At 42.0% G+C, this 144,179-nt stretch overlaps 2 protein-coding genes and 2 long non-coding RNA genes across 7 annotated transcripts; 1 reads left to right on the forward strand and 3 right to left on the reverse strand.

The window, feature by feature from the left end:
- The first annotated feature begins 6,058 nt into the window (after positions 1–6,058).
- On the forward strand, positions 6,059–80,302 carry Siah3 (siah E3 ubiquitin protein ligase family member 3). Of its 3 annotated transcripts, XR_004515725.1 has the most exons (3): positions 6,059–6,305; positions 74,114–75,144; positions 80,247–80,302. XR_004515725.1 is itself a non-coding variant. In XM_010637036.2 (2 exons), exons 1-2 carry the CDS (start codon positions 6,171–6,173, stop codon positions 74,780–74,782), a joined length of 804 nt encoding a protein of 267 aa, XP_010635338.1. In that variant the 5' UTR covers positions 6,059–6,170; the 3' UTR covers positions 74,783–78,104. The 3 variants fall into 3 exon arrangements, 1 of the variants encoding a protein (XP_010635338.1); XM_010637036.2 differs by lacking the exon at positions 80,247–80,302 and having other exon boundaries at positions 74,114–78,104; XR_782781.1 differs by lacking the exons at positions 6,059–6,305; positions 80,247–80,302 and adding an exon at positions 73,381–73,471 and having other exon boundaries at positions 74,114–74,186.
- On the reverse strand, positions 34,233–51,714 carry LOC104871196. Its single transcript, XR_782782.1, has 3 exons — positions 51,625–51,714; positions 46,731–46,896; positions 34,233–34,325 (listed from the first exon to the last, which is right to left on the reverse strand). It is a non-coding gene; the product is annotated as an uncharacterized LOC104871196 (long non-coding RNA).
- A 39,512-nt stretch (positions 80,303–119,814) lies between the features above and the next one.
- Positions 119,815–140,582, reverse strand: LOC104871198. 2 transcript variants are annotated; one of them, XR_782784.1, is made up of 4 exons: positions 140,524–140,582; positions 140,145–140,225; positions 121,359–121,441; positions 119,815–119,872 (listed from the first exon to the last, which is right to left on the reverse strand). It is a non-coding gene; the product is annotated as an uncharacterized LOC104871198 (long non-coding RNA). The 2 variants fall into 2 exon arrangements; XR_782783.2 differs by lacking the exon at positions 119,815–119,872 and having other exon boundaries at positions 121,298–121,441.
- Cby2 (chibby family member 2) lies at positions 129,739–139,543 on the reverse strand. Its single transcript, XM_010637038.1, is given in 4 exon segments — positions 129,739–130,861; positions 130,863–131,042; positions 131,045–131,089; positions 139,457–139,543. Coding segments are annotated over 4 exon segments (1,362 nt in total). The 5' UTR covers positions 139,511–139,543; the 3' UTR covers positions 129,739–129,778.
- Positions 140,583–144,179: the final 3,597 nt, after the last annotated feature.

The raw sequence follows: 144,179 nt of genomic DNA on the forward strand, positions 1-144,179 counted from the left end.
TTATGAAGTGCTTCACTATAAATTCAATTATATGCCTATCCATCTGTTATGCTAGTATTCATTAAGGCATATATCTTTCATACTGAAATGTACACTGATCACAAGTTCACAAGCTGGTGAGTTCTATGAAACGGAAATCTTAATTGCCACCCTATTTTTAGACATTATACTTTCACTTTTTTCATTTGGGTCAGCTCCAAACATTAACCAATGGACAATGATTTTGAGCACAGACAGAACAGATGAGTGTGTTTTATATTCTAAAATAGAGTGAAATAAACAAATTTTTGTGAAAAGTTAAAGCAAGGAGCCAAATCTAGAGCCAGCTAGGGAAAAGCATCTATGGCTTTAGATCTGTGTCACTGTCGTTACAACTGATATGGATGTGCACTGTTTAGCCCCTCTGCCCTCACCCCCAACATGAGCTCTAAGCAATATGGGGGCATCTACCCTCTTAGGGGCACAGCCAGAAGTTGGGTCCACTGTTAACGTCCCTTCTGCTTTCTTGACCCTGGTGGTAGAGTGAATGTCGGTGAAGGAAAATATTTCATGGAACAGGAATAAAAAAAAATGCACCAAATAAACACCCTTCCACCAAAAAAACTCAGTAGAAATGAATATTGAGAGAACGCTTTGATTTTAGCACTGTATTAACTACTTCCAGATGTAACATTTTCATAATGACTTTGAGAAAGAAAGAAATGTCTGTGCTCCACATGTTACAGGTGTGGGAACTGAACCTCACTAAGGTTAAGAAAACTGGCTGGGGTTACACAAAGAGAATAAAACAACAGAATAGCAAAGTTATACTAGTATGCAAATTCGATTCAATATTGGCAAATCAATTAATGCAATTCATTACATCAACCAGCTAAAGAAGAAAAATCACACAATTACAAAAGATGCAGAAAAATCATCAAAATCTGACACCCATTCATAATTAAAACTCTCAGTGATCAGTGAACAGAGGGGACCTTCCTCAACTTGATGAATAATATCTGTAAAAACCTACAGTGGCTGGGGATGTAATTCAGTGGTAGAGAACCTGCTTAGTGTGTTCAAGGGCCTAGATTCAATCCCCAGCACCACCAAAAAGCAACAACTACAACTACAACTACAAACCACGCCTACAACAAAAAACCCATAAAGCTAACATTATTAACAGTAAGAAACTAGAAGCTTTTTAAAGGAGATAAGGAGTAAGGTAAGGATGTCCCCTCTCCACCAATCCTTGCACTGAAAGTTCTAGCTAAAATTATAAGACAAGAAGGGGAAATAAAATGTAACCTGATAAGGAAAGAAATAAAATTGCATTTGTTTGTAGTGATCTAGTTATTTATGAAGAATATCCAAAAGAATTAACAAACAAAATTTCTGGAACTAATAAATGACTATAGCAAGGTTGGAGGATATAAGGTTAATATACAAAGTCAAATCATTTTCCCCATATATCAGTAATGAGCAATGGAATTTGTAATTAAAAACACAATGCCATTTAGATTAGTATCCTTCCAAAAAAGAAATACTTTAGATATAAATCTGGCAAAATATGTATAAGATCTATATGAGAAAAGCTACAAACTTTGGATTAAAGAAAAACTTGCTAAATGGGGAGATATTTTATGTTCATAGATGGGAAGACTCAATACTGTCAAGATGTCAGTTTTTTCCAACTCGATCCAATACTATCTCAATCAAATCCCAGCAAGGTATTTCTTGAATATTAACAAAATGATTCTAAAGTTGATATGGAGAAGCAACATACCAAGAATAGTTAACACAATGTTGAAGGAGAGCAAAGTTGGAGGACAGACAGTATCTGATGTAAGACTAACTGTAAATACACAGTAATTAAGACAGTATGGTATTGATGAAATAAAAGGCAAATGGGTCAATGAAACAGAATAGAGAGCCTTAAAATAGATCTAGAAAACAGTCAACTGATCTTTGACAAAGGAATAAACACAATACAGTAGAGAAAAGATAGTTTTTCATTACACAATGCTGGAGAAACTTAACATCCACATTTTTAAAAAAAGATTTTATATACACAGAACTTACACTCCACACATGCACACCTTAAAATGAATCACACAACAAAATGTGATGCACAAAATTATAAATCTCCTTTAAGATAATATAGGAAAAAACTCAGATGACTTTGAGTACGTCAATGACCTTTAAAATACAATACCAAAGGCATGAACCATGAAGGAAACAATTGATAAGATAGAATTCATTAAAAATTTAAACTTAGGGGCCAAGGATTTAGCTCAGTGGTTCTGCCACCTGCCTTGCTAGCGCAAGGACCTGAGTTCAATCCCCAGTACCAAAAAAAGAGAAAGAAATTTAAAACTTATTTTCTATAAATACAATGATATGACAATGAGAAAACAAGCCATAGACTAGGAGAAAATATTTGCACATCTAATAAAGAGCTTTTATCAAAAACACAAAGAACTTAAAAAATTCCACAAGAAAAGAAACAACCTGATAAAAAAGTAGGCCACAGACTTGAACCAACGCCTCATCAAAGATTGAAAATAAGCACAAGAAATGATGTTATATGTCATTTTAGATCAAGAATATGTATTTTTAAGAAACAATGGAATACCACTAAACAACCTTTTTGAGTAGTCAAAATTCAGAACACGGACGACATCAAATGCTTCTGAGGGTGTGGAGCAACAGGGAGTCACTTACTGCTCGTGAAAATGCAAAATGGCAACACCATTTTTAGTACATTTACCACCACACTATTTTGTGGTAAATATTCTTTTACTGTATAAACCAGACATCTTACTCCTTGGCATATAATGTAACAATAACATGCCTTTGTGTTCACCCAAAGGAGATGAAAAGTTTATTTCCACATAAAAACCTATGAATGGATGATTATAGCAGCTTTATTCATAACTGTCAAAACTTGGAAGGAACCCAGATGTCCTGTAATCGGTGAGGGGATAAAATGTGGTATATTCAGAAAAAAAGAATATTATTCAGCACTAAAATAGAAATGAGCTATCAACCCGTGAAAAGACCTTAATGCATATTATTAAGTGAGTAATAGCCAACTTGAAAAGGTTACATACTATATAGTATAGTATAGTTCTGACTAAGTGACTTTCTGGGAAAGTTCGAATGTGGAGACAGTAAGGTCAGAGGTTGCCTGCAGTTAGGGGCGAAGAGAGATGAACAAAGGGGCCCACAGGAATTGTAGGGCAGTGAAACTCTCCTGCATGATTCTACAATAGTGGGTATATGTCCTTGTGCATTTGTGCAAATCCACAGTGTATACAATGTGCTATGAACCCCGATGGGAACACAGATTGCAATGATGTGTCAGTGGAGCCTTACCGACTGTGACAAATGTGGTGTAGAGCTGGGGAGGCAGATGTTGATAATGTACCTATGCGTGAAGGTGGGAGAAGGAGGTCCCCGCGAACTCTCTCTACCTTCCTCTCGGTTCTGCTATCAATCTAAAACTACTGTTAAAAATAGTCTTCAACAGGGCCTGGGATTTAGTTCAAAGCACTGTGCCTGCTTTGCAAGAGCAAAGTCTCGAGTTTGATCCCTGGTGCTACAAACAAGACAAAATAGTCTTTAACAAAATTTTAAAAACAAAAGTAACATTGATTTCTCTATCTTTGAGCACAAGCATAAGATTACCAGAACAAAGTAATAGGCCAATGTCTTATTTGACGGCATCCTCTATTTGCTTATAATTATTTTATTAAAAATAAATCTTTCAAAAACAACAGCATATATTCTCATGATATTTATGTGTAGTAGGGTGAAAAAAAGACAAATGAACCCCTCCAAAAATTAAGTGTAAACATAACTACACAAAAACCCAACATAATAGTTCTAATCTAACCAAGGAAGTCTTTAAAGAATGCATAGGTGTATATGCTCACTTTCATTTTTTAAAAAGTAAGAGACTAAAAACACAGAACATTTTTTTTTTTTGCTGAACTGTAGAAAGCTTATTCCAGACAATGTAAACTTTTGACAGATTATAATATCGCAGACGAGTACTCCTTATTTACAAACCACATAATGAATATTTCCAGGAACTCCTATCTCCTAGACAGGAGAAACACTGGTAAGTGTTTGATCAGTTTAAATATTATCATCTAGTTTTTTGCCAATGCAATTATTTTTCAAAGTACAAATTTAAAATCTTACTTGATGTTCTGCTTGTCCTTTAAAATGGGTCTGGTTTTAAATTTAAGTGGAAATAACCTGGGCTCTGGCTGGTCTCATTAAGCCTGTACCTCTTTCTCCCCTCTCCTATTTTAATCTGTTCTTAGTTTTGGTGCTGGACCAGGGCACAAACTTAGCTGTCTCAGATGTCCATCCGCTTGCCGTCCATCGGCTTGCCATACATCACTGCCTAAGCATTGTAGGCAGTGCAGAGGGGGAGGCTTTGGGGAAGGAGGGATGGGCTCACTCTGAGGCTGCAATTCACTCCTGAGGTTGATCTTGTCCCAGACAGCAGGCTTCTCAGAAGAGGAGAATCACAAAGTACCTAACTCTCCTGGCTGTAGTGGCAAAGATTAAACAAAATGTCAGGGCTTATTCTCAGAAACCCTAAAGGTCTCTACTCCCTGCCTAGGAGGCTTTTTTCAAGAGCCCATGGGGCACCTTCGGGCTTATGTTAGTTTCTTTTTTCTCATTGCTGAGACAAAATACCCAACACCCAAAGTTAGGAAGGGTTTTATTTGGCTCACAGTTCGTAGAGGTTTCAGTCCATAATCAGCCAACTCCAAGGCAGGGACAACAAACAGGCCTGGCAGAGTGAAAACAACATGGCACACACAAGGCAGTAAAGGTGACAAGGGAGTTTAACCACACCTCCCTGCCCCTTTTATTTTATCCAGACTACTTAGGGTGGGTAGCACTCACACCCTTAATCCTAGTGCCTTTAAACTGAGCAGTGCACCATGAATCAATTCCAGCCTCACACACTCTGGATCAAACCTACGACTACATGAGGCTTTGGGGGGACATCTAGACCCAAACCATAACAGGGCTCCACCAGCTGCGTTGGGAGGAGTGGGGAGTGAGTGCTGGGTTGCAGTGTGAGGACTGGACTGTCCCTTTGCCTGCTCCAGTACTTCACAGTGTCGCTGTGCGTTCTTCATCTCTATTCTAATGTCTCCAACAATCTTGTGGTTAATTAGCAATTTGCTGCCCACCAATATGCAAATGAATGACAAGCAAAGGTTCTCTGACTCTGTAATTATTTTGCTGATTTACAAGACACTTTCTTCTCCATGTAGATTTTTCTCTATGTGTGCATTCATGCATCAGGGATTTTATTATTTTTCGAAGCATTCTCTGTGCATTTTTATCACTAATAAAGAAGACTTCAGTAATTACATTCTGAAAAAACATACATATATGCATTCCCTTCCCCCAACTCCAAATGCATTGGTCAGGTATTTTTGTTGCTGTTTTTGTTTTGAGGGTTTTTAAAAATATATATAAAGTGGAGAGAGTTTTATCAAGGAGCTGTAAATCCAAATTACAGAGTGTCAGAACACAAGATCGAAAGATACACATTTCTGCTGCTGCCAAATCCTTATCTGGAATCAGAGTCTTGTAATATTTGATTTTCTCCCAAGCAGATCTGGTGAGCCGAGCCACGAGCTGCGTTATCCATCTGCCTAGTTTGGAGAGAGGTGTTTGACTATTTGGCGGTTTAAATGCTTTATTTTATTTTTTTTCCCCCGCCAGGGCATTAAGAAAGGCTCTCATGTTAAATTAAGTCAATTAATAAATGGAGACACATTAAGCAATCAATTTTGTCAGCCTATCTCCCCAGCATTATGTATGGTTGGCTGTAATCACAAGATAAATGCAATGTGCTGATCTATGGTAATGTTCAATAATACATTCTCCGTCAGGCTCAATTCATCAGGGAGTTTCAGTCAGGCAGGCATTTGTTATTGGCTGTCTCTGCACCTCAAGGATAACATTTCTGTCCTTTTGATTGGCTGCCTCACTGCTGCAAGATTCTAACCGTCTTATTTTGATGATGAATATGAAGGCACGCTAAGCCGGGCTGGAGCGGAGTGTCTCGGAGGCTGCACTCCTTCCCAAGCCCAAGGACTTAACAGCTTCCTTCTCTGCCTTCCTGTGCCAACAATCCCCCAAAAGTTGTGATGCTTTTCTTTACTCAGTGCTTTGGGGCTGTGTTGGATCTCATTCACCTCCGGTTTCAGCACTACAAGGCTAAAAGGGTCTTCTCCGCCGCCGGGCAACTTGTCTGTGTCGTCAACCCCACACACAACCTAAAGGTGAGTCGCCGTCTTTCATCATTTATATTCGTCATTTATATTCATTCCGCTCAGGTGCTAGTTCTTGCTCCAGAGATGTCAGTCTCCCTCCAGTGTGCAAGCCGACCTCTTGAAAACACTGCTTTGCTGGTGCTAGATGGAGTAGCAGCTGGGGATGCTTGCCTTGGCTCATTCCCTCTCCGGGTGGTTTGGTGCTATTGGTGACAGTGTTTCCCTGACTGGTAGGACACATTGGAGTGACAGTCCAGGCTCTTACCGGTGCTGTCAGCCTGTGTGGTGTGGGGGACAGAAGTGTGTAGGGGGGGTCCAAACTCTCTCCCAAATATCTGTGGGTAAATGCTCAGAAGATAGAATTTTAAAAGTTACCCATGTGTTGGGAAATGTAGCTATGTACAAGGATTCTGGAAGTCCCTCTGGCTAATGCAGAAGTAGCTACAGGGCCAAGGAAATTGAGATGGAGAACTGGGAGTTGGTGAGTCAAGGGGGCACTTTCTGCAGAGAGTTCACCCTTGGCGCTCTGTGCGTGCGTGTGTGCGTGTGTGTGTGTGTGTGTGTGTGTGTGTGTGTGGTATGTGGTGTAGAGAGGAGTTTAGCTTATTCCTTCCTGACAGCTACATGTGCACTTTACACAGAGCACAAGAGGAGGAGGACAGCTGTGTTTCAATCCTATAATACTGAAAGCAGCTTGGAGCCAGTGTTGCTGGGAGCCCTGCAGGTGGCTGTGCACTGAGGTGCCTGTGGCTGCCTCGCTGCTTGGCTGCCACCTCTGCGCTGGTGCCTTCAAGTGAATGTTCCTTAAGAGAACATCCAAGAAACAAAGTCTGAGTGTCACGGCCAAGACTGAGCGTGGAAATGAATGAGCCACCTCTGAGGGGTGGTGGGGAAGACAGGGGTTAAGGGGTGGTGGGAGCACCCAGCTGAAGTCCCCACACACAAAACTCTGAGCCACTGGCTGGCTGTGTTTTAAAATAAATAGAGATGGTGTAAGGAGTTGCTTTCCTGCCTCCTCACTGTACTGGAGGGTGGGGGAACAGAAGGGAGGAATGTGTCTGCAGCAGGACTGCCAGATGTCTCTGTGAAGACAGATCTGTGATTCCGACCACTGAGGTTGGCCAGTATTGCGCGTTGCTTGTTACTTTACAAACTGTCCTCTGCTGGGCAAGTCAGTGCTGCCCCATCCCCACCCCCAATTCCTCGAAGTCTCGAGGAACCGCCTGGAGCTCCTGAGGCCACGTGCCAAGGCCAGTCGGAAGTGGAGTCCTCAGACAGCGCTGTGTTGCTATGCATTGCTTTACCCAGGGATGGGCTTTCTGTGGTCCCTAAGCTGTGTAATTCCATCTTACTCAGCCGTTCACACTGATTCGCCCTCTCTCACTCTGAATCTCTGTCTCTGTGTCTCTTCCTGTCTCTCTCTCTCTCTTTCTGTTCTCATCCCACTATTTCTTCTTTCCTTTATGGCTTAGTTCATAAATGAGAATTCTCTACCAGTCATCCTTAGCAAAGCAATGTACAGTATGCATATTAAAATATAATTCTGAATTCCATTTTATGGCTACTTTTGAAACTGCATTTGAACTCTCATTATTTTGTCACTTTACATTTGTTAGTTCCCTGTGGCAAGAAATTTTGTTTACTCCTGCTTTGCATTTTAATGCCTTTCACAGTATGTGTGAGACTTAGCATTTCTGAAGTTTGAATTTATATAGTTCATTGACTGCAGCTGATGATGGGGAAGGAATGGGTGCTAAGGTCTAGGTATAGGACTCAGGGAAATGATCTGTGTATATTTTTCAGCAATATCTGCTTGATATTAGTCACACTGCCCCAACCCAAGAGTCCTGAATCAGGGCTGGATGCCTCAAATTGGCTGTGTGGCTCTGAGTAACTCAACCTCTCTGAGCTACCCTTCCCCTGTCCTACCTCCTGCACAGACTTGTAAGGGTGCCAAGAGGTGCTAGGGTGAATATACTTTGTAACATTCTCCTCTTTTTAAAAAATGTGTGTTTTTGGCATATAATTTGTAGGAATTTCAAAAGTTGTCACTTAAAGGCTTTAAGCAAATTAGAAATCATATAAGCAAGGACATAAAAATAGGTGACACATGCTTTAAGAGGCTATTTTCCATGGCTCATTGTTTCACATACACTCATGTGGCTTTTCATTTCCCATAAAAAAGCACTTCAGGATTTTGTTTACAGGAGCATCACTGCAGGTAAACAAAGTGCATCAAGTGCTACTAATGTTAGCAAGTCTTGGGGCACAGCACACAAGGTGCGGAGGGTGCTCCCAGGCAGCTGGGCTGGCTCTGTGGGGCTGTCCACAAGTATTGTGCAGTGTTCCAGGGTCCGGGAGCTCAGTGGGTAAGTTTACCCTCTTGTCACACTTGAGGGCTAACAGCCTTTTTCAGGGTTTCTAAAGGAACAACCACTTAGGAGAATTACCGCCCATTGCTTAGATTAAAAAAAAAAAATACATAGAAGTGCAAAAAGAGTTCTCTTTCTTAACCTAATTTCCATAAGTAAACCACAGAAATATGCCTTTGATGCATTAAGGTATGGTTTATTTTTTAAGTCTTTCTTTTCTTTTAAGAACAAGCACAGAGAGCTGTGGCTATGTTAACCTAGAATAGCTATTGATCTGTGGTGCTTCCCTGAACTCTGTATGACAGGCTGGTACATGAAATGTTGACCAAGGACAGACTGCAACCTTGCTCTCAATTTTCTGGGTTTCATGAAGGTACAAAGAAGGCTGAGAAGCCCATGTTTTTCTTTGTGGAAGCATTTTTATACTTTATCTTTTACATTCTATCCTGGGCTTTCCTGAGAATTCTGACAGCATATTTTAAGAACCTAAAGCATACACTGAGTTACAATCAAAACTCACTTACTGACAAGAGAAGTAGTATATTTACCATGTGTCTATAGGTCGCCTTCATTCCCAGTCTTCTTATGGTGATTTAGTCAGTAACCTGAAATTCCTTCAAGCCTGATGCCTTTCCCTCTGCCCAGAAGGCAGAACCTTCCCATGTCCTGCAGCTGTCCTGCTTAGATACGTTACACACTAAGCCCACCCTAATTAAAAGGGTCCTTTGCAGTAGCTGGCTTAGGCCTTGAGAGACCTCAGATTTAAATAAGGTGGTGTTGGGTAGGGCATGGTGGCACATGCCTGTACTCCTGGCACTCTGAAGACTGAGGCAGGAGGATCACCGTGAGTCTGAGGTCAGCCTTGGCTCCACAGTGAGTTCAAGGCAACCTGAACTACACAGTTAGACTCTGTCTCAAAGTCCGTGGTGCTCCAGATGGTGGAGCAAATAAAACTGTTTCCCCATATCTGATGGTTTCTGCCTGTACAGATAGCTCCTTGCACAGACCAGGGCTCCAAATGAGGCCCCATTTTTATTTCCCTCCCCATGAAAAGTATCCCCCAAAGAGCCAGCTCTCCTGGCAGGCTGCCTCTTATTCTTCATTCGCAGAGGTTATTGCAATGTGGGAGCCAGCTTCAGCTTCTGGTGCCTGGTCCCGGTTCAGCACTCTTTCCTCCCTCTCATCCTTTGCCTGTTTCCAAATCAAGAAGCCCTTATCTCCTGGCTCCTCTCCCATAGGCACCGGCTCCCCCGGGGAAGCCCTGTCTGTATCTCGTCTGCAGAGGTGCCCTTTGCGGAATAGGGTGGCCAGTCACCAAAGTAAGGCTGCTCCAGTAAAGGGTCTGCAGTGTCTGCCTGAGCCCGCTGAGGTGTCTTCAGCACTTTACAAGTGGACAGCGGCTAAAAGGAGGCGGCTATAAGACTTCCTCCTTTTAACCACAGATTCTGATAAACAAGTTTCTGAAAAAGGACTAGCAAAATGCTTTCTGGCAAACTTCTGAATGGTTCTGTCTGATACTTCCTCTCAGTGTCAGCGCCACCCTGCAAACCACAGTGCCCGTCTCTGCATCCAGACCTGAGAGCATAAGCCTCTCCACCTCCCTGGGGAGGGAAGACTATTCCTCCCTCCAGCCAGCCAGGTCCCTGCAGCTTTTGTCAGTTGTAATCCATTAACCTTGGGAGTATCAACAGAAACACATACACACACACGTACGCAGGAACTCACGCACACACGCTATTGAGTGCACAGAACAGGAGGGGCATATAGAACAATGTGATTTAATTTAAGCATCTGGCAGATACAAAATCTGAAACAGTGGCATTTCCGTGCCATTCCTTGTAGCATCCATGTGCCTTTCCCCCTCAGAGTGTCTGTGTAGATGAATGTGTGTTGAGTGAGGCGGGAAGCGGGGAGCGAGGAGGCAGGGAAAGTTCAGGATATCTCAAAGGAGAGAAAGGAAGAGATGTGAGGTGCACAGTAAAGCCAGACATCACCTCTACCATTTGTGGGGGAATCTTTGGAAATCCTGAGCCACCCTGGGGCTTTGCTAATTCTGCTTGATGCAGCACAGCAAGTGGCAGGAGGAAAGCAGAAGACCTGAGCACTTTTTAGAGATTCAGGAGCAGCCTTTGGAGTGTTCAGCATGCATACCTACTTTAAAATGCTCACGGGCTTCCGACAGGACGGTTCACCAGTGGGTGTGTGGGTTTCCCAGTTCTTACGCACACAGCTACATCTGAGGGTCCTACTCTCAGTCCTCTGAACCTGTCACCATCACCTTTCTTTGCCCAGCCTGGAGCCTCTTCCCTGCTCACAGCACCGGAGAAGGGCTGAGAGAGGGGTCAGGAGAAGAGAGGGCCCCAGAGAGTGATCTGCACTCTGCGAGCTTCATTCTGAAGCTTCTGCAGCCTCTTCTACCCCTTGGCTTTCGCGGATATTGTACGACACTGGACTCTATTGGGCACAGAGCAGGCATGCAGCTTTTCCGGTTAATGGTGATTGCAAATGAGGCTCCCGAGCCACATAACAGGAGGCTCCAGCCCCAAGCGGTAATTTGCTTAGCTATGTGCAAGGGACTGAGTTGCAGAGGAGGCTGAAATGGGCAGCCACGCAGAGGGGAGCGCATTACCTCTGTACTGCATTTCTCCAGCAGCCCCCGAGCACATTGCATGGCATTCCCTCAGCCATGATTCCCTAACATGCAGGGACCACTGGGGGGATTGGAGAACTGATACTGAAAGCTTCCTTGGAAACCCACAGAGAGGTCAGGGTGACTGGGATGGCTTCCTTAAGATAAGGCAGGGCATTTTTTCCAGCAATTAACAATAAGGAAAAAAGTAAGTGTCTCTGAAGGTGTTAGCCTTAAAAGTCACCTTGGCCTGCCCAGCTCTGTTTTCTAAAGAGGACAAGGACCTATTTAGATATTGGAGAATGGAGATCTGCCCTCCCACAGAGTGTGTGGCTCAGGGAATGGTAAGGAGGATGTCAGAGCTGTGAAGTTCAGCTTTATTTTGTAATTGAGGAAACAGGCCAGAGAGAGGAGCAAGTTTCCCATGGCTACTATAATGAATTGCTCAAATTGGACAGCTTAAAGCACAGAAATGTACTGTCTCACAGTCCTGAAGGCAAGAAATCTGAAATCGAGGTGTTAGCAGAGCGATGCTACCTCAGAAATCTCTAGGGCAGAATCTCTCTCTGCCCCTTCCACCTTTCTGAGGGCTGCATTCACTCCTTGACTTATGGCTGCAGCATTCCCATCTCTATTTCAGTGGTCTCATTGACTCCTCTGTCCTCTATGCATTTATCTTATGACAGAACATAGGTGATTGCATTTTGGCCCCACCTAGATAATCCAGCATAAACTTCTCCTACCACCACGCTTCATTTACTCACACCTTTGGAAACATAGCATGTTAGTCATAATACTCACAAGTTCTAGGCATTACAGCATGGACCCACCTTTAGGGACCACCATTAAACTCACTGCATGGCTTTGGAAAAGTCAGCCTATTTACAGGCAGAACTAAAATGAAAAGCTAAGTCTTTTGATGCCAGATCTGTTTCTGAACTTTCTTCCTTCCAAAGCCTTCAAGTAAACATCCCTTGCCCAGATACATACTTTGGAGCAGAAACTTGCTGGGGCCACTTGCTGGGGCTACCATCCCACTGTGGGCCAGCAGCATGTCCTCTTAGACTGCACTGTAGACCCTAGCTCCCCCCACCAGACCCACATTCCCTACAGATCAGAGCTTCCACATCATAATCCTCCCTTCTCCCTCTACTCCCTCCATAATTTTTTTCTTTTTCTTTTTCAAATTCTTTAAAAAGATGCAATGTGCACATATTATATTTTCAAAATCACATGACAAAAGAGGTACAAAGTAAAAGGCTAGAAGTTTTAATTTTGTCATTTGTGCCTACTGTATGAATCCACAAGACCAATGTGTGAAGAAGCAATGCATGTTGGGAAAATGCATGAGCTCTGGGGGAGAGATAGGTTTCAGTTCAAATCCTGACTGTGCCACTTGCTGACACATGACCTTGAACTAATGACTTAGTCTCTTAGCAGCTCCATTTACTCATCTATAAAGATGAGAAAATAAAGCCCCCCTTCTCTGGAGCCTGCAGCATTAGATGAGCTCCCATCAGGCGGACGTCTGCTGTGGAGGAGACTCAGAAGAAGCAGCAGTCACTGCTAATACAATCATTAAAAATGAAGTGTTTCTGGGAAGTTGCTTTCATTCTCACCTTCCCCTCCTGGCTGTCTTCCTCAGCCTTTCCTCCCTTTCTGCCAGCCTTGTGCTCAAAGATGCTTTCTGCTATTCGTGAATTGCCTTTACCTTTGAAGGGAATTTTGAATAGAATCATTTCTTGCCTTATGCAGAAGTCAGAATTTTCTTTAATGCTTAGCTTCAAAGAAAGAACCAATTCCTATTGAGTTCTGAGTCCAGAAGTCCAGTGGGTGAGGGGCTGGGTCTTGAGAAAACCTGATCCAGCTATGAGACAGTGGTTAGGTGAGCTGGGTGCTCTGTCATTCCAGGGCCAGGAGGCAGGCAGATAAGTCCACTTCTCCACCCATCCTGAAAACTTGCCCCTTGTGAGTTCTGAAAGGCTTCCCTTCACTAGCAGCAGCTTGAGTAGCATGAAGACAGGTGGCACTGAGAGGCTCCTGGTCCTGAGGGTCTGTGTGTGCAGGCTCATCACCAGGGTGGGCAGGCAGGGAAGCGGAACCTCCCTGTGAGATGGTAAATCTTCTGCTCTTCAGGCCACTGCGCCTTGAGCAAGTGGCTTCTCTCTGAATTGGGCAGAGGTGAGGAGAGGTGATGTTCAGTGGGGGCTGCAGCCCCTGGAATCAAGGAGTGTGTGTGAGAGAGAAGCCCTGACCTTCCTAGCTATGAAAGAGTTACAGATTCCCACCGTTTAAGTTAGAGGATTAAAATTACTGAGCTAGCCCCTACGCCCGGGTTCCCTCACCCGACTCACCAGACACTCACACACATAAACATAATGGGCCATTCTGAGACCCTGTCTGAATGGGCACAGTGGTCCCTGCATAGTAGTGTAAGATCCCAGGATGCAGAGCCCAGTGGATGGACAGCCTGGTCCCAACACAGTGGGAGGAAGGATGAAGCTAAACAAGGCCCTCTCCCCATCCATCTGTTACTGGTCACTCCAGTCTCAGGAGAGAGGTGAGGGGATGCTTCAGTTCTGGGAAAGAAAAAGTAACATTTTTGTTGATTTTGAGTTTTAGAGTCAAGACAGATCTGAGTTTGAATCCAGTGCTGCTTTCCTTGAGCAATATATCTTTCTAATTTTTGATTGATACATACTTATTGTATATTTGTGGGGTACAGAGCAATAATTCAACACTTGTATACAATGTCCCATGATCAAATCAGGATAATTAGTGTTTCTTCCACCTTGGACATTGATCATTTCTATGTGTTAGGAAGCCTGGACTTGAGCGATAACTTTGACCTCATTTTCTCACCTGTAAAATGGTTGCTGTGGAGGTTAAATAACATGGCATATATGTAATGCTCAGCTCCTACGCCATCTATGGTAACTACACTATGAACACTATTGAGTTCCTCCGTCATATTACTTGCTACACAAGATCTGACCAAGTTGTTTGGCTAAACTTCTCAAACTAGATGTTAGGGATGAGTGGGAAGACACAGCAGTCAAAGGACTGACTTCTCGAGGTACCAAGATTTGAAGCAGAGCATGATCAGGCTAAGGATGGCACTTCAAGCTCGGAGTCTAACAAATGAGGCTCAATGGGATAGAGTGATTTTTCCAAGGTTACAGCTGGTAGGTCTGCGACAAGGCTAGGCCTAACACCCATGCTCTGCTTTTGGAGCCCTGTTCTCTCGGTGCCCCCACTGCTGCTGCAAGGGGATGGGCATTTTGGACAGTGCCCCTGTAGTATATCCTCACGGCAGTGTTGGACATCTCCCCAGAGGGACCTTGTCCTTCCTGTGTTGACAGGCTATAAGCCAGGGGGACATTAAAGGAGCAAATATTCCTTACTGCAAGCACAGATATATAATTGAAGGGCAGAGACCAGGCTCCATAGGAAGTCACCAAAGCCATGCAGTCATAACCCAACTGTCAAATACCAGGATGGATCAAGTTGTGCTACCAAAAGCTCCACTTCATCTTGACTGTGGACCCAGAATGTAAGCACCAGCAGGAAATAGATCAGAAACCAGCCTAATATGTTTAGCAGAGGAGCAGGGTCTTTCTGGATATTTAGGATAGTGGTCTAACTGGAAGTGTCAGCTGTATTTGCAAGCTGTACCCCTTAGTAATTTCTTGATCCTTTAATGTATTTTTAATCATGAACCCATGATGAGGAGGGCACACATGCTGCAAGGCTGACTCCAGCACCCTGAGGCATGAAATTCCAGCAAGGAGCGTGGCCTGATGTGGGGCCCGGCCTGGCCCCCCAATGTGAGGCAGGGAGTGTCCTCTGGGGAAGAGCATATGTGGAGAGGGAATACGGGGATAGCTTGGCTTTGGGAAGGCCCCACAGAGATGGAACTAAGTCCAGGTCACTAACGCAGAGTTTACAACAGACTCACTAACAAGCACAGCTCTCCGCTGGCTCTGCCGCCAGACTTCACGGCTCCTCAGATTTAACTCACAAAACTTTGTCTAGATGTGCCTGGAAGTCCAAGGCCCCACAGAACCTCAGTTCCTTTTCTGTCAACTAGGGATAGATGGTAGTTTATCCTATGCTTAGCCAGCTAACATTGTGAAGTTTTCTACTGTTTCAGTTATACACACAGTGATAACAATCATGACAATAACAGCTACCATTTACTGAAGGCATGCTGTGTCCAGGAACGCCATTTAATGCTGAAGCATTTAATTGTCACTGAAAAGTAGTTTATTATTATCACTATCCTCTCTGCAGAATATCAAAATACACAGAGGTTAAAAAGCTGGCTCAATGTCACTTGGTTCTTATGGGAGAGCTTTTTCTTCTATAATGAAAACCTTGTGCTCTTAAGCATCTCTTGCTATGTCATCCTCTAAAAAGAGTTTACTTTTCACAACAACTTGCTTGGCCTCAGGACTAATATTGAATATTGATATTTCATTTAAAAAACTGAGTGGGAGCCCTTTCATCCTATTGTGCATAAACATGGACAGATGCTCCAGCTTTTGGTGTAATTCTGGGCCATGTTCTCTAAGCCACCTTTGGAATGAACACTTGAGGCCTACAGTGGTGATTTTGTCCCTTCCCCCTGCTTCCTGGGATCACGTCCCAAATAAACTGCTGCATCTGAGTGCTTGCCTCGGGCTCTGCTTTGAGGGGACCCAAATTAGGACCATTTGTACTAAAACCACCTGGGCATATATGTTTTTAATCACCTGACATGTATTGAGTGCTTATTAAGTGCCAGCCACTTTGCTGAGTGATTTACTTGAATTGTTTTTAAAAATCTTCAGAAATTTTTAAACCCTGAGTTTATGCCCAATTTGCACACAAAGAAACTGAGGTACCGTCAGCTCATCCTATGAATACAGAGTTCAGTTTATGCTTTTAACTTTTTCATGAAGTTACTTCTTTCTTGATCTCAGAATGGGTTGTCCGGATGCATCTGCAAAGAGCCCAGCCCTCCAATTCAGGCTGTATAAATTTAACAGTTTGCAGAAAAAAACCTTGGAGAATACTTCTGTGTCACAACTTTACCTAAATGCCCAACTCAAAATTATTCTGTTAAAATGTAAGTTTGTACTCCAAGGCCAGTTTTTAAACAACATGAGTTACCCGGTTTGTGAGGTGGACACAACGTCTGACCTGAGATGGGAACACCAAGTTCTCCTGTCCGTCTCTGACTTGGTTCTCACCCACAGTGAGGACTAACAAAGGACCACAGTAGAAATGCAAATTCCCTCTATGCACTGGGGTGACGTTCTATAGGCTGCTTTTTCTCTGAAAAAAGGAAGACAAGAAGGTGATCTCTTTATACAAAAAGAAAAAGGCTCTCTAAAAGAGCATGGCTTTTTCCACATAGCACTTGTTCTCTCAAAGAATCACAGACATTTGAAATGTCCTTCTGTTAGCAGCCACACTACTATATTTTGGATTTTTTCCCCCTGAAATCAAAGAGGGGTGAATTTTAAAAATTAAGTTTATTCATACATTTTAAATATATATAAAAATAACATTCATCATATGGAATTTGTACCTTTACTTGATATATCTTGGTTCTTCATTTTTTCCTCTTCCCTCCTCTCCCTTCAACCCCTCTTCCTCTGTTTATTTACAAAGGCTTTGTTTCTATTTTTTTCCTTCTCGTCTCTTTTTTCCTTTTCCTCCCCCCAATTCCCCTTCCCATTTGACATTTTCTTCCTATTTCACAGTATCAATTATACATTTTGGTCTTTACTTACACTTTTGGTTTCTCATACCAGAGAAACAATAATGTGTGACTGATTTATTTCACTTAAGAATGTGGTCTCAAGGTGCATCCATTTACCTAGAAATGTCTCAAGTTTGTGCTTCTTTGTGGTAGAGTAGTACTCCATTGTATTTTTTTAAAAAACCCACATCTTCTTTATCCATTCATTGGTTGATAGGCATTTGAGTTGTTTACAAGATTTAGCTACTACAAACATGTCGCTATAAAAATGAATGTGCATTCATTATTAAGATCTCAAAGGAGAAAAAAAATGAATGTGCATATATCACTGTGGTATGATGCTTTTAATTCTTTTGGGAAAATACCAAGAAGAAGAATAGCTGGGTCAAATGAAACCTCTAGTTTTAGTTTTTCGAGGAGTCTCTGCACTGATTTTCATGGTAGTTGCACCAGTCTACACTCCCACCAACAGCCCTGGTAGCGTTTGTTACTGGTTGATTTCTTGATAGCAGCTATTCTTTCTGGAGTAAGATAGAATCTCAGCATTGTTTTAATTTTCATCCCTTGAACCACCAGTAATGCTGAATTTTTTGATATATTTATTTGCCATTTGTACTTCTTTATTACAAAAGTGTGCACTCATTTCAGATGCCCATTTTTGATTGGGTCTTTCAGTTTTGGGGGGTCTGATTTGTTTAACTCTTTATATAGTCTAGATATTAGTCCTTTGTCTGAGGAACAGCTGGAAAGAGTTTTTTTCCTACTCTATGGCTTGTCTCTTTGTTCTGTTGGTGGTTTTCTTTTGCTGTGCAAAAGCTTTTTAATAAGATGAGATCCCAGTTGTTGATTATTTGTGATATTTACTGTGGGGTTGGGGTTTTGTTCATAAAGTCTTTGCCTACACCTATTTCTTCAAGAGTTCTACCTAATCTATCATTGAGAGATTTAGTGTTTCTGTTTTAATATTTATATCTTTGACCCATTTCAATTTTAGTTTATGTATGGTAAAAATATAAGTCTACTTTAAATCTCCAGCATGTGGAAAGCCAGTTTTTCCAGCACCAGTTAATAAAGAGGCTATCTTTCCTTCAATGAAGATGTTTGGCCCCTTTGTCAAAGATAAGGTAGCTGAGTGGTTTTGTTGTTGTTGTTGATGTTGTTGTTGTTGTTGTTGTTGTTTTTGCCAGTACCTTACTGTTTTCATCACTGTAGATTTTTAGTATAATTCCAAGTCAAGGATTGTGATGCACCCTGCCTTCCCTTTATTGCCCAGAATACCTTTGCTATGCTAGATCTCTTCTGGTTCCAAATGAATTTTAGGAATGTTTTAAGAGGTGTGAAATTTTAATTTCTCCTACCTAAACTAACTCATCTATCTCAGCTTCTACTTTAGTTTCTGGTAAATCCTTCTCCTAAAGGCCTACTAGCGTATTTTTCTTCACAAAACCACGGGGGGAAGAGCAGAACAGAGGAGGTGGTATGGGAGGATTGTCAGTACTACACTGACCACGAGGGATGAGGAGATCAGCCAGGAGCCTGCAGAGCGTCATCAAAGGCAAGTGAGATGTTGGCAAAAGTCACCAAGCTCTGTGAAAGGTACACAGGAGACACTGTGGTGGAAAGAGTGACAAGGGCACCCAAGAAAGTGCCTTAGACCTGGGCACTATGCCCTTGCTGCCATTCTGTGCCCCACGATCCCTGCTTGTCACAGTGCTCCTTAGGAAGGTGGCATGGAGGGGTGACAGGGCTGACATCTTGAGGACCAGACGTCTTCAGCCACCTGCACTGCTCAGGCCTCCCTGTGAGCAGGAGGGCTGATAAGCACACCAAGAAGTTGCCTCATGGAAGCCAAAGCCATGCATCTGTTTATGGCAATTAAATAAGCAATGCTCGCACTCTCTCTGGTGAGAGAAGCAAAAGAAACACACTACTCTCCAAGAATCTGAGAGAAGTTAAGAACAGAAAGGCCAGCTCCCAACCACCACCCCCACTTCTGAAAGCACCAGGCCAAACAGGTGCACTCTGGGGGTGAAGCCTCACTCGCCCTCCCTCGCAGCTGGCCTCCCCTTGGGGTCCCCGCCAGGTCATCCTGCCTTGGCCTCTCTGTCTGTCAGATGACTGGGTGACACTGCTTTTTGCCTCTCTCCAAGGTGACCTTGGTAGGCCGAGATGGGTATTTACCACACTGCCCCTTTTCAAAACAAGTTTGAGGCAATTTGTATCAAACGGTGGAGTGATAAGATGGAAGAAATGGGAATTAAATGGAGAATGCAAGTAGGTTAATTGCACAAGCTTAACCCATTTATCGGAATGACAGAAATTTAATAGAAAAGTAAAAGCCCACAGGTGTATTTTAAACAACTGTCTGAATTGGAAAGTTCATAGACATTGAACTTAGATGTGGCTTCAAATTTTGTTCTAATATGCATAGCTATTTAAACTTTAGTAAGTTATTTAACCACCTGAGCTTCATTTTCCTTGGTACAATAAGACATATAATGCAATTTCAATTAAGGATTAATGAGATAAGTACATACAAAAGCCCCGGCTACCACCTGGGACACAGGAGGACATTCATTCCTCTCCCTGCCTCCCTCCTTTACTTCCTCCTTCTTCCTCCTTGCTTCTTGCCTCTCCTTCATTCCCTCCTCCTTTCCTTCTCTCCTTCCTCCTTCCCTTTTTTCCTCCTTTCACTTTTTTCACACTGCTTCATGTGAAAAATAGGGACTCTCTGGGAAACTTATTCGTATGATTTGATTAGTGAGGTCAGGAAGAATTATGGCTCAATGACAGAACACTTTTTTAAAAAAAGATCTCTGGCAATGAAAAAGAGTTTGAAATCACAAAAGAATAAGATTCTCGTACTGTGAGGAAGGACACATGTACAAATGACTCAGTTAACTGTTGTAAAATCACTGGATAAGTCTCTTAAATTCTCTGAATCTTGTAGAATCGATCAGGTTAGCTCTCTTCTACATTCCTAGATCTCCTAAAGGCATCTACACTTGATATTTTTACCCCACAGGAAACTGGAAAGATCAGGGAAGGCACTTTCAGGATGGGCCAGGGGGACACAAGTCCAGACAGGCACGAGGCTTCACACAGTCCCGGAAACCCTGGGACCTACTGTCACCCTGCTTGGACAGCAGATTTCTGAACAGTCACCACTGACCAGTTACAAAATAAAGATGACACGTGTGATTCCCTTTACTCTTTGAGGTCACACGGATGTGTCCAGGCAGGCAAGGTGTGTGCAAAATAACCAGCAATAAGGATTCCAGGCAAATGGGGACATCAGAGTATCCATCAGCAGGAAGCAGGACCATGGCCACAAGATTAGTGAGTGGCTGGACTTTTCAAGACCCAGCCCCTGCTCCCCTTCTGCAAAGACTTTCCAGACAACAGGTTCCAGGGAGAATCAAACAGCTTCCCCTGCCTCACAGGTGCCTGGATTGAAGTGGAGCACAAATGCAGACTCCTCATGCTATGCATTTATGTACATATCTGTGTCCCTATCAGGTAATGAGTCACCCAAGATCCTCCTCATCCCCAAATCTAGAATAAATAAAAAGACCAGCACATAATAGGTGCTTAGTAAACATAGGTCTAATTAATAAATGGAAATTTGGGGCTGCAAGAACAAGGAAAGGAAGTGGAGAGACAAAAATTACCGAGATGACAACTCAAAAATAGAAGCTTCTCTCTGACATGGGCTCTGGCTCCAGATGCTGTACTGTGGCTGCCATAACTTTGACTGCCTAGGAGTTGACAATCTGCAGACTGATTCTCTATCTGCAGGCAAAATGCTTTACATTCACCTTCTGAGAGCCTGGAGAAGAGTCACAGTCAGAATGGTGCCAAAGGATGTTGTCTGGTGCCTGCAAATAAACCAGGGAGAACCTGGGGTTTGGGGGATCAATTGTTTTCTTTCTGCTGTTCTGTTCCATTTTATGGCCTCTCCGATCTAAAAAGGAGTAAAGGTCCCTGAATTGGTGAAAGGAGCTCCTGTTTATTTAGTTTAAAACACACACTTATAAAGCAGGCACCCTGTTCTAATTACACACATGACCTCATTCAATCTTGAGAACATCCCCTGTGAAGTAGAGCTATTCTGCCCCTACTTTATAGATGAGGAAGACGAGGCACAGAGAGAGTAAGTAAAGTGTCCTAGGCTAAATAGTAGCAAGTGATGGAAGGGGGATTGTGAACTTAGGAGCCTGGACCAATGCGTCTCCTGTGTCTCCTACTCCTCCATCCTCCAGAAGACCTAAGTCTGGGTAAATGCAGAGAAGGTAAATGGACCTCATCTGGCCCAAGGTGAGCGAGCCACTGGCTGGTCCCCAAGTGTCCCACCTGGAACAGCCCTGCCTCTCTTGCTGGGAGGAAGGGAGATCCCATAGATCAGTGGCAGCAAGCCTGCAGCACCTGTGTTGTTTTTCTTTTAAGACAAAAGACATTAATGTATGAGTTGTTTTTTCTAAACAAAAACCTCAGTTTTGAGGTTTAGTGGCAGTATTGGCACTTGGTGATAAATAAGTGAGTTTTGGTGTGGCAGTTTGGGCACTCGTCTCTAAATGCTTGCCATAACTGCCATAGACTATCCCAGATTCCAGGAGTGATGCTTGATGGCCCAGCTTTGGGCAGGAAGGTGATGTCCCACACACGCTGAGCTGGGAGCCCAAGGGTGCAGCAACCACAAAGATGAGAATGGGCCCAAGCTCAGAGGAAGTAGCCCTGCAACCTGGCACTCTGTGGTGATAATTGCCATAAGTTTTGGTGCTAATTTGTGACTTTCAGTAGGGTCTTAGGCCCAGGGGATTTTGTCCCTCTTCTCCAAGCATGTAGATGAAGCACTATGAGCTGATAGATGTTAGGAAACAGGCCCGTGTGATTGCTGGGCCTACAGCCTTTTCTCTCCCCTGGTAGAGATAAATGTTGATAACTCAGTGATGACTAAGACATTGCAAAGTGTCAAGCCCAGCATGTTTAGTTACAAAAGCTAGGCTTTTGTTTCAGCTCTGCTGCTAACAAAACCAGTTGATGAGTCTAGGATAATTCTAGTAAGAAATTGGCATTCAGGGATTAATTGTTTAGAATGTAATGACTGTTACAACCTAAACTAATGAGAACAGAAGGCTGTTTCTGATTTGCATTTCAGGAATGAAATAGGCTTTTCCACACTGACTGGTACAGATTGGAAGTGTGTGTGTGTGTGTGTGTGTGTGACCCCAGCATTAATTGGGCAAAAAATAAAGAAAGCATTTTGCAAAAACAGCTTCTGAGAAGACTAGCCAAAAGTCTGTGCAGACGCCCCAGGAAAACTCTTGATTGATTGTTAAAAGCCTGGCTGAGCTCTTCCGGGAGGCCCTGAGTAGGATGGGGCCAGTGAAACCAAAGTGAGTCATTGCCTTGGTGGGAGAGGAGCTGGCTCTGAGCAGGAGCTCAGACCTGTGCCTGTACTTATCAGTGCTGACCTTCGGCAGGTCATTTTCTCCTTCCTGAGTCTGTCCCCTTTTGCAAAACTGGGATGGATAGCAGCACTTACCCTGCCAACCTCCATGGCTTGATGGGGAGGATCCAGTGAGAACATAGCCGGCAAAGAGCTCAGCAAGCAGTCTTTATACCACAGTGTGAGTGGAGAGAATTATATGGATAAATTACCCCCTTTCTGGTCCTCTTATTTGTTTACTTAACCCTGCCTTGTTCTGAAAGTGACTCCAAGTAACCTGCCCATTTTTTAGTAACATCTTCCAAAGCTAAGACCTTTATGTGGAATAACTGTCATGGCAAGGGATGACTTGGTACAAAAAATAGCCAGGGTGGTTTGCTGGGACCAGATGGACAATAGCCTGAGAGCTCGGGAGGGGATACCTGTTCTAAGGAGCCTGGGAATCTGACCTTAAGCTAGGTCTAAAGAGCTAAAAGTGTGTCTTGGATCATTCTATAATCTGTACTACGGGTGGTGGGGAAAAGACAGTGAAGTAGCTCATTTTTTCAAGTGTTTATTTATTGAGCAACTGCTATGAGTATAGATCTATTCATTGAGCTCCTGCTGTAGGAAATGGTACTATAGCATTAAAAAGACACACACTGAAACCATCTTCTCATTGGCTAGATCTCAATTTCTTTCCCAGCTTCCCATTTTATTATCCCAGTTTATTATCAGTTTCCTTCCATCTCTGTCTCTGCTTTCTAGCTGTCATTGGTACTAGGGATGTGGAACAAGATTCCCGAATCCTTTCAGCTAGCCAGAAGGAATGTTCTTCCAGGTCCCACCAAGAAGTGAGGACTTCTCAGATAGACTGCACACCTGCATGATGTGCGGAGGTGCTGAGAGGGTGTAGATCTGATACACTTAAAGACCATGGAAAATAACAAGTGTTGCCAAGTATGGAGAGGTACTAGGATCTTTGTGCACTACTGAAATGAATGTAAAATAGCCCATGACTATAAAAATAGGACGGAGTTTCCCTAAAAATAATTAACACGGAATTATTGACCCAGAATTCCACTTCTGGATATATATTCCAAAGAATTGAAAATGCAGACTCAAACAGGTATTTACATATAAATGTTCACTGCAGCATTGCTCACATAACCAGAAGGTGGAAACAACAGATGAATCAATGTATACAATGTGATGCATGCATACAGTGGGATATTATTCAACCATATAAAGGAATGACATTCTGACAACCCCTACAACATGAGTGAAACTTGAAAAATCTTATGGTAAGTGAAACAAGATGCAGAAAGACTAGTAGTGTATTTTTCTATTTATGCAAAATGGCTTATATAGCAGAACCATAGAAAGAGAAGGTAGCTAAGAGGTTACCAGGGACAAGAGGAGGGGGAAGTGAGAGTTGTAACTTAATGGCCACTGTTTGGAGTGATGAAAATGTTCTAGAAATAGGTAGTGGTGATGGTTGCACAGTACTGTGCACGTAGTAAGACACCACTGAATAATGCACTGAACAATCTTCACTTAAAACAAAGCTAAGCTAAAGGCAAAATCAAGAATGGCTTCAGTTCATGCCTCCCTGCCCCTTACTGTCCAGCTCCTTGGCCAGTTGGCCTTCACATTCGCCTTTTCCCTCCTACTGCTGGCCTTGCAATGCTCTTCCACCCTCACAAAGTGAGCTTTTCTAAGGTACTGTCTAGATCAGGCTCCTTAGTTATACACTTTCAAAGACTCAACCACTGATCCTTTATCTTAGTGGTGTGACACAGCCATGCATACTTCACAGTAGGGAAACCTCTTAGAAGGACATCAGTAGACAGTTTCATTATTGTGTGAACCTCAATACACTCACACAAACCTAGATGGTGGTACTACAGCCTACTACACAGCTCAGCTACATGACATAGCCTGTTGTTCCTGGGCTATACACCTCTACAGCATGGCACTCTACTGAATACTGTATACACAGAAAAGGTACAGTAGTAATACTGGGTGGGTGATGAGAATTTTTCAGCTCCATTATAACCTCCATCTTGTATCCCACCTATTGTTGGTAGATATATTGTTATGCAGTTCACCACTGCATTTAAATATTGTCTCATTGTTCTGTGAAACACAAATGCTCAGGGCTAGTGTCCATTTAATCTTCCCATGATACAGCTACTGCCCAGGTAGGTCCTCCACAGATAAACAGATATATGTTTGTAAATATAAATAAACTCATGAATAAGCCACTCTATCCTCTCTGCAGATGTCCCCTCCATCATCTCTATTCTGTTTGCATTATCCAGAGCCTTTAGCTCTATCAGACATAAACAATAAGTTTATCACTTTTCGTATCAGTGGTGTCCTTAGCCTCTCATTAGAATGTAAACCCTTTGAAAGCAGGGTCGTTTTCTGTCTTGCCCACTGTAGTGTGCCCACTATGGGACAGTGCCTAGCGTACTATAGGGGCTCAGACCATATTTATTGACTCAGTGAATAATCAGTCCTTTATTGACCCCTGCCTGTGTTATTTTCTACCTTTTCTACCTTCATTGTCTTCATACCAGTGCCAGGGTCATAGTGCTATAAATATCAATGTGCAAATGTCCCACTTCCTGTGCTCTGGAAGATCCATGTTCCTCTACAGCAGATGTTGGTGTCCCCTTGATGTCACCTTTCATACATTCTCACTGCTGGAGGCCTCTGAGTCCCCCATGAATCCTCACGACATTCTGTTCTCTCTCCTAAATATCTCTCCCTGCCTCTTTAGTTAGTATTTTCTTAGTCTCCAGGATATTAAGATGTTATCTCTTGCCAGGAACCCTCCCTAAAACTTCTAGGTATGTTCCTATCATGGTACAAAACTTAACCAACCAAGCTCCTGCACTGAAGTGAAGATGGCGAAGAGCTAGACCATTCAGTTCACCTCTGTGTGTGACCATTGCCTTGGTGTAGGGCGAGCTCTGTGAAAGGGCTTTGACCAAGCAGCACTCCTTAGAGTGAACTTGGGAATGGAGAGAATTATGTCTTGATTGACATAAATGACCTCACATCTGTGGAACTGCCTTGCCCTTGGATGAGGCAGGGCTGAGATCTATGGGTCCCACCTAGTCCAACTTGGGCTGTTCCCTACCTATGGGATGAGGAATCTATAGCTCCATGTGACTGTTCCTGAAGCTAACACTTCTCTCTACACCCCTCCAGGCATACCCAATGCTCATCTTCTGCAGGTAAACTCTCAAGGCTACCTGTTAGTAGAAACTCTGGCCAGAAAGAAGATGCGGTATCTATGTATACTGGGGGCCAGTGATAGCAAGAGAAAATGGCAGTGGTGGAGCCATGACAACTCTTTCCACTGTTATGTTCTAGAACTTCAGCATGGCTGAGCAATCTCAGTTCCAACCTGGTCTCTGTGACATTAAGTTTCTCCAGCAAAACTGGAAAAACACTGCATTGAATTCAGTAGTCTGCTAGGTTAGTTTGTAACTCCTCCAAAGCATTTGGAACATATGGGTCTCCATGTGATCCTTAGCCCATGTGCTTTAAATATTGGGATTAGACTCAACCAGATAGAGGAACAGAGCCACACCCTGGATCAGAGAGCTTGGGGATGTGGTTCTCATGTCATACACACACACACACACACACACACACGCACACACACACACACACATATATATATATGTATGGTTTGTGAGCATAATTCATTCCAGAAACATGCTTGCAATCCAAAGTATTCATATATCTGATGAATTTCTCCGTAAGAAATAATGTAAACTCAGATGATTTGTTCCACAATCCAAAAATATCTCGGTAAAAATGATTACCTTTGATTACAGGACCAAAACAAACAAAAAAATGATTACAATACTGTAAAATAATGCAAAAAAAGAAAATATAGAATATAAAGAAAAATAAACAAATCAACGTGTACTTATCTATGAAAACCTTAGTGGCTGGTGTGAGGGAGACAAGAGAGAGAAGGGTTATTGTGTAGGATGACTTTCACTATCACTAAGGGAATCACTAATATTATTGGCTCAATGAAATATTATTTTTTTGTGCACGTTTAACAAGGAACCTACCCAATAACACTTGCTTTTGCCTCATTTTGAGGATTTCACAGAAGTGTGACATTGCATTGTTGCTAAACAGGTCCATCACTCCCATTGCTACAGGGCTTGTTTGGGTGGTGCTTTTCTACAAAATTTTTCACTGTTTCTCACATTTTCTACATCTCCCTAATCTCAACTGAAACCTCTGCCTTTTTCTTCTCCTCCATAGATGAAATCTCCTCCATAACCTCTTGCTTTTGGGAGATGATCACCCACAATCCCATGGGGGTGGGGAAAGAGAACCATTGGTTCAGTTGTGATCATGTGACATTTGGTGTCCCATGCTACTTGTATTTCAAGATATCACTTGTTTATTAAGTTAAACATTTATTAAAAATTCTTGCTAGTCCTGCAGAGCACTTGCAGAACAAGTTACTCACAATCCAAAGTTTTATTGTATTTCATTAGCAAGCCTAACAGAAAACCACCTCTTGGTCTTCTTTGAGGGATAAAGAAGCAGAGAGGGAAACAGGACTCTTTCATCTAAACTAATTGCTGAGGGTGGATGCAAGAGGAGGGCTGACCTCCGGTCTGAGCAGCTTGAGCAAGCCTTCAGGAATGCAGCCAGTGTTCCACACAGTGACCTGAGTGGCAATTACCGCGGCATGCATATGTTACAGCTCTGCCAGCTGTGGGCCTGAAACGCATGCACTTCATGCACAAGTGGCTTTGGAGGCACCCAGCTTGGGCTCCCCAGCAATTTACCCTTGAGCAAGTTGCTGATCCTGGGAAACCTCACTTGAGAGCACTGTGAAGTGGGACAGACCAACACAGGGCCCTCACAGCTTGGGGAAAATGTTGAGAGGAGTCAGTGCTACATCAGTGGCAGTTTTATGTTAACTACTACTGAATTATCTATGTACACTATTGTTTACCGAAAAGCTTTGAAATGGAAGTAGGAGACTTTTTCATAGGATGCAGATTTTTTAAATGCCAAAAGAAAAAAAAAGATAAGTTTGTATTGTCCCAAGCTCTCCTTCTTTCTAACTACTCTGTGAGAACCACTCATTCCATTGACAGATTCCTTTTAAGCTACACTTAGGTCTAGATGCTGACCTTCCTGCCGGGTAAGCAGGTCTCCCCTTGGCCACCGGGCATCATGGTGCAACTGGGACTCTATCCTAAAGGAAGCTCGTGCATGAGGCTGACATTGAAGTGGTACCAGAAAGACCTTCATTGCTCTTGTGGACTTCACCTTGGGCTCCTAAATGAGGCTTGGTCCTGGCTGTGTGTGATTCCTTCTGATGCCATGTCTCACTCCTAATCTAGTCCCATACAGAAGCTCAGCCTCGGATGGAGAAAATTTTGACTGTTTTTCTCTTAGGTAAGCTAGGGTAGCAAATTTCAAGCCCACAAAAGCCTGAACGTGCCTTCTTCTTTATATTGACGTTAAATTAGCTGCTCCTGAAATGCAACTTCAAAAGAAGTGAGCTTTGATAGAGACTCCCAGGAGCTCCCAGAATAGCCTTCTTTCCTTTATCAAACCTTATCTTATGCTTTCTGAGGACAAAGGACCATCTCAAGCACTGTAGTGCCAGCCTTGGATTGGACATGTCTGCATAATTATTTGTTAGGAATAAGATCAGCTTCAGAACACTGAACAACAGTGGCTTTAACAAATAGAGGTTTGTTTTTCTTGCAAAACAGAGACTTGAAGTAGATGGGTTCTAACATTCTCTGAGGTGCTCAAAATGTCAGTACCATCCTCTCTGTGATTCTCCTGCCTTTTCCCTCAGATCCTCACTTCATGGTTGCAAAATAGTTGCTGTAGCTCCAATCATCTTAACTGTATTCAAGACAAACAGAAAGGGAAAGACTGAGACTGTTCTGTTCTATATGAAAGCAAAAGTTCTCCCAGAATTCTATCCTCCAAAAGACAGCCTTTAAGTTTCACAGATTTTTAGGTGAGTCACGTAGCCACCAGACTGCAAAGAAAGCTGGGGGAAAAAAAGCAGTGATAATTTAGACCTAGGAATGGCCACTAAGCTGCTGTGAACAAAACTGAAGCACAATTAGCCATGAAGAAATGAGGAACTGGTGGTGAGCAGGCAGTTCAGGCTGCTGTTTACTCTGTAGTCTAATCTAGTCCCCAGAGTTCATCCCAGTCCACATGAGCAGAGACTCACCTATGACTCCCGAAGTCACAACTCATCTGGGTTTTAATTTACAGGTGCCTGTTTCCCCAGAACTGTAGGAAGCTGGCATCTTCTGCAACCTACAGCCTGTTGGGCCCCTGCTACTTCATCTCTTCCCTTTGGAGTATTTTGACTTGCATAGAGGGTTTAGGTTTCCTGAACATGCCCTACCTTTCCTTCAAGAACATGATCTCGTGGGGAGAAAATCCATGTTCACTTTGAGGAAACATATTTAACAATATCCACCATGCTACGAGCTGTGAGTGTGGGGTAATCCTTTAATGTGGGGTACGGGCTGCAAAGCAGACACGATACAAATGATGAGAGCAAACTGCGTGTCTGCAATAACACAGCTGAGAGAGTAGAGGAGGGCTTGCCATGAAAGCTGCTGAGCTGCCGATTCATGCATCTCTCCACTCGTTCATCTATCCAAACACTTATTTAACACCAGCTGCCTCCCTGGCACTGTCCTGGACCTTGGGGATGTATCAGTGAATAAGGTTTGCAATTCAGTCCAAAGGGTAATAAAAATAAATAAATACATAATAAATGTTCCAGCAATGGAATGGATGTTTTACAAAAAACTACAACAGCCACCTATGGACTGGGTCATCTAGAAGGATTTCTCCCGAGAAAGAGATTATTCCTAGTCACACCAGACTCTGGGGGAGGCCGGGCGACAAAGACATTGGGCTAAGTGCCGAGGGGCACAGAAAGGAACACAGAGGCTGAGTGCCGTGGGAACCAGCTGGATCTTAAAGGATCTTAAAGGAGGGGCCTAGGGAGAATGGGAGCAGGAAGAAGGACCACCCTGTGGAGAAAGCGGAGCCAAGACACAATCATCTTTGAGAAGGGACCTTCGGGAGCTTTATGGCAGGAGAGTGGGCGGGGAGACAGACAGAAGTGTGTTGCAGTCAGGACGGCATGGAGGGGAGGTGGCCTGAAACCTGCTGGAGGCTGTCGCAATACGCAGAAAAGGAATGACAAGGACCCACCCCATGAAGAGGTGGGAAACACAGCAGAACTGGGAGATAAGTGTGAAGTGGAAGCTGAGCACTCTGGCGTCTTGGAATGCTCCCTTCCCAGCACCTCACGGACTGCAGGTGTGCACCACTGCTGGTGAGTGAATGAGCAGGTGCAGGATGGGTGGTCACAAGCTCAGGGAAGTAGCAGGAGTGGACAGTGCAGCAGCCTACTTGCTCACAAAGACGTCTCCTAAAGACACTGACTCATTCATTTTCCCTGCTGTCACCTTTAGCAGGAGAGGGAACTGGGAAAGTGGGTCAAGTGGGGCCTCTGGAGGACAGCAAGGCAAGCCGGAACGATCCCCAGGCTGGGTGGGAGCTGTGTTCCTGGCTCCAGTTCAACAGATTTTCCTTCCCCGGAGGGTGAGGAGCGTGGGGCAAGACTCTGGTGCATCAGCTGCACCCTGAACCCTGCTTATTCTCTACCATCTGCATTCCATTTATTAACATGATGCTCCCAGATTGAGATAATGATTTAAAAGCTCTAATTTTGTTACATTCTGAAGCCTGGCTCCCATCGAGGCTGATTGTAATGAGATTTGAGAAGAAGCCTGGCTCTTAGCTGGGGTCAATTCATCTTGAGGAGAAAGTGCTACTATCAAAATGCCCAGGAATTATTAGCACTTAGAGGAAGGCTGAAGAGACCCATTAATGCGAGATGTCTAGGGAGTCCTGAAGTGTGAGGTGCAATTATACTTCTTATTTATTCCCTCTGGCTTCATATTTAAGGGTGAAGAAAAGATGGGTAGGTAAGGCCACATGAAGATCAATAAATATTTATTAAGCACCTATAATGCTGTCATGCAGCCTTCCCCCTGCATAATGTGTCAGTGTTCACGCGCGCAATACCATTAGCACACCGCGCCGGTCTCTGTCATTCCCCAAGTCCAGCCCTGGAAGCAGGAGAGTGTGGGTTGGGTTTTGTTGTTGTTGGGGTTTTACGTCTTTTCTTTACTTTAATCAATGAGGAATCTAACGCTCAAAGAGAATACTTGCCTTTCTTTCACATGTGGTAGAGCTAGGTTTTAACCTAGATTCCCAATTCTGTAAGTACACTACCCTACTTTCTTCCTGTGCTGGGCTGCATGGATCTGGGGGACCAAAGGGATTTAGCATGTGGTCTCTTTTCAAACAGTGCTTTTCCATCTGCATGAATATCACATTCATCTAGTAAACTTTAAACAGAGACAAAGTGCTGAAACCTGGGCCCCAACCTCTAGGGATTCTGCTTAGTCATATGGAGTCAGGCCCTGACCCTTGGAGCTTGTAGAGCACGGGAGAGAGGGGAAGAATATGGTGACAGGTGAGGGGAATAGAGCTTATCTCACAGCACTTTGATCGTTCTTTGCTCTTAGTTTTATTAATCACAAAGCTCTATGGTCAGAAGCCAAGGCCAGACCTGCCTATTGCCTGGCCTCCAGTCCCACCAACACTCCTTCGAGGAAGGGAGCATGACTGACACTTTTAGAGACCTTGGGATGGTGCAGTGGGACAAACAAAGAGATTGAAACTAAAAGAAACTGACTTCAAAACCAAGTCCAGCCAGATTCTACTTGTGTGAGTTTTTAAAAACTAAAACTCAAGTTAATTTAAGTCTAAATTACCTAGGATGTAAAATGGAATGTAAAAAGTATCCCTAGATTACCACATGAAGATCAAACAGATGAAACATATTTGAGCTTTGGAGGCCCCACTATGCAGACAGTGAAAAACATAATCCTGATGACACTGCGGGGAGGGAGCTGGTGAATAATCTGCCCAAGGTCATAGCTCACAGCTCAGGCCTTTGACGCCCCACAGCCCCATTCACCAGGCTGCAGGGCCCATCCAGGTTCAACCACCAGGGCAACTCTTGCACAGCGCCTGGCTGGTCCCAAAGGCATTTGTTTTCAGATCCTGCTTTAAAGAGAAGATAGCAATGCCAGCTCCAGAGAGGCAGGAAGGCTTCCTGGTGTTTGTGGATAGCAAAAATGTTGAAACCAAAATGCTTCTAGTGCCTGGGGAATCACAGAGTAAACTAAGCTCTCAAGGGCTGAGAGTTTATATTCAGATACCTGGAGAATTTTAAAGCTGGAAGGCACATCCATTGTAGCTTTCATGAAAGAGAAAAAAAATCTGAAAACCTCTGGAAGTAGAATGAGACTTAAGGTTTTAAAGTAGTAGCTATAAAAAGACTTGCCTGTAAAAATAGGGCAGACTTGTCTTGCCTATGGCAGTTCCAAGGATGAACTGAAATACTGGACAAGTGCTCTGAAAACTCAGAAGCAGCGATGCTCACTCAGTGCCGGCTGCACATTAGAATCTAGAATTGCCCCAGCAGCTTTCACTCAACGCCAGTCTTGGGGGCCCCAGTCAGATTGATTAAGTCAGCTCTCAGGAGTGGACTTGGCAGTGACTTTGGTAGAAGCTCCCCAGGCAGTTGGATTGTGCAACTAGAATTAAGAAATCACCACTGTCAGGCATCATGCAAGTCTAAGTTATAATTGTCTATTATTCAGGAAGACTCAGGACTTACACAGAATTCTGTGCCCCCTTCTACTAAGGCTCAAATAAGAGCTACAGCTTTAATCTATGGCAGAAGGAATGGCTTAATCAGAGGAAGAGCAGTGCATCTGACAAGGGGGTTAAAAGTCCCTAAGTGTTTATCTCTCTGTAGGGGTGACCCAACCACAGACCTCTTTAGAAAACTTCGTGACCTCTGAATTTCATTTGCTCCTTAATAAAGGAAATAAAGAGAACCTCGTGGAAGTAACGTTTCAGGGTGGAGCTTCTGGTCATGGGGGCAGAAACGGGGTACAAGAACTTGGCAGCTCTAAAGCATGTTTCCAAGTGAGCACAGGGCTCAGCCTCTCAACCCGGCAGCAGACAGGACCACGGTCCTGTGCGCATGCACGTGGGGGTCACTGACTGAAATGTCATTCCACGGTGTGTGGCTGGATCTGTACCTGCAGTCCTAGGGCTGACATATCAAAGTACATCAGTTAGGTCCCTCGAACAACAGAAATTTATTGTCTTACAGTCGGGAGGCTGAAAGTCTGAATATAATTCATCAATAGGGTCACTTCCCTTTAAGGGCTATGAAGGAAAATCTGTCCCCTGTATTTTTTTTAGCTTCTGTTGGCCTCAGGAATTCTTGCATGCAGATAAATCCTAATCTATCTGGTTATGGTTTTTTTAAAAGTTCATTTTTAAAATTGGGAAATTAAAAATATAAACAATTAAGTCACTCATAATTCTATGGCCCAAAGGCAATCATTATCAATATTATTTTTGTTTTTTCTTAGTTTCTCTCTACGTACATTTGAGAATGAAAACTTTAGCTCACTCACCACATTTATCACCCTTGAGTAATAATTTAGAGCTTAGATCAGAAAAGGCTTAAATTTAAATACAGTTTATTTAAGTATAAAATTAATCCTCTTGGCTCAAGTCTATTTTCAAATGGTAATATGCTGCCTTCTATACTTGGAAAAAATAATGAATGATTACTGAGGAGATATGTTCACTTCTAAGAAAATTATATTGGGATAAGTCTTCAAATCATGTTCTAGAGAAACTGCAATTTTTCTGCTCTTTGTTCCCCATCTGTGGCAGTGGGATATTATGCAAGTCTAAACTGATACCCTAGTGACTTCAGGAAAGTTTCCTGTCTCAGCAGCTGAGCACGCTCAGGGCTAGTGCTGGGAGCTTCATCCATAACTCCAGAAGCCAGATTTCTCTGAGACACCCTGAGTACATGTGTCACTTGCAGCAAGGGACACATGAGCAAGAACAGAGGTGTGCAGTCCCAGCTAGGAACATGCAGGTGTGTGCTAGCTGGGCCAGCTGCCGATGGCCCTCATAAATCACTCCTGGCTGGTACCCAGGGGCTCTTGCTACTCCATGGAGGTTGGTGCTGAAAGATAAGAGCCAGAGATCAATTTCACATGTGAAAAAGATCATCCAGATAGTTCACCAGCAGCGTGTGCTCTCATTCTCTCCCCGCTGACACTCTCCTGACTGTCTTTCCATCCCACACTCATCGATGATCAACCCAATAATTGAGGACTTATTCCTGGAGGGCTATATCCAGGTGATGATATAATTAAGAGGGCCACAGAGTTATTTCCACAGAATTTGCTCATAATTAGCGTCTTTGTTATAGTTAATTAGGACAATGATTTAAATTCCCTGCACTGGTTTTCTATTTTGAAGTAGGATTATTCCGTGGCACCAACATTCTTTGACAGCCTACTGTGTGACCAATACTATCTTAGCCCTAAGGCAGTGTGGTGCAGCCCTTAAAAATCTGATGGTTTGGCTGTGAAAATAAGGCATCAAATAAATGTAATACATTCTGTTGGGTGGTTAGCACACCCATGTGTTGTACACCGCAGTAGATACATTATGAGAGATGCATCCTTGGGTAATTTTACCTTGAGAACATCATAGTGTGAACTTACATAGACTTAGATGGAAGAGATCATTCACTTGATGTGGCCTCTAGATGCAGTAAAAATACTCAGTCAATGCTGGAGGTAGAGCACTTGCCGAGCACGCGTGAGGACCTGGGTTCAATCTTCAACATGGAAAAAAAAAAAAACCCGGTAAACAAGATGTATGAGACTGCAGCTAGCAGAACATGGCATGCCGTTTATAGGACACATTTTTTATAAGTTGAAGGATTATACTAAAAAATACTAGTAAAATGTTCAGTACAGTAAATACGTAAAGCAGTCACACATCTTTTATTCTCATTGACAAGTAATATGTAATGTACACAGTTGTATGTGCTACACTTTTAATGCCCAGCAGCACAGTAGGTTTATTTACACCAGCAGTGCCTCTGACACAAATCATGTGTTGCACTAGGGTGTTACAACAGCTGCTGCATCACTAGGTGATGGGAAGTTCTCTGCTCTGTTATAAACTTAAAAAGCTGCTGTGCCGTATGCACATTGGTGGTGAGTCACTGACTGGAATGTTCTGTGGCTCATAACTGTACCTATACTAATAGTCCTAGGGCTGAATATCCAAGTGCTACCAATGAGGTCACTTAACAGAAATTTGTCATCTTACAGCTGTGGAGGCCAAGTTCCGTTAGGAAGAATTTTCCTCATGCCACTCTCCTAGCTTCTGGTGGCCTCGGGAGTGCTCAGCTTGTAGTTGGCCTTCTTTCTGGGTTTCCCAATCTCTTTGCTATGTGTGTGTGTTTGTCTCTGAATCAACATTTCCTCCTTTAGTAAAAACCCTAGTCATACTGGATTAGAGGCCATCTGATTGTTCTCATCTTAACCTGATCATCAGCAAGGACCTTGTCGCCCAGTATGGTCCCAAGCACAGGTACTGGGAGTTAGGACTTGAACATCTTTTCTGGGACACAATTCATCCTATAACGGCATGCATGCATATGAGCAAAGCTCAGAGGGGGGTACAGGGAAGGGAAAAATAGGCCTTAAAGGGGGGGGTTGAAAGAAGGAGAGGACAGGACCTCCTAGGAACAGGTAATGTTACATGCAGAGGCCCAGAGGGAGAAGTCAGTTTCTAGAGAATGGGAAAAGCAGGAACATGCCAGGAAACAAGCTAAGCAATTGATTGGTTCCCTGATCTGAGGTTCCTTGGTCTCCTAGTCAGGAACAGAGGGTCACAGACCAGGTAAGTTATAAAGACAAGAGGTTCATTTGGGCTCATAGTTCTTGCTCAAGGCCATCTAATTATGACCTTCTTGCTTGAAGACTCCTATAGTGGCATCATATGGCAGAGAGATGGAGAGTGAGACCTAGCCAAACTGGCTTTTAGAGCAGATCTTGCCTCAAGATACACACATCAACACATTAATCCATTTATCGCACCAATGGATTAATTCATTCAGGAGGGCAGAGCCCCAATCACCTCTTAATCTCTTCATCTCTCAAAATGGAGATCAAATTTCAATGTGAGTTTTGGAGGGGACAAACCATATTCGAACCATAGCACCTGGCAAGTTCCTTGGTAAGGCTAGTAAGTTCGAGGGCCCAAGAACCAGAAGAGAGGATGACAGACTCCTGCAGAAGCAACTCAGGCAGAGTCTGCTCCTGAAGGGGAAGGAGGATGCTGGTGGAGGAGGGAGGGGTGCTAGGAAAGGAGGTGTGCTCTGGAGTAGCTGGCAACACCTGACACACCACAGCAGATATCTCCACACTTCAAAGTTGTAGCTCAAGCTAACAAACTCTTAAATTAAATCTGCTCTCTTCTCCTACCTTTACAAACACAACTTTAGAAGAACCTGGAAGACCAAGTTTCAATCATAATTTCTGGGAAGTGTAAATAAAGACTAAAAGGATAACAGATAATGTGAAATAGGAAGAAAAGGTGCAAAGGGGAAGGGAAAGTGGGAGGGGTAGGGGAAAAGAAAGAGGGGAATGGAATTACTATAAGAACAAGAAAAAAATGAAAACAAAGTCTTTGTAGATTGGGAGGGGTAGAGGGGTTGAAGCGGGGTAGGGGAATGGGGAAAAAATAAGAACCAAGATGGACTATGTAAAGGTGCAAATTCCCAGTGATGAATGTCATTATATTGTATACCTTAAATATACCAATAAAATTACTTAAAAAAAACCCAATTACTGGTTTCTGAGTGTTTCCTCATCAGATGTAGTAGTGTGAGGGAAACAAGCCCTGGCCCACAGCACCCCTTTCTCAACCTACCCCTGGCTCCATGCCCACCTCCATCATCAAATGCTTATCATTTGTCAGTAGCCATCTGGGGCAGACCGGAGAGAACTTGGTTTAGGAAGGTGTCTGTGCCCTTGGAAACCCCGGATGCCTGGGGATCCAGGCTGGGCACCTGAAGAACCTGCTGCACTGTGGATAATGTGTGGACAGTCTCTCTGCAAGCACAGCAGTGACCGGCACAGTGGGGAAGAAAATGTCTCGCGGGGCTCCACAGGACCACGCATCCTATTCTCATCCCTAAAATGGGAATAGCAATGTTGCTGCCTCATGGGGCCATTGGGAAGAATAAACATATATGCATAAATATGAAATTGTGTGTGTGTGTGTGTGCGTGTGTGTGCGTGTGTGTGTGTGTGTGTGTTGTCCGTCAGGGTCCTGGTCCCAAACCCCTTGAAAATACCAAATTACATAGATGCTCAAATCACTTTCATAAAACGACGTAGTATTTACATGTAAACTGTGGACATCCCCTGGTATGCCCCACATTATCTCTAGATTACTTATGATACTTAATTCAATGTAAATGCTATGTCAGTTGCTGTGATATTGCATTGTTGAAGATGACAAGAAAAAAGTTTGTACATGTTTCGTAGAACAATTTGTTTTCTGTTATTTTCCTTCCATGGGGGATGTGGAACCTATAGCTACAGAGAATCAAGTACATATGCTCACAGCTATACAGTCATTGTAAGTGCTTTTAATAAATGAGCTTATTTAATCTTTTACAATAATACTAAAAGACCAGTGGTATTATTACCCCTATATTTCCCACGAGAAAGCTAAGTCACTAGACTGTAAGTAGCAGAAATGTGATTCGGTTGCCCACTGCAAGCTCTTAATCATTATATAGTATTGTCTGTTTTCCATGGAATAATATTACCTGGTTTAATGAATTAATCACCTGCTGGTAATAAACACTCAGGATATTACTGCCCTTGCTGTTGGCATCACTGTTAATTACTGCTGCATTCGGGCACGTGTGGTTCCTATAGATACTTCCTCCCCTGGCTCAACCGCCCCAGAGCAGAAGAGGAGCAGTGAATACTGCACAAGGGAAGAGAGGTCCTGGCTGCACACCCATGCTGCCGGTGAGCAGCTGCTGTGAGCTGGCTGAGGCGAGGCAGTGAAAGTGAGCAGGCGCTGTGACCTCTACCCAGAGGAAATTATAGGGTGCTTCCAGGAGGGGCTTCTGTGATGAGGGTTATGTTGACATTTACATTCGGATGAATGCCCTTCCTCAAGGGTTTTATAATTCAGCTGCTCTAATTTATAATGGGACTTTTAAAAATAGATGCACATATTTTCCACTCCACCTGTGAGTGGAAATAAGTGGTTTATACATACCTTTCTTCTTTGGCTGGACTATTACCATATTTCACTGAGCAAGTCTCTTGTCAACTTTATTTCTTGTGTTTATATCAGTCCAGTGGGCAGGATCTAAGATGAGAAGCCAGCAGAAGCAGGGCCTGTGGGCTGCCTGGCTGACTGGGTGCAGTGCTCTCTGTAATTGCTATGAATAGAAGACTGGGTCCCTGGAGCCAGCCGGCATGGTGGCAGCAGAAGCTCAGATCATGGTGACTAGTGATCTGAGCTTCTGCTGTCTCCACCAAGGTCTAGCAAAGACATAAAGCAAAAGGGCCCAGCCTAGCTGCTGGGCTTCAGCCCTGCTTCCAACTGTCTGTGTGAACTGGAGTCAAGCAGCTAAGTTTCTCTGTGCCTCAACTTCCTCATCTCTTGAATGGGCTTGATGATGATACCTGACTCATTGCTGTAAGAATAAGTGGGATGAAATAAGTAAGCACAGAAGTGTTTACAGTGGGGCTTGGTTCCTGGAAAATGCTTCCTAATAGTATCTGTTGTCATTTCTATTAAATGGGCCCCTCCAGTGCCAGGTCACCTTAGCTACTGTCAACTGTGTGACAGGTGAAGAAACCAAACCTGGGAAGTTGATTGATTTATCTAGACTCTGGAGACTCATTATAGCTTTGGCAAGACTGGAACTCAGGTTTTTTCTTACAGCACTCCTTCAGAGTGTGAACACTTGCAATCATCAGATGTAACAACTCCAAGTGTTAGGCAACCTAAAGTACCTTGCAGTGATTAGTCAGGTTCTCCAGAATCCCTGTGATACCAAAATCAATGCATGCTCAGGTCCCTCATCTAAAATGGCATAGCATTTGCATATGTCATGTGCACATCCTCCGGTATCCTTTAAATCATTCCTAGATTATATACAATACCTAGTAGATGCTCATGCTTAGTACATAGCTGTTGTTAATGTATTGGTCAGGAAATAATGACAAGAAAAGTCCACATGGTCAACACAAACACATTTATCATAAGCCTAACCATAGTTTTGAACTGCAACTGGTTGAATCCATGGGTGTGGAACTCATGGATACAGAAGGCTGACCGTGTACACATCCATACACCTGTATACAATGCAGACAATAGTCTGGACATGGTGTTCCTTCAAACATGCATGTTGAGACATAATCCAGTCACATAGTAGAAGATGAGCCTTTAAAAAGTGAGTAAGTCATGGGTGTTCTGCCCTCATGATTGGGATAAGTATTCCTGGAAATTGAGGAAAGTGTCCTTGCCTCAGTCTGACGATGCCTTTAAGGTGGACCTGCCAGCCTCCAGAACTGTGTGGAAAAAATATGCCCACTGTCCATATATTACCTAGTCTAGGGATTTAGGCACAGCCACAGGAATGTACTAACACACACACACACACACACACACACACAAGCACAACCTTAAGGAATTGGCTCATGCTCTGAAGGCTGGCAGGTCCAAGCCTGCAGGGCAGGCAGGCAAGCCAGAGACAGGGGGAAGAGATGCTGTGGCTGTTTGGTCTGAAGAGAGCAGTCTGGAGCAACATTCGCTCTTCCTTGAGACCTTCAACTGATTGGATGAGGCCCACCTATATGATGAAGGGTAATCTGCTTTACTCAAAGCCTACTGATTTATATATTTGCATTTTAAAATTATGGCATGTTTTCAATAAATAATAGTTATGTTTGCTTTGGGAAATTTGTCCTTGCATATAACATGGCTTGATCATTTTCAATTTTAATTTCAATTTCTTTACCTTCTTCTCCTTTCTCTTCCCCCTGATCCCTTTCCCAGCTCCAAAAGGTCTGTTTTCTTGTTTCCTGAACCTGTGATTTAAGTGTTCATCTCATCTAAAGAATATTTTCACAACATCATCAAGGCTAGTGTTTGACCCATATCTGGTACTGTGGCCTAGCCTCGTTGACACATAAAGCTAACAATTACTTGCAGAAAGAAAGAAACATACTTCCTCAGCAAGAACCTATCATATTGATTTTCTATTTCTGCTGGATGTTTGCAGACAAATAAACTCGTGACTTCCCAGCAGTGAGTCTGAGCAGTATGGGATTGTGGGGAGGGAATCTGGGTTAATGGGAGAGAATGAAGCTTAGGGAGGGTTCCATTGCTTTTTGACACTGTCTCTATGTGTGCAAGGGCGCTACCTTTCTACATCTTTGCAGCCTAGAAGCCTTCCTGTTATCCTGAGATGGCGTTGGTTTCCCCATTAAATATCCCTGACACGCAGTGCATATCCCATGCCATGACAAGCACTTCTATATAATTTACTGTTTACTTTTCAGTAAATGCAACTGTAGCAACTTAGGTACAGTGCTCAGAAACACCTCCTGAATAGATATAAGTGTTATGGACTGCGTGTCTGCATTCCTTAGAACCATCAGACCGAAATCCTGACCTCCAATGGGATGGCATTAAGAGGTGGGACTTTGGGGAGATTAATTAGGTTTATGGGGGCAGAGCCTAGGATAGTCTCTTCCTAGGAGTTCTTTCTAGAGTTCTCTCTCCCCACCATAAGAAGAAACAACAGCAAGACACTGTCTGCAAATCAAGAAACAGGACCTCACCAGACAACAGCCTGTTCATACCTTGATCTTAGACTTCCAGACATCAGAACTGAGAAAAACAAATGAGTGCTACTTAGGTCAACCAGACTGTGGTCTGTTGCGATACCGTGGATTGACTAAAGAATGAACAAGTGACTCTGGGAGAGAAGGTGGTGATCACAAAGCTGGCCTGAACAGCTAGATCATGAACAACATTCAAGACACTAAACACTCTCCCAGTTCCCTGGTACTAAGTCCTCCCTTCTCCTTTTGCCTTCTACACTGTAGAGGCCAAATAGCCTCTTTTCTGCCCTTCCTCACTCTCTTCCCATCTCAGCTCTGTGAAAGCATCACAGAGTGAGAGATCTGAATGCTGCTGGCTGCCAGGATTCCATCTTGAGATTGGCTCACCGTGCTCCCACGAGTGCACCCGTCTCCTTCCTGTCAAGGGCACATGTGGCTTCTCATTTCCAGGGCTGGTGCTCAGCACCTATGTTTGCTGCCTGCCTGTGAGCCTGTGAAGGCTTTCTAGACTTCTCTAGATGTGCAAACTCCCCCCTTGCAGGTTATCTGCAAAGGCTTTCCTGTCACTGTGCATTAGAAAGATCTTGGAAATTCTTGAGCTCCTGTGGGAAGTGTGTGTGTGTGTGTGTGTGCACACGTGTGTATGTGTGTGTATGCATATGTGTGTACATGCATCCATATGTGTCACAGGAAAGCATTGCATTAAGGAAGCTATACCCCAGGCTCCTAGTGATTTCATGTCATGATAATGATCATTATAATCCTTACAATATTAGCCACCTGCTGCTCCCAGATGAATGTGAGGATAAATGGGATGTCTTTAATATTGTGCTGGAAGTCCTTGGGAGAAAGCTCTTCGCAGGCACTACTTTTAACCTCCTTTGGATGAAGAAATTTTAAAAAAATATTCTAGGAATTGGGTCACATTGTCCATTGTCAGCTATGTCCTAGCTGTGGGACATTGGTAGCCCTATAACTTCTGACTCTGATTCCTTGAGTATAAAATCAACTCAGATGGCCTCTCTGTCCTTTTCTGTTGGATTTGGGTGAGAACAAGATGAGATACTATAAGTGAACCCCCACTAAAAACTAGAAAGTTTGGCATGAATTGCCATGCTTTGCCCTATGTTACTCACTCTCAGGCCGAATTTCTGCATCAGACATCTTGGGGATCCACCAGAAGTTCTTTAGGATTCCGTAGGGCCACTCCCAACAGGACTGTCTGTGCTTTTCCCATCCCGCCACTGCCTTGAGGTGTCTAAAAGCCTGGGCGTGGGGGAAGACATGGGAGAATCTGGGAACTCTAAATGTTCAGACAGAACCTTTCCACCAGATCTCAGGACAGGGACCACGCAGGCCTACACCTTCTCGTACTCAACCATGCTCCAGACGCTCTGGTTCCCCAGAAAATGGGATGGAGCCACCTCTCCCTTAGTGTACCCTTTCTCCCAATAACTTTGGGTCCCTAGATCAGCAGAAGTGAATGGACAAGAGGAGCAGAGCTGAAAGCTCAAAGCCGCAAACTGCAGGAGGAGCCTGGGTGGGGCCCTTGATCAAAGAAAACGGAGGAAGTAACAGTGAAAGCAGTGTCTCTTGTCCTCCACTATGACTTCATAGCACTGGGATCCTAACATGATTTCCTGAGTTGCAAAGAAATTATCACCCATTAAAAGTCTCATTTAGATGTCATTAAAAGTATGTTTCCAGAACATCCTATTCCCTGTCAACAAAGTCTTATTACAGTTTTCAAAGTCTAGTTAGGCTGAAAATGTTCCTTTCCTTTGAAATATTCATTATTCCCACCATAGCCAGAGTACGTCTCATCCCCTCCAACAAGTTCTGCTAAGTTCGGTGAAGAATCATCATCATCACCATCACCATCATCAACAAGACCCCCTCTTTTATGATCACCATCTCCTTTGCCCAGCAGTATGCCAAGGTTTTACATGAAATTCTTGATAATCTGCTATTATTATTTAACTTTAGACTTGAAACTCAAAGGTTAAATAATTTCCCAATTTGCACAGCTGAACTGCAACTGAAACCCAGGTTTCCAAACTCATTCCCATACCTTCTTCCTTCTTTTGTCTCTCTCAGGCATACCAAAGCAATCTTTCAACCACATTCCCTTGGAAGCCAACCAATAGATATGCAGATACAAGCCACCCAAACTCAGCTTTTGTTGTTGTTCTCTGACTTTGTTCTTGAATCCTGAAGTCTGTGCAAGTCCTTTCAGGCACAGTGCAAACCCATTTTCACACTAATGAAAAGATCTGGGAGAACACTGGATCAGAAGACTGGGCAAATCTACCTCTTCTTATCTCCAGTGCTGCCAGTAACTCATTGTCAGTGACAATGTGTAGCCAAATTTTAGTAGTAGAATTTGTTCAAATTAATCATTCTTGTAGAGTATTAATTCTAGATTGCCATCAGTCACACCAGGACATCAGTGTATTTTTTCTCTAAGGCTTTGCCCCTGACTCCAGAAGTAGAGAAACCAACCAGCTCTTAGCAAATAAATATACTGGGCTAAAATTCTGGTCCTACACTACCCTAGCATTTTTCTACTTCCAGAGGGTGATTTGCTCTGATTCTAGGACACATCAATACCCTCATGTCTAAGCCACCAAACATAACCAATTGGTAATAGAATTTGAAAAATGCCTCCTGGATTTTAAGTACCCAGAGTGGTTTGCAACAGCAGTATATCAGCCTGATAACACACACAAGACTCAAGATATATGTGAGCTCCTGATACAAATGATTCTTCACCCAGGCACTGGTGCTAAATAGAAGTTCATCCATCCATTCAGCCCACTAGCCATTTCCTACAGGATGGGGCTAGAGTTGGGACTGTACTACCAACTCTCGCCTTCTTAGGAAGGTCAAGGTGGGCTTGAGGATCACCTGTACACCAGTGTCTCTCACAGAAAGGTGGAGAGCTAAGGCTCCAGGATGTTAACTGTGGGATATTGTCTAATATCCCTTACCCTTATTAGATTGTGCCTTCAGCTTGTTGCCGCAGGACTCTGGAATGGGGGTTAGGAGGCTATGGGTCAGGGCTACCTCACACAGAGAGCTTATAAGGCAAAATAACAGTCTTCATCATGGGCTGCTGAAGACTTCTGTTTGGTTTTGGTTTTGCTTTGTTTGGTTTTACTTTCTGTCTCCTCTTCAAGTGTATTATTTTAAGAAGAATGTTATTTTTAATTATAAAAGAAGCATATGCTCTGTACATAAGAATTAGAGAAAACCAGTAAGAAAAATATTGTCTATAATCTTCCCTGGAGATCCCACCATCATCTGTTGTTGTAGGTGCATTTAGTAATTTTTAATATAACATGCATGATAGTATTTCTATAAGACCACTTGCATTATACAGTTTTATCTTGCTTTTTTAAAAAGGCTATTTATTTTGAACACTTATAATGTCATATGAAGGTAAGCAGTCTGGGGACTTTTCTGTTCAGTATTCCCTGATTTGAGTCTTGGCCAGGCTAGAGGAAGATAACCAAATTACTAATACTCTGCACTGAAGCTTCCCTTTAGTAGTGAAGCAAGTTATTCTGCCCACAATCAGGAGCCATGCCTGACAGTTTCTCCATGTGGCTTGGTCTCTCCTTCTCTAGTGGACAGATACAATTTATCTGAGGCATCTGTTCCACTTCCTAGAGATTTTGATTCCATGAATCTGATACAAAGACACAGACAAACACACACACACACACACACGCACACGCACACACACTACATCCTGTACTTGTAATGATTTCCAACCCATAGTCTATAAATTTCCAGAGTTGCCTTAAGTGTGGAACAAAAATTATGGAGTCCATTTAGAGGTCTCAGTTCTATGGAGCTCCTAACATCCCCATTCCCCCCACCCTAACTCCTAGCCGCTCAGCCAATTACCTTAAGGCAGCAGCGGCTGAAAGGTCAAAGGTCAGGCAGGTCAGCCTCGGGATTTATGTCCACTTCAGGAGTCATTGACCCGCATCGGCTTCTTTAGAGTCAGGACCAGACAGGGATCATCAATATTGTTACAACAGGGTTGGAAATGCACTCCTTCCCCTTGTGGGATATGCTACTGAAGGCATAAACACGGGAAAAACTCCTTGCCCAACTCAGTCCTTTCAGGTGGGAAATAGGTACACATTTAAACATGAGCAAAATTGCAACAAAGGTAACATTCTTTTCTTTATAACTGAATTTAAAACATATTTTGGGCTCCCATTCCATCAAGAACAGAAACAATCTTGGCCAAGTTGGAGATTCCCTACTTTGCCCAGAGTGAAGCCCAAGTTTCAGGGCCCATGAAGTGATGGTCTGATAGATGTTTAGCAATGGGCTTTTTGAGAGAAGAGCACATGTACATATATGTTACTGTAAATTTTTCTCGATATAAAAGATATATAACACAAATATTCTTAATTTTATTCTTTATTTCTTTATTTTTAATTCAGCATAACTATGCAGAACGTCTTCAGTAGTTTGTTGAACTCCTATTGTTATGGAAAGAATTGGCAAGTGAAACACAGAGAGGAGTAACAAAAGTTTACTCCATCGATAGGGATTGATCACACCTAAGGGCAGTGCCCTGATTGATCCAGTCCCGGGCTTCAACTCCCCCTTTTATAGGGTTTTACAGACTTGATCTCATTCAAGTGGTTACATTTCATTTTCACAGTTCACGTTGCTGACATTCAAAACATGGTGGCAAGGCAGTAGAATTTTAACCTGGATGTAGCACTTCTTTGGTAGAGGAGGTTACCTTTAAAATTCATTTAGTTGTCTATTCTAGCCCAGGGGAAGGGGGCATGTCAAGATCAGCAAGGTTAACAATGGTTCTTTTCATTTACATAACTTTTTAGGGAGACTAGATGCCTCCCGTGCCTGTTGATTCTGAACTAAACAAAGCAAATGACATAAGTTATTTTACATTAAAGTGTTCTCTATCACTATATCTATAACCAATCTATAGTTGCAATTCAACCATCATTTGACAAGATCAGACTGTGATGGCTACCCACTGAGAAAAGCCACCATCACTGATGAGTGTGTGTGATTTCAATATTGATGTTGGTTGACATTTTCTTTCCATTCACAAGGATTTTCATTCTCTACTCAGTGACGTGAACAATTTCTTTGCTAAATTAGATGACAGTTTTATAATATCGAAAGAATATTTTCTCAATTTTGTGCTATTTAACACAAAGCAACAGCAATTTACACAGCACACTTTTAAGTTTAATTTGACTTGTTAACATTTTCTTCAATTCAGTTTAGGAAATCAAGCCCTGATTTGTAGCATTTGCCAATTTCCATGGTATAAATACTCTCACCATGCCTAATTTCTAGTTACCAACACAGCATCAGTGGACATGAGGCTGAGAAGCAATGCTTACCATTATTTAGTGCTTCCACTATACAGATACACATACAGATACATATAGATGCACATACATATTCACATGAGCTACATATATGTAAATAACCTCAAGAACATATATAATAGTGAAGTATTGCAAGAAACCCACAAAGTAGCAAGTTTTGTATATTTACTTCCTGTGTTTTAATATAACTTAGCTGTACATTTATAACATTTAATTTTAATAATAGAAATGTTTAGCTATCAGCTCACAAAATTCCTGAAACTAGTAATTAGGTTTTGTGAACTGATATACTGCTGGTCAAATGTGCTGTTGATGGTTGGACTTGGTGGATACTCTTTTCAACTCTTATTACCTATCCATATTGACACTCAGTGTAAGACTTTGCTGTCATGTGGTCTCTGGTCATTGGTTCCAGAAAGTTGTGCTGTGTCCTGGCTTAAGCTTCATGCTCTCTGAGTCTCTCCAGATCACATAAATTGTCTCCACTCATTTCTATGCCCCTCTGAATGAACAGCAATACAGATTTTCAACTCAGTGGAAGAGTTGGGCAAGTCTTTTCTCTAATGATATGCAATGCTAGCTTTCTGCTCTGCAAAATCTACTGAATAGACCCATACAAATTTGGATCTGTTTTTAGATTCTCTGTTCTACTTCACTGACCTGCTCTGTTTTTCATGTACCAGAATCACACTGTTTATAGATTTATTCTGTGTTTTACCACTTTGTTGGATAATCCAACTTCACCACTATTTATTTTTCAGTAACATCCTTAGTATACATATGTGTTAGCTTTCTATCTTGTGACAAAATAACTGAGAATAACAATTTAAAGGAGGAGAGTTTTATTTTAGTTCACAGTTTGAGTCTATGGTTAGCTGGCTCCATTGCTTTCAGGCCTGTGAGGAGTCAGAAGCATCATGGGAGAAAGGTGTGGCAAAGGAAATCTCTTACCTCATGGCAGCTGGGAAGCAGAGAATGTATGCAGTGCCAGCCAGCAGGCTTCCTCCATCTTCTGCTTCTCTTGCACCTGGGCCACCATCTCCTAGGTGGTGCCACCCACATTCAAGGTGTGTCTCCCATTTCAGTTTGATGTCTTACATGCTAACCATTTCTGAAACTGTTGTGGAAGGAATTGGTAAGTGACACGCACAGAAAAGCACCAGAATGGCAGTCAAATAATAAAAGTTTATTTTGCCAGGCAAAGGTAGACCACACTCACATAGGCAGTGTTAGTGATTGAGCACCTCCTGGGTTGCAGGGCTTTTTTTATATATAGGTTTTATAGCTATGATCTCATTTAGGTGGTTACATATTATTTTTTTAGTTTACATTACTCTTGTATCAGTTACAGTAACAAGATAGTTAACTTCAACCCAGATGTAACAATTCCTTGCAGTTAGGGAGTTTACCTTAAGATTTGTCTAGCTATCCATTCTAGTGCACAGGAAGTGGGTGTTCAAGGTTAGGAATGAGGCTAGATGCCTCATTTCATGGTCAATATCTCCACTGTGTTAATTTTGAACTAAACAAAGCAAATTGCTGTTAGAGACAGCAGAAGTAATTTTACATTTTTTTAACATTTTGTAGGTTTTTAGATCATTTACAAAAGTTTTCTGTATCATTCCTCCCTTTGTTTTGGGGGCAACTCATTGAGTTTATATTAATTAGACCTAATGAGTAGCTGAGTAAGGGGTACATAGTAAGCATCATTGGCTCTAAGGCAGGTTACTTGTGATGTCAGTTGCCTGATAAATCATCATGGTGAATGGTGCACAAATCTAGCAATCAGAGGCTAATTTTTGGTCTTCCTGTAGCAGCAGTAAATGAGTTTTATTAATTAAATCTATTATATCTATTTTTATATGATTTTTTGATATCTTTTTAAGACATTTTTTTTTTCCTACAGCACAGGAGTTTTTTTTTTTTTTTTTTTTTTTTGAGGGAGGCTCTTTTCAACCTTTTTAATCTGTAGAATTTTTCTTTTTAACCTCTGAGGACCATGCCTAGCAGTTAACTGATATCTTATGTAAATATGAAGAATTATTTTTTTGTAGCCAGCTTACTTTTTAAGGCCAAGCCATATATATATATATATATATATATACATGTATATGTATAGTTATATTGTCTTTTTTTACAGTTATCATAATTGCCAGTATTTTTGGTTACAGTAGAACTGCTTAACCATATTTGAGTTTTATCTGAACAGTACATCTTTTGGGGGGTAAATTTTTTATAGTGAAGTATGGTACTAGGGTTTTAATAATGTTTTTTTGGACAAGCATCAAAAAGAAGCATGCGGGGATGTTTTTCTGGTTTTTATTTATCAGTTTTAAAGGTCACATATTTTTATTAAACTTATCATCTTTGGGTTTATAAACTATTAATTTTAAAATAAAGTAACGCATAGCCATTTGACACAATAAAAGAATTTGTAATATTTTGATTGTAGTCTTTATTTTTTAGCCTTGCATGGACTCATCAGCTTCCAGTGTGGTGGGAGCAGGGCTTTGAGTGTGCTGTCTTCTGGATTCACAATTTGTGGAGTTCTGGGTCCCTTTACTCTAGAGTGGTGAATCCACGGTTGGACTTTAGCCACCTTGACAGCTGTGGGAGTAACTAGAAGTGCCTCATATGGTCTTTTTTATATAGGTTTTAAAGTTGTTGTTGTTTTGTTTTTTTTTAACATAAACTCAGTCTCTCAACTTTATCAAGGGCAGGATTTAGCACAGGGAGGACCTCTTTATCTGAGTATTTTATAGCAGCTAGGAGCTTTTGTATTTTTGTCTGAAGTTTTTGTTTAACTGACAAAATTTTTGGCTTTATATCTACCTTAGCATTGCCTTTTGCTTTTGTTTTGTTTTGTCTAGTTAGAACAATGCATTAATGTTATTTTATCAGTTTTTACATTGTTTTTAACAACATGTTATTTTTATTTTTAATGTTTGCCCTCTGTTGTGAGAAGACCATGCCCTTTATATAATATGCCATGAATATACAGGGAAGCAAAGGTGTAACAGGAGTTTGTATAAACATTTAGCCTCTATTCCTTTTGCCCATCAGAGAACCTGCATGAGTGCCCAGAGCTCTGCTCACTGAGCTGGATGGGTCCCGCTTGGACCACTTTATCTTGAGTCACCACTACATAGTCAGTGTCGTGTACCCCATTTTCCATGAAGCTGTTCTCATCTGTGATCAGCATCAGGCAGTGCAGTTTTATGTAGATCAGGACAACTCAAGAATAACTCATCAGTAACACTGAGGTAGTCGTGGTCAGGTGGGCCAGGTTCCAAGGGCAAGAAGGTAGCAGGATTTAAGGTTTTAACTGGAAGAAAATGTAGGCAGGGATTTTTATAGATGAGGGCCTGATATTGTGTGACTCTTATTTGAAAGCTACTGATAGTTTTTATTATTTCAGTTTTAGGACAGCACAGGGAACTGGGATAGTTAATTTTTGTCTTAAGGTTAGCTTGTCAGCTTTTTAAATTAGTATAACTGCAGCTGTCAGAGCTCATAAACAAGGGGGCCATCCCTATTAATAACTTTTTTAACAGAAAATATTATATTTTGAAAATGACCATTATAAATATGTCACAATAGCATATTTAGAATTTAACTCTTTGATAACCAATGTAAACATTTTATAACAACATATTTAAGTAATATTATTGATGTAAGATTTTTTATGCCTGTAAATGTAAACCTTTTATAACAAACTTGAAACCAACAAGCAAACATATATATATTTTTTTGAGTAATCACTTTCATATTTTTGACATATTTAGGCCATGTGGTCCTGTATATTTTTTAAAATTTTTTAAAAGACGAACATATAAAATCTTTTTATATCAAAGGTAGATCCTTTTATATTTATAGCTTTTTCAATATTTTTGTCTCATTTATTATAAACCTTTTATATATAACAAACTTGTCTTTAGCTGTTAAAATTTTTTTTCCTCATTGAGTTTATTGGTACATTTTAGCTATACAGTACAGTTACATTCATTATTGGGATCTTGTACCTTTACATGAAGCTGTTAAAATTTTAAAGTATCTCTTCTTTTTGCTTTGTTTTTAGATTATTACATTTTAAAATTTGACTAGCTGTCAATGCAACAGTATTAACCTTGAGTTTTTTATCAACAAAGTATAGAAAAGAGCAAGTTAACCTTATAATTACAATTTAAGAATTTGCAGAACACAAGAAATGTTTTAAGCACACTAATTAAATGTAACCCGAAATGAAACAAAAATACATTTATCAATTAGTTAAAATTTGAAACTTGATTTTTTTTTTTTTAATTTCTTGATGTCTGGTAAAGCACAGTTGTTTTTCTGGCTTTGTTTTGGATTTTAGACCTTTGCAGACAGCATCAGGCTGATAACACAGTGATGGCCTTGGAGCTCTTAAAGCCTGGAGTGTTTTTGTTTTTGTTGTTGTTAGTTTTTGTATACTTTTTAGAGCTTTTTTAGCTGTCTTTAATTTATCAAAGATTTATTTTTTATTTTAGGTGGGTTTTTTTGTTTGTTTGGTTGGTTGTTTTGTTTTGGTTTGATTTTTGGTTTTTTGAGACAGGGTCTCACTATATAGTAGAGATTGACCTGGAACTCACTGTGTAGCCTAGCTGGTCTTGAACTCACAGTGATCCTCCTGCCTCAGCCTACCAAGTGCTGGGATTATAGGCCTGCACCACCATGCCCAGCAATTTTAGGGTTTTTTTTAGTGTAAAAGCAATTTTTTTGTTTTTGTCCTCACTTCTTTTACACCTGTGATTTTACCAACTCAAGTGGAGGAGGAGGCAGCTTGACCTCCTCTAAAGGGGAAGCACTGGGATTTGCCTGTAACAATGTCACATTTTTTGAGAGAGGCAAGTCTGCCATGTGAAAAACAGCAGATTTGGCAAGTAGTTGTTTTAAGACAGAAACTAAACAGTTTTTACCAGCAGCTGATTGTTGCAGAACAGACAGGCTGGATTGTTCAGGCCCCAAAACAGAGCACACAAGGCTCCAAGTTGTCAAAGTCTCAGTTAAAAACAAAGGGAGATAACATTTTTTTGTCTAGAGTTTTTTCTGGGGGCCAAGTTTGGCTTAGTTGAGGCCATGATAACTTACAAAGCTTCCTGAGCATTTTTTGGTCTTAATTTTATTTTATAATCTCTCACAAAGCCTTTATCAAAATTTTAAATCATGTTCTCAGGAACAGTTGGTTTAGTATTTGAATTTTTTATGATCACTAGATTTGGGGGGGGGGTCTGGTGACTCGGGACAAACAAAGGTAGGTATTACTCATACGCTCACCGGTCTGGCCATGGGGTCTCTTGACCATTATCAGCCACGTCAGAACTAAGGAATACTGTCGTATTAGGGTACCATTTTGTTTATATTAGACACTAGCCACAAAACCTCAGAAACAGGTCACACACAAGCTGCACGATTCGGGGAGGGATCTTTAAGCATTAAAGCCCCCGCTTTGTCTTGGTGCACAAACGAGGCTACTGATTGCTTTCATAGCTCATTTTATTTACTCTCTTAACTGAATTCCTTTTATATACACAATCACACAAGAAGTTAACACATTTTTTTGCTCTGGGGCCCTTACAAAGCACAATAACAAATTGAAGGCTATCGAAACCCTCACAAACGGCAGAGTGTAGGATGACTAGGCCTGCACTCTATATTTTGCCCAAACTGAGGATATAACTCCCAGCAACTGCAAAGAAGGGAGGGTAACCAGGCCTCCAATCTGTAATCTGCCCAAACATTTAATTATGAAACAAAACAAAAGCAAAACAAATGAGAGGTTGCTCAGGAAATCTCACCATTCAGACAGACAATTTTACTTGACCTTTTTCAGTTGTCTCTGCTCTGGGTTCAAGCTATCTGCTGCTGGCGAGCCGACCTCCAAGTCCTAGGAAGGGAGCCTAGGGAAATCCAGGAAGGCTCACCTCTTCCTTTCACTCAGTGGTATTCAGGTCAAAGCCCAACATACGCTGTGTCAATTAACCCTTTTTTTTCCCAGCCAATGCAACAAATGTTGTGGAAGGAATTGGTAAGTGACATGCACAGAAAAGAGCAGAATGGAAGTAAAACAATAAAAAGTTTGTTTTGCCAGGCAAAGGTCAATTGCACTCAAATAGGCAGTGCCAGTGATAAGCCATCTACTACTGGGTTGCAGCTTTTTTTAATATATAGATTTACAGCTATAATCTCATTTAAGTGGCTACATTTTATTTTTTACTTTACATTACTCATATATATCAATTACAATAACAAAACAGTTAACGTTAACCTGTGGGACTCTAACCTCTATGTAACCCCTAGTTAGCCAGCATATAGCAGCACACATATTTTTCTACCCAGCTCCAAGATAAGATTAAAACAGAGTGTAAGGAAGCCCGGCACGGGTAAACAAGATAGCAATTCAAGGCCTCGTTAGAACAGAACAGCCTGAGGTCTGGAGATGAAAGGCCAGGTGCACCGTGTAGCCGACTCCTTTAGATAGATGGCAGAAAACCGACCCCCTGACCCCTGGCCCACTTGCTGTGCTTGCAATCCTCTTCCCTTGCCTTTAAAAAACTGTGCTAAGCCCGGTGCTGTGCCTCTCTGAGCTGCTCAGTTCTGAGAGTGCTGTCTGGCCAGACTAATAGAGGTCTATGTACCAACAAGCCCTGTGTGCTCCTTCCTGGGTGACTCTCATTCCTCCGTCGAGTTCCCGGAGCCTCGATGAGCTGTAGGTCCCAACATCTTGGAGGCCCTTTGGGCTGTTCAAGGTTCCCAGAAGTAAGGCCCTGGGTCTTGCATCCGGAGCCTTCATTGGGCTTTAGGACTCAGCATCGTGAAGGCCCTTTCAAAGGCTGTTCATGCTCCATGGAGTGGAAGTAAGACTTTAGGTCTTACAAACTCTGACATAACAATTTCTTATAAAAGAAGTTAAAGAGTTATATAAGTTAAAGAGTTTACCTTAAAAATTTGTCGAGCTATTTATTCTAATACACAGAAAAAGAGTATTCAAGGTTAAAAATAAAGCCAGATGTCTGAGTTCATGGTCAATGTCTCCAGTAGCTGTTGATTTTAAACTAAACCAAACAGATTGCTGTTAAAGACAACCAAATAATTTTACATTTTTTAAACATTTTATAGGTTTTTAAATTATTTACAAAAGTTTTCTATATCAAAACAGCCTTGCAGACATACCCAGACACATCCATCTAATCTTCTAAGTGTCTCTTAATGTAATCTAGCTGACAATGAAGATTGAATGTGTATATTTATTTTTATATACATTATAAAAATCAATTTGTTTAATTGTGTTTTAAAAACCATTGGTGTATATATTATGATTCTGTTGAATTTATGGAATGTTGCCATATTTATAGTAGGCCATCCTTTGGAGTAGCTTATACTTCTATTTATTTTATTTGTTTTTTATGTTATTCAGTAGCATTAGCTTTTTTCTTCTACCCTCTGAATGTTTCCTATAAAATTATTCCTAGGTACTGCTTTTAATGTGTACAACAATTTTTATTTGAATATATATGAAAATCATTGATTTATATTTATCAAATTTGTGCTTTGCTGAGTTCTTCGATTTTATAACAATTTTTGCAGTGGAGTCTGTCTTTTCCAAATTTTTATGCTTTTTTCTTTTCCTATTAAATTGCACTGGCTCCAATTTTGTTAAATGTTAAAAATTATAATACATTGAACATTATTGATTTGTTCCAGATTTCAATGCTTCCAGAATTTGCACATTAAAAATGCCAATCTACTTGATAAGGAAGTTTCTGTCTAGTATTTTTGTAACACTTTTGTTGAGATATAATTCACATACTTTTTGAAGTATATAATTCAGTTGGTTTTAGTATATTCACAGAGTTGTGCAGCGTCACCATTCTTTTATTTTACAACATTTTCATCACTCCCAAAGGGAACCTTATATCCATTATAATTACTTCTATTCTCCCTCCCAGCCCATGACAACACATCTGCTTTCTATGTGTATTCTTGTAGTTTGAACATTTTATATACAGTTATGCACTGCATAACAATGCTTCCCTCGACAATAGATAATGTATACAATGACAACCCATAAAATTATTTAGTCTAGTGACATCATAGAATCTTACTTGAGTAGGTGCACTCTACTAAATTTTCAAAGAATATTTTAGGTAAAATTACCTAATGATGCATTTCTCAGAATGTATACTGTTGTAAAGTGATTCAGGACTGTAAATGAAAGGCTACAGTAAATGGTGTTTTGTGAATCTTTTACTTAGCATAGTGTTTTCAAATTTCATTCACAATGTAGTATCTAATAATAATACTATATTAATATTATTAATAGTAGTAGTCATAATAATGAACTCAAAGTAGGGCTGAGGCTTTAGCTCAGTGGTGCTGCCACCTGCCTCGCAAGTATCCTGAGTTTGAGCCCCATTACCAATAAAAAAGGGTAATTATATTTTTTTTAAGTTAGCATATAGAATCATTCTACATGTAAAAATTCTAATCACAGCTTGTGTTTTAGGAATCAGTGTGTTTTCAGTGTACAATTATATGTATCCCTATAAAGAGGCTATAAATTATTAGATAGAAATACGTGTTTTATAGCTGTGTTTACCATATATCCTTCTTCTCATCCCATCCCACCTTCCTGGCAGTTTTTCAATAAGACATTTGTTTATGTCAAACTTTTCTCCATTGTCCATAAGCCCTTGAATGACTCATGAAAGTCTTCAGATAAGATCTAAACTCCTTAGTAAGGCATACCTATTTCAGTGGCCTCTTCTGTGCCATTTCTTACCACCCCCACCCACTTTGGGGTTGACCTCCCAGGATGGCTAAACTGTCTGTAGCTTTTGGCATTGTTGAATTGTACTTGTCTACTTGAATGAGCTTTCTTTCCACTCACAACCTGCTCTTTGGCAAGATAATGCCTCTTTCATCTTTCAAGACCCAGGTCAGCTACCACCTCTTCTGTGAGACTTTCCCAGGCCCCAGTTTCTCTCCGTGTTTCTCCTCTGTGTTCCCACAGCACCATGAGCTTCTTCCTATCATAGCTCTGATCATATTCATTAGATTATGCACTCTTTAAAGGATAGACACTGGATCTTATTTATCATTTTATCACCAGAGTCTATCACAGTTTCTGCCACTCAGGAAGTGTTTTAAGTTTGGTGAATAAATGAATAAAACCAGCTCCATATCTCCCAGCTTTAAGAATATCAATAGATGCTACTTGACCGCTTACTGGGTACCAACTATTGACCTGAGAAAGATAGAATATACTCCATGCAGCTTTCACTTTCAAACCACTTAGAAGATTAAGTCATTTCTGTTTATACCCCACCGAGCAGGCTTTATGGTCCATGGCTGCTTTAATCTGGACTCCTTGTTCTGCCTTCTTGAGCTTACCTAATGCATATTAATCTGGGATGGTGATATGCTGAATGCAGATCTGAAGCTAGCTGGGGGCTTTCATAAGACTCGTCAAGGTCTCCGGACTCTGTTTTAAAATATTGCATCATCCTAGACTATTCTACTACCCATCCCAAGACAGAGGCAGTGGCCCTGTGTGTGAATATCTCTGCTGAGAATTATTGTAATTATCCAGAGATTTTTTTTTCCACTCTCCTTTCTGACAAGAAACCATATCCCATAATTCAAAGAAAGGACCAACTTTTGATATTGGAGAAATATAACTCCCAATCTGCTAGATGTGAGGTGTACCAAGCTCATGTCCTCCATAATTAAAGAATGAATTTTAAAGAACAACAAAGGCTTGAGTAGAAAAGTTTGTTGAGAGATAACTCCCGGGAGACAGAAAGCATCCTGAAAGTAGGTTGCCACGAAGGCCCTTTGTCAGGGGAAATTTAGCAAAGTCACAGTGTGGGTACAGTGTGGGTCAAACTATAGTCAATCTATAGGATTGCAAGTATAGAACCTTAGCTAACATTAATCCAGTAGCAAAACAGGTCACACAGTAAGATACATGGAAAGAATAAAGGCATTTTGGGGAAGGGATGGGTTCATATGCTCTGGTCACCCACATATCTAGGGAACAGATGTCTATCTGGACTTAATGGTCTAGGTGGCACTAATTACAATATCCAGTGGTACCTCAGTTCATGAACTTAATTCTTTCGATGATTCTGGTCACAAACCAGGTTGTCTGAGAACCAAATCAAATTTCCCCATAAGGTCAGCAATGAACTTTTGAATTTGATTCAATTCTCATCCAATTCGGTTTGCGACCAGAATCATGGAAAGAATTAAGTTCGTGAACCTAGGGACCACTGTAATCTCAAGTTACTGTTTATCCTCTACAGAAGCACATAGGCCTGGCCATTGCATCTTCATCTTGGTCCTGGTTTTCTTCAGATGCGCCTCCTGACACAATTCTGATGTCTATTTTTCTGCTGATTTTCTTGAGAGCCCAGTCCCTCTCTGACTATATATTTCTATCTAACTTAGCTGCCTGTAATACTTTCCCTGTCTCACCTGACCTCATCCTATAAAATTGCCATTAGGACCCAGCGGATGGAACTCCTTATCACCATGCCAATTTACTGAATTTTCTTACTTTGTAGCAATTTTCTAGTTGATTCTCTTGTGTAATATTACAATTTCTATGAAGGACTTTCTTCCCTCCTGCTGTCTGTGTCTAGTATGCGTAGGCAAAATCTCCATCCAAATGCAGCCTCACTGTCCCTAAGTATATCAGTTAGCAAAGATTATCACCTGATGCCCTTGACTTTGCCTAGTTTCAAGATTATAGGTATGAAGATATTTGTTAAAATTCTGAAGTGATCACTCCAGGTAGTAGTTCTTGACTACAGAGAAAAGACACAAAAATGAATAAAATAATGTGTTGTTAAATATATGTTGAGCCCCAGCTATGTTAGAGGGCCAATAGATATACATTTCCATGGTAATTTTTAATCATTAATATTAGAATGTTAAAACCAAACTATCATTCTCATTTGTCTAGGACACAGAGCCAAAAGTGTCATAAAACTCCCTTTTACCCTTCTCACTCTCTTCTTGCTTTTAAGTTCTCTATACAGATCATCCCTGACTTACAAATTCTGACTTTATACTGTACTGAAAACAATGTACATTCAGTTGAACTCAAACTTTGAATTCTGGTTTTTTTCCGTGCTAGTGATATGCAGGATGCTACCCTGTGGAGATGCTGGGTAGCAACATGGGGCACAGCTCCTAGTCAACCAGAGATGCTAAGTGCTGATAGCTTAGGTGTACTTGACTTACAATGATTTCAACTTGTGATGGGTTTATCAAGACTGAGTCCCATCGAAAACCAAGAAGCATCTATAATCTGCTTGCATCTTTCCTACCCAGCCTTATTAGTTCTTGTTCTGCTGGGGCCTCCACAGTCCATGAAAAGGCCAGTTCCCCCCATGTGCTCAGGATGCTCCCCATCCTTTGTAAGTGTATTTCTCTCATCCCTCTACATCTAAATCTCTCAACCATTCTTTCTGGCCCTTTACATAGGTCTCTCCTACAAGTCAAGTCAGTAAACAGTGAAAGGAATGCAGCCTGCATCACTTCATGCATCTGACAGAGCATAAACATGGCTCCACATGGTGAGCTTCTGGCGGCCAAAAGAGCAACATCAATGGCCAAATTTCCCTCAGTGCTTCACAGTGTCCAGCATGTTCCAGTTCCTCTTAAGGTATACAGTGAGGGATGCAGGCCCTGTGGAAACATGGCCTTCAGCTTGAAATCACAATAGGTCCAGGCAGAGTCTGCCCTTCCCACAGGATAGCTGTGGAAGCTGAAGTTCGTCCCTCTGTCCTCCATGAACAAGGCGTCAGGAGAGGTCACCCACAAAGACAACATTTTCTCATTACCAATTTAGGTCCCATGGAAGCCCTTGCCAGGGCCCTTAATTTCTTGTGTTAAAACAACACACGAAATGACCCCAGCACAATCTCTAATAGGTAGCATGGGTCAACAATTATTCATTTGTACTAGTGCCTTCACATGACGGGCTGAGATGAAAATTTGTCCTCTTCCTGGCAAGAGCTATAAATTAGTTTTATGCCACTGTTAAACCCAGAGGCAAAAAAAAAAAAGGAAGAGACTGGACGTGGGGGAGGGTTTGCAAGTAAGGCCTGGCTGCTCCCAACAACAAAGCAAGCTACTTTTGGGGCTATGTAGACAAGGGAGCCAGGAGAAGCAGATCAATGAGACTGTCCACAAATAAAATGTCACAGGGCCTCTGAAGCAAAGCAGTGGCTTTTTTGGCAATCTGAACTAAATCTTATTTTTATTTTTATCCCCAATAGCTGGCAGGATTGCCAAATGAATGAACAAATAAATGATTGGATTCATGTGGCGATTGTGTCTCTCAGTAGATCTAAGTAAAACCAATTAGGCCACATGCATGTGAGTTCTCTGAGGCCCAAGAAGCTGCTAACAAGGCTGGTGTTCATTTACATTTTTTTAACATGTTATTTTTACACAAGCTATCAAGAAGAAAAAAATGGCTTACAAGACCATACACGGAGTATTTGTGTTTTTATATTGAAAAGGGGCATTGAGAACATTCATACATCAAAATGCTAACATTACTGTCAGGATGGTGGCATTGTGAGAGTTTTTGTTCTCCTCTTTGTGTGATACGGAATTTTCTAAAAATGTTTGGGATGAGAATACATTATTTCCTGATCAGGAAAAAAGCTTACAATCCATCCATCATCAACCCACAGTTACCTATGGTATAAAAAGAGAAGGTTGATGTAGATGGGGATCGGGGAAATTGCCCATGCTTGACTCTGGAATATGTTACACACATTTTTTCCCTCAGAAGATTTATCTTCCTAATTATGCTTTGCTCTTTACTTAATATTATGATTAGTTCTAAGTCCCTGCGCTCCCCTGCCAACTGACAAGCTAAGTTAGATGGGAAGGAAAAGTCAGCTTGGAATGAAATAAAATATGATCTGCAGATAATCCACATGGGAACAATTGTGTGGCGGCATCTGGGATAGAGAGAAGCAGGAAGCACCCAAATTCTGCAGCCAGGCACTACAACTAGCTCCTAGGCCTTGGGGAGAATCCTCTCCATTCAGCACTCAAGTGTTCCTGTATCTTAGCCTTCCTATGCTGAGACAAAACACCTGACACCCAAAACTTAAAAGAGAGATTTATTTTGCCTCACAACCTCAGGGTTTTCTGTCCATGGTTGGCTCGCTCCAAGGCAGAAGCATCCTGACTGAGGGGCATGGAGGAGGAAGTCTGCTCAACTAATAGCAGCCAGGAGACAGAAAGCAGAGGAAAAACCAGAGAGGAAGGGACCACAGGCCAGGTATAGCCCACAAGGTCATACTTCCATGGCCCACCCACACACTCTCAAGAGTGTGCTTTACTAATCTTCTAGGCCTCTTCCATACTAATCAAATTGACAAACAAGATTGTCTTATCTCATATACAAGTTCCTTGTGATAATGTCCTCACTTTCTGGACATGACATAAGGATTAAATAAAATGATGCGTGTGATGTACTTAGAATAGACATTCAGCAAAGGTTGGTCAGGACATTATTTCAGGTCTGCCCTTCCATGATTTGCATCCATAGAATGTTTTTTCTTGCAAATGGATTTTGCTCTTTAAAACACATTTTAATATCCAGGAAAGAAACTGATATCATCATTATCACTTATAGTCATAGAAACTGAGGTCTGGAGAAATGGAGCTGCCCTTGGTGGCTTAAGGAGTAGAAAAACTGGAACTTACCTCAGTTCTTCATGTGTCGTCCTCCTATATGTCCCTGTCCCCCCAACTGCCCCTGTGCTCTTCTCATTATGCATCAGTTCCTTTTCTTAGCCAACACAGGGAAATTTAAGATTCCACCTGAATGCTTATAAAACCTTGTGAAGTTTAGACTGGCAATTATTATTGCTTAACCCAGATGAGTGCTGGGAAAATGCAGAGTTCCAGCAAAGGAAACTGAAGAAGCTCAGTTCATTCTGACTACTTATGATGAGGCTGGTACATTTACAGAGCTCAGCTGGAGGACTTGTCATGTCTGTGTTTTGAAGGGGAAGGCTTTCATGCCATTATCAGAAATTTGCCTTTCATCAGAAATTTTCTCCAATATTAGCAAGATGGAAGAATTTTTTTGCAGCAGTGAAATAGGAGAAGGTATGGAGAAAAAGAGTAATGTCCTTCCAGATTCCCCTTTCTTTACATATAATTTATACATAAGTCAATTATAATCAAAGCCACTTATAATGGATCTTGACTCCTTCTTCACCTACTATCCAAGGCAACCAGGCAAGTTTCTATCCCCCAACTCCTTTAACCATTCTATCCCTCCCATAGAGTTCAAAGAGGAGAGAAGAGAAAGCAGAAAAATGGTGCTGTTTGCACTCAGTTAGATTAAAAGACAAACTTTGGCATATTAGACCTTGCAAAATTTTATTTGAGCAGACAGTGAACAAGGCAGCTCCAAACTAGAAATGCTTAGGGGTTTCTCTGAAGGTGGTTGAAAGGAAGGCATGTTAGGGTAAATGTGGAGGAAAAACTGGGAAAATATCTGACTGGTTACATACAGTCTAAGCAATTGCCTTGTTTGGATTATCCCACCCCCAACACACACACCGTCCTGCAAGTTCACAATGATAAAACTAATGCCTAGTTGGCTGAACTTAAGTTGCATTTTCTTATGAAGGAATCCAGGGTGTTAGAGCCATTGCAGTCCAAATAGCATCCTATTTAATTATTTTAGTAGATCTTTGCAAGAAACTGAACAATATACAGCCCTGGCTATTCTCCTGTAAATCTCTATCTATCTTAAAAGCATTTCTTCCTCTCACTAGAAAAGGAAGCTCTCTGAGGACAAGGACCACATTTGCTTTGTTCAGTTTTTCCCAAGCATCTCCCACAGGATGCCATAAATGCTCAACGCATGATTAATGGAATGAATGATTAAATTCACTATATAACAGTAGGAAATGATGGAATTCAATGGGCCCTGAAAAAAAGCATGGCATTTGTTCATGTATTATTACTGAAAGCTAAGAGAATGAGGCTGCTTCTAAATCCTGAGCCTAAACACTCAACCTAAATTACAGGAAATTACAGGCAGCCATAAAAAATGGAGACTGTATTAATTAAAGCCAAATCTCTCCCAAAACACAAATCTAAATACTGTGAAAAGAAAGAAGATAAAGGAACTCCCCATTCCACATTTAAGAAGTCTCTCCTGGCCTCTGCTTCCTGACGTCCTCCTCTGAAGTCTTACCAAGCAGCAGTCTGCAGGACTCTGTATGACTAACAGATCACAAACAGGGCGGCCCCATTCCCTCCAGTGTGAAGGTAACCATACAGCCTGCCAGGACTAGGAGGTTGTTAAAAAATATGAGCTTTACAGAGGAACGAGAGGTCATGAAGAACCATTTACTTGATTTCTAAAGAACACTAGGGCTTTTGTGAGGGGCAAAAGGGCTGCCAAGCCTCATGGAAGTGGACAAGGGAGAGTGACTCCAGCCTCTCACTCTTCAAAGTGCTGTCTGTGATCCCACAGCTTTGACATCTCTGGAAACTGGCACCGACCTGCTAAGTCTGAGTCTGCCTTTCAACAGGACACCAGGTGATCTACGTGCAACCCGCACAGTGTGTGAGGAACGCTGGTCTAGCACACCCTCTGCCGAGTAGTGAAAGGAGATTTCTGCTGCCGGCGAGCTGCTAGGAAAGTTAGAGATTGACACAAGTGCACAAATCCAGGTGCTTTGGATCAGTGGCAGCTTTGCCTGTGCCTTTTCCTGTGCAACACCCCCTAGTTGAAGGAATAGGGGAGAGATAGGAAGTGAGCCCAGGCTCCCAGGGGATCCTGGAAGTGACTCAAACTATAAGTATTGCAAAGTTGGAGCAACCCAGGCTGGAAGAAGGCTGAGTTAAGGCTTGACAATTGTGAGATGAGGATGACTGGAGAGATTGGAACTACTGTAGCAATTGAGCACTCTCCAGTGCGGAAAATGTGAACAAAATAGGGGTACAGTTGAAATGTAGCCATTGTGAATTGTGGGGAAAAAATACATATAAGAGGACAATTTAAATTGCCTTGAAGTGCAATAGACTAATTATCTGAGCAACACTAATAAGCTTGTTCCTTAGAGACACACACACACTGACTATAATAACTCAAAGATGAATATTGGGTGAATGAATTATTTGAGGCTGGCTGGACTGCTAATCTCCCAAGCCCAGAGGGCAACCACTCTCCCTTTTGCTTTCCCATGCCTTCCGCTCAAGCCTCAGATTTTTATTAAATATGTACCGAGCTTCTGGCAAAGATTTGGAGTCAATAAAACACCTGCCCCCACCTCGCTTACAGGGATTTACGTGGAGCTGTCAGAGGCTCTTCATGGCTGTGACACTGCAGAGAGAGAAGGAGCCATTTACCCAGTGAGGCATTCACCCAAAGCCAGGAGTGAGCCTCTCTGACCCTACAGCTACGCTGTGTGCCAGCTTCAGTCCTTGGCCCCCATATTTAGTCTCAGAAAGCAGGCTTCCACCATAGAACCAAAGGGCAAAGCCATGAACACCTCCTTGGCCTGGGTCTCCCTGAAAGTGTCAAACATGATTCCACCTTTCTAAACCTGCAGGGTTCTGGTATAGTTCTCATCCTCTGTCCTTCGCTCCCAAGAGCTATTTGCATCACAAGAAACCCAACAACCTCCAATAGATGGGCCAGAGGAGCAAATGGAAAGATGGAAAAAAAGGTCTTCAAGGCTTCGTAAGCCCTGTGCCCTGGAGACAGTGGCTGCACACATCCACCCTGTCTCTTTTGTTCCTTTCTCCCTCCATCACTCTTTCTCTCCCATGAGTTTAGTTAATAAAAACCTGGGGGAAGAGTCCAGAAGTAATTGTTTCTTCCTTGAAATCCAGACAATTAGCAGGAGGGGAGAAATCAGGACCTAAGCAGAAGAACCTGGATTTCAGGGTGGGTTCTAAGATCTGCAAGCTTCAGTTTTTGGGGTATCCTTTTCTGAGTTCCAACAGCTGAAATACATGTAGAAATGCAAGATACCACGGAGAACTGCCTCCCAGTGGGTATATGCTCAGGAATGGTCTTTACCACGGCACTCCTATCAACATTCTGGTGCTCTCAGGTCTGACTAGAATTTCCCGTGGGAAATGCTCAGCTTAAAGCATTCTAAGGCTCTTTCTCCAGTCAACATCTCCTCCTGTAAACCAAACTCTAAGACTTCCAAACCAGGTAGCATCACCCCAACTCTACTTCTCTGGTACCAAAATCTGTCTTAATCACTTTCTCTGTCTCTGGGACAAAATACTAGATGCTTGAAATTTAAGGAGCAAGAACTTTATTTTGGCTCACATTTAGTCACACAGGCAGCTGGCTCCAAGGCTGGATGTCACAGCACAGGAGCATGGTGAAAGAAAAGCTGCTCACTTCAGGGCAGACAGGAAGTAGGGAGCAAAGCGAGGAGCAAGGGAGGCAGATACACCATTCCAGGCCATGCCCCTACTGACCTTTTTTTCTAACTGGACCCCTCCTAATGCTGTAGGGTCAGAGAGCTGTACCACTCCACTAACCCAATCATCTTCCAGAAGCTATACCTTTGAGCGAATGAGGTGACATCCAAATATAAACTGTAATGTTTAGCGGATGTTTCTCTGCTAATGAAAACATCAGATGAGAGTTGTCAGGGAGCTTTAAACATTTGGAAGGGGACTAGTGTTTTTATGAATGCATCCAGTTTAGACATGATCTTAGAAATTACGTGGATGAATTTCCTTAGCTCCCCCCGCCATCGGCTGTTTCATATAACAATAGTAACAGTTATGATGGTGCTGAGGATGATAGATAATAATAACAGCTACCACTTACGGCCTTTTTACTCCTGGCTTGATAGTACTGCACAATGTTCTTTGTGTCTCATTCAATCCTTATTTCAACCCAATGAGATATTATAATTCTTACCTTTTAAATGAAGGAAGTGAAGCATAAAGAGGTTAATTAATGTATCCAAGATTTATACCCAAGTGGGCCTGCCTTTAAAAGTCTGTTTTCATTCTACTCTGAACCTCTTTTCATTTACCCTTGATCAAATGACACATGTCCTATTTTAAGGACAGACTGATATGCAGACCTAATTTGCTAATAGTGATTATTTGGAATTAAGTATACTGTTGGAAGACAGTCCTTTGTGTGAAATAGTATGGTCCTCTGTTCTAGACTTGTGTCTCTGGTGCTGTGTCTTTTATAGCAATAAATTTTTAAATTTTAGACATTGATTATATACTTTGATCATCCCTCATATGTGAGTATGAATTCATTTATAGCTGGCAATTTGGAGTCAGACTAGGAGCCAGGATGGGATAAGCTCCATATTATATTCCAGTAAAGCAGGTCTGACCTTAAGCAGACTTTAAAACTGGCCTGGTTTTCAAGTCTAATGAGAGCTGGTTTGTTTCAGCTTCATCTTGTTCTGAATCAAAAAGCATGCAGTTCAAAAGTATACTTAACAATGGGGATACATGTGATAAGTCCAGTTCCTCCCAAGACCCCTGCAGACCCACAGACCATGGTCTCAGCAGCCACCAGCTGGGAGAAGTCTACCAGATCAGAGTTGTACAGAGCTGTGATTTGTCATCTTTGGTGGAGAGACCCAGGATTGGGAAAAAGATAGGAGTGGAAGAAGTCACAGCCACATTCCAGGATTATGCCCACTCCGGTCTTCTACTATAGAACTATTTAAGACCTAAATATATTTATTTATATTTATATATAAATATAGTTTATTCATTCACTTGATAGATACATAGATATATATACATAAATATATCTTATACACTGATAAGGTCACTTTCACAGGCCCCAGGGGTTAACATATGGGCGTATCTTTTAAGGGCCACCTTCCAACCCACTCCAACTAGTTAAAAGGCCACAGGAGCATCAGACAGAGGATGTAGGTGACTTGCCCTGAGGTGGTGGCAGTCGGACAGTAAAAGGTGCTCAGATCATATCAGAGTCGAGGGGAGGAGACATCCATCCTCCCCACATATACTTATTGGACACCTTCTATTTCTAAGCAGTGGGCTGGTGCTGGAGACACAACAGGGAAGAAATAGATGCAACACTCAGCCACCTGGAGCTCATGTCACTGTCCAGCAGGAAGACCAGATGTTGAATAAGTGTGTTGTGTTCAAAAGGCTCATGAAGCAAACAGACCTGACCTAGTCAGAGTATGGAGTCCCTGAAGGATGAAATAACTTAGCTGAGCAGATCTCTGCTGCTCAGGGAGGAGGCCATGGGGAGAGTGGAGAGTTCAGCAGGGTGAGCTGAATTTGTAGAGCTCCCAGTCATGCTGTCTTTAAAGAACTGGGTGGTCTTGGGGCAACCTAGTCATCAGATTGTTTCATACCACCCAGGACACACTTCTGCACACTGGTAACTTGCTAACACATCTGCGTCCAACGTTTCCTTTTTCATATGTAACAGTTTTTAGCAGCCACCAGCTCTTTAAGGTTAGAGCATGAACTCCACAGCAGCCTCTGCTCCTGAGCAACACTGATGCCCAGAAATATGGGTTGTGCAGATTGCCTGAGATTGCTTGGGCTGGCTGAAGTTTTCCTCCCAGCAAGCTCAGCACATCCCATCACCCCTGTGGTCCTAAAATCACCCCACAGAGCTGCTTCTAGTTAATAGGGCTTCAGGTAATTAAATTTTAACCTTACCAAACCACCCATGCCCTGGTTTCACTTGCCAATTGCAGATATAAAAGTCTGACTATCCAAAAACTTGCTTTCAGGAAAGTCTTTCATCTACATGACTCACAAGACTCATTAGCATGCCCCAAGCCCTGCAGATGAAAAAGCAAAGCCAAAGAGTAAATGGAGAGGGAACAGCAGTCCTCCAACTATCGGCTTTGACTGCAGGCCTGCCTTTAATATTTGTAGGGCTCCAGGAAAAAGTACAAGTCAAGGTCCACATACTGTATATGTAAATATTTGAAAGTAAAAAAAATCAAGGTATGCGATCTTGAAAAATGTTCTTTCCTCCTACCTTAATAATTATACCTTTATAATGAGCTGTATGCTCAGCCAGCAATCTGTCTCACTTTCTTCAAAACCAGGCTTCATCTAGTATATAACGGGCCTTGTGCAAAGGCAAACAGACACTACGGTAGACATATCTAAGCCTCACTCATACCCTCAAAGCAGTCACCAGTTGGCCACCCCTTGTGTCCTGTGGTTGGCCTTCTGGAGGATGGATACCTGAGGTAGCTTGGGATGCAGGGAATTGACTCGGAGCCACTGAGAGGAAATTCCAGCATCCTAGTTATCCAGGTGGTACAGAAGGGTAGACTGTGGGATTCTGAGTGGACACAACCCATTAGCTGTTCTTCTCATGGGGAGGATAGAGCTAGAAGAGCAATAGTCTTTGATGAGGTTGGAGTTACCTTCCACTGACTGAAAATAGAAAATGAATAAGGACATGAGGCACATCCTGCTTGTTAGGGCCTGCTTAGGTGAAGAAAAAGGAGTCTAGATCCATCCAGGAGAAGGCTGGATTTCCCGGGCTGATACGGCGACTGTATTTCCCAATTAAACTATAAGAAGCAATTTCCCATTAAAAAAGGGAATGCACAGGCTTTCGGTAAACTCTGTCAAAGGTAAAACCAAAGAAAATGCCTCACTGGCAGGAGATGTTTCTTTTTGGAAGCTTGTATTATATTCCCAGGCTTGCAGCTGGGCATAGCTCAGAAGCTGTAGGGAATTCTTATTCAAGCTCCAGTGCAACTTCTGTATCCCATCCCTGTCATGTTCTGATGTGGAGCTGCCAGGACACCCTCCTGAAGAGCTCACAGCTGTGGGCTCATTTGTCTATACACTATGTATTTCTCCAGCAGCTGAACAGCAAAGGCACAGGGCAGAGCCTCCAATGCACCTCATCCAGAATGGGGCTTTGTTTGACTCATTAATTCCATCATTCACTCAGGCAGCTTATACTTACTGAGAGTCTATTAGACTCCAAACACTGCAAGGTGCTAGGTTTGCCCATCATGAAAGCAGGCACAGGGCAGATCAAGTACAACCACTTCCAGCCCAGTTGTGGAGAGGAGGCCATCAACTAGTGGTTTTCTGTGCAAGTTGAGATATGTAGTGAATCATACCAAAAATTGTAACTGCTGCATGACTCCTTAATGGGTCAGGGAGGTAGCCATATCCCCATCTTACAGCAGCTGATGATCTCAGGCAGACACCATCAGTTAGGACCATGGCCAACACACCTAAATGATATAAAGAACAGAACCAGTGTGCTCATAGAAGAAGCTATTACTAACACATTGATCTGGGCAACAAATATGTATGAAGCATTGGCTGTGTGTTGGGCTCACACACGTGCAGTAGCATGAACCAATCAGTCTATGGTCTGATACATTCAACAAGCAGGAAAATATTCATGGGCAAATCCCATAACCCTCATAAGCCAAGGGCTAGAACCTAGAAACTAAAGAAAACCCATGGTATTTTAAGCCTAGGGACTCAGAGACTTTTTTGTTTGTTTGTTTGTTTTTTCACAATGTCATCCACATTTTTCTTCCCATCCCTTTACACAACCAAGGACTGCATTTATAAGAAGACCAGTTTAGGAGGTTTCTGAGACCCTAGACCAGTGCCTGTGTGGACATCTATATGGATCTCTTTCATTGTTTTTCACCTGTGACCCTTGGTTTTAAATAGATTTATCCTCCAAAGTTGCTGTACTCCTCTTTTCAAAGCAATACCCCATTCCAGTCTTATCTAATGAGCTGATGGCATAGATAGCTAAAGACTCAAGGTTCCTGTGGGTACTCACTAATGTCACCACATTCAATTTACAAAATTTTGTTCACTAGAAAATAAACCTTGGAAGCAGTGATATTTCAGAGGTGAGATTTTCCCTACACTTAAGAGATCGCATCAGACCATCAGAAGCCCTGACCCAGAGACAGGGCATAAAATATGTAGGGAACTAGCTTCTTTCAGGATCCATTTGTAAAGTGAGGAATCTCCCTATTTTAACCAATCCTCGTTCATCAGTGAGAAACCATTCTTAGAATCCATTATGCTGATTGACAAACCACTAGTTTCACCAAAAGAAGACCTATATGGAAGTGTTAATTAAAAGCATCTGGTATGATTCAGAATTATGGCTATGAAATGAGGCAATTGTCGTTGTCTTTTTGAAGAAAATGTTAGGTGATCTTGAAATGTGAGTTCCTGATCCAGGAACTGGTAACTTCTAGAGTATAGTTTTAAAATATATACACGTATGTCACATTCTTCACATTAAAATATTTTAAAGAAAATTGCACACATCATGCTGTCCAAATGAAGATGTGCTCCACTTATAAACCAAATGTAATTAAGAACCGAATCTGGTTCTGGGGGAAAGGGAGCATGAGATGTATTAAGATATCCCAGGAAGTAAAGTCTCATTGTTACATTCCCTATTTCTCAACTGTTTTGAAATAATCCACTGTCCTCCTAGTTTTTTATTTGTTTGTTGTTTGTTTGTTTGCCTGTGCAACAGTCACACTAGGTTTGAGAAAAAGACATAAAGAGCCATGGCACCCCAGGAAAACTGAATGAGAAACATTTAGCCTTCCCAGAAACAGGATCTTTAAACACTATGGAAGTTGGAACCTGGAACAGTTGCAATTATTTTCCATTCTGAGCAGACCTGGTGTTGAACTTGGTTCAGGCCTTATCTTTGTTCCAATACTCTAATGCCTGGCTGGAAAATGTTACCCCTATCACAACACACGCATACACCCTGATCTCCCTCCCTTTGTCTGAAATGCACCGATATCATTTCTTTCCTTTTCCCCTTTACCCAGGACTAAATACCTTCGCTAATTAATACAAATAAGAGCATGGGCAAACTCAAAACAATAGCCTGTCATTTAAAATCAGGTGCAAAGTCCTCTTCCCGACTGAAATGCATTAGCAGGGCAATGATCCTGGATGCGAATAGATAAGAAAGACAATCTAAGTGATCTCGTTGACCATGGGGAACAGAGCTGCAGAAAAGGTCCTGTGACATTCCCAGGATAGGTTTCACCTTTGGTAGGCAGGATTCAGAGGGAGCAGTTACCAACCAAGGGAGTGTGGCTGATCAAATTAAGAAATGTGTTTTTAAATTCAATTATACCCTCAGTGAAAATGGCCTCACTAATGCTTGGAGAAAAAATTATACCTAGTCTATAAAGCCTAACATTTCTAAACCCAATTTTGCACATTATTCTAAAGGTTAATTCAAAATCTTTCTTCCAAATGGGAAGTTAAATACAGCCAATAGAAAGAAGGCATCTGCTGACTGACTGAGGGGTTTATCAGTCTGTAAGAGTTCATTAGTTTTAATTAGTGTAATCACTAATGTTGCATTAACAGTTTAGTGAAGGAAAGTAATTACTCACACATTCACAGTATTAGATGGGAAGATTGGAATTCATTTTCCAAAAATGATTAGCATTTTGCCAATTAAAAGAATCCTTCTCCCTGCCAGCAGCCCTGTGACCTCCCTCATCCAAGGATCATTTAAATGAAACATATTTTGCATCAGAAGATGGAGCAGGAAACAATGAAAAATTAAGGCTCTATTTATTCTTGGTGTTTTCTTCCACAGAACAGCAAGGGCACAGGTCATGCTGAGTTCATAATGTCCCACTCTATTTGCAAAGTCATTTACTTTGGTCTCTTTGGAGTATACCCCTGGCCCTTTGTAACTCAGTAGCAGTTTTTAAAAATATATATATATAGTAGAAGATAAAGCCAAAAGGAAGAAACAAGAGATTACAGGTGAAATGTCCATTTCGTGGGTCCTCTGACTGCAGAGCTGGATGGCATTTTTCAGAATGCCTACTTTGGGTAGGCTTTGCTAGTGGCTTGGGGGCATAGTGCTGCCCACAAGGGCACAGCTGTGTGTCTTGAGCCTTCCTGCTGGTTTCCACTGTATACTGAGGCATCTTATCCTCCACTTAGCTTAAGAGACTTAGGCAATGTGGCCCAATTGCTCTCCATCTCCATCAGATTCCTCCTCTCTACCACTCCTTTGGAAACTTCTTGTCACTTCTTAAAAATGCTATGTGATTTCATACCCTTAGACTGCTGTCCTCCCTGTTGGCAAGTCCTTCGCCAGTTTTGTTAGAGAGGTCGCTCTTCATGCTCCACCATGTGCCAGTGTCACCTCACACTGGCTACAATAGCTGCCCCTCGATTTTGTACTGTCAAGGCCCTTGTGCTCATAGTCCTCCCTCAGTGTGGGAGTCTGGGGGTTTCATGGCCCTCTATGGACACTAAAATCCTCAGATATTCAAGTCTCACATGTAAAATGACCTAAAGTGTGTGTAGAACCCATACATGTCTTCCTAAATACTTTAAATCATCTCTAGATTATTTATGATAACCTATATGGAATGAAAGTTGTATGATTTCTTATTAGACTATATTGTTTCAGGTAGAATGATAAGAAAATAATTCCATACACGTTCAGTATAGACTCAATTTTTTAAAAATGTTTTTAATCTGTGTTTGGTTAAAATCATGGATGTGGAACCTATAGATGTGAAGGTCCTACTGTACTCATTTTGCATTGTATTATAAAATACACAATACTAGGGACCTCATGACATAGGAATGAGGATCCTCTTTATTCTCAACCCCTTGCACTGTTGAATAAATGGTTTGCGTTGTGGGCATATCTCTCTTCCTTCTCTCACTTTAAGCCCCATCAGAGCTCAGCCTAGTAGGCCCAGCCTATTTGGACCAGCAGCATCACACAGGAGGAACTAGGAAATCTGCATGCAGGTGGCCATCTCCCTTCACCTGTCTGCCTCTCCTGTGCCATTTCCAAAGGGAGCCAATCCTTCCTGAGTGCAAGCCCTGGGTCCTTTTGCTGACAGGCTTCTTGGGTGGGTTTCCCACGAAAGACACTGGCAGGAGCCTGGAGGGAGGGAGAAGGACCACCAAAGTATTTCCTCCCCACTTCCTCCCTGCTGTGATGTCCCAACTCTGACATTAGTTGCACAGATCTGAACAGAGAAGATGGGAAAGGGATTGAGGAAGGTCATGGAGAGGAAAACTAACCCAGGGGCCACTTCTGAGGTGAGATTTCAGGATGCTTTGTCATCAGGGGTCAGCTTGGAGTCAGGAGGCTCCAGGCTCCACTCTATGCAAGGTTGGGTTTTCCAGGATTTTACAGTGTTTTGAGCCAGGATACTTCCCCCGTGTAAATGTCACTTGACAGTATGGAGAGAGGCAGGCATCCTCCAAGATTAAAAGTCACCAAAATCTTTATAGCTAAATGGATGCACATTGAGGCCATACTCTTAAGTGAAATAAATAGGACACACTTGAGTAAATACCGAATAGCTCATCTGGTGTGAAAAACTAAAAGTGTAAATAAGGTTCAAATGGTATAATTGAGAGGGTAAAACAGGAAAAAAACATGGCTAAAGGGGAAGTGAGAAGGGAAGGGGAAAGGAAATAAGGCAAAAGAAAAAATGGAAACAAAGTCTTTGTAAATAGGGAAGGGTGAAGGGGGTGAAGGGAGGGCAGGGGTAAGGGGAAAAAACAAGAACCAAGATATATCATGTAAAGGTACAAGATCCCAAAGATAAATGTACCAATAAACTTAATGGGAAAAAAAAGTCACCAAAATCTTCATGCAAAACCACACCAAAATGGAAAGGCACCTTAGTGTATCACTTGAGTTAGTTTTTAATTCCATTTTACAGGCTTTATTTTATATGATCTACTAACAACCCTTCGAGGTAAATGTTTTGCCAATAAGAAAACTGCCTAAATCAAGGCTGTTAGATAAGTAAAGAGGGAAACAAGCAGGAGTCCCTTGACATTCCGCCTGTGATGTTCCCAATTCACCAACTCTGACACCATTAAATGATCTGAGCTCCATTCCCAGCCTCACCCCTTTGTGAGCTGTTTGATTTATCTATAAGACAAAAGCAATATGTTCCTCTCATGGTCATTATAAACACAATGCGAGGGCAGAGAGTGGAAGGAGTCAGCATTTGGAGTTTTCCACGACAGCTCAAGACTAGGCGCTCTGGAGCACAGCAGAAGAGGCAAATTGTAGACCGTGGGAAGGAAAATGCAGGGCTCTTGATCCTGGCTGATAGAGTGTGTGAGCCCTGGGCTTCTTCACCTCAGGAGGTGGGAGAAACACCCTTCCTTGCCCAATGAACTAATGGTACAGGTCACCAGCAGGCAAGTAGAGGCTATGCAAGATTTATTTTTTTAAAAAATAATAAATTGATCTTTACTGTAAAAAGGTATGAAATAATTATAAAAATAGACCTACTTTAAGTGGTACCCGGCACTTAGTAGATGCTACCTACAGTTAGTTCCCGCAACACAAATGGGAAGTCACAGTCATCAGTAGCAGGTTTTAGGACCCAGCGTGTTGCATCATAGCTGAAGACACACTGTCACCCTTGAGGCACTGAGGCTTGTTGGCCAGTATAGGAGAGGTGACAACAGAATGCCCAGTAGCTGTCATCTGAAGGCAGTCAGCTTTCTACTCTGTGAGCCCCTGGTGCTCACACTCCTGAGGGGAGAACACATACTGGCAGATGGGGCTAACAACTCAAGAATAGAGCTTATCTGAGGCCCACCTGCATCTAGGCTGCCTCCACTGCCAGGTGGTCTTCTCAGTGCACTGTGTGCATGTCCACATGCTTACAGACAAGTGTATCATGAAGCTGTGGTGTCTGTGTGCATGATGTATATATGTGCACTCATGTGTTTGTGTGTTTGCATGTGTGGACATGCATGACTATGTGAGTGTGCATATGTGTGAGTGTATGTGTATGTTTGTGTAAGCTCTAAAGAGGGAAGAGTTTCTAAAAAGAAGCCAGCCAGGTCTTCCCAGTTAGCCACATGAGCCTAGAGAGCGAGAAAAACTCTGGTAGCCACAGTGGTGTGAAAGATAGATCTTTACTTCATACTCCGTACTTTAGGAATGAACAGAAGCAAGGTGAGGGATTTGGAGATCTAGGGCAGAAAGCACACTCTCTACCGAAGGGTAGCCTAGGAAACTGCTGCCAGATGAGGCCCTCGTTCCTAGAGTGCACTGCAGAGCTGCCACATCCTGCAGGCTAATGAAAGGCAAGAAATTCTCAGGAGTGGGGAGGGAGGGAGCTGAAGGTAGGCAGTGACTGAGAGTGGGGGATGTAGGTGTCCCTATATCAAGAGTCAGGAGGGCCCAGGATTTAGCTCAGTGGTGCTGCTTCCTGCCTCGCAAGAACAAAGCCCAGCACCAAAAAGAAATCACCTAATAAGAATCAGGAGATACGAAAATGAATCTAGTCTAGTCCTTGCCAGCTTTTTAACCTTGAGCATATTACTACTGAAGCCTGTCTCTTCGCCTAAAAAATATGAATCTTAGTTCTCATGGCATAAGGAGGACCCTTGTCAAACTGTAATTGATTTAAAGTGTATTAATGCCTATACCGGCCTCACAAAGAGACTCAGTGTCTATCTTGCTCACAGCTGTGTCACAATACCTTCAGGCCCTGGTCACAGCTGGAACTCAGTAAAGGTTCACGACACCTCATCAGAAGGTGCTGTCCCAGATCCTTGTGCTGTTGAGGGCATTTGTGGACATACTACCATGAGGAACAGAAGATCAGGTGATCGTTATCACAGAGACTGAATTGGGGCAAAACTTGGGAAGCTGCTCTCGAGCAGAGCACTGGGAACATGACAAGAACATGTGTGGTCTCAGGAGTCCCAGATGGGGTTCGCTCCCTACCACCACGCTCCATATGCACACAATGGCATCTATCTCACTGGTCACCTGAGGACAGGGGAAAAGGGAGCCCGAAACATGATTCCTGTAACACTGGGAGGACAAACCAGTATTATGGAAATTTTGTTCTAAAAAAAAATGATAGAATTTTAAAAATCCATTGACCACCCCTATCTGTACAAAAATATTAACAATGTTAAAAAAGCAAACTCAAGGATTTTTTTGGTTCTTTATGATTGATGATCACAGCGGTGCATGTTATTTGAGGGAGAAAATTGCCTGTTTGCTTGGGTAGCTTGTTAAAGAATCAGAAAGACATCGATATTGCATTTTCTTCAACTGAGTTTTCAGAATCTCAGGCCTCCACCTCCCCAGGCACCCACAATGTTCCTCTCTTTAAAAAAAAAAAAAATCTCTTCCCTGGACAGCCTGCCTGCTTTTAACACTTGAGATATCAGAGAAGTTGCAGGCAGGTAGAGGGATAGGCTTCATTCCGCACTAACATTTTTCTCTTTTCTTCTAGTATGTGTCCAGTAGACGGGCCATCACTCAGAGCACTGCAGAGCAAGGCGGCTTCCACCCTCACCATCTCCCCCACCACCACTGCCACCACCACCACCACTGCCACCTGCGCCACCACACCCGCCCCCTCCTCCTCCACCACCAGGAGGCAGGGCTGCATGCCACGCAGGTGACGCCCTGCATGTGCCCCTTGTTCTCCTGCCAGTGGGAAGGCCACTTGGAGGTGGTAGTGCCCCACCTGCGGCAGATCCACCGGGTCGACATTCTCCAGGGAGCAGAGATCGTCTTCCTGGCCACCGACATGCACTTGCCCGCGCCAGCCGACTGGATCATCGTGCACTCCTGCCTCGGCCACCACTTTCTGCTGGTGCTTAGGAAGCAGGAGAGGCATGAAGGGCACCCCCAGTTCTTTGCCACCATGATGCTGATCGGGACCCCCACCCAGGCTGGCTGCTTCACCTATCGTCTGGAGCTCAACAGAAACCATCGTCGTCTCAAATGGGAGGCCACCCCAAGATCTGTCCTCGAGTGCGTGGACTCCGTCATCACTGACGGGGACTGCCTCGTCCTCAACACCTCACTGGCCCAGCTCTTCTCTGACAATGGCAGCCTAGCCATAGGAATTGCCATCACTGCAACAGAGGTCCACTCCACAGAAGCTGAGATATGAGGGCAGGAGCCACTGGACATTCATACAGCCACCAAGAGACTCTGACAGAGTGCCTTTGGCCTCTGGATGTCAGGACCCCAGGCTCCTTTTTATTCTTCTCCTTTCTCCCTTCATATAGATATATTTTTTGTCTCAGGTACTTTGGTGTATTTAGTATTTGTCTGCCATGGTCATTATATTATGTAAACATCCTGTGATTCAAGATCTTGCTGTGATGTCTGTCCTGTTTTGTTGGTATAGTCTGGTAGGATGTTTCTAAGATTTATGAGAATAGTTATTTCCTACACACCCTGATTCCTCTCTCCAGTCCTTCCCAATGAACAAAAGCCACCATGACCATAAGAAGACTCGGGGGTTGAAAGGTGAGTTACCAGCCAGTTTCTTTCTTCTCTTTCTCATCAATTTCAGAGAAAGAGAGAGAGAGAGAGAGAGAGAGAGAGAGAGAGAGAGAGAGAGAGAGAAATCAGCCCTGTGTGAAGGCAGTAATTTGGGAGAGAACAGTTGGCTAGCTCCACGACAGACCATGTTTCAGCCAGCCAGGCACACCTGATACCTACTGAGGGGCCTCAGGGTTAAAGCCAATCTCCAGGAACACAAGGACAGTATCTACTTCATGGACAGTGGACAACAGCCATCAGGGCTTGGCAGTCAGTGGTCAGGCGCTGAACCCTCTTTTATCAGGCTCTGGTGGCCTTATTTCCAGCCCAGTGCACCCCATTTTCTTCTGGAATCAAAGTCCTCAAGTTCCTGGTGCTTTTTGAAAATCCCTTTGTTCTCTCTGAGCAAGTGATGGAAAAGGATGGGCAAGAGGTAGGGGAACAAAAGCAGCAGGAAAAAACAAATAAATTTGACCTCACCTAGGGGTCATTCCCTCCTCAGAGTTTCATTATAGAGCTATAAAATCCATCTGTCCTCTCTGTAGAATCATGCCCTGTTATACCAGGCAAAGGATTTGCTTCATTCTTGATACTTCTTAGACCACAACTAGGCATTGAACACCAAGAACACATGGGATCACACTCAGGACCCTGGACAGGGAGGGCTGGCCCCAGCATTCACACTCAGGGACCTCCCTTTCATTTCTTTTCTTTCTAGATGCTCTGTGGCCCATTCATCACATACGCATAATACCCATGTGCGACACCGACCTCCTGGGTCAAGTAGTCCTTTTTCCACCCTATTCTCTCACCTCAGCCTCACTGGCTGGCTCACAGAAGACCTCCAAGTGAGTGCTTAGTTTCCAGCAGATTTTCCTGGCTGTCAGCAATCTTTTCTCTACTTTAAATAATTTTTTCCTGAAACACAACACTCTTCCCCCAACAACTGGCTAATGCTGCAGCCACTTCTCCTACAAACTCACACCAAAGCACCAGAAGGGAGATCCCACTGAACAGAAGTTTTGACAACACGTTCTCTTTGATTCACCCAGTAAGTACTGGAACTTTGGGACTGAGGCCTTATTCTGTCAGACCCCTGTGGGAGGAGAACAAAGGCTCTGCAGTCTCAAGACAAAGGTTGTAATCTGCTTGCTCTCAGAGTTATCAGACATGCTACGCTACTACAGGGTACCAGCCACCTACCTGCCACCTTAGCGGTGACCCAGGAGCCACCTGGGGCTGATTGGCTGGTTCTTGGAAAGGCTTTCTACTTGGCTCCTTGTTTAACCCACAGGTTTTTTCCTGCAACCCAAGACACACTCAGCTATAAGCCTGGTACCTCTAGAGCCACAGTTCCTCCACTGTCTTCTGGTACTCAATCTTTCTGAGAACATTTATATAGTATCACAGTGAACCAGATAAATAAAACCGCAAAAAGAATGTGATTAACATTTAACATTCTCAGGGCCTCAGGGCTCCTGTAAGACATTGCCTTTGCCTTCTTGTGCCAAGTGGCCAGAGCCAACCTGGGAAAAACTAGTTTGTTACTGTACACAAGATCATATTCTGAATAAGTGATCCCAGATAGGACCTTCTGTGTTCTTCCTAGACACCTGTGGAATAGGATGAGAAAGTATGTTTTCTCCTACCTGTGGTGGTGCTCCCAAGGAAATCTTTCTCTCCACCTCTACATGTGAGGGATTAAAGAAGAAAAATTAAACTAACAACAATGAATCAGGAATAGAAAATGGTAACAAAAGAGTGTGTGTGTGAGCTTTGTGATTCCTAAAGGGCTCTGTCATTTGAGCCTCAGATTAATCCTCACCAGTGTCCTCAATACACTAAAAAAAAAGGTTTGCAGACACAGTATGACCTTCGTGAGGTCACACATCAAAAGGTTGGACCACAAGTAGAACTCAATCAACCAACTGCAAACTTGGTCTTCTCAAAATAGGAAGACTGATCAAAATATTTATAAAATATTCACAGTCCACACACCTCATCAGTGAACAGTGGACCTGAGAATCAACTGGATGTTCACTTTGCAATGGTTGGGAAACAGGGAGGAAAAGACAGGTAGATTTATGTTTAGAGGCACCTGGTCAACCGGGAGCAGGCAGGGCCCAGGGAGAGATGAAGGACAAGCACATGGAGGCCTCAGTCTACATGCCTTTTCTCTCTCTTCATCCACTTCTAGGCTTCTCATGCTTAGAGTCCTCAGAACCCCTCACAATCCCTGGGATCTGATAAGCCTCATTCACTGTTCACCCAAGGTGCTGCACTTAATGATAACCTGTAAGGAATATTTCCATTTTAAAAGAAGGCTTAGAGAGACAGCAGCACTAACCAGTGAGAAATGAGTTTCCCATATTTGAACTTCAGCCTCGTAAGAACAGTTTTTACAGGGGCTGAATCAAAGGGTCCTGCCTTCCCCTTGAAAGTGAACATGAATGGTCAATAGTAAATGGAGGTCCGATTGTACAATGAAGATTGTCTTTAACAATCTGAACCCACATAAATTTGTACCTGGGACAGACCCCATCCCCTACCTGTGGTTAGTGCAGACATTTAGAAATGGATCAGGAATAATACTCATGATAATGCTCATGGCTGCCATTAATCGAGAGTTTATCATATGACCCAGTGAACTAATAGCTTTGAATATGTTATCATGTGTCATCCCCATCAGAAAGTTATACAGCTGGTACTATTTATTGTACCCATGTTATAGGTGAGAAACCATCCAAGAGGGGTTAGGTAACTTGGTTCAAGTCACTCCATTAGCAAATGAAGAACTAGCTCCAAATTCTAGGGTTTTGACCAATAGCAACCATCTCTTTCCTATGAATTTATGGACCTGAGGCTCTGAAGAACTCAGACATAAAGTCTGAATGACATAAAGCTTTTTACTGTTTTATTATTAGATGCACCCTTTCATTTCTCTTTTTTCCTTTTTATTCCAGTCCCAAACCTGGCAGTATACTAAAGCTGGTTGTATTGTGGTTGTTAAATTTTTAGGAATTTTGCAAGCTGATTAAGTACAGCCATTGTTAAAATTTTAATTATATAAATTTACAATTGAATAAATTATATTTAATGCAAAGGTAGTAAATACTCAAAACTTATCACTTCCTAATTATTTAACCACTCTTTATTTTCTGTGATACTGATGTTATTTGCATCTAACAGATCTGTAAGATGAATGCTAAATGCAATAGTGCTCTACAGCTCATTTTCCTACTCCACATTTAGTGACTTTATAGTGATGGTTTAAAATTAGTCATTGTGGAGAGAATTTGCACCATGGAAAATGCTCCTCATGTAAATGCTGCCCATTAGCAAATGCTGCAAGTCACACCCCCAACATACACACACACACACACACACACACACACACACACAGAAAGCCAGTTGGTAGATATTTGTCAGCGTAGCACTGCCTAGACACTGCAGGATGGGAAGAGGGGATTTGGGAAAGAGGAGCAAGATCTTGGGGACATACTGACAGGGTCACAGATGATGGTCAAAGAGCAAATTAGTGGAAAAACACAAACCAACCCAAAAAGGGATTCTGAGGCTTCTAACCAGCTTCAAGAGCATTCTCTGTCAAAAAGCACCCCTACCCTACCTGGACCCTTCTCTACTGTTTTTAGTGTGCACAGTTCTATTTGATGCTTTCATGGACAATAACGGCTCACAAAGCCAGCCTACGGCCAACCCCAACCCCAAAAGCAAAACAAAGCTCTGCAAAACTGGAATCTTCTGTCACTTGGTCTCCTAGGTCCCCCTCCCTACTTCTTCCTTACACGCAGGCCAAAATTTAAACTACAGAAATGTTTTATTTTGAAATTAGAGATTGTAAGCATCCAATATCTTACACACAGAAAGTGGTAGTTTTAAACACCACATAAAATGTGCTAGCACAAAAGTAAGACCTTGATATAATATGAAGCTGATGGAGAAAAAATCATGAGTCAAGGGATGTCACATGAACAGCAGAGACCAGCACCTTCCTTTCCTGTCTTTGGTTCTGAGATTGTTAATTGCGAAATGCCAGCTTGACTTGAGAAAGAACTACCTGGCCAATTAGTAAAGTTCTGAGTGTGTCTCTGGACAAACTAAGGAGGGAGAACTCACCCCAGAAGTGGCACAGGTTTGTAGGCTGGACAGAAAAAAAGGAAAAGAATAAAGATGACTGCCCTTTTTCTTTGAGAAGCTTCGGTCTTGGCCATGGAGTTGGTGCATTTATCTGCAGTTTCTTCAGGGTTCCAGTGTAGCCTCTCCGGCTCTCTGACACAGTCTTGCACCAGATAGCAATGAGCTCCAGGCCTTTGACCTTCAACTGGGTCCTCCATACCTGAATATGATGATGGCCAGTTTGTATTCTTCCAGGTCTGACCTGGCAGACAGCCTTTGAGACTCTGCTACTTCTCATCCTATAAGCCTACCTGTAAATCCTTTGTACAATCATACATATATTAAATCTATTCCTTTAGTGAACCTTAACTAATATAATTATTTCACTGCATTGCTACACAACATAGACCCTGCAAGGTGTGGCTTCCACTAAGGCAAAGTCTCAGGACACTGCAGGCTGTACTGAGAAGTGGACAGATGCTCCATGGTGAACCATGAACCAGTGACTCTAACCCAGTGGCTTCCATACAAGGGATAGTATAAGGAAGACTTGCTGAGGCTCCCTCTTGGATTCAGTTCTAGTCGAAGGGGAGGGAGACATACACGGGACATCAGAGTTAGGCTTTGTTCACAGTTCCGCTCCAAAGAGCATCACAAGTGCAGTCTCCTACTCAGATTATCAGGTTTTAAATTATCGGTTCTGAAAGTCTTCTTCAAGAGTTGTGAGTTCCCTGTTATGTGGATCTAGGAAATGGCCAGCTGGAGAAAAGCTTCCCTGAAATGAGACCCAGAACATCTATTGTAGATAAGCACCGATTTCTCCAATATCCAATCACCACACAAATTACCCACATGAGTTAGAATTTGTCTTTTCCAAACTGTATGCAAATATTTCACCTTGATCATACAGTCCTATAAACATTCCCTTTCCTTTTTCAATCTCGCTTTAGGTATGGAGACAAGAAAAAGAAAGGAAATCAAGAGACATTTCACTTACCTTTGGATCATGCATATACAATTTTCTAGGCTTTCTTATGATGTTAGAGACAAGAAGTAGCAGTAAACTTAGAATGCTACTTTAGCTCTACCCTGTGTCCCATAGAAAATGTCATTAAATCATATTTGACATTGTTTCCTTGAACCCTTTGGAGTTGTTTTTTGTTGTTGTGGTGGTGGTTTTCTCCCCCACAGGCTACTGTGCAACATGAGGGAATAGCAGTTACATATTACAGGGGAAGTGCAATTATCAGAAATTCACCAGCTGCCACTTTTGACTTAGATTCCATTATCTTCCTCCCCATTTCAATTCTGCCTCCATTTTAAAGTCATAATTGGATAAAAGGAAGAAAGGGCTACCAAAGATGAATAGAAGCCCTGGAAACTAACTTGCCCCAGTACATTTCAGCATCTGGTGCTTCCCTGAAAAGAGGGACCAAAGCTTCTCTCTCTGCATTGTAAAGACAGGCAGGCTTCACCCTCCCATACCTCCCAAAGCCCCTTATCTTAGCTGTCCCCTGCCTCTGCCCTGACAACAGTGTCCCTGAAATTTACTTCTGGGTCTATCAGATCAGTTGTCAAAGAAGCCTTCACGGTTTAATTCTTTAATTTCAGGCCACTGTTAGTTACTCACAAGATGAGAATTGAGCAAGAGTTCTAATCCTATTGCCTGTCAATTCATTTTAACCTCAATCTTCTTCCCTGCCTCTTTGTTCCCAGAACCTGTTTCCTGCTCTTACAAAGGCTTGGAGAAAGTGCCTTGAATGGATCTGAGTGATCAAAACTGACCACACAGCCAGCATGAATATTCACGAGCCGTGGCACTTTTCAACCCAACAGCTTAAGAATCACTCTGCACCCCGGTGCGGCTCAGTTATTTGCCCTTTCCCTCAAAATAGCCTCAAAGAATTGCACTAAGTTTGCTTAGTGCTATAGAGGGAGAAACTCCTCCAGCTGAAGAGGAATGATATACCCTCCCAAAGCACAGCAGGGAAAGCAAGGCCCAACCTGAGGGCAACCTGGGTTCTGGGCTTTGAGTCCCCAAACTGCAGTGTGCCGAAGAATAGAGAACTCGATCTCTGAGCCCCAGAACTAGATATTCTGAATCAGAAATGGAGCCCAGGATTCTGAGTTTTAACTCTGTCCCTTGTGGGATTCTGGTGAGGTATTTGGCTGAACAATAGGCTTTCAAATCTACAGATAGGTCTGATACAGACAGAAAACAAAGAAGCAGGTAAAGACACCCATGGAAGACAGCTAGTGCCTTTGTAAGAGCTAGGGAGGGAGGAAACAGGTGAGTGGAGAGGGCCATGGTTGCATTCCATTGGAGAAACAGGAAAATTAAGAGTCCAAAAGGACACAGAGGAATATTAGGCAGGAGTTCTATGATACCCATGTTGAAAGGAACTCTCTTCTGTCACTTGGAAGGTAATGCAGATAGAGGAGCAAGAGAAGGGATCTGTCCAGGCAGATCAAGAATGAGAGCTATGGCAGATGAACCAGCCCAATGGGGAGCAGTGTGCCCTGTATCACACAGTGACAGTTCCCGCAGCCCCAGAAGCCTGGTGCCGATGAAGTGACTGTGACTGCAAATCTCCCCCTAAGCAGAAGGGACTCATCCCGCAAATCCCTGCCTGGTTGGGATGGTAATTCATATTTAAATCTCTGCCCCCAGCCCTGACAAGGGGTTACCCAGCAAATCTCTGGGGAGGCACTCATTCATCCTGAAAATCTCCCCTGGCTATCTGAGCAGGGGACTCCATTCAGGGCCTTCCCTGGGGAATGGGAATTATCAGATCTTCCTCTCCTGCAGCTCAGAGCTAAGCTCCACATAAGCCTTGCCTATGGGGTTAGAGAAAGAAATCACTGAACCAGTTCCTTATTAACGGAGAGGTAGACAAGATAGACGCTGTGCGCACTCTGCAAGGGGGCCAGTGGGAAAAGCATCTATTAAGTATCAAAGTTGGGGGCTGTGATTACCACCCAGCTAGAAGGTAATTGAATCTTCCATTCTCTCTGCCTCTCTCTCAGTTCCAACTTCACTCCCATTAATACACAAGAGGTGAACATTTCTTGATTTTTAGATCTGACTTTACAGTGTTAACTTTTAAAAAGAGGACATGGAAGTCAAAGGAAATGGCATTCATTTGAAAAACAAAGAAGTGCAATTTCAGTACACTGAATCAGTGTGTCCTGCACAGGATCCAATAAGAAAAGAGCAGGGAAGTTTTTTTAAAAAGTTTTTAAAACTAGAGCATTTCTATAAAAGTTTGTTTTGGGGACAATTCATTGGCTAAACAGAAACCCTAAAATCCCAACCCCTTTCTGATTGGTTAGTTAATTAGGGTACTTCCAGGTGAGAGATGTTGAAGGCCAAGATACTGACTTGTGTGTTTATTCTAGTCTGTTGGAACATTCTGTAGTTTGATTGTTAGCGGGTTTGAGTATAATCCTTCTGTGGTCTCCCAACTCAGCTCTACTTTATTTCTAAAGACTTAGGTCCTTCTTTTTTGTGAACAATAGACAATTCTGGGAATTATAGATTTTTTAAATTGCACATGGTAGCACACACCTGTAATCCCAGTACTCTGCAAAGCTGAGACAGGAGGATGTCAAGTTCAAGCCCAGAAAGGGCAACTTAGCAATTTAGTGAGACCCTGTCTCAAATTTTTTTTTTTAACAAAATATCTAGGGTTGTAGCTCAGTGCAAAGGTCCTTGGTTCAAGCCTCAGTACCAGAAAATCAAAGTTCCTCAACACATCACAGTGCTTCCAAGATACTCAAGGTCTCTTGAAAGACTGTGTATAATCCCTAAATATCCAGCTCTACCTCTTCACCAATCCAGGAAAGGGGGTCTACAGAAAGGTAAAAGCCCATTGTTCCTGGAGGAGGTTTAGAGAGGAGACCCTCAACGACATGATCTGAGGAAACTGTAACCAAAACTGTGATGTGAAACCTAACACACCCCACCCATAGAATACGACTGTAGGTTTGATGACTCCCTTTGCAGAAAAAGAATTTTTAGGGCATATCATTAAATTGCTCAAGAAGGGTTTATTAGACAGAAATTTCAGTACACACTCAAAGAAAGGGTACTAGCCCATTTTAAAAGGATGCCCAGTTTTTTATGTAAATTTATGGTTGTGGCTGTGTTTCAGTAAAACTGTGTGCTATAGCTGGTCAGCTCCTGAACTAAAAGACATAACAGCTCATATTCAAACAGAAGCAACAGGATTATCATTTGTTGAAAGTTGTAGAAGGCATATATTTAAGAAAGGGGCTGGATGGAAAAGCACTGAAGAATGAAAAGAGTAGTAGAAGAACTACTTTAATGAGGTCGTTCTTATAGTCTTTATCACTCTTTAATTCCATAATTGTTTAGAGATGGTAACATAGAGTAACTGCAAACCACACAGGTATTCTGAGCTTTCTCCCAAATATAAGAATGAAGTAGGAGCCCTTTTGGAATCTTAATCAACGTATTTACTTCCAAGAGTCTACAAGAGCTGAGCAGACTACCTAGAGCCTTACTAGTGTGATTTCTCTTAAGATAAATGATAATGGTACTTTCAGTGTTGTAGTCAGTAACCTGTCCCTAACACCAGGATGAAGTCTTAATTCCAACAATGAAGGGAAGTGTAAAGATGGGGACTCCTGCAAGTAAATCTCCTGGGACAGAAGATAGTCAAATACCAGGACTCTGTGCTGAGAACTCTGGTTCATTGTGAGAGATGATGTCTTTGGAAAATGATATTACTGTGCGAGGCACTGCTCAAATATCTTTGTTGTTTTCAGATATACCCAGAATTTGTTTTAATTAGCTATGGTTTAATCAGGTAAGGTATCAGACACGGAGACAAGAGTTTATTAAAAGAGAAGGGGTTTGCCGTGGCATGCAGGGCCACACAGGAATCACCCAGGTCCATCAGGAGGCTGAGGGGTGAGAAGAAGCATGGGCAAAGCCTTGCTGTTGCTTTCACAGAAGGAAGGAGGGAGGCAAAGAAAACTGCTGAGCAGTTGCAGGATTAGCTGATTTGAACAAAGGAGGTGGAGAACGATAAAACTCCAAGATTGGTCTCCAGCTGTACATACCCCACAGGTGATTTGGGGCAGGGGTAGTGTCTCAGTCTACCAGAGCCTAAAGGAAGGGTCAGGGTATGGTCTCAGAACTCATGGGTTACAGACCAAAGGTGTACTCCCAGGCAAGTAGTCTGCTCTATCTAGAAATAAGCTAACCCTGGGAGGATATTATGACCCCCAGGTTTGCAAGGGCCCAAAATCCCAATGCATCGTAAAGTATAGCAAATGAAAGACATAGCTATCATACCCGACCTGTGGAAATGTTTACTATAAGTGCCTGGACAGAAGCAACTAGAGCGTAAAAGAGATTTACTCTTTTGGAGAAAGTCCTATGAGCTGAAAGAGTTGTTATCTTTGCAGAAAATTCTCCCTTCATACTTGGCTGGCCAGACAGTGCTGGCTGTAGAATGAGACCCAGACTGAGACAATGGGAGGAGCAGAGCTCAGAAACAAAGCAATTCACAATGCAGAGCTGTTCAGCCTCTGTGGTGTCCCCTGGATTGGGCAGTACACAAACTGAGCAGCTGTACACAGTAGCCCTGAGTGTGAGCCGCCTGTATATACAGGAGAGGGTAGCATAACTATCAAGGTTCTTTGGTGGCAGACAGCAAAATGTGCTTTAGCTAGTTCAATCAGAAAATAATATTTGGCTATGTATATGAAAGCTAGAGAGCCACACAGTAACTAGAGAAAATACAGAGCTGCTGCACAGACTCTTCTAATAATACCATGGCTGCCACCTTCTCTGCTGGTCACTGTGATGCCAGGCTCTGGACACAAGGGTCAGAGTTCTCCAGCTGCCAGAAGAGCAGTTAACCCTACCACCTTGCCCGTGCCTGGCAAAAAGTCAAAATCCCATATCATAGGATAAGTCCTAAATGCCAGAGAAACAGGGATGTTGGTCTTAGTTTTCGGGCTCTCTGGTTCAAAACGAAAACTGCAAAGTGATTAGAGCTGTGGTTAAACAAGCCAATTTACACTATGTGCTACAAAAAAGGAGAGACTTGGACTTCTAGGAGCAAATCTGGAGAAGAGAACCAACTACCACTGAGACAAACCCCTGAGTTCCTTTTGCTGGTCTATGTTAATGTGGGCTGGGGAACAGTGGTTGAATCATTTGAAGACAAGCACCAAAACCTTTTAAGTAGACAGCATTTTGCCCACAGACATATTCATGAAGCAATGAACTAAATTACACACTAAGTGCCACATATAATATTTATCACTTTAAGAATCCCACTGTGAATCCTTCCACAAAAGTGAATAACCATCCTTCTGAATTTCTTTCATGCGAAACTGAATTTAATATATTGAACTTTCTTAAATCAAGGCACACCATCCCATTGGAGCCCTTTAAAAGAATGGAACATCACAAATCTCACAAGCAGAGGCCATAAAAAGACAGTCTTGAGGTAACAGGCCTAAGTGCAGATTGAAACTGGCAACGGTTGCTGCCATCATTCAATTCCTACCTTCCAAATTAAGACCTGGAACTCATCAGTTTGGACATGGAGGGTGTAAGCCGCATGAGCCTAATACCTGGCTGCGTCTGCTTAGTAGCTAAAGCCCTTGGGGTTTCAAGCTGACTGTAGATTGTAGGCCCCCCGCATCCACATGTGTGCTATAAATCCTCCGCACGGTGCCGTGTGACGGGAATAGGTAATCAATGCTCTCATAAAAGCAGTGCGCAGATGGCAATTAACACCTCACACCATCCCCAACATGCGAAGCAGAATTGCCGAGGCAGCAGTGAGGAGGGCGGGAGAGTTCTGTCCAAGCTTTGGCTTTTGTTTCTTATTATTTTAAAATATGTTTGCCTTGAGAAATGGAGGCCCACATCTGCCAGCTGTGAAAGATTTCTTTCTTTTTTGCCCTCTCACTCACTCACGTCTCAGCCCATGACAGAGGTGGGTTCTTCTTCATAGATCCATGTACTCCTCCTCTAATGTCTTGTCAAATTGTAGCTCAGTCAAAGCAATCACCAAGGAGTCCGCACTCACACGTCTCCCAGCGTCCAACAGGAGGAGGGGGCCTGTTTATTGCACTGACTGGAGCAGAATCAAATTATTTATGGGCCATTTAGATGCAAATGTATCATTCATTTAGCAAACTTGCTGCATATGCCGACAATTGAGCCAAACAATGGATCTATAAGGACAACCCCTCTAATCTCCGAGCATCAACTGTGCCTGTTCAAAGAGGGTTTGGATTGTCTCTGAATTGATCAAATTTGACAAGTAATTTTTACCCAATGTTTAGGCGCACCTCTTCTCTCGTCTCTATCTGTAGGTGAGAAATCTTATTTTCTGCTAGTTCTGAGGTAATACAAAAGGCTACGGAGGGGAGGCAGGTTAAGGAAGAGGAGATTTTGTGTCCAGGAGTCTGTGGTCACAAAAAAAATAAAGCTATTCCGATAGATCTGGTTGGTTGCTTTGAAATTATAAAATGTTTTCATTTGATACAGGCTACAGCCTCAACCCATTCATTTATGCTTCCCTGGCTGTGGGTAGAGAGGACATTGAAGAAATCTAAGCCATCTTTATACAAAGAAAGAGTGTGTCTTGCACACTCACCCAGAAGGGATGTTTGAGTCTCTGTCCAGAAATTGTAAAAGGAGCCACCAATGTTTCAATGACTGTGGATCAATGGAAACCACATTAAGGAAAGAGACACCAAATCCGAAAGCTCAGCTCAGGCTAGAGTTCATTATCAAAATGTCAGCTTGATTCAGTTGCAGTAAACAATTGGGTGAGCGGGAGACAGAGAACTAATAAGCACAAAGGTCAGAAGGGTAAAATGGAATTAGGTGGAGTTCTCTGCAGCAGGCTGGGTAAAGAGTGGCTGAGGGGCTACTTCGCCTAGAGCAGGTTCTGAAAAATCAGCCTGTAAAGTGCTGTATGCTAATTCCCAGCTAAAGTCCCCCTACCCCCTAGCTCACTATCACAGTGTAGAGTGGGTAATTTTTAAAGATTTTTTTCCCTTTTCCGTGTCTAAGTGGAGGAATGACAGCCTACGGTCTGCCCATCACATTCCCAAGGTGTTGGCATCAGAAACTTCTTTGCCTGCTACTCCACCTCCTTCCCTGGCCTGGTCACAGGGAAGAAAGAACGTGCTACATTTCCAATAGTTACTTCTCATTTTACGGGAAGACCAACCAAAGGATCCGTTCAACACACAGAAATAAAATGCCAGTGATGTGTTCCGGGAACACTGGGCTAGTGCATTTTACATCTCTTAAGAAAAAAAAAAAATTCTTGATATTGTTATCCAAAGAGGTCAGATGATCTGTGAAGAAAAGAAGAATTGCAATTTAGGGAGCACAGATTCTGGTAAAAACCAGAGTGTATCCCATCAGGGAAGGATTTAGAGAGGCCTTCTTAAAAGTACAAAGAGGGGGCCGTAGTACAAAGTTGGCTATGTGAGCTGTGAACAGTTATGTCTGGAGGGAAATTTACTTCTACAGTACATTCTTCCAACATGGCCCAGCTCAGACTACAGGGAAAGGGTGAGTGTGTAGTCTTCCAGATGCTCCTTGTTAGCAAATGATTTTCTTTTGGTATGTCAGTAAGTCCACAGAGTACTGCACAAGATGAAGTCTGGGTCACAAAATGGAGTCAGTGCTGACAACTTTGTATCACAATTATTAGTTCAAGAAACTATGTAATGGAACTCATGTCAAGCGAATGTAATTCATCCTCATCTACCCTCCCTGTATTTCTTATCTACCTCTATACATACATACCCACACTCATTTCACCCCTTCTTGCCCCTTACAACTGTTTGAGAAAACCAGAGCCTGAGTGTAGTTAAAATGGTTAAAAATTGCTGGACAAGGCAGCACACACCTGTAATTGTAGCACTGGGGAGGCTGAGGCAAGAGGATCACCTCAAGTATGAGGCCAGCCTGAGCTACATAACAAGACCCTGTCTTAAAAACAAACAAAAAAAGGTTAAAAAATGATTTTACTCAGACAATATTGCACTACAGAGCAGAGACCCCAGTATAGAACTGAGCTCAATGTAGAAAACAAGGAAAAGCAGAGATTTATAGTCAAGGGACAGGTTGAGGAGGGAGACAGTGGTCCAAAATTTCCTCAGAGGTATCATCAAGAGGAAGGGAAGTCTTGCTACACTGACCTACCAGGATTTTTGCAGAAAGCAGGCCACCTGTGGGGTGAGGAATTTTGCTAGACCTTGAGAGTGAAGAGCTCTCAGGAATGGGGGGTTCCCACTCAATTGCCTCAGTAGGGTTCTTGTTACAACAGGACAGGTGCAGATCCCACAAGGAAGATGCTAATATTCGAGGTAGAAGCCAAATTAAGAAGAGCCTTGGAGAAGCGAAACACAAGTTAGGTCAAGGAGAGTCTACCTTTCAATAATCCAGATACTAAAGCTCTGCTACTTCTATTTCAAGGCCACAAGCTTTGCTGGTGGTGCAGCCCAGTGGCAGAGAATGTGCTAAGCATGAGTGAGGCCCTGGCTTCAATCCCCAGCCCAGGGAATAGGAGAATAAAACATCACAATCCAGGGCTGGGGATTTAGCTCAGTGGTTCTGGCACATGCCTCATAAGCACAAGGACTTGAGTTCAATCCCTGGTACTGGAAAAATAAGTCATAATCTACTAGCTGCCCACCTTATATTAAATACGGTGGCCAGTTCTCAGTCTTCATTTTACTCAAAGTCTGCCTCATTTAATGCTGTGGATGCTCACAGATCTCCATGGCCACAGAGAGGCTCACTCAGCAGACACGAAGTCAACATTTGCCCGCACCTCTGACCCATGTCAGGACATCCCCACTGAACCTCCCGTTCTTGTGGTCCCTGCTTCTGGGAACACAGCACCTGTCTCTCTGTCAAGGGCCAGGAACTCCAGAAGCATCTTAATCTTAAACCCACCCTTTGCCTCACCTCACTTTTCCAGTGCACCCCTTAGTTCTTCTTCATCCCTTGTTCTCCAAGACGTGCCTCACATTTTGGCAAAAAAATATCACAAATGGCAGCATCACCGGAGGTCTTCCAACTGCCATATAAAACACCCCACATTGTGTCATGTGGGTCATGTTGTACTTGCAGTTGTCACCTTCATGCTGATGTTATGGGTGAAAATCTCTGACTACTTCACATTGATTGCATATATTTTATGTATGAATGGCTTTTGATCTGCGTGTCCTTTATGTTACACTTAGTGTATTATTTCTGAAATCAGGAGAGTAGATTGGTTGTAATTTTTGCAACTTTCATTTCAGATGTGGATGGCAGATGCTATACTGTCTTATAGCTCATATTCAACTTTTCTTTTCCAAGAGTGGTGCTCCTTCTCAGATTCTTTTTTGTTTGTTTGTTTTCTTTGTTGTTGTTGTTTTTTGTCTGTCTTATTTTGTTTTGAGATAAGGTCTCACTATGTAGTTCAGGCTGGCCTCGAACTCACTGCAGTCCTCCTATCTCAGCCTCCCAAGCTCTGGGATTATAGGCTTGTATCAACATACCTGGCTTTTTCCTGATTATTACCAAGATACCAAAATAATCATCTGCACTCTCCCTCAATCCCTGTATCCAGCTTCTTGCCTCTCCAATCCCCTCTTTGAACTGCCAAAACTCTTATTATACAGTATACATCAGGCCACATCACTTACTTCTACAAAATCTTCCACGGTCCTCCACTGCCTCACGAAGCATCTCTGTCTTTAGTGTGGCATGTAAAGCCATCACAATGCAGCCCTGGCTATCCCTCAATCTGTATCCCTCCATGTGCCCACCACACACCCTATGCTCCTCTGGAAGACCATAATAAGAAGGACTGTTGAGCTGAAGACAATGCAGAAGAAATTGATACAGGAGAGTTCTCTGCCCTCCCTCTATTTTCTGGAAAGCAGGGCATCAACTTCTAAAGAGAAAGGATCTCCTGCTTTGCACCAAGGAGAATACAGGTTAACAACTGAAGACAACTTTGGGTCCCTATCAGTCTAAAGATGGTTAACAAGTTTGATTAACCAGCTTTTATCTGCCAGTTATTCACCTTCCCAGAATGTGCCACCTTAAAGACTCAGAGACCTTCTCCTTTGTCTATCACTTCTCTACAAACCTCCTAGTTTTTGTTGAACAGGTAGAATCCAAACCTATCTGTTTGAGAACCACTTGTACCTGGCTGTGAGCCATGTATATGTGAAACATAACTGTTAATACACTTGTTTGTTTTCCTCTTGTTGATCTATTTTTTGTCACAGGAGTCCCTTGCAGCTAAGAACTGAGGGCTGAAGAAAACCTTTTCCTTCCTTGTACTTCAGAAACTGGGATTAACTCCAGACCTTTGTTTAATCATTTCCTCCATTTGAGTGTGTTTCTCCACTAACAGGACAACAGGACAATACTAGAGTAGAAGGCTCAGCATAAGGGGCACACTTCAGTGAGCCCTCCCTGTGCCCAACTTCTGTCTCCACTCCACTCCTCCATGGTTTACTGAGCCCAGTTGGGTCATCAGTTCATCCCTCCTCACAGGGGAGGAGTTCTGTTGTCTACAGATCTCTCCCCCTACCCAGGCTCCAGTTGCTTGAGTAAGGATTGTCTCATTTGTCTTTGTGACCCTTTTACCCTCCAGAACTTTGACATAGTAGTTATTCAAGAAATGACTACAGAGTTGAGTGGGAACAGTAAACCCTATTGGGGCTCAAAATATTTCTGGAGAAAGGTCACCCAATGTGTTTCGTCTCTTGTTATGTGGCTGGTTCCCTTTCCATTTTTCTGCCACATTAACACAGCCAAGAAGCTCTTGCTAAGATGCTACCTGGATGCTTCAGCTATTTTATCATGGGCCCAATAAAGCTCTTTCCTTTATAGAGTGCCCAGCTTCAAGCATCTTGTTATAGTAACACTGAACAGACTAAGACACTTGGCTACAAATTTATTAACAAAAGGCTGAATAAAAATAATTATAATCCACATACTACAAATTGTAGATTTCTGTAACATGATTACTATATAAATGAATTACATCATATCCCTTAAAAAACAGCTATAACAGGAGGTATATACATATAATGGTAAATATTTTATTACCAAATTATATGTATTTATTATATGTATTTATTTTCATTGTTTTTAGACAATTCTTTCATTTTTTATAGAAAAATCCAGAAAGTTTACTTCTTATTCAACTTTGCATTTTTGCTATAGCTTACTGATGCAGTGAATTCTGAGAGTGCTGATAAAATGTATTGGTGATTGATGCCTAAATAAAAATGGATTAGAAAAAGTTAATGATTAAAATACATTTGCAAGTTAGTTTGAAAAGATTTTAGCCACTTATGGAAAATTCAATAATCTCAATACAAATTTCCTAGATATTATTGCTGCCGTCTCTAGTAACTTCTAATACTATTTTAATATTCTTGGTCTTAAATGTATCTAGAAACATTTCATGAACAATATACAATGAGAAAAAATTATTTGGGAAAAAAACTAATTCCTGAAAAGTACTCAGGAAGTAAAAGTGGTTGAAATAATTTATTCTTACATAAATGTAATTAAAATAATCATTCCGGTAATAAGCATGACATGGTCTTCCCTTCTGTAAAATTGAGGGGCAGCTAAATGGCAGAGTGAGTTACTGAGAGCTCCCATGCCTTCTCAGCCCACACTACCCTCCAGCATCTCAATGTGGTCACCAACTGGGAAGCTCCTGTAGCAACTTGTTTTGTGTTCGTCATCCCAGATTTGTATCCATGGCATCTCTGAGGCCCAACATAAGGTCTGGCAAACAACAGAAAATCAATAACTCTTTGCTAAATTGAAAGGAGGCCCCTGACTATGTTGGTCTGAATATTTCATGTGAGCATCTAATCTACCGCATGTCAGGCATCCTTCCCAAAGGGTGGAGGGAGCAGTCCTGACCAAAGAGGGGAGAATCCCTGCTGTTGAGGATCTTATATGCCAATGGAAATAGATATGTTTTTAAAAGACATGCATATATGAGGAAAAGAATATGATGACTTCCAAAGGTGATATTTTTGAAAAAAGTTAAAATTCCCCCTTTTCTCCTTAATCTGTTTGGGTTCCCATACTATATAAGATGCAACTTCCTGAGGGCCATGACCAGCCAATATCTGAGCAAAATTAGGGTGATGTTAGTGAAGAAGCAAGGCCAATCAGCTTTCAGGTAACAGCCAAATCCATCTCTCATCAGCCCTGTGTCAACGCTCCCTCTCAGGTCCTCTTGATCTGAGTTATTTGTAAATGTATCCTTTTCCTTTTTGAGCCATTGCTTCTTCAGCCCTGTGCATAGATCAGCGCATAGCAGAAGCTCAATAAACATTTCCTACTTTTAATAAAGCTGAATGGCAAGGTTAAGTGCAGGGCAATAGAACAAACAGTAACTGGACTTGTGCACACTCTGAAAATAGAATTCCATGTGATTCACCTTTTTTTGTTTATAGTACCCACTTTCACACCAGAGAAACTATTCGGTATTTACACATGTGTGACTTATTTATTTCACTTAGGAGTATATCTTCAATTTGTATCCCCTTTCCTACGAAAGAATCTCATTTCAATTCTTTATGGCTGAGTAGTATTCCATTTTATAGAAAAAGCATATCTTCTTTATCCAGTCTCCAACTGGACTTAAGTTTAAATGAAGACTCTGCTATCTCCTGTGTTCTTTTGAGCATAGAGCAGGTGCTCAGTAACCATGTCTACTGTCATGGTCATTTTATTACCATTAAATGAAACTTTCAAGTTGCTGAGACTATGACAGGTGATGACTGTATGGACTGGAAAGGTGGAGGAGGAGGAAAGAGAAAGAAGGGGAAGGGGGAGGGAAAAGAAGGAACAAAGGGAGAGAGGGAGGGAGAGAAGAAGGGAAGGAGGGAGGTAGGGAGGAAGGAAGGAAGGCAGGCAAGGTTACTGGGATGATATTCAACCTGTTGGCCAAAATTCAGCCTCTAAGCATGCAAAGATTAAAAGCATCTCCCCGTTCTCTTGCCCTGAATCAGTCACTGCTCATTCCAAAGCCCTAGATACCTACTAAGAAAGATGCATATGGGGTGAAAGCTAGCCTTGACTTCGCAGTCATCACTTTCATCACAGCATTTACAAGGGACGAGACAAATTTCCTCTTCCAGGAAGAGGACAAGAGAGACACAGCCAATGGCTACTCAGTGGCTGCTCAGCTCATACAGAACAATGCAGGCAATACCTGACCACAGGAGCCAGTGAACTACAGAGGACCTTGCCAATTGCCACAGGAAAGGGGTGGGAAGAAATGAGGCCTTTGATTTAGATACAAATTTAAGAGTGCACTGAGAAAGCCAGTAATCAAGATAAGTAGCATTTTAAAATTAATTTTATTGGTAATTTTATTGGTACATATAATGACATTCATCATTGGAAATCTGTACATTTACATAATCTATCTTGGTTCTTATTTTTTATTTATTTATTTTTTTTCTGGTACCAGGGGTTGAACTCATGTCCTTGTGCTTGCAAGGCAGGCTGTAGAACCACTGAGCTAAATCCCCAGCCCACTTGGTTCTTATTTTTTCCCCATTCCCCTGTGCCCGCTTCAACCCCTCCACCCCTCCCTACTTACAAAGACTTTGCTGTTTTTCACTTTGTCATATTAATTCCATTCCCTTCTTTCCTTTCCCCTACCCCTACCCCTCCCACTTCCCCTTCCTCTTTGCACCTAATAGTTTCTCTGATGTGAGAAGCTGAAAATGTAAACAAGGATCAAAAGGTATAATAGATAATGTGAAACTGGAAGAAGAGGTGCAAAGATAAGTAGTACTGTTATGCGAAAATGCAATGGAGTAATGTTTCTGTCCCTTCCAGAACTCATAGGTTGAAATCCTAACCCTCAAGATGATGGAATCAGAAGATGGGGCCTTCAGAGATAATTCAATTATGTAAATAGGATTTGGGCCCTTAGAAAAAAAGACCAAAACCTCTCCTTTTCCCACTTCACTGTGTGAAGACACTGTGAGCAGGTGCAGTGTACAAGGAACTGTGTCTTCAGAGACATGAAGCACCTTGAGCTTAGACCAATTCCCAGAACTGTAAGAAATGCATTCCCGCTGTTTATAAGCCACCCCATCTAAGGTATTTGATTATAATAATCCATTCAGGCTGAGACAATATATTTTTTAAGGTAAAACATTCAAATTTTTATTAGCTTAAGGATATGAGTTAAAATATTGAGACAATATCTTTTAAAAATGAAAACACAAAGAATTCATGATGAAAAATATAAAATAAAGGACGTGTCTGACTTTGTATATTTTGCGCACTGCTGGCTTCTGATTCACCTTATGTGCTCCCAATCTTGGTTATTCAGGAATGAACAAGAGACATAGTCCCTAGTGTGCAGCATGGGGAAAAGATGAGGCATGGTTCCCACCCTTCAGGAACTTGGAATTTTACCCTGGTGGAACTAGGTCAGAAGAACACAATCACTTGCTGGGCCTTAGGAAATTGGAGCAATATTCATGGAGGTTAAAAGAGCAATATTGGTCAAAACCTTTCAAAATACGCAAGCTCTTTAATTCAGCAGCTGCACTTCCAAGAATGTAGCTTTTTTTCTTTTTGTTGCCAAGAATTCATTTTAAGGGAATAATATCAGATAAGTGCAAAGACCATTCATCATTGCAGTTTATACAAGAGAAATATTGGAAGCCACTTAAATGGCTAAAAGTAAAAAATCATCTTTAAGACAATAACAAAATATCCATACATAAAATACTATTCCGTCATTTAAAATTACACTGTAGGAAATTGTTAGTGACATAAGAAAAGCTCATGATGCACTATCAAGAAAAGAAAATAACTTAATAAATATTTATGAAAACTATCACTGAAGGGTGAAAAATTATTGTCTTTGGGGGAAGTGGAGTTATTATGGTGGTTTATGTTCCAGTTTGCATTAATAACGCTTTCTAAAATAAATTGTTCTTATGATCAGATGTTAGCCTACCATATTTTTTAAGAAGCCAGAGAAGTAGGTGTGGCGGTACATGCCTATAATCCCAGCACTCTGGGAGTTGTAGGCAGAAGGATCACAAGCTCAAGCCCAGTCTGGGCAATTTAGCTACTTAGTGAGACCCTGTCTCAAAATTTAAAAAAACAAAAAGGTGCTGGGGATGTAGGTTAGTGTAAAGGCCCTGGGTTCAGTCTTAGTACCAGGAGAAGGAGGAGAAGGGGAGAGGGAGGCTGAGAGAGAAGAAAGATAAAGTCTATTTGCAGATTTCTCATGCTTGGAGCTCAAAGTTCTGAGAAAAAGGAGATGCATCAGGTGTGGTGGCCAAAGACACAGGTGAGGAGAGTTTGCCACCAAAGGTACCAGGCATGAGCAGAGGGGGACAGACATGGTGGCTAAAGCCTGGGGAGAGAGGCATCCAAGGGCAGAGGAAGGGTTTTTTGAGCTGAAAGTGGGAAACAACTGATCATATAGCCACTAATTCCAGAAAGCCTTGGTGATACCAAATCCTGAGAGAAGAATTCTATGACCTGCTCCATCAGGTTGCAGAAGGAGCAGCGGGTACAATTTACAAGCCACCATGATGAAAGTTCTAGCAGCTTCTCTGATTAAAACCACAAATCTACAGCTCTCTACCTAATCCCTTGGTGAAAAGAAAAAATTACTACAAGTCGTAGCTCTGATAACTCCTCCTCTCTCACCTCCTCTCTCTTTTTTTAAAAATTTATTTATTTATTAATTTTATTGAGTTTATTGGTACATTTTAGGGATACAGTACAGTTACATTCATTGTTGGGATCATGTACTTCTACATGGCAAGTCTTGATTCTCATTTTCTCCCCTTACCTCTGCCCTCCCCTCACCTCCTCTCTCTTTAAGTTGCATGTAAAATTTCAGGCAACTCCCTGGAGACCCCAAGCCTGGCTATTGCCATTGCTCTCCCACTAATTGGAAAACTAGAAGAAGAAAGTAAACACTGCTAATTCTGTAGTAACCTGAATAATGAAGCCGCCCACCTTGTGCTCCCTGATTACTCTATTCCTTTACTAAATATATGTGCATACCTTGAAAGGATGAATGATGGGAGCTATTGTAAGCCCTTGATGTCACCACATTTTTCATTATATTAAAACAATAAAATCTGCTTTGAGAGAGATTATTGGGCTCAGAAAACCTCTGGGCTCCTGTGGGTTGGGACAGAGGCTTGGCGAATTTGAATGGCTACCTTTGGGGACCTAAAGACACACAGTTTTCCTTGTCCACAAAGGAATCACTAAGTCACAGCAGGAGGAGGAGGCAGTGTGAACAGGGATGCCTCTGCAAGGTTGTGGTTTCTTCTTGCCTTTTGTTCTATGCCATTTCATCTCTGTAAGGTCTTGGGAGACTGATGCCATCTGAAGCCAAGCAGAGTCCATAGAAAAGGAGAGCTAGGAACCTCTGTGCAGAATAGATGAGGTAGAGCCTGACTCTGCTACTGGCCACGTACTGCCTGCCTGGCATCTCAGTAGGTTGCAAGGGCCAGAGCGCAGTGTGGCTGGCCACAGCCTACCTACCTGCAACACCGGGGAGGACCCAGCCACTCACCCAGGTGCCAGGCAAGATTCTGCAGGAAAGGAAAGAGATGTCATATGTGCCCGGCCCTAGGTGGCCTTGCCAACACTGAGACCCAAGACTCCTAATGTAGAATCTATTAATTTCCTAGATGTTTTCCCAGGATTCTCTCTAAGTCTCTCCTGCTTTCATGCTGATTTTAGCAGAGTTAGTGAGGTGCGGAACTTGGACAGGGGCATGCAAAATATGGTGTCAGGTTTTCCCAAATTCAATCATTCTGCATTGCCTTTTCTTGCATTAACTGTGAAGGTATTAAAATGCTCCAGCCTATTAAATTAGTGAACAACCTTAGTGGAAATATAATAGAGTAATATGTTTTTAAAGAATCAGATATAACACACTCAGAAAAGGCATTAATGAAATTTTAATGAGAAGCCACCTTGTAATAATTTTACAAGTAATGACTCTCTTCCTTCTAAAATCTATCCAAATAACTGTCACCACAGCGATGTTCACAGCAAGGTGTGCGTTACTAAGAAAACCAGTCCACAAATAGAAAAAGATAGTTGTCTCTGTGTAAAAGTGGCAGAGGTGTTAACTAATGAGGCTATCTAAAGCTTTCCTCAAAGGAAGGCATTTTTTCTTCTTTCTTTTTTTTTTTTTTCCTCATTGAGTTTATTGGTACATTTTAGGTATACAGTACAGTACAGTTAAATTCATTATTGGGATCCTGTACCTTTGCATGACAAGTCTTGGTTCTTATTTTTTCCCCTTGTACCTGCCCTCCCTTCACCCCTCCTCCCCTCCCCCTTTACAAACACTTCATTGCCATTTTTTCATTTTCTCATATTTTTTTATTTTCCCTTATTAGCTTTTCCCTACCCTTCCCACTTTCCCTACACCTTTAGCCCCTTTCTTCCTATTTCACATTGTCTATTATATCATTAGGATCTTATGTACTGTTATAGTTTATTCACACCAGAGAAACTATTCGGTATTTACATGTGTGATTTATTTCACTTAGAAACCATCAACAGAACTAAGAGACAACCTACAATGTGGGAAAAAATTTTTACCAGCTGCTCCTCAGACAAAGGACTATTATCTAGAATATATAAAGAACTCAAAATAATCAGCCCCCCAAATATAAAGACCCAATTCAAAAATGGGCAACTGAAATGAACAGACATTTCTCAGACAAAGAAGTAAAAACGGCAAATAAATATACAAAAAAATGTTCCACATCACTGGTCATTCAAGAGATGCAGATGAAAACAACACTGAGATTCCACCTCACCCCACAAAGAATGGCTGCTATCAAGAAATCAAACAATAACAAATGTTAGCAGGGTTGTGGGGAGAAAGGAACCCTTCTCCATTGTTGGTGGGAATGCAGACTGGTGCAACCACTATGGAAATCAATATGGAGATACCTCAAAGAGCTGGGACTAGAGGTTCCATTTGACCCAGCCATCCCTCTGCTGGGTATCTTTCCAGAAGAATTAAAAGAATCATATCACAGAGATATTTGCTCACCTATGTTTATAGTGGCACAGTTTGTAATAGCTAAAACTTGGAAACAGCCCATTTGCCCATCAGTTGGAAACTGGATAAAGAAGATATGGTTTTTCTATAAAATGGAATACTACTCAGCCATAAAGAATGATAAATTAGATTTATTCATAGGAAAATAATACATATTGAGGATATACTCCTAAGTGAAGGCATTTTTTCTTAATGGGCTTCCAGTTTGAGAGGGAATTACAGATGCACTTACAGATGAGGCAAGGATATCTGCCTCTGATAAAGGCAGAGCCACCTTCCACAGCAAGGCTCACTGTGGATGATGCCATTTCCCTTTCCTGGAACAAGTTTTGGGCAGTGAACAACACTTGAACCACAGTTTTCAGGCTCCCCAAAAAGCCAGGAATCAGCTGGTAATGTGTTAGCGTGCAAGTCACAAGAGAGGAAGTGCTGAAGGGCAAAGTATAACTAGAAGGCAAAAAGAAAACGATGCTGCTGGACATGCACAGTGGCTCTGACATTGTCTTTCATTTGGTCCAATCCAAAAGGCCATGCCATTTTGTAAAACCCTGTGCATGCAGAATTTGTAAGGTGCTGCTTTCTAAATGTATGACAATTTCCTTCCTTGTCATAATACTACCAAAGGCTCATTAGAACAGCCCCTCCAAGTTTTAACAGATATATAAATTGCCTGGGGATCTTGTTAAAATGCAGATTTTAATTATGTCCACCTGCACTGGGGCCTCAGATTCCTGTATTTCTTACAAGTTCATTGCTGACATAGATGTTCCTGGCCCACGGATTATCCTCTGAGGAGCAATGAATGTTACGTGATGTCCCCATGATCCAGACACTGTCACAAGTGATTTATGTACAGTGTTTACTCATCATGATGAGATTTTTTTAGGTAGGTATTATTATTTTCTCCCCTTTTGTAGACAGTGAGAGGTAGACACAGAGAGGTCATGCAATTTGCATAGAATCACACAGCCAGTAAGGAATAGAGCTGGGATTTGGCCCCAGGCCATCAGGTGCCGGGCTCTCAATCTCTCTGACAGAGATCCAGACTTTAAAAATCAGGTTTAATTCCTACACACACAATTTTTCATGTTTCCTTATTCCACCATGCAGTCATCCACACACACTCACCTCTCTGCTTATAGACATTGCTTCAACCCATTTTTTTGATAACACTTATCAAACAAATGCTTCCCACTTGCCCTGAGCTGTACTCTAAGTTTGCCCTACAAACCACCCTGAATGTGCCCAATCTCATCTAAATTTGTAGTGAGCAAACCCCACTGAAAGAGGCTCAGATGCCTGCGCAAGTAGGAAAATCAGAGAGATAAGTACATACACAACTTAACTGCAGTGTGCTCACCCAGGGACACACTAAACATTAGATACACTCACATTTCAAACAGACATTATGAAGGTATTGTTTATTCTTCCTTAGATGGAAAGAAAGGGATAAAAATAGAAACTAAGATTTTTCAATCTCCTACTACATGATGGCCTTGGAATACGTTGCCTCATTTAATCCTCATATCAACTCGAAATATAGAAACATTATTTCTACTTTAAAAGCATATCAGACCCTGTCAAAAGTCATAAAGCTAGCCAAATGGGAGCTGGCATTTGAGTGGGTGTCTCTCTGACTCCAAAGTTCATATTTTCCCACATGTCACTGTTCCAACAAGCTATTTTTGCAAAACCACCCCAAGCTTAGTGGTATAAAATAACACTCATTTATGCTCAAGGATTCTTAGGTCAAGAATTCAAAAGGCCACAGCAAGGAAGGTTCTGTGTTTCTTGACATCTCAGGTCCCATCTGGGGTAACACCAAGGCAGGGATGGGAGGGCTGGGAAGGAGAAAGATATGACAGTTGAGACTGTAATATCCACTCCTAAGGGGATTTCTTCATTCATTGCCTGGTGCTGGGTTGGAAGGGTTGGGGATGAATTTTCTGTCTGAGCTTTGCTTTTGCAGACTCTCCACATGGCCAGTCTTACAGGGTGGTCTCAGCCAGGTAGCTAGAGACCCAAGAGTTACTTTTCACCCAAACTTGATGTAAGATGGATGACATTTAATTTAAAGTCATGTAGCATTGTTCTATTCTATTGATGCACTATTGGTCACAGAACACACTCAGATTCAGGGGTGAAACATAAATATCACTTCTTAATAAAATATGTGCCAAAGAATTTGTGACCATATCTTAAAGCCACAATCATATTCTTGTCTTATCTTTTCCTTTCTTTTTTCTTTCTTTCTTTCTCCCCACCCCTCTCTTGTTGGAAATTGAACCCAGGACCTTGCACATGGTAAATAAGCATGCCACTACCAAGCTACATCTCCAGCCCCACAATCACTTTCACCCAAATGAATCAACTTCTTTGTAGCCCTTACCTCTTGGAACTATATAGGCTCCTTTAATTCTTTTTTTTTAATTTGACTTAATTAACTACTTAGATTTTCATTTGTTTTAGTCTTTGTACTAGAGATTGAATTCAGGGCCTTCACCCTATGCTACATTCCCAGCCCTTCTTAATTTTTTAAAATTTTGAGACAAGTCTTTGCTAAATTGCTCAGGCTTGGCTCAAACTTTTCCTCCTCCTGCCTCAGCCTTCCAGAGTGGAAAGATTACAGGTGTGTACCACCATGCCCTGCTACAAAAGGCTCTTGATAAAGTCAGTCCAGAGGAAGAAGGAGACCAAACAGTACAACAAAGGTGTCCTTAGACCCCAAAGAACAGAGAGTCACTGGAGAGCTAAACCATGTCAATAAAAGAAGCTGACCTCTAATCCACTCTGTGGGAAGACCATATTTACAGCAAATCATAAACCTGCACTGACCCCAAATTCTCCTGCTTAATATCCAGCACTGCTGTTGAATGTTGTTGAAGCTGCAGAGATGTTGCCAATGATCAGAAATTGTTTATCCTTGCCATTTCCCCCCACTTTGGTGCTAAGGATTGAGCCCAGGGCCTCATGCATGCTAAACACATATTCTACCACTGAACTACATCTCCAGCCCTATTTTACATCTTTCTTGGATCTAACTTCATTCTGCAGGCAGCAGCCACTCCCAGGAGTGATGGAATGAAAGCTTCTACATCAGGCTGATATCAGCCATTATCCCCAAGAAGGCCTTGGTTTCCAGAGATCGCCTTCAGTGGGGACACCCGGCCCCCAGTAAAAGGCTCTTTCAACCTGAATTTAGGTTCTGGTATCCTTTCGCCTTCCCTCAAAACTTCACATCACAAAGCCCAGAGCTCTGAGGGCCAGACAAGGAGCCAAAGGAAGCCATTCACCATTTAGTAAGGCTGACAAGTGAAAACACAGATAAAAACTGATAGAGATTTGATTGGATAGGAAACCATGAAATTGATGTGAGCAGGCGCCACAGACCACGCAGATTGAGCTCAATCAGAAACAATCTGTGTGAGAAATGCCTCCTCTACCAGTTCTCAGAAATTTGGTGCTCTTCACCTCTCCCTCCCCCGCATGAATTTATGTTGATTTCGGTTTCACAACCTCTGCTCTGATATTTAGGATTTCCAATTTTCCTCTCTTCCTTTTATACTCCCTCCCTGTGTCCTTACTTCCTTTCTCCTTCCCCTCCCTCCCTTCTCCCTCTTCTCTTTCCAATAGTTCCTCAATAGTCCAGACACTAAGAAAACATCAGTGAACAAAACAGAGAAGGAACCCTACCCAGCTTTTATCTGATTGGGAAAAGACAAGACCAACAGGCACAAAAAAAGCAAGTAATTTTCACAATAGTTAAAATGTGACAAGTGCTATAGGAAAATTAATACTGAGTAGGATTACACGTTTGTAGGATGGTGATGTTTTAAACTGGGTAGTGAGGGAGAAAATCACTGTGAGGATGATATTTGAGTGAAGAAGTGAAGGCAACAAGGCAGTTACCCATGAGGCTTTTTAAGAAAAATGCACAGAAAGCCAGCTCCTAAGGGGAGATTGCTGGTGTAATGCATGAATGGCGAGAAGATCAAGGTGATGGGGCAAACTGAGCAAGGACAGTAGCTGAAGACAATGTCACATAGGTATGGAAGGATCTGATTATGAACTTTGACTTTTATTCTGAGGGAAATAGGAAGGGGCCTATAGGGTTTTTTAGTAACAGAGTGGTATAATCTAACTTAAATTCTCAAAGAATTATCTTGGCTGCTGTTTGGAGAACAGACCAGAGAGTAAGGAACGTTAGAATCAAGGAGACCACTTATGAGGTGATTGTAAGGAGGCAGGAGAGAGAAAATGGCAAGTGTTCTCACCACTGGTGTACTGGTTCTCACCACTGATGCAGTCAGGTGTGAGTTACGATTTGAAGGTAGAGTGAGTAGAATTTGTAATAGATGAGATGTGGGCTTCAGAAGGAAGAATGACATCAAAGGCTACTCTCGAGTTTTGGTCCTGAGCATCTGAAGACCTGGAGTTGCATTGCCCCAAAAGAGATAGAGGAAGTCAAGAAGCTGTGTTTGGGGGCACTGAGTTAGAGATACACCCCAGACATCCAAGATGAGAAGTCAAGCAGGCAGCTAAATAGTGTTGGTGTTACCGATGGGAAAACCACTTGGGATCAGCCCTGTCTGGAGGAATACTTGGATATCCTCAGTGCCAGCCAGAAGGAAAAGCTCTCTGCAAAGAGATAGAAGGAGGCTTTCTTCCAAAAAAGATAGTAGCAGGATGATCTGTTGATCAGTATGCAATTCCTTGGCACCTGCTGTGTGGCAGCACAAGGTCAGGCACATGAGGATGGAGCAGGAGACTCAGATGTGGACAACTTCTTCAAGAGGCCTCTGAGTCTCCAGCAGAACTGGCAGACTATGTGTTGGGCACTAGATGAAACATGGGAGGTGCCAAGACACAGCTAAGAATCATCTACAATTAGAGGGAAAAGACAGAAACCTGTGAAAAGTTGATCCCGAGAAGTTAAAATACAATGAACTAGAGGCTGAGCCCCGATCCACGACGGGAAGGAGAGCCACGCCTGCTCCCGGCTCAGCTGCCATTGCTCAAGTGCCAGGAAGGTAGCCAAGCGGGCACCCCTGAACTCCCATAAGTCCCCCCTGCACTCTCAGACCTCCTGACTGTGCCAGTCTTTGGACCCACTCTGCAGAGGCAGAGGTGGTCATCCAGGGTATTTTTCTGAGTTCCCAACTTTGAACATCTTTAAAGAAAGGGCATGGGAAACCTGTAATAGAACGTTGTGGAGTTCAACCATTCAGAAGGTTGGGGAACTCAATCTGGGCTTTGCAGCCTGAGGTCAGTCAGCATCATGGGGTTCAGCAATCAGCTAAGTGAGATCAGGGGTCTTGCATCCTCACTCTATCTGAGCCATTAAATGGTAAATACACTATATTGAAATTTTGTTCACTGCAGACATGTTCTGGACTGCTTCTTGATTTCAATTTAATTCAAATGATTAAAGGGTGATAGACTAGTGACTACCACCAGTGGTCAGTGCCAAAGTTGTGCTTGATCTTAATGTGTTGCTGATTATATCAGCTGGGATAAAGCATTGTGGTTGATTTAATGAGCTGTTTTCTCTGATGTTATGAAGATGAGAATGTCTGTGGGTCGTTAGTGACACAGAAGCTAGGGCACAACTATATCACGAAGATTTGGGTAATAATCCAGAGATTAAACCAAGGACAGTCCGACAAGAAAAATAAAAATGAGAAAATACTTAAGCAAAACACAAGGACAGACTTCCAGTTCACCAATGGAAAACAGTAGGGCAAACGAGGATGAAAAGGCCAATAGTGAACCACCAGGACACCCTGAACTCAAAGCACAGGAAGTAACAAAACAGATCAATCAAGCTCTAGAAAAATTCAAAACAGAAATAATTTCCCAGATAACCATAGAGATAGTGAGCAAAATGGAAGTCGTGATTTGAGACTCTAGATCAGAAACTGACAAAAAAATAGATGAGCTCAGGACCATGATAGAAGCCATGAAGGCCCAGCATAAGAAAGAAATGGAAAAAATAAACGCCCAACATAGGAAAGAAATGGAATCCATAAAACAGATTCAAACAGATATCCAGGAGATTAAACACTCTATTGAAAGTGTACACAGCAGAATAAAAGAATGTGAAGATAGACTCTCAGATATAGAAGATTGCAGTCAGTGACCATGAAAAGAGAGGTCTCTTAAAAACAGTAAGAGATCATGAGAAATTGATCCAACAACTCCTAGATGATGCAAAGAAGAATAACATAAGGCTGATAGGAATACATGAAGTAGCAGGAGAAAATACAAATGGCTTAAAAAAGCTGTTCACAGAATTAATGACAGAACACTTCCCAAATAGAGGGGAAGAATTTGACATTCAGATAACTGAGGCATATAGGACCCCAACTAGCTACAATCAAAAAAAATCTACACCTAGACATATAATAATCAAGATCCCAGAAACCCAATAGAAGAACAAAATACTACAAGCAATAAGAGAAAAGAAACAAATCACATACAAAGGAAAGCCCATCAGAATCACAGCAGACTTTTCAACACAAACCCTTGGGGCAAGGAGAGCCTGAAATGAGATATTTCAAGTACTAAAAGAGAACACTCTCCAACCTAGACTGATGTATCCCTACAAAACTCTCTTTCAAAATGGAGGGGGAAATAAGACACTTCCATGACAAAGAACACCTGAGAAACTACATGAATACCAAACCAGCACTACAAGGAATTCTAAGCAAGATCCTAGAAAAAGACAATGAAGGCAAAATACAATGAACCTATACAAAAGAAAAACAGGCAAAATCCCAACAAATGACTTCTCATTCAGGATGTTTATTGGGGAATTAAGCACAAAATCTGGGAGAAATAGCACCTGCTTGGATTTAAGGAAACTTTCTGCTCAACATCTAGTTTTAGAACAACCCACCCCCAGTTTTCACAAGCCTTCCAAGGTGCATTGCTTCTGCTTGTTGATAATGGGCTTTAGAAATCCTTTCAAACATGGACACTAAGTCAATGGTTTTCAAACACAGGTGTATTTAGGAACTTGTGAAAATCCAGATTCCTGTACCACATCTCAAGAGGTTTCTATTCATTAAATGATTTTTCAGTCAGAGATCCTAGAGCTACATTCTGAGAATCCCTTTTCATGATGGTTTTCAAAAAGTCTAACAGGGCTGGGGATTTAGCTCAGTGATATCACTGCCTGCCTTGCAAGCACAAGGTCCCAAGTTCAATCCCCAGTATATAAAAAAAAGTCTAACAGGTTAGAATCCAGTGGAAGTACCCCAAAAGAGGAGTGGGGGGAAGAGTGTTATTCTAGTCATCTGTCACTGAAGCCACCGGAGAATGAGAAAGTGAGTGGCCAGGCCACAGAGAGTTAGATGACTTTGAGGGGAGAGGGAAGCCAACAGAATTTAAGGGATCTTTGCTTTGATATTATCAGTCTGACTCTTGATGATTTACTGATTTACTCAGAACCCATAAGTCTATTTTAGCACATGTCACTATCATACCTTTCCCAATGATGAAATCGAAAACAAGAAATATGGTTTAAATCCATTCTCTGAAAAATGCAAAGGGTGTATTGTTGAATCAGCTTTGGTGCTGTTTCTCTTCATTGTTACTTAGGTTGGACTCTCTTCCCATTCTGCTTTTGATGCACTTATGTGTTACAAATTTAAAATCAGGCTGTTTACAACTCAATATTGTGACAATGCCAGTCCTAATATCAGACTATTTGACATAGCTTTCTTTGAAAGTTCTTTGTTCTAGTGATGTCTATTTATTTATTGATCTCTTAAACCAGAGGAACATGTTGAAGTGTGTTAACTATGATTCTCTGAAGAAGAGACACCAAATATTTGTCTTAAACAGAGCTACAGATTCACACTGGTAACATAACTCTAACATGTGAGAATTATTTTATGCCTACTTAAAGATAACTTCTTCATCATTCTCTGAGGCTGAAGGATAAAGAATTGGATCTGCCAAGATCACAGGCTAATAAGGTATGCCACTGGAATTTGTATCTAGATCTGTGTTACTACAAAACCACTTTCCTTCCCTCTTCCTCGAGGAAAGCACACTAAGATTAACCACATTTCAGTTTGGCCTTTTCTCCACAATCAGTCACACTGAGAACTAGTGCCTATGAGAGTCTATGTCAGTGCAGAATCACATTTGAAGGAAAGTCCCTATTTGGTGAAAAGAAAGTTGCACTGTGCACACACCAAAAATGTGTGCACACACAGACAAAACCAAATGGCTCTACTGCATGAGGGGTCAGGAAGGAGACCTCAAAAGTCTCCTTCTGTAAAAGCATAATCAATAGATGCATTGTACATGAAATGTTTATAAATATGTTCTTATTCTTCGTCCCTCAAAATCATGATTTTGCTCAGCCCTTTAAATCACTACAAACAAATCCACCCTGAGGATTCACCTTGTGCCAATGACACAGTCTTTGTTACAGTTCCAGGAACTGGCAGGTGGACAGGGAATGAAGACAGAAGGGAAGCAGAGGAAAATGGCTGAAAGAGGCACTGATATCAGAAAAACAACCAGCTAAATTAAGTGCTTTCTAACGTAATGCACTCAAGTCAGACTCAATAAAGCTTGGCACTGATCCCTGTTCACTGTGCTGCAAAGCTCTGAGCAGATTCTGATTAGAACAATGGGTCTATTCTGAAAACCTCTCTCTCTCCTTGTTCAGCCTGAGCAACATAGAGGCCATTAATGCTATTTCCCAACTACTGTTTCCTCTTTGCTCTTCTGGGCAATGCTAGGACTTCACTTCCTGGTGTCCTGTGCTGGGCAGGGCCATGTAACCAGTTCAGACCCAGGCATTGTCTGCTACTTTCAGCAGATCCTTTAACTGCAGGTACAAGAACTTCTAGGGCATTCTTTTCCTTTGGCATGGCAACTGACCACTTCAGGATTGTGGCTGCCCTGCTATCCTAGGTCTCTGAATGATTTTTATAAGCAGAGACTGCGTGACAGCTGGAATAGACATGTAACATGTGAGCATCTGTCCATACCCATGACCTATGGGTACAAAACATGCATGAAAAATAAACCTTTCTGTTTTAAGTCCCTGAGATTTGAGGGATTTTCTTACTTCAGCATAGGCAGGCCTAAATTTGATTGAGTTCAGCAACCAAACTTTTGAATGAGGAATATGCATGGAGCTTTGAGGCTGCAGGAAGGCTTTGCCAGTATCACCTCTGAGGGATTTTGGGTGCCAAAGATATCTGGTAGTGCATGAGGACCTCTGCTTCTAGAGAATTACAAAATGAGGAACCCAGAAGCTGTACTGGAGCCTTTTCACATTTAAGCACTGTGTTGTGACTCTGGAGGGATGACTTTTAGAGCCCGATAGGCCATGACTCCCTACAGAGACTCCCAGTAACATTAATACAGACAGAAGAGTAAGTAACAAGCTTGGGCAAGTCTTGCCCTTCCCACTGTATTCCCAGGTGGCTGGGATTATGAGCAGGCATTCTGGATTTAGACTGATTAAGTTCAAATCCCAGGTCCATCATTTGCTAGTTATGACTTATGCACAAATTGTTTGATGTCAGCTGTTTTCACCTATGAAGAGAAAAATAAAACTACTATTACTTTGTAGGACTGTGGTAAAGAATAAACAAATCAGCATGAGTGGAAGGCTTGGAACAATGCTTGGCACACATTAAGCATCACATAAATATGTTATTAATAGTATTAATTTATTTTGAATATTACCACTAGCTCAGTTTTTCCTTCCAGCAATGAATATCCTTTCTTTGTTATTGATAGACTGATAAACTGAATGTGCCATAAGGGGTTTTTCTTGACAGTAAAAGATATTTTCAAGTGAAAAATATACATTTTAAATTTATTTTTTCCAGTCCCAGATAATGTAGCCAGGCTGCTGTGATCATTCGAATGACAATGCCTTGGCCAACCTCACTGTAAAATACCAGGTTGCCACCAGTGGCACCATGAGTTGAGCCCGGATGTTCTGTGACCAGGGAGCAATAAAATGGTCATTGTTCTTGGTTCCAGACACCACCATTTTAAGAGATCCCCTTACTAGACTCAGTACTTATAGAGCCCCAGCTCTGTAGGATGTATTGAGACATTCACACCTTTGAGGCAGAGACTTAATTTTAAACTTCTGAGTGAACTCAGTGCTGCATTTTGCCACATGACCTACAGCTTTAGGAGTTATAGAAAATCTCGAGGGACAACCTAATGGTGCATCAGCATTTTTCAGGTATCACTAGGTCCCACTTGACTTCGGGAGTATTTGTTGCAAAGGCATCTAATAGCCTTTGTGGGGAATCCTGGAGCTCAGTATGCTCACATACACCACAGGCTTCTAGAATATCAACCTTTCCTTTTTGCCCCTCCAGCTGTCCTCTAAGGAGCTAGGAACCATTTCATGGTGCTTAGAACATGGAGCACTGGCAGTCTGGGCCACACTAAGATGTGGCACTCAGTCAGCCCATCTCACTAGTGTCCAACTCCCCCAAATGTGGCGTCTCACCTCAGATGTGAGTCTGCTTATAAGTTACAGTGGAGGGGGCAAAAAAATTAACCTGCATTTCATCCCTGGACAGTTTTGGACAGCTCTGCTTATTTGTTTTTTTTTTTAATCCAGTTTATTGAGGTCAAGTGTATATACAGTAACACTTTGCCTTTGTATGTGTATAATTGTCTAAGAGTTGACAAAGTACATAGCTATGTACCATCCCAGCTGTGGGTTACTTTTAAAAAAAATTGTACTAGGAATTGAACCCAGGCCCTGCATACCAAGCTACATCTCAACCACTTTTTTATTTTTTATTTTGAAACAATATTATTTTTTTATTTTGAGACAGACTCCTGCTAAGTTGCTAAGTTGCCTAGGTTGACCTTGAACTTGCAATCCTCCTGCCTGCCTCTGTGTTGTTTTAATCCAAAAATTCAGAAATTTCTTGTGGGATCCTCCTGGGGATGCCAGAGAATCTGCTTACAGTCACAAATGCAACTCAGGTCTCTGACTTCTGGGTTTTCATTTTTGCCCTTCAATCCCTTAGACAAGTGATAAAAAATACTTTGAACATTTACAAGTAAAGGGCATGTTACCAGCAGTTTTCTCTGGGAGGCTGAAATGGCATCTTTCAACTCAGCAGTCATTTATTTATGGATTATTCATGGCTTTTTATTTTCTGCCCATTTCATTTTCTATATTTCTGGTGTTTTAACATCTGGGGCCTTCCTGATCCTAGAGAGACAGCCACTCCCAGAGCCAGCCCATTCCTAGAGGTAGCAAAGAATCTCCTTCAAGTGTGTCCTCCATCTCCACACACACTACCCAAATCCCAGATCCAGCTCCTCCATGGGACTCTAGCACAGCTCTCTCACTTTAAGTCAGTCCTCCCTGCCCTGAGACCCCAGGGCCAGTGTCAGGTACTTAGAGATAACCTCTGTACTCCTCAGCCTGCTGAAGTTACTCAAACTAGCCAGTCCCTAGATCTGCTTACTTTGCCTTGCCTGCCCCATGGAAACCACAATTGAGGCTTGGGGCCATGTCCTCCTCCTGCTACCCCTGCCTCTGCCCTCACCCTTATGCCACCTCCTGTGGCTTGCATGGCATGGCCCCTTCCCTTGGGAACAGTAACAGACTATTTTTTCAATGGCATACATGTTTTTAATGGCTTCACCATCATTAATAATAATAAAAACTTACATTTTAAACAATAGACATTCATTTGCAGTGGACATTTTATGAAGTACAAATCTGCCTGACTACTTGGAAGTCTGTCACCAAGAGGCATGCCAATGACTCCTGCAAATGCTCTTCAAAAATAGTTACATGGAGGGGAGGAGAGGGTGAAGGGAGGGCAGGGAGGCAGGGACAAGGAGAAAAACTGATAACCAAGACCTGTCATGTAAAGGTACAAGATCCCAATAATGAATATAACTGTACTGTACTGTACTGCATACCTAAAATGTACCAATAAACTCAATGAGGAAAAAAAAAGCTACATGGATCAACTGGCTGACTCTCAGTCATGGCTCTGTGAAAAATCTAAGCACTTGGGAATGGTTTTGTGACAGTTATTGTAAATTCACTCATTTGGATATTTACTGAGCACCAACTTATGTACTAGGTAGTGTCAGTTGGTTCATAGATATTCAAGGAAAAATCATCCATGTTCTAGACCACCATGAGTTTCCAGTACAAATAAAATAGTAACTGTATCTCACTATAGAGTCTGTAAAGGTATCACTGTGCTTCTTGCCTCCTAGTTGTGGTGTCATGAATGGTAAAAGAAGGGAGCTCAGGGGATCCAGTAATAAGGCAGCCAGAAAGGAAGCCAAGTGTATTGGCAAATATCAGGGATGACTGAAAAATCTTTTTCCATAAGTCTCTCCCCTTGCTTCCTGAACCTCCAGCCTTTGACCTAGCCAGTTACCTCTATTTGTTAGTATTTACCTCATACTTTCAGAGAAATTTTTAAAGAACATGGCTCTAGCATCTTCTAGGCCATCTATTGTAAAATTTGACATATTTGGCACCTACTCTTCATCCACTCTGGGCATCCTGGTGCAGAGCTGTGTTGGCCAAGTCTGTTGGTCATGATTGCTGTTTCCTCATTATTCTCACCTATCTGTGCTAAGACACAAGGCAGAAATGCTCTTCCTGACTCCCTGTGGTTAGCCGGTGGCATACAACCACTTTCACCCAGTGAGTTGTCAGCAGCAGACAGATGTGCTACTCACTACTAGGTTGAACACGTTATTGGATAGAATATCCAGAACTACAGTATCCAGTGTGGCTGGCAATCACTAACCACATGTGACAGTGAGGACTTGACATGAGGCTAGTTCAAACTAAGAAGTGCTGTAAGCATAAAATACACTGGATTGCAGACTCTGTACCAAATAATATGTGTGTATAATAAGCTCATTCACATTTTTAAAGCAGTTGTACACTAAAATTATAATATGAGGCAAAATAAAATACATTACTTAAATTAGCTTTGCTCTTTTGTTTTACCTTTATAATATGGTTAGAAAATTTATACTTGCATATGTGACTCATATTTGTGGCTCAACTTATATTTCCATTGTACAGAGCTGCTAGGGTAGCTAGAGAATGTGCTATGTAAGGTCCTTCTGACAGCTAGGATCCTGCAGTGAGGATAATAATGAGGTGGAGTCCTCCAGCTATCCTCAAAAGACATTCAGCATAAGCAAAAAGTAAACCTATTATTAGTCTAAGCAGTGAAGTGTTGTGTTTGTTCACTACCAGCTCTATTCTAACTGCTGCAAAGTCAAAGACACTAAAAGTCAATTTGAATGGAGGTGTGGCAAGACACACAGCAGAAAGGGGATGCAGGAGAACAAATAGCATTCATGTCATGATCTTGCTACCATCATTCCTGGATGCACATGCATCCACACAAGAACATAAGCACTCTCATACTCCTTTGTTTATTTCACATAGAGGAGGAGCCAAAACATGAAATGCTATTTGCCTACCCTCTCTAGTGGTACTTCAGACCGCCATTGTCAGAAGAGTGTGCACAAGTCTCACAAAGAACATGCCTGCAAGGTTCTTTGGTGCTAGGGTTTTAGCTTGGCTGTATAGCTTCTGCACATGCTGACATGTTTTTACCCCATAGAAATGGAACCACTTCTTACTGGCAAAGAAACAGACTTGAGGACCAGTGGAACAGATTAGAAGATGCAGAAACAAATCCAGACACATTCGGCCACCTCATCTTCAACAAAGGAGCCAAACACTCTCACTGGAGGAAAGATAGCTTCTTTAATAAATGGTACTGGGAAAACTGGGGTTCAACTTGCCAAAGATTAAAACTAGACCCCTGTCTCTCACCATGCGCTAATCTAAAATCGAATGGATTAAAGATCTAAATATTAAAACAGAAACACTAAACCAGCTGGAATAGTGGATAGGTAGAACCTTTGAAAACATTGGTGCAGGAAAATATTTTATGAACAAAATCTCAGTTAGCTGGGGATTTAGCTCAGTGGTTCTGCCACCTGCCTTGCACACACGAGGTCCCTGGTACAAAAAAGAAAAACAAACCCTCAGTTGCCTGTAAATTAGCACAAACAATCAACAAGAAAAGCTTCTGCTTTGTAAATAGGGAAGAGTGAAGCGGGTGAGGGAAGGGCAGGGATATGAGGAAAAAAATAAAAAATAAGATACATCATATAAAGGTACAAGATCCCAGTGATAAATGTAACTGTATTGTTTAAATGTACCAATAAACTTAACAGAAAAAAAATAGCTTCTGCACAGCAAGAAAAATCACCAACAGTGTGAAGAGACAACCCATAATATGAGAAAATTTTTTCACCAGCTGTTCCTCAGACAAAGGTCTACTATCTAGAATATATAAATAATTTTTGAAAATCAGTCCCCCCAAATGCAAAGACCCAATTCAAAAAATGGGAATCTGAAATGAACAGACATTGCTCAGAAAAAGAATTAGAAATAGCAAATAAACATATGAAAAAATACTCAACATCACTGGTCATTCCAGAGATGCAAATGAAAACAATACTGAGATTCTACCTCACACCAGAAAGAATGGCTGCTACCATGAAATCAGTCAATAACAAATGCTGGCAGGGCTGTGGGGAAAGAGGAACACCACTCCACTGTTGGTGCGAGAGTAGACTGGTGCAACCACTGTGTAAATCAGTATGCAGATACCTCAAAGAACTACAATTGGAGGTCCCATTTGACCCAGCTCTTCCCCTGCAGGGTTTCACTCCCCAGAGAATTAAAACAATCATACCATCATACGTGCACCCATGTTCATAGCAGCACAAGTTGTATTAGCTGAAACTTGGAAAGAGCCTAATTGCCCATCAATGGGAGAATGGATAAAGAAAATGTGGTTTTTCAATAAAATGGAGTACTGCTTAGCCATAAAAAAATGAGAAATTAGAGACATTTATAGCTAAATGGATGCACATTGAGGTGATACTCTTAAGTGAAATAAATAGGACACAAGTATAAATACCGAATAGTTTCTATAGAAACTGAGAAGCTGAAACTGTAAATACGAACTAAAAAGTATAGTAGCTAACATGAAATTGAAAGAAAAATGGCAAAGGGGAATGGGAAGTGGGAGGGGTAAGGGAAAGGAAAGAAGGGAATGGAATTAATATGAGAAAATTTAAAAATGGAAATTAAGACTTTAGGGAGGGATAGAGGAATGGGGAGGGATGGAGGAATTGAGGAGAGGGCAGAATGGGGGGAAAATAAGAACCAAAACAGATTATGTAAAGGTGAAAATTTCCAGTGATGAATGTCATTGTATTGTACACCTTAAATGTACTAATAAAATTAATTCAAAATTAAAAAAAGAAATTGAACCACTTCTGAATTTTACTTTTAGGGCTAACAATCTCCATGCTGCCTTACTCTATCAGGATCTTTGATTCATTCAGGACTCATGATGATAGTACAGAAAAAACAATCCTGAGAATGAAACGCTGAAGGGAATTCTGCAAAAAGAGACTAGTAGACGAGTGGGCTTGGTCCTTTGGTCCTCAGTGAACACTGAGGAAGGGGGATCATAAAGACTAATGGTAAAGGAGGTGTGAATGGAGTCTCTGAAGAGTAGCTTTCCAAGAACCAGAGACACAGACTCCCGTACTAGTTTCCTATCAAGGATCTGCTACCTCTCTGATTCCCTGTTTCAATTTGGACTATTTTAGTTGTAAATAACAGGGCTCTTGCCCAACAAGAAGTTCAGAGATAGTCCAGGGCTAGTGTGATAATTCAGCAATATCATTGAGGGCAAGGCGCAGCCAGTCTTTCTTCCTACCCTCCTAAACAGATGGATAAGTTGCCTTTATTGTTCTAAGATGAATGCTTTATCTCCGGCTGTCATACCTACCTTTAAAACAGGAAGAAGAAGGAAAGGGAGGAGCCAGCCTCAGGTTCATCCTTGCATTAGCAAGAGTAAAGCAGATGCCCTGAGCTCAAACTTGGGGAAGAGACACACATTGGAGAAAAGACTATGGAGGATGGAGGATGGATGTACCTTCTTCCTTCAAAAATCTATGGGCTTTGATAGGGCTTCATCAGCTTGGAAGAAAGGGTACATTTTAGAAATTTTTCTGCCCCTTTGGGTCTCCTTTTGTAATGGGTTTCCAATACGAATGAAAGTGGCATTTGACCTCGGTTGAAGGGTCTCTGCTTCATACCCCTCAGAGAATGATACCCATAACTAGCTAAAAAGGTCATTTTTGTCAGGAAAAGTGATCAACAGTGTGTGTTAGCTTCCCATCACTGTGACAAAATACCTGGGAAAAAGCAATTTAGGAAAGGTTTATTTGGGCTTATAGTTTCAGTGGCTTCCATGGTCACTTGGTTCAGTTGCTTCTGGGCCTGGAGTGAGGCAAAACATGGCCAAAAGTTATGTGGGGGGGAAAGTGCTTGTGTCATGGCAGCCAGAAAGCAGAGTGGGAGAGCTGGGAGAACCAGAGAGAAAAGGGCCAGTGATCAGATATAGTTCCCAAGGTCACAGCCTCATGATCTACTTCTTTCAACCAGGCCCCATCCCCTGTCTCTATCACCTCCCAATAATATCATCAGAGTATGAGCTCATCTGTGAACCCACAGATGAAGTTAGAATTCTCGTGATCTAACCACTTTTCAAAAGTCCATTAGCAACTAAGTAGTTTTTGAGGGGGCTTTTTGGAGGCATTCGGGGGACCTTTTGGACTCTGACTATAGCAGTTTGGAAACAGTGCCTTAGGGGTTAGAATACATAGTTCACATTCAGATATCCCAGTCTGTCTCCAGCCCTTCCTTAATCCCTCTCCTCATCTCTTCCCACTCCATCACCACTAATTGCAGCACCATTCAGAAACACCGCAAGTTCTTTGTCTGCTGTGGCAGCTGATTGGCAACTCGCCTCTAACAAAGCCTAGGTATGTAATGACAAAGCATTCCTCTGTGCTTGGGAGCACCTGATATTGTTACACTACTATGGAAGTATCAACAGTTTTTCCTAGAGCTCAAGGACCATCAGTAGTTATTGGCCTGAAAAGAAAGAGGACAGCTCTGAAGGAAGCCTGTCTTGGTCCTCTGTACCCCACCTCCATTCCAGAGGCTGGATGGGATTATTCAGCCCTCCAGAGCCCAAGAGGGAGCTATACCTTCCTGTTCTGCAAAGATAACTAGCATTTCTGGCTGGGTAAATTGCCCTGCAGCAAAAAAGATCTAGTGCTAATTTAGTGTTCACTTCTCATCAACAGAAAAGTTTTTATTTTTGGAAGGAATTGGTGAGCTATAATTATTATTGATCTCTGTGTCAGCAATCAGAGAAAGCTTTGTGTGTCCTCCAACAAGCAGAGCCAGAAATAGATCCAGTGTCTTTCTCAGCCAATCCTAGCTTGTTCTTGCTCTAAATTGATTTCATAGCTGACTTGCCACTTAAAGAAAAAAATAAGTTCTACATAGTGAATGTGGGTGTCCTAATCCTTCCCCTGTCAGTATTTATGGAGCATTCAATGGATTCCTAGCCATATAGTCTTAGACAATGCCTTACCTGACTTTCAACAGATGGATGTTAATGGGATATTTATTTACAGGGTAAAATTTAATTGGAGCTGCATCTTAATGCACAATTTGCATAATAAGCTTTGTTCTGAACTGATGAGGTGTTTGCAATAGCACTTGGGACCTTTCCGTTGCAGCTGACTCAAAGCAGGAGCCACTGAGAATGGCAATTAAACAATTTCCTAAAGCTAGAAATCTTGATGCAAGTCTATTATGCCATCCTGAAGACCTCATAATTTCTCTAGGCACTGGCATGGGATCAAAGATTCATAGTAGTTTCTTACCATAGTTCAGGATCAAAAGATAGATATTCAATTTGCCATAGTTCAAGATCAAAAGAAAGATATTATAGTCATCAGCAATCTCCACACGCTCTCATTTCTAGAAAACATAGGTGTTTATAATGCCTCAACTCCAAATAACCCCATACTAACCAATATGTCACACTATGTGCTTGGTAAGCCTGGCTGGAACCTCTGTAATGATGATTTTCATTGTAATACTTCTCATATAATGCTTTTATCCCAAGAGGGTAGATTATAGGTGAGATAGAATCAGAACCTGAAAGGGTGGCGTGAGCAAATGCTCCATAGAAAAGCAAAGTTGGCAAGACTAGACCCTTAATCAAAATAAAAACAAAAGACCACTGTTACCTTTTTACCCTAACACAGAAGGCAGTGCAATGACCAAATGCCATGCAGTCTTCCAACCAATCTGATGGTGACCAAACTCCCTGGTGAGCAATATTGTTCCTTTTCCAGAAGTCAGAACAATGAACACTTGCTGAAAACTCAAGTTCTCCAAGTTTCCTTTGTTTAACTCCCACTGTAACCTTACAGATAGCAACTATTATTGTCTCTACCTCTTTAACAGACTGGGAGAGAAGTTGAGTAATTAGCCCAAAATCCCCTGCATAATTAAACAGAATAACCAGGATTTGAGCCTAGCCTGTTTGGCTCCAGAATGCAAAGTACTTACCCACCATGCCACATACAATCTCATAGAGTAGACACTGTTGGCTGTTCTATTAGTAGACCTGAGGTTCTCATGTATTAATAGAAATAAAAGAACGTTTAAAATGAGATTTCCATTTCTTTGGGTCATATTTGCTAATCTTGAACATTGGGCAAACACATAAAACCCTTAAAAGGAAAGCTCATGTAAATTGTTTATTTATTCATTTTCTCATTTATTTATTCATTACAAAATGGCTTATTCTAAAATCAGCTATGATGAAAATATAACAGAGAGGTCAAATTCATATCCTTCGGGGAGGAACCTATGTACACAATTGTGATCTTAACAAGTTTGGAATTCTGTGACATTAACTGGTTGTCTAAAGTAACCCTAGTCAAGCAGAGTGGTTTGTATACATGAAACATTGCTAAAATCCTCTGAAATCATTAAAGACAACCAAACGTAGGAGGGAAAATATCCAACTGGGACTTGGTGAGCTAAAGATCCTACCATTCATTAAGCACATGATCCTCACCTCCACAGCCTCTTTCACAATAGGCTGCTGACACTCTTTTCACAATTAAAAGCCCAAGTCATTTCCATCACAGACTCCTGTACTTGCTCTGAGATGATCCAGAAGAAAAGAGACAAGGCAGAAAAGTGGCTACTTTTCTCTCTGGGACCCAACAGGGTGAGCCCAGCAAGCATAGAAGGAAAATCAGGAATGGTCAAACTCTGCCTTTGACTTCTTCTCTTCTTACTCAGGGTACCTTTCGTGAGTTCAGGAAGCTGGAGGCCCAGGGTCTTTGAATGAACACCGTCTAGGCCTTTACCTCCTAGTGCCCAGGTACCAGGCCACCACTGCCCCCAGGCTTTGTTAAAAGTGGCCTCATCTGTCCCCTTCCTCTCTGTCCTGTACTAATGGACACTAAATGTTTAGATGATCTCTCTCAGAGATATTTTATTTTCTCATAGGGACCCTGTAGAGGTGCAGCACTTACATTTCAACTGTGTTTCTAAGTGGCTGCAATTTCACACCAAGATAACAAGCTGAGAACTGGATAAAGATGTGGTTATTCTATAAAATAGAGTACTACTCAGTCATAAAGAATGAGAATCTAGAGTCATTCATGGGAAAATGGATGCATACTCTTTTTTTTCTGATTTTTTTTTTTTATGGTACCAGGGATCAAACTCGAGCCCTTGCACTTGTGAGGCAGGTGGCAGAAGCAGAACCACTGATCTAAATCCCAGGCCCGTGAGGCCACACTCTTAAGTGAAATAAATAAGACACATGTGTAACTATTGAACAGTTTATCTGGTGCGAAAAACTAAAAATGTAAATAAGATTCAAATTGTATAACTGATAATGTGAAATAGGAAGAAAAAGGCTAAAGGTGTAGGGGAAGTGGAAAGGGCAGGGGAAAGGAAATAAAGGAAAGAAAAAATATGAGAAAATGAAAAAATGGAAGCAAAGACTTTGCAAATAGGGGAGGTGGAGGGGATGAAGGGAGGGCAGAGGTATGGGGAAAAAATGAGAACCAAGACCTGTCATGTAAAGAAAGGTACAAGATCCCCATGATGAATGCAACTGTACTGTATACCTAAAATGTACCAATAAACCCAATGAGAAAAAAAGTGCCAATAAACTCAATTAAAAAGAAACAGAGAGAGAAAGATGATCACTATCATGAATTGAAAGGTGATATCCATGTTCCAGAAATAGTCTCAAAATAAAATCATCCTGGTTTAACCAGGTTGAGCCCTAAATTCAATAACAAGTGCCCTTTTAAAAAGTTGGGAAGAGGAGACACAAAAAGCCATGGAGAGATGCAGAAAAGACTGCAGCGATGCATCTACAAGCCAAGGAATGTGTACAGCCAGTACCACCAGAAGCTGGGAGAGGCAAAGAAGGGTCCTCCCTCTAAGACTGGAGAGGGAACACAGCCCTATGGGCAGATTGATTTCAGACTTTACTCCTAGGACTATGAGAGAATAAAAATTGTGCTTGGTGGTGTCTTTGTTTGTTTTGTTTTATTTTTGTTGTGCTGAGGATTAAATCCAGAACTTCACAAATGCTATTAAGTGCTCTATCACTGAGCTATATCTTCAGCCCTTCTTTTTCTTTATTTTGAGATAGGGTCTCACTAAGTTGCTCAAGTGGCCTTGAACTTGTGATCCTCCTGCCTCTACCTGCCAGGTAGCTGGGATTTCATACTTGGCTAATTGCTGTTATATCTAAACCACCATGATTGTAGTAATTAGTCAGGGTAGCCTACATTAATACACTCGCCTTCCAGAGAAACCCTTCTATAAGAACACAGGTATCTTCCTGTCTTCTGCACTGACATGGAGAAGCAGTCTGAGCTTGTTCACCTTCTACCTATATGGCTGCTCAGAAAAAGGACTCAACTCAGAAAAGGCCCGTGAAGCCTTCCATCTTGGCATGCTACTAGAGAGTTTATGAACCAGTACTTCGTGTAGCAGTTCCCCCCAACCCCGCCAAACCTGCCCTCATGGGAAAAAGGGGAGGAGCCACTGTCAAAATTTCTGAGATTCCGCATTGAAAGAGAGGAAAACGCAAAGGAATAAAATCTAAAGCCCCAGGATGTAAGACCACCAGGGACCTTAACCAAACGTTCTGAAGAACTACTGATCAGCGACAGCGAGACAACACCCCAGAGGAACCAAATGAGCAGCACCAAAGAATGATGTTAAACAGACCTTTATTAAGTTGACCAGGCTGGGCTTAAATTGGCAATCCTCTTGCTTCAGCTTCTAAGAATTCTAGAATTATAAGCATGTACCACTTTGCCCAACAAATTGATCGTGGGCATCCATCTTCTGCTCTTCCTAATGTCTTGGCCCATTTTCAGGCTTTGGATGAGGGTTTAATGGTACCACTGATTTCCTGCTTTGCCAGCTTGTAGATAGAAAATTATGGGACTTCTTGACATCCATAATTCCATGGGCCACCTCCTAGTCCTATTAGTTCTATTCTTGTGGATAATCTTAATATATTTTGTAAGAATCTACTGTGCATAGTAGATGGTGTACAGACACATATATGATTATATCTTCCTATGTTGTATTACATGCATGAAGTCAAAGATAATTCCTCACTACCAAAAAAAAAAGGCCCTTTAAAAAAATCACAGATAAAATTTCTCTGTCCTCTTTTTCATTCAAATAAGTATCACTAGCTTCTTGTCTGGTCATTGTTCCATCAAGAAAGGCCAGTGAAGAAGTTATATGATCTAGCCATGGTGTCTTGTTAAAGAGGCCTGTGCAAATCATCTCTGAAGACAGAACTTCAAAGCACAGATCTCCAGGTAAAAGCTTCTGCAGCCATTGAGTTCCAACAAATCAGACAAATCAGATTTCCAAAAGAAATAAGTCCTCCAACTTCAAAGATATATGTGAATGAGTATGAATGTGTATATTCAATCTTCAGTATTGATTGTGTATTGGTCTCTATTCATACGCAATCTTGAAAAAGGTTATTTTCTACAAACGTATAATCTACAAACTCTAACAACTAAAACAGCAATAGAGCCAGGGATTTAGCTCAGTGACACCATGCCTGCCTCACAAGCACAAGGTTGTGAGTTCAATCCCCGGTATCAAAAAAAAAATGATAGAATAAAATAGCACTAAATCCTCAGGGCTACTGAGGTGGTGATAGAAGCCACCATGAATCCCAGTGTTGAATTCTATCTTTTCTAATACAGTAATTCTCACTTCTCTGCCTCTCTGCTTGGGATGATACATTCCTTCTCATCTGTTGTTAAAACAACAAAGACTGCTGAGAGTTACAGAAGAATGTGCAACTATATCCAGTCTTAATGATTTTAACTATCAGACTATTCTGACATTTTGAACAGAGAGTCTCATTATCCAGTGCTGATGAACTATTTAGCTAAGATCATGAAAGCATAAGGTTTTCAGCTAAACAGACAGCAGGTGAATGACCATCATCTCTGCCCTCCACATATTTCCTTGGCTTTTCACAAACTGAGCACTCAATGGATACCAAGAACTATCTAGGGTAATGGGAATTTCTACATGGTCAACTTTGTCCTTGAGAAATTTTCAAGCTGGGAGGATGGACAGATACATAAATAAGCTAACTGTTCATAATATAGTGAGTGATTTTGGTATATAAATGTTCATAGTTGAAGTTGGGGATAGCAAAACACAAAACAGGGGGACCCTTGACTTCATCTTGACTTTATAGGAAAGCTTCCTAAAATATACAATCTTTGAGTTGAGTCTTGAAGAATAAGTAAGAATTGTGAAGTACAAAGAGTTCAAAGAATATTCCAGGAAGAGAGAACTGTATGGGCAAAGAATGGTTCCTAGGTGGCTAAATTACTACTGCACATGGCAGCGGGTAGCAGCAGACAGACCTGGTAGGAGGAATGTGACCCAAGCAGCTTGGATTCTATTCCACAAGCCTTCTTCTCATCATGGCGTGAGCAGTATATGGCACCTGCAGGGAACATGGAAGTAAATCAATGAGGCTCCTGATACAGTAGCCATCTTTTGAGTTAAGGAATGAAATCTACCTGCACACCTGTAATCAAATCCAACATACTGGTTAGAAAGTTCACTAAATGAAATAGAGAGCCATTAAAAGCTTCAAAGGAGTGTTATGATATAGTCAGAGCTGTATTTTAAACTGCTCACCTGGCTGCAGTGTGAAAAATTGATTCATTTAGGATTTGACCATAATAGTTTAGTCAAGAGCCATTGATGTCTTAACTGGGTCAGCAATCAAACAGATAAAGAGGACAGGTTCAAGAAACAGGGAGGAAGTAAAATTGACCAAATTTAGTGATTTAGTACCCATGGGAAATAAGGGGGAAATGAGTTTAGGATAGCTCTCTGGTTTCTGGTCCAGTATTGAATGAAAGCATAAATACGTAAATCTATTTGGTTTAAAAGATTGAGATCTTTCTTCATTCATCACACCGCATATATTGAAATAGAGGTTTTCTTTTTAAGACTTCCTACTTCTGATGAGCAAAGAAAACACTAAGGAGATCTAGAATCTTCTCCTCTTTCTCAAAGTCCTATATAAATGCCAGGGCCAACATTCATAAAAAGACAGGATGGAGCAAAGGAAGGAAGAGGAGAAAAGAGGGAGGGAGAGGTCAATCTGGTTTTTTGTGTGACAGCAAGATATTAAATTTTCCTTAGTTTAGGGCCACCTTGCCATTTGTAACGGTTTAGAGAAAAATTTCTCCCCGAAGCTTATAGGTTCAAAGACAGACCTTTGGGAAGGTGACTGAGTCATGGAATTGCTAATCTTATCAGTAGACTAATCCATTGGTAAATTCACAGATGAATGAGCTATTAAGGAAAAAGCAGTTAGTGTGTCACCAGGGCATGACTTTGAAAAATATCACTTTTTTCTGACACTTCCTTGTTCCCTCTGCTTCCTGGCCATTAGGAAAGATACTGAGCAGTCCCTAGCAGGTAGGTACACAGTCATGCAGAGGGAGAACTTTGGTAATCTGGATAACATTTACAATATGGAATAAGATTTGGGTCAGTCTTCCCAGTCCTATCTATAATAATAGCTTTATTATAGGTTCACATTCCACTTTCCCTACTTAAGACAGATTTTCTCACTACATTGTATTATATCCATTTTGGGATCATTTTTAGATGCTGATTTTAGATAATCTTGGAGAAAAATTAACTAATTTGAAACATCATTAAATCCCAGGAGCCTCTAAAATCAGACAAATGAATTGGGCTGTAAGATCATAGTTTTCCTTGCTAAATTGTGTGATGGTTAATTTTATTTATCAACTGGGCCATGGGACTCTCATAGAACTGGTAAAATATTAATTCTGAATGTGTTGTGGTCTGCATATAAAATGTCCTCACAGCCGAGCATGGTGGCTCACTTCTATAATCCCAGCACTCAAGAGGCTGAGGCAGGAGGATCACTGTGAGTTTGAGATCAGGCTGGGCTACATAGCGAGTTCTAGGTCAGCCTCAACTACATAGTGAGACCCTGTCTCAAAAATAAATTAAATAAATAAAATATCCCCCAAACATTTATTGTGCTGAAGGCTTGATCTCTAGTGTAGCAATATTCAAAGGTGGGCTTTGGTTGGCGTATGAGGACACTAAACTCATCAACTATTAGTTCAATGATGACTTCCTAGCTGAATAAGAAGTGGAGTCTAGGTAAGAGAATGAGTCATGGATGGATGACTTTGGAAACTCTGTGTTGTCCCTGGCCCCTTCCCCTTAGGCTCTTTTATTCTCTCTGCTTCCTGGCTGTCATGAGGTGAACTTCTTTCCTCTGCTGTGCCCCTCCACCGTGATATTTCTACCTTGGGGCCAGTCAACCATGGACTGAAACCGTTGAACCCTTTAGCTAGAATAAACCTTTTCTTCCTTAAGTTTTGCATGTCAGATATTTTGCTCCAGCAGTGGAAAAGTGACTAACACACCATCTATCAGATTTTAGAGGTCTAAAGTCTTTCTCAAAACAACTAGCTCCTTTGCCTCTACTCTTCAAGAGAAATCAGATCCCAAAATAATGGTTAGGCTTTTGATTCTTGAAATAAATGACGCTGAGCCCTTTGGATAACATTGGTTACATCACCTCCTAGCTCTAGAGAGCAGCTTTCCGAATAGTTTTAAATCAATGTAATTTTAGATAGTCTAAATGGTACCATCATTATTTTCTAGAAAACACAAAGTTCAGAAAGCTACATACACCTATACTGAGTACATCAGGGCCTGGCTGTCTCACATACTTGGCAGGGCTGATTTCAGATGATACTAACAAATTTTGGATGCCTCTAGAGCTACCCTGAAATTCTCCTTCTAAATAACAGGCTTAGAAGGCAAAGCAGCAAATGCAATTTATTTATCTCATTTGTTTCTTTCTTTGTTTTTGAGACAGGGTCTCACTATGTAGTTGTGACTGAGCTGGAACTCACTATATAGCCCAGGCTGATCTCAATTCACAGTGATCCTCCTGCCTCACCTCCCAAGTGCTGGGATTACAGGCGTGCGCCACCATGCCTGGCTCTATTTACCTCATTTAAATCAGACAGACAATGGGAGAATTTTTATTATGGACTGGTTATTGGATGATATTCCAAATTTGTGATTAATTTGGATAGCTAAAATAACACTAAAACAAAATGTTTTAATAAATTATTTATAGTGTTTACTTGAGAGAAACTTCATCCCTCTCCCCCCCAAAAAAGTTGAGGAAACTAAATAAAGATTGGCCATCAGTTGACCTGTGAAAGCTGCACAATGTGCTATTATCTATTCATATAACTTATATTTGCCTGTGTTTATGAGGAAATTTCTACTATATAAATATTTACTTCCCATTCACCACATATCCACTTCAATTCATAGAAGATTTGAGTTTGTAGCAAATTAGATGATCTTTTTTTTTTCTTTTTTGTTTTTTGTATACCAGGGATCGAACTCAGGCCCTTGCACTTGCGAGGCAGGAGCCAGAACCACTGAGCTAAATCCCCAGCCCTAGATGATCAATTTAAAAAAAAAACAAGTACCATGATTACAGTCTGGTTGCAACACAGAAAAATGGGCTAGAAGTAACCCTGTGGACTGGACAGAGTAGAGTTTTAACAGTTACTCAGCAGACAATAGTGGCCAGGACTAGACTTGCACCTATGAAATAGAGCAAAATATATTTCAAGAGCTGTTAATAAGATAGATTCAGCAGTTACCTGGTGATTGCATGAATGAATAAAGGCAAGAAAAAAGATGGAGATCACAGATCATAAGCCCAGAGAAAGTAACTAGACACCAAGAAGCTTTTTTCCATCCTACAAAGCATCCCTTTGACAAATGACCTGTTTCTGAAAAAAGATTTGTACTTAGCATTTCCACTGAGCAAGAGTTTCCAATGGAGAGCTCTGAATCACCCTATCTGCAAAGAATAAAGGCAGGCTTCTGGAGAAAAAATGCCATAAATTAAACAGGCGCTAGTCTTGACAGCATTAAAAATAATCTGTCACCTGCTCCTAACTTTGTTCTTGGCTACAGAGGCCATTATTTCACCGAACAAAGAGGGTAAGAAATCTGGAAAGAACTGTGTTACCCAGAGAGGCTGGTAAGAACTCCATTCGAAGCAGACCTGCATGTGAATGAGGAAAGGGGCAGGAAGCTCCAAGCACAAGCGAAAAACAGTCCAACTGAGGCTCAAAATTACGAATGGAAAGAAAACCAGTTTCCAGCAGCTGCTCTTGATATGTCCAGAATACCCTGAAAATTACTTTACTTCTCAGTAAAAGTCATTTCCTAGCTGAAAAGTCAGAAATTCAACTCTGAGAACAATAAACTGATACTAACTTAGGAGATGAGGACTTAAGGGTCTCTGACTTCCTCCATCAGACACCTTATCCTAGTCTACCTTCCTCTGTGCTGCTTCCTGTGCTGCCCAGAGTTAACGCCAGACTTTGGCAAACACTGACTCCATGCAGAGTGCAACCACTCTAGTTTATGGAAATTTCTTTAAAAAGAAAAACGTTCAAGAATGGAAACTGAGCATACAGAAACATGCAGAACATTCTTCAGTTTTTTCTTAAATTCTGGTTCCTATTACTGGCACATTCTGCTAAACTCAGGGTGATTACTATAGTTTAGACTTGGCTAGAGTGTAGCCACAAAGGTCCATGCGTTGCAGGTGTGGTCCCCAGGGTGGTGATATTAAGCGGTGGGGACCTTTAAAAGCTGGGGGTCTGGTGAGGGTATTTTAACACAGCTAATGTAGTTCTGAAAAGAGACTTGTTATAGAAGAGCAAGCCTGGCCACTTCCCAGTGTCTTTGTCTTCTTACCTGGAGACAGGATCTGTCCACATCTGCTCCTGCCACATCTTGTGCTGCCGTCTGTCATGAGGCCTCACCAGAGCCAAGGTGATGTGAGCTCTGTGACTGAGTAGTGAGATAAATGCACCTCTTTCTTTTTATAAGCTTTTCTTTTGAAAGTATGATAAAAAATACAGTGAATACTAAGGATTTTCTTATGGTAAAAGATACATTGCGTTCATCCCCCTCAAAATATTTCTCCTCACTTCAAACACATTTATCCCATTGTTCTTGCCACTTTCTATGAAGCAGTTCTGGAAGTCCTCTTTCATGTCTTTATGAGGTAAGATTAAAAAAAAATATATGGTGCATGCTACTACTGATTGCCATTACATGGACAGACAGGTGTGTAAAATTATTGTGGTGTGTTTTCACACACTGTCTTAGTTACTTTTCTTTTCGCTGAGACAAAATACCCAACACCCAGAGTTAAAGGAGAAAAGGTTTATTTTGGCTCATAGTCTGTAGAGGTTTCAGTTCATTGTCAGCTGTCTCCAAGGCATGGTGGCATGGCAAAGGAGCATTACAGCAGAGGAACAGTCCCTGGCAGAGCAGGAAGGAGGCATCCAACAGCAAGCTTCCTTTTCCATTTGTCCCATCCAGACTACAAGCCTTTTGGGTGGCAACACCCACACTAAGTGTGGGGCTTCCATTATCCACACCCATAACTATGATAAACCAATTTAGTTATCATATACTTTTAATCCTAGAGTCACACACCCATGATCCAGTCACCTTCCAAAAGCCCCATGCATAAGCTTTCCCGGAACATCTAGATAGAAGCCACAATATTCACCTTCACCCAGTCTGACACCATGAACGTCTGGTTTTTCCCCAAAGTCAGAATGACCATAAAAGGTAAACTTCTGACTAGATTCAGGACAATGCAACTAAACACACTCAGGAAAGGAGGCTTCCAGAACTTCAGAAGTGGCAAGAAAGGTGGAATAAGTGTGTTTGAACAAAACGGGAGCACTTTTAGGGTGAATTAATAATTTGTCTTTTACTGTACTTGTTACTGTAGTTTTAAAAACATTCACTGTATGTTTCAATCACACTTTGTGTAAAAACTTAGCCTCAGGTATTTCATTATGTTAATAGAATAATTAATACAATGACTATCCTTGCACCTTGCTTCTGGTTTTCCTACTGAAATCTCCTCCTTAAAATTCTGGAGTTCTAGTTTCCACTACCTAGTTGTTTTAGACTGTTAATGTTCTTCTCTATTAGATACAACCACCAATTTAAGGCACTAAACAGACAAAGGGACAGGACTATGCCAGTTCAGAAGCAGAACTGAACTTGATTGTAATAACAGACAGACAGACAAGCCAAAGGCCAATGAGAGAAAAGAAAATGTTTTGCTGTCTAAAAGCAAGAACTACTCTGCAAAAAGAAAATAGCACTGGCCACTATAGAAGGACCTAACTCTGCACCAGAAGGCAGACATAGAACTAAAAAGGAGCTGAGATACTTGGAGGAAACTTTCCTTTAAGAATGAAATTTTATTCTACCAAAGGTTAGATGCCACAAACCTATGACAGATTTCACTGTACAGTACAATGAAAGATTGTTTTGAAATGTCTCCCCCACTACATAAAAATTCTGTTTTATGATTTGTCTTGCTAATTTTTCATTCATTTAGATTCTGTCTGGGAGAGACAGTTGACACTGTTAAACAATATTAAGTTCTGTGAGCTCCCTTAGAGAACTGTGGGAAAACATTCAACTGCTGTTATATAAATTAAGCCTAGTTAAATATTTGGGACATGAAGAGAGAGTGTATGTCTTTTGTTTTCCTATTGTCTAGAATAACAGAAACAATTTGGTTTTGTCATCTTGACAAGTTCCAAAATCTGGAGAAGAGGCACCTGAACCATTTTTAAACCCAGTTTAGAGATTAGGAAGTCAGCAATGTGACCTAATAGAAGGAGTTTGAGATCTGAAGGTAGTCTATTCAAGTCCCAATTTGGCTCTTCCAAGCTTCCTAACTAGCAAATCAGCTGGAGTTCCCATTTCCATCACTACTGAAGAAATAATAGTGTCGTCTTCCAAGATGCTATGTGTGATATCAAGTGAAAAGTAAGGCACAAAGAGCTCCACAGGGGATGAGTGACTATCTTTTGCTCACTTCCTGGAGTGTGTTCAAGTCTCAGAAATTTAGCCAGCATTAGCAAGGTACTAGGAATAAGGATATTCTAGTCTCAAACTCATGTCTGCACAATGATCAGCTTTTCTGTTAGCAAAATAGGTTATTTTATGTACCTATGCATTTATATCCATTAGTAGTGAATGGATTACTATACTGAGAATGAGAAGATTTAACTGCTCTACTGCAATGAGTCTGCAGCACATTAGAATCACCTGTGGAATATCTAAACATCCCAATGCCCAATCACACCCAACACTAAATCGGAATATCTGAAGCAGTGTAAGGATCAGTATTGTTCAAAGAACCCCTCAGATAATTCTACTATAGGGCAAAGAAAACTCCTTTATATAGTCACTTGAGGCTACCTTTTGACACGTTTCTGAAGTATGGCCAACTTCAAAATGAAAATGAAAGACCAGGATGCCAAATCTTGAGTCCCTGTACCTTCTTCCAATGAGCCTGGTAGTAGCCACTTGCACTGGCTCTTGTGTTCAGTGGGGAAGAGTGAACCCAGTGGTAGAAGGTGAGCCTGGAGTCAGGCAAGCAGAGGAGACTTCTGCCCAAATTCTATGATGAACAGAAATGGTATACAGAGAGATTCTAATCTCAAATAGAATTGGACAACTTTAGTTTCACCAAAGATAAGCAAATTTCTTTAAGTCAAAGTATGATTGTGGATTTGCTGGTGGAGATTGTAGCAGGATTTCCCTTATGGAAACCTTTCTTTTCTCAGAGCATTTCAAAGACCAGGATTCAAGGAATACATTTTGAGAACATTACAGCAATGTCGAGATTCTTGTCCTGCAGAAGACACTTAACAAAGTCTATAAACCTAACTGGAGGTCTGCTGGTTGTTACTGGTATCCATAGAGACCAGGGATGCTGGAAAACACCATACAACTCACAGGACAGTCTCTACCACAAGGGTTATGTAGCCCCAAATGCCAACAGTGACACAGTTGTAAAGCCACGCATCTCTTCTCCCACGGGCCTCTCCCTGTTCTTAGAAATAAATGATTAGGATACCAAGGAAAGATAGGGAAAAAATAGAAGAGGAACAGAAGAAGATAGGAAGGAAAAAGGATGAAATGAAAAGGAGAAGGTGGAAATAAAAGGCTGGAGAAAAGGAGAGAAGAAAAAAGTCAGCTTCTTAACTGTCAAAAGTTGGAAGCAACCAATATGTTCTTCAGAAAGCACTGGTAAGTAAACTGTGGTACATCCAAACGATGGAATAGCATTCAGCACTAACAAGTAATGAGCTATCAATCTAAGAAATGACGTGAGGGAAATTAAATGCATATTCAAGTGGAAAAAAGGCAATGTGAAAGGGCTACCCACTGTACAATTCTAACCATATGACATTTTGAAAAGGGCAGAACTGTGCAGGTGGTGAAAAGATGAGGGATTTGGGGGGGTGAATAAAGGGAACACAGGATCTGTAGGGCAGTAAGATGATTCTATACAAACCTACAGTTGTGGACAGGTCACACATTTGCCTAAGCCCAAAGCAAGTGAACCCTGATATAAGCTATGGACTTCGGTTGATAATGATGTATCAATGTAGATTCAATAATTTTAACAAATGTATGCTCTGATGAGGGATGTTGATAGCGGAGGGGGCTATACTTGTGTTAGAATAGAAATGCTTGGGAAATTCTCTGTCCTTTCAGCTCAATGTTATGAACCTAAAATTTCTCTAAAATTAAAGCTTTTTTGGGGGGGAGAAGGAAAAAGAAGCAAAAGGCACACTAGTGGTGGGTGCCCCCAGTCTCCATGGCCTTTATTGCTTCTCTGAGTTCAGGAGGCTGTGTGCCCGCTGTCACCCGCAAGCTGGTGGGCCATGGCCAGGGGAGCAAGCAAACGCAGGGGACCCTTCGCCCGGTGAATGTTCTGTGCCTGAACTCGGTGTCCTCCTTGGCTAGGAAGTTCTCGCACCCTGCTGGGCTTCTTGGGATCCTTGTTCTTGGCGGGCATGAAGGCGTACAGCTCCTCGATGATCATCGCCATGAGGGCGGTGACCTCGATCACCGTGTCGATGACCAGCAGCTGCTGCAGCTTCAGCTTGTTCTCCCACAAGGCCTTGTTCTCCTCTTGGAGGGCGCCGTGCTTCTCGAGCAGCGCGTGCAGGGCCCTGTTCTCCTGCAGGAGGCGGTTCTCCTCGCGCAGGGTGCGCAGCGCCTGGCCCCTCTCCCTCAGCAGCTGCAGTGGCCCCGGGCTCGCCTTACCCTCCTCCTCCCTGGATGGCCCCGAGAGGCTGCAGATCAGCTCCCGCAAGGCGCGCAGCGTCTGGGCGTCCTCCTGCGGGGTCGCGGGACCTTTGGGCTCCTCGGAGGAGGAGGAGAGACCTGGGCCCTGGTCGGGCAGTAGCCCCGGGCTGTGGGGCTCCTCGTGGGGAGAGGGGCCGGGTGTGCAGCTCTCCACGGCGGCTGCCTTGTCCTCAACCCGGGCCCAGTAGGCCTGGCTCTGTGCCAGCAGCTGCTGCAGCAGCGTGCGGTTCTCTTCGCGCAGCAGCTGGAGCGAGCTGCTCTCCTTGCTGCGCTGCGCCGGAGGGGCCGCGGGCTCCTTCTGCACCGCCTCTTGTGAAGCGCTCTCCTTGCGAAGCAGAGGCGAGGGCGGCTGGCTGTCCTGGCATCCCACCGTGGCCTTGTGCTCCTCCCAGAAGACCTGCAGGATCTTGTTCTCCCTGCGGAGCGCCCTGTTCTCCACGCGCAGGGCCCGGTTCTCCTCTCGCAGGCACCTGCTCTCCTCCTGCAGCAGGTACTCCTAGGACAGCCTCTTGTGCTGCAGCTTATGGTGCAAGGAGGAAGAGGGAGAGAAGTACGGGGACTGCGGCCGGCAGTTCTCATTCACCCACCGCCCGTCCTGGAACACGACGGTTCGTGTTCGCTGAGCTGAGCTGCACGCGCGGAGGGTTGTAGTCCAGCTCCAGGTCGGCCTGGGAGGTGGGGCGCTCCATGGGATCGAAGGGCGCCGAGGAGAAGCTGTTGAGGGGGTAGGAGTGCTGGCTGACGACCCGGCGACTGAGCCCGGGAACAGCGGCCTCGCGCGAACAGCGAGGGGTGTGCTGTACAGGTTGTGGAGCTTCAGGTAGGGCTCGGCGATGCCCCTCTGAGGAGAGAACAGCGAGCAGCTTTAGTGGAGCAACCGAGGCACCCAGAGGACCAAAAGGCCAGGACACTCCAGTGAGCCGCATGGGGCATGTGGTCAGGAAAGCTCTGGCCTGGCCATGGAGGGCATTTTTGCCTCTTGGGGTCCTCACAAAGCGATACGTCAATGCGTATTATTCCAACCAGCTCCGGTCTCTAAAGCCCCCAGGAATAATGAATTAGGTTCCTGCAAGCCTCTGGTCACAAGGTTTTTGCCAGCTAATCAATTCATGACCCTGTTCTACGTGTGTGTTTAAAGACACTTTAATTAACATGTATGACTGATTCATTAACGTGGAACAGATCATTAACCACCGTCACTCACGCCTGAACGCATATCTGGCATGAGTTTCCCCCATAAACTCATCTTAGGCCCTCTTGTTATACAGGAACACCAGACAGTTCAGTTCGGCAGCTCTGCACATGGGAGCCATCTTAAACAGTGACATCACATACGCGTGTGTGCGCAATACACACACACACACACACACACACACACACACACACACCTTTCAAAGATGTGACACTAGTAAACTCCACAAAGAACTCTATTTTCCAAAAGCTCAAATAAGAGAGCTCCTCAGCTAGAGACATGACACCACCCAGGTCTAACAATGGCCATAAAAGTGCTGTGACTGTGATACTGGGGTTACATATTTTGGTGAGCAGGCAAATCCATAAACATAAAATCCAAAAATAATGAGATTCAGATTCATATGGTGGAAGCTAAAGGGATAGCTCTTGGAATCAACTAAATTATTTTGTGTCTGACTTCATCTGTTGTCAAGAATCTGGGCAAGTCATCAGACGTTCAGTATCTACAATTTTTAATTGGAATACCTTGTACTTTCTTGCTTCATGTTTTAAGGATTAAAAGAGGTAAAATACAAAAGCACTAAGCATGGGCTCTGGCACATTCCTTCACCCTGGAAAAGGAGCAAACACTGTTTCAAGCTGCCCTACCCACAAGTGTATACCCACGCTTGGCATGAGGAGAGGGGCAGCATTGATCACCCCAGCACACACCCAAATTGCTGTGTCCAAAAGACATAGGTATCTTTGGCCATCCCAGCCTTCCCCTGTGGTCCATTAAAGCTCACCCTACATTCTCAGCTGCCCTGGAGTTGGCCTATCACTTGCCCTTAAACATCTACCCAGCCCTTGACACAGGAAAAGGTTCAAATCTGAGTCTGGCTGATAATTTTGGAAAGAAGAGCATCATTCCAGATTTATCACTGAGGGACTGGGGTTCAAAACGAGGGGATGAGGACAGTGAAAGGCATTTAGGCATTCATACAGAGGATCTCGTGATGGTGGCTGTGATCTCAAAGCCACAGAGGAGGACCAGACCTACACAGTTTAAGTCCAACAGGCTAGTGGATTCCTGGTGGAGATGACTAAGTGAAATGCAGATTTTTGAGTTGTCCATTTGGGAGTTCGATTTTACCTGATCCAGCGCATGGGCCAGGAATCTGCCTTTCTAACCAGCTCCCTCAGTTGATTCTGTCAGCATGTGGTCAGAAAAGCTCTAAGCCAGATAAAAGTCCTGTTTTCCTATATCACATTACACCAGGGTTAAAGACCAAGAAGTCAAGACTGAAAGTCACAGCCTTCTCACCCTGATTCTGTCACTGATGGATGGTGTGAAACTAATAGACTCTCTCACCCTCTCTGAGATCCAGATGTCTGTCTAGTGAAAAAGGGAGAGTCGGGCTGCATGGGCTTAAAGGTACCTTCCAACATTAAAAGGCAGCAGTATGTACCTGTAAAACAAGAACAATGACATATGCCCTGCTTCACCACTACTGTCAAGATTGAATTGGATAATGAATGAAAAATGTTTTTTAAATTGTCAAGTGCCTTAGATATGTAAGGTATTTTTATCAAGAAAAACAGATTTCTCTAGTGCAAGAACTATGAGATGTATTCAGAAAGAAGTGAACAGGTATAAAACACACTGAAGAAGAGATTACAATTGCAGTAATGAATTTAAATAAAAATAAGATTATGATAGCTATTTTTGAATATGTCAAAAGCATTTCATACAAGTATATCAAAACACTGTGCAGATATGAATTCTTCATTTCCTAGGTTATTTTCACAGTTTTACAGAGATAGAAGGCAGAAAACAAGTCAAGCTACCCACATTGTGTATGTGTATATAGAGAAATGTAATTTGCATGGTTATAAAGTTAATTAAAATTCTTTAAGACTCAAAGACTAGGTAAATAGAAGACACAGTTCTATTCCATTAACTTTGCAATAAGCACATGCCATTAACTTTGTAAGGATATGCTCAATCTTCCGGATAGCAAGAGTGTGAGGGCATTCTGCAAGCAGAACCTTATCTATTTTCAGTAAATTCAGCTTCCACGGATTTCACATTTTTCAATTGGAAAAGCACATCAGCTGCTGTAGCTGATCTGTGATCAGACTGAACCTCACTGTAGATAACCCAGCCTGGGTGTCCAGGAAGGTTAGCCAAGTCCTGGAAGGAAAGAATCTTGAGGAGGCCTCTCCAACCCTGCACAATCTAGGCAAGGATCCCTTTCAGCAGGATCTGGATCCAGAAGACACTACCATGGAAAACTGTAGTTTTAGTCAACAGTGTATATCCTAATCCTGCTTTTAAAAAAAAGGAAAAATGAAGCAAGTTATTTATTCCTAATTTTATTCTACATCCTAAGCATTCTACCCACATAATTTATTTAATCTTCACAACACTGGCCTGTGAAATATTATCACATGCGGATAAAAATCCAAAATGCCAGGGATTTAGCTCAGTGGTTCTGCTGCCTGCCTTGCAAGTGCAAGGACCCGAGTTCGATCCCCAGCACCAAAAAAAAAAAAATCCAAAATGCTTCAAAATCTGAAATTTTTGAGCACTAACATGTTGCCACAAATGGTAAATCCACACCTGACCTTTGCGACAGGTTTCAATCAAAGCATAGGTACACTAAAATTATTGCATGCAATGTTTTCAGGCCATATATGTAAGATATATATGAAGCATAAATAAATTACATCCCCAAGATATCTCATTATGTGTTTATAAATATTCCAAGATACAAAAAAAGTACAAAATCTAAAACACTTCTGGTTCCAAAACTTTTGAATAGGAACACTCAAATCTAGATTCTTACGTACAGTGTAAAACATACACAAGGAAAATGCCACGCATCAAAAAGTACTTGAAGTATTTTCAAAGTCAAGATTACTTTTTTTCCTTGATTTTTTTCCTTTTTCCAGCAGGGGGATCAAACTGAGGCCCTTTCACTTGCAAGGCTGGTGCAGCACCACTGAGCTAAATCCCGGGCCCTCCTTAACTTCTTAATAAGGAAAATTTCTGACATACATGAAAGCAAAGAGAATAATCGAATAAATTTTAGTTTACTCATCACTCAGCCTCACTAATTATCAAATCAAGACCATACTTGTTTCTTCCAGACTACTACGCAATCCCAAAGCACTAGTTTATCTAAAGACATCAATATGTATCCTTTCAAAGAACAATACCATTGTCACCCCTTTAAAATTTAACTACTATCCCATTACATCAGCAAACAGTCAGTGTTCAAATGTTCCCAGTTGTCTCATGGTTCCTTTTTCTATGACTGTTTTATTACCATCAGAGAGACAACCCTTCTTGATCCAACTAACTTTCAAAGAGGAACCACTGATGTATTATACCTGTTCATCATTGTATCCTCTGTGGCCCTTAAATCCCACCATCCATCTGCCTATGTTCTACGTGCACATGCTGAACTAGGTACCTGAGGCCTTTCAACTATACCTTCAATAGAAACACACTAAAAGAACCTTAAGATGTGGCAGATTCCCAGCTCTGGACAACCTAGTATTTGAGTTCTTGTCTTCCTTATGTGTCACCAGGTGACTTTGGTCGCATCCTCTTGCTCTGAAGTTTGTATAGTTTGTTTGCCAAGTTTGTATACTGTAGAATTAGAAACATTATCTCCTTGTGCCTTTTGGTCTAACTTTCTCTGATCTGATGGATCTGTGTTTGTAGACAGGTCTCTAGCAGACCTATTTTAACCTACATGGTTGGTATCTTGTCCTCTCCCACAAATGACCAAATTTCCCAAGCAAAGCTGAGACTTCCCTCTTCTGGGCTCACATTACCTAAGCCACAAATGTTGCTAAACAAATAGGTCTCATGCTTCCTTATCAGGAAACAAATCTTCCCAGGAGAGACTGAGCCCTGCTCTTGCTCCTCTTTTCTCCTACAGGTCCAAGAAGGTGGCCACATGCAGTGGGACCTTATGACTCAGTTTCTTAACTAGAACACTTAAGCATCTTTAACATTTTAATAGCCATGCACTCATTTAAACAGGAACTTTATTGTCAGACAATATGCTGATTACTTTCCATAGTCATCTGCTATATCTTACCCAAAAGAAATGAAATGGTTCCACCTAACATGGCATAGCTAAGAAAAGAACAGAGCCAGCATTTAGAATCAGGATATTTGACTCCAAATTCCATCCTCATTCTAGCACTCCAGGTTGTCCATGGAATACATGTGTTAATACCATTACTTTACATTGCATCCTTTCCTCCCCTTTCCATTTAGTTATATGAATAAATTGCAATAACCTGTGGCTAGTGAACTATCCCTTATTTTTCTGACATCTTTAGTCTTGTGAACAAGAACCACATATGTGACATGCATGGAGGCTTAATGAGTCCTTGCCAGTGAATGAATTAACCAAAATACTCTAAAAAGTTGGAGAAGAAACTAAGTTGAACTGAATAAACATGTTAATATTCTACTATTTTTGACCTATACAAGTGGCTTTTTTTTTTTTTTTTTTTTTTTTTTTTTTTTATTTTTTTTTTTTTTTTTGGTCTTAAAAGAACAAAAAGAGGCCCTGGAATGAGGTCTGAGCTTAAAAAACAAAAACAAAAAACCCTGGGTCACCATGAAAAGGTTCTCCTAAGCCCAGAAGGCAGGGCCTATGGCAGCACAGCCCACTTTTCCCACAAAGAGTAAAGAAATATAATTGGTGAAGTTATAGCCTCATTTCAATCACATTTGAAACATGCAAAACAGTGGCAGTGCAGAGCTGTTGCCACATGATGCAAAAACTGTACTAGTTTTCCCGTACGAATTCCACAAAGCTTCAGGTCCATCTAGGTGTCATCTTAAAGGAATCTACCCCTAGTTGTACATCTCATCATCTTGAACCCATAATCCAATCAAAGCAGAGGCCCTAAATTCCCATTAGCTTTCAGTTCAGAAGTCCAATGGTTGAGGGTGCTTGAGAATCTCTTTGCTTCTCTAAATGCTGCCTCTGACATTCTTCTTGCTTCCTACTGTTGTAAGAGGACAAGTGACCAAGACATATCATGTAAAGGTACAAGATCCCAATGATAAATGTAACTGTATTGTTTTCTTTAAATGCACTAATAAATTTAAGGGCGGGGGAGGACAAGTGGTAAGTAAGCTTCCATAAAGACCAGAGAGCCAGCTTGACTGGTAACACAACCATTCCTGGCCTAAACTGCTAATGCAAATGCTGAATAGGTTTCTTTTCTAAAAAGGTCTCTCCAAAACATAGCATCTGAGTCAAGCAAACACATGCAAGCATAAGGTCACACACAGCCTCAGCCTGTGTATGCAACCAGCTCCTTCTCAGTAGTCTTCTCAGCCACTGGTATTACTGGGTTGGTTCCACAAGCTGAGCTAATCTGCTCTGATAACCTTGGCCCTGACAAGAGGTCTGCGCCTGAGACATCCTGAAAAGTTTCTCCTGAGCCTAGGAGGTAGAACCTATGCTGCCCAGCCTAAGTGTCCCATGAAGGAAAGGATTGCCTCATTCCTGATCTCTGAAAACCAGAGATAGAGGCCCAGTAAGTGAGGAAGAAAAAGGCAGACTCTGTGGCAGAATGAAATGTGAAGTTGTTGCTGCAGGCAATATATTTGGCTCAGAGGCCCATCACATCTCCTGCCAGGTGTTAGAAAGGCAATCAAGAAGCTCTGTCCTTAGGAGCAAGGAATGTGCTCCCAGCTATGACAGAACAAACTGTAAGCGTTGGAGCCCTGGGCACACACACTGTCCTCATGGGTGCCAGAAATCCCACCCATGGAAGGGAATCTTTCCTTAGCATACCCCCCCTTCCTTCCATCTCCTTTATAGATGAATAGCCCCAGAAGGAAAATGGCTGAAATCACCAAGAACTGTGTGCCCTTGTCAGATCACTGACCTCAGACCTAATGAGGAACACTGGAGAAGAGCAGCCAATTAATTCTAAGGAGACAGGCAGAGGACAAAAGGGAAGTGATAGCACCAGAGTCTCTTACAGGAGACCTAAAAAACAGGAGTCTGTGGGTAGAATCTTCTGGGGTACAGTTAACTGAAGTTGGTGGCCTCCCACACAGAGTACGGGGATGAGACCACCCAGGCTTAGCTGACATGTATGAACGCGTCCTCGAAATATCAAGTGTTGGAAACTTAGCCTCCAAAGTCATACATTAATGGGATTTGGAGGTGGGACCTGCAAATGGGAGCTGATTCAGTTGTGAAGACTCTGCCATCATGAATATAGTTCATGAAGAAATAAGTTATTGCAGGAGTGCCTTTTTTATGAAAATGAACTCTCTGTGGCTCATTTGCTCTGACTCATGATGCTCTAAAGGAGCGTAAACAAAGGGGAAAGAGAAAGGGTAATAGGGAAGGACAAAAGGTACAAGGAAGGTGCTGGCGGAGCTCATTCTGGCCTGGTGTAGATCATTAATAACCTAGCAGTAAATGTACTTCAATGAAACTCAGAGCGCACTGTGGGGAAGAGTGCCTGTGAAAACCAGACTCATTACATACAAGAGGAATCAGGAGATTAGTTCACTTGGGCAGGAAATAACATTGATGGCTTACAAGTTAATGTGCTGGAGGGAAATAGTTTTCAGAAAACACAAATATTTAATGTGAGGAATAAAGATGGGAAATCAATAAGACCTGAGAAGACCTAAGGGTGATAATAAATAGTAAATCATAGGTATCTGCAGTGTAATTGGAGAAGCCAAATGTCCAGAAGGACTGGGAGCTGGGAACCAGAGGCACTTACTGGGGATGGAGCTGTGGTGATTCCCTTCCAAGATGAATGGACTTGGTCTCAGAACAAAGCTGCATAGGGCTGATATAAGGAGCTCCTTGGGGTGAAAGATAAGATTGGGGGTACAAGGTGCTATTCCATAGAAGTAAGGGAGGAATCACAGAGCTAAAATGAGACCTGGCTTGGCACGGTGGTATGCCCAGCAGAGGGCATACCTGAGCATTGATCGGAGTTCAAGCTTTAATTCCAGTTCTGCCCTTACTCAGGGACTTCCCAATTCTCATACCTGTGAAATCTCGTCCTCAGACTTGCACACAATGCCATCAGTGCTCAGTCAATATTTCTTCCTCCCCTGTTTCCCATATCAATCCTTTCCCCCAAGCTGTGCACCATCTCAGTTGGGGAGGTACAAGGAATATATCAGGTCTTCTCACAGCCCCAGGGATGGTTTCAGATCATCTACCCACAGGCACTGCTCCCTTCCCCCAGAGAACCAGTCCAGAGCATCCTGGCAGGTGCCACCTACCTTGTGCCACCATGGCAGGTGTATCAAAGGTTGCATCAGTTGATGTGGGACACACATGCCCAGGTTGATCCCCCTCATCCCCCCACCCCCCACCTTCAAGGACCCCAGCAGTGGCACCAGATCAGCACCACAGGAAGTGGGCAGCCCCAGAATAAGCTCCAGCCTTCTTAAACCACCTGTTCTCCTCCTTAACCTCCAGGCTGTTCCTGGGAGCTGGGGAAAAAGTTGTGCTAGGGGAAGATGGATGAATCTTTCCAATTTTTTGGTCACATGACCACTTTCAAATCCTATTACCACCCCATCCCCAAGTTGGTACCCTCTGCTGAACTCTTAACACTGCAAAGACTAAGAAGGAATCAAAGACTCTGAAGGAACCGAAGCAGTATACATCTTCAAGAGGGTAGAAGTGGCCAATGGAACTCAATTTGTGTTTCAACTAGGAAGAATCAGATCTGAAAAAGTGCCTGTAGTTTGTTATCATCTATCAAACGATCAGGAGAAATTTATCTAATACTCTGGCTAAGCTTTATGAGCTGAAACAAATAGGAAACTAGTTAACCATTACAAAATTACAAGGGTAATGTGAAAACAAACATCCAGAATGTTTACTTGTCTATAGTTTTGCCTCCCATCTAATATATTTGTCTACACTGTTATAATTACACAGATTGAATGCCCACTGGAGACACATCTTCCTTGTACACTTCCTTAGGTGAAAATTTTAGTAGTTACCTCTGTACTGGCTTCCTCCATCCTACATTTCACCCCCTCTAGTTGAATGGCCATGGTCTTCCAATGGAGCCTTAGGTGACTCTGGAGAAAGCAAAGCCACCCCTTTGTGACATAGCAGCACTGAAACATTCCAATCAAAAGGACCTACTAAGAAAATGACTGGTTGTAGGAAGAGACCTGAGGATCCCAAACCTTTCTGGACTTCAACAATTCATTGGTCTCAAAACACACAGAAAACAAAAACTACTACAACAACAAATACCCATGTTTCTTACAGCCTGTCTTTGGTGGGTAGCAGGGCTGAATTCTCTTGAAAACCCCAAATGACTCTGTACACTTTGGTCAGTGTACTAACTTTTCTCCTCATGGATTCATTCTTATACATTTGACTGGGCCTTCAGCTCTAATCCTTACCCCTCAGAAATCCAGGGTGGTCACCAGAAGTAAGCCTCAAAGGACCTCATTTGAGAAGGTTTATTCAGAGTATGATAGAAAATAGAAAGCACTGGGTTGAAGGGTCTTATCAGCTCATCTAACTCAAACCTCTACATTTAAGGCTCAAGTCTCTCAGTCAGTGACAATCAACCTGACTTCTCTGCTCTTTGGGAAATATTTTGCTAGAGTTTTGAAAGAAGTAAGTTATTTTGACTAAAACTCATGGGTTGCATCCTTCCGAGATTATCCCTACCTGAGGTAGAACCACATTGATTGGAATTTCTAGGCTTTCAGATCTGGTATCTCCTTTTCTTATAAAATTTGGCCTTCAATGCTGTAGAAAAGAGAAAATAAGGTTTTTGCTTCTAAACTCATCTTCTGAGCTTCATCTACTCACTGAAATACATGATAATTTTCCACTGATTTATCCCCTTCTTGTCAATTATGTACATTATGAAATCTGAGTCTGAAGGTATGTGTAGATGATATAAGATTCTTCATTGATCTTTGCACAGAAATTAGCACAGGAATTATAGTTAACCTAAAAGCCTTTGGACATCTTTGAAGCAGAAATAATTACACCTACTTCCTTACCTAAGACTATTATTTTTATCCCAAACAAAAAGCCATACCACTGTGAGATGCCAGGTATACATCCTATGCAGAAATTGGTCACCAAAGCACTCAGAACATTCCAGAGGTGACATCACAAAATAATTAGGTGTTTCCCAGGGCTCATAGTTCTCTGAGTATCATAGGTGTGAATGAAGCATCTGACAGCCAGGAACAGTTTGCTCTGGCTATGATCACAGGGCCGGTCAGTGTCAGTGTGACACATAGTGGCCCAAACACTAGCCCCGTGCTTGGTCATCCCAGATGTCTCTCACATCTTCACTGCCAGCCTAGGTTGAGACTCCTATCCTTCCTCCAGAACACAGATGGCATCATTTAAGAAGGAAGAATCACCCTATAGTCTCAGCACTCTGGGAGGCTGAGTCAGGTTTACAAATTCAAGCAACTTAGTGATTTAGCAAGACCTTGTCTCAAAATAAAACTTAAAAAAAAAAGACTGGGAATATAGGTCAGGGCAAAAGCCCTGGATTCAATCCCCAGGACTTTTTTTTTTTAAGGGAGAGGGGAGGATACAAACTAAGTTCAATTCCATTCTAATATAACCTACCTGGATTTAGCATCAGATCCCAGAAACTGGAGGCTCAGCCCCATGAGACTTCCTTGGCTTCAGATACCAATCACAGGCCTGGCTTCTTCTACTCTTGACTGATCAGCTATGGACCAAGAGTTCCTATGATCCCCTCCTTGGGTAGAATAATTTTCTAGAATGGCCCAGGGAACTCAGCAAAACACTTACGATTCAATTTTATTATGCGACAACTCAGTAAAAGCCAAGTGAAAAAGATACATAGGGCAAGACATGGGAGGGTGGTGTGGGGCTTCTGTGGTTTCTCTAGCACCACATTTCTAGCTGCTCACCGTCCCCAAAGCTCTCTGAATCCAGTTTATGAGACTGTTATGGAGATCTCACTACATAGGCACAGTTAATTAAATCATTGGCCATTGATAATTTAGCTCAATCTCAAACCCCTCCACCTTTCCAGAGATTGGGGGGCTAAAAATTCCAGCTCTTCCATCTCCTGGTTGGCTCCTCTGGCAACAATCTCTGGCCCTGACATAGTCACTTCATTAGCACAAATTAAGGTATGTTACAAAAGAGCTCTGTAAAACACTTATGATTAGGTAATCCCAAGGGTTTTAGGAGCTTTCTGTACCAGGAACCAGGGAAAAAAACAAATACATATACTTTTTTTTTTTTTTTAACTGGAGATTGATCTCGGGACCTGTGCTTGCAAGGCAGGTGGTGGAACCACTGAGCTAAATACCCAGCCCTACATATATCTGTTATTATACTATATGTAGAAACTGCATTAAGATCATAATACCTAGTCCCTTTGATCTCAATTCAATCAAATCATTCATCTTTGGGGCTATTAGTGGGAATCCTCTTGTATGTACTAACTCTCTTATAACCTTGAAAGCCCCAATTCTGCATTATAATGTTTTTGGGATTAGGAAGGAAATGGTGGTTCCAGGTCAGCAGATACAGAGACATTGACACTTCCACACTCAAGTTACAAGCAAACCTTGTTTTAATAAAATTCAAACCAGATGTAATGGCACATGACTGTAATCCCAGCACTCTGGGAAGCTGAGGTAGGAGGATCACAAATTTGAATTCAGCCTGGGCAACTAGGTGACTTAACAAGACCCTGTCTCAAAATAAAAAATAAAAATGGCTGGAGATGTAGCTCAGTGCAAAAGCCCTGGGTTCAATCCTCAGTACTGATGGAGAAGGAAGGAAGAGAGGGAGGGAGGAAAGGAGGTATGGAGGGGGGAAAAGAAGGGAAGAGGGAGGGAGGGAGGGAGGGAAAGAAAGAAAAGAAAATTTGTTATGCAAAAATTCAAGTGTATACCTACAGGAAAACCAAGAAGGTAATCAATTGCATTACCAAAGAATTTTCTTTTAACAAAGAAAGTTTTCCAAGGGTTTTTGTTTTAATTTTAAAATTGTGGTTACAGCTGCATAACATTTTAACCATTTTAACATATGGCTCGATAGCGTTGAGTATATTCACATTATTGTGCAGTAAATCTCTTAGAAGTTTTTCATCTTGCAAAACTAGAACTCCTATTAAGCACTATTTCCTCTTCTTTCCTTCCCACAGCCCTTAGTAAAGACCTTTCTATTTTCTGTTTCTATGATTTTGACCACATTACATATCTCATATAAGTAGAATTATAGAGTACTTGCCCTTTTGTGTCTGTCTTATGGCTTCAGGATTCACCCATGTGGGAGCATATGGCCGGATTTCCTTCTTTTTAAAAGGCTGGATATATTATTATACATATACAGTCACATTTTATTTATTCACTCTCTCCTCCATAAACATTTGGATTATTTCTATCTCTTGGCTATTGTGAATAAAGCTACAGTGAACATGAGTGTAAAAATACCTCCTTGACATCTTGATTTGAGTTTGAATATATACCCATAAGTGGGACTGCTAGATCACACAGTAATTCAAATTTTAATTTTCTAAGAACACTCACACTGTTTCCCGCAGTCGCTGGACTATTTGTCATTCCCATCAACAGAACAGTTCCAAATTCTCCACATCCTCACCAACACTTGTTCTCCATTTCTCCAGATTCTTTAAGAGGTGAGTTCTGTACTATCTGAAAACAGAACTCTATTTTTCCTCATATACGCACCTCAGAGAAGCCTCTACATGTTTATTGGGATACAGTGAGAAGAGCTACAAAAAGCACGAGGAAACACAGGGGGATAGCAGAAAAACTTGAAGCCTGGAAGGAGGTAATTATTCAAATTGTCTCACTCCTTTGACTCCTTCTTCCAGCAGCTGGCACAAACTTAGTGCCTCTGGGGATGCAGTATCCACTTATGTGAGGCTCATTTATGTGCCTCCTTGATAGATTGAATTGCTTTTCTATCTTTAAAGGGAGAAGTATTTTAACCTGGGCCATCTCAGTACCGGTATCTGCAGTTGCCCATTAACTGGGTTTCCCCCTCCTTGGTACGATACACACAGCCATATCCTAGTACTGAGAAGCTTCCTTGAGAGCTCACCCAAATGCCTGTTATTACTCAGATTAACAATATCATCAATCATCCATGTCCTATGAGCATCTGCAATTGGCGAGCACTTCCCAGAGCCCGGAGGTAGACATGCCTCTTGGGTGTCTAATCTGAACAGACAGGTAGAGCAGAGACAAAGGAAAGGGCAAGCATGCATCTGAGACTCTCCAGGCTTCTCTTGCCTGCAACTGTCTGATGACATATCACATAGAGAAAATCAACCAACAGGAGGCCAGGACTCCCTGCCCTTCCTCAGAGTCACACAACCACAGCTCATGGTCCAGGAATCAGAGGTGAGAGTGAGGCTATATTCTGACCTTCCTCACCCTCTCATTTGTGGAAAAAGAGATAGAAAAATGGGTGTGGGTGGTAAGTTATTATGAGGTCTGTCATTTCCAAATTGCATGACATGACTAAGATGTTGACTACTTTTGCTATTTGGGACAAAGGGCAGCTGTACTGTGGCGCAGCCCAAATACAGTAAGATCTTCGGCCAAGCTGCCCTTGGGACAAACCAATAGCTGTAACCTACTGAAGAAGCAAAAAGGAAGAGCCAGAAAGTGCAAGAGAGACTGCTGGCAAGTCAAGTCTACGGGGACAGTCTGAGAGTAGATG

This window comes from Fukomys damarensis, unplaced genomic scaffold (genome assembly GCF_012274545.1).
Source record: "Fukomys damarensis isolate Sample0158 unplaced genomic scaffold, DMR_v1.0_HiC HiC_scaffold_38, whole genome shotgun sequence".
Taxonomy (NCBI): domain Eukaryota; kingdom Metazoa; phylum Chordata; class Mammalia; order Rodentia; family Bathyergidae; genus Fukomys; species Fukomys damarensis.

What these genes read in the sequence shown, in the direction of transcription:
- Siah3 (XM_010637036.2), top strand. Translation starts at nt 6,171, where the DNA reads ATGCTTTTCTTTACTCAGTGCTTTGGGGCTGTGTTGGATCTCATTCAC. An exon ending in ACCCCACACACAACCTAAAG is followed by an intron (nt 6,306 to 74,113) that starts GTGAGTCGCCGT and finishes CTTTTCTTCTAG; the next exon opens with TATGTGTCCAGTAGACGGGC.